Source organism: Pipistrellus kuhlii, unplaced genomic scaffold (assembly GCF_014108245.1).
Source record: "Pipistrellus kuhlii isolate mPipKuh1 unplaced genomic scaffold, mPipKuh1.p scaffold_m20_p_3, whole genome shotgun sequence".
NCBI classification, from domain to species: Eukaryota; Metazoa; Chordata; class Mammalia; order Chiroptera; family Vespertilionidae; genus Pipistrellus; species Pipistrellus kuhlii.
The window spans coordinates 46141287-46281602 of record NW_023425529.1 but is presented as its reverse complement, the minus strand read 5'-3'; the positions used below and the strand labels follow the sequence as shown (position 1 = coordinate 46281602).

Here is a 140316-nt window from a genome sequence, read left to right as displayed (position 1 = left end):
GTGGCTTTGCCTATTCCACTCGAGAGAAAATACTGGTCATCAAACTTAGATTCTTTTTTTTTTCTTTTCTATTTCTAGATCTAACTCTTGCAGCATCCATCTTTTCCTTTATCAGAGGTATACTTCTTCTCCAAGGCTAACTCATCCTACTACCTTGTACTGTATCCCAGCATATTAGTTATCTACTGATACATAACAAATTGCTCAGCTGGTGTGACTCAGTAGTTAAGCATGGACCTATGATTTTTAGAGAAGAAGAGAGAGAGAAAAAACTTCAATGAGAGAGAAGAATTGATTGGCTGCCTCTTGCACAACCCCTACTGGGGATCAAGCCCACAACCCGGGCGTGTGCCCTGACCAGGAATCGAATCAGCAACCTCTTGGTGAATGGGTCAGCACTCAACCACTAAGCCACACCAGTCAGTCTACATTCATTTTTTTAAACACATACCGTTTCTGTATCAATCAGAGTTCAGTTGCAGAAAACAGAATCCATTTGAGCTTGTCTCAGCAGGAAGGGAAATGTTACAGGGCATTAGATGGATCACAGAATTGTTGGGAAGGCTTGATAAAACAAACCCTAGACTGAATTTCCAAAAATAACTCCCAAAGACTGCTCAAGGAGCTGCTGCTGCTTCTGCAGTTAGGAAGCTGCCAGTTCAAGAAACACATCTCTGCTGTTATCATCAGCCCCATATGGATGCCCTGCACCCTCTGTCTTAACCCTGCTGGCTTCAGAATTCAAGTGAAATACTAGTGCATCTGATTGGCAAAATGTCAATCACATCTGAACCCCAGGTACAAGGGACTGTGGGAAATGTAGTTTTTAGCTTTCCAGCTTATGTACACTCGAGGACTGCAGGGGTTCAGTAAACCAATACACCGCACCCTCTACACTCCCTCTTGAGCTATTGCTTGCATCTTCCCTTTAGAGCTGGCATTTCTTGAAAAAATTATCTATACTTGATCTCCAGTTCCTGCTTATTCCTTAATCCATTGCAGTCTGCCTACTCTGTTTTCACCATCTCCACTCAACCTCCTAATTTGCAAGACCAGAGGTTTATTTTAGTCCCACTCCCTGAAGCATTCAAGAAGCAGTACGCTGTTGTTGTTGTTTTGTTTGTTTTGTTTTTTTAAGGATTTTCTTTTTTTTTCTTTTTTCTTTTTAATATATTTTATTGATTTTACACAGAGAGGAATTGAGAGGGGTAGAGAGTTAGAAACATCGATGAAGAGAGATACATCGACCAGCTGCCTCTTGCACACCCCCTACTGGGGTTGTGCCCACAACCAAGGTACGTGCCCTTGACCGGAATCGAACCTGGGACCTTTCAGTCCGCAAACCAACGCTCTACCACTGAGCCAAACCGGTTTCAGCAGTAGGCTGTTTCTTATCATGCTTGTGGGAGGAGCCATATCGATGTTATGCACAAAATAATTACTTAGGACCACTTGCCTCATACAGGCTTTGTACTTGCAGGCATTTAGAGCCTTCAACTTCAGCTACCACCTGGAGCTGCTCTTCACAATGTCACTATTCACTTAGTCTTTTCAGAATTCCCTCACATTCAATTAGCCACCAAATCTTGGCATTTCAATACCAGAGATGACTAAGGAAACCAACTGGTTCTTTGTATCTCCATTGCCACTGTCTTATTTCAGACCTTCATCCTAGCCTGGCCTGTTAGAGCAACCACCTAAGTAGTCGTTTAGCCATTAGATTTTCCGCACTTCAGTTTATCCTCCACCTGCCTTAGCATAGCATTCAAGATATTTGTAATCTGTTCCCAGTTTACCTAATAAAAATAGCAGGCTTGCCGAAACCGGTTTGGCTCAGTGGATAGAGTATCAGCCTGGGGACTGAAAGGTCCCAGGTTCGATTCTGGTCAAGGGCATGTACCTTGGTTGCGGGCACATCCCCAGTAGGGGGTGTGCAAGAGGCAGCTGATTGATGATTCTCTCTCATCAATGTTTCTAACTCTCCCTCTCTCTTCCTCTCTGTAAAAAATCAATAAAATATATTTGGGGGGGAAAATAGCAGGCTTTTTGAGCACTTGGCATGTGCCAAGTACTTTATATGCATTGTCAATTTAATCCCACATAGCCCCAATAAGTAGATATTATTGGGTCTCCATTTGGTAGGTAAGAAAACTGAGGGTCATCTATGCTGATAAAAGCCTGTGTGGTCGTGACGCCCTTATGCAGTGATGTCCTCACGCATAACAACCCATCACCAGGATGGCACGGAGGCGGGTCCTGCGGCTCCACGCAGAGGCTGGGGGTCCCGCAGCTATACGCAGTGTGGAGGCATGACCCCCAGCTCCAGCCTACCTCTTTGGGGCAATTGATCGCAGGGCTGTGAGCACTGTGAGACGGCACAGGCCAGGCGGGGGAACCTGCCCCTTCCCCCAAATGCATGAATTTCGTGCCCTGGGCCTTGAGTAAACTATACAAGGTTTGACCAGGGTTACTTAGTTCCTTAGTTACTGAATCAGAAGTGTAGTCAGTTCATCTATCCCCAAATGCAGTATTCTTAGTCCCACTGCATTTTATAAATGCTCCAACTTCATCTCTCCCCATCCCATTCATAGTCTAGGCTTGGTGAACTCACCATCTCTAACACATTATACTCTTTAATGACATATTTGGCACTCTTGATTTCTAAAATGTATGTGTTCCCTCCCTTTCCCAACACTTTTCTGCTTAATATATTCCACTTTCAAGTTCCACCTCAAATGTTACTTCCTTGGGTAACTTTTCCAGCTCTCTGGTATAGACTCTACTATCTTCTATTTATACTATTTTTAAACTTTCAATTATAGTCGACATTCAATATCCTATATAATAAGAGAGGAATATGCTAATTATCCATTACGCCATAGACATAACAACCAACTGCATAACGACGAGATCACGGATCTGCAGAAGGGTGGGGCAGCAAACTATAAGCAGGCAGCAGAGAGCTACAGAAGGGCATGGCAGCAAGTGGAGAGCACAGGAGGGCAGCAGCGAGCTACTGACACACAGATTCATACACAGGGCTATTAGTCTATATACACTGAGTGGCCAGATTATTATGATCTCTAAACGCATAATAATCTGGCCACTCAGTGTATACCCTATTAATAAAAGGCTAATATGCAAATTGTTCCCTTGACCTGGAGTTTGACCAGCAGGCAGGCTGACCAAACCGCTCATATCCCCTAGGCTGGCCGGACCCCACCCATTCACAAATTCATGCACTGGGCCTCTAGTACTTTATGTATTATATCTTACCTAATAAAAGAGAAACACACAAATTAACCATCGCTCTGTAAACCCACAGCTAATCAGAGTGGGTATGCAAATTAACCCAACAAAGATGAAGGTTAATTTGCATATGCACGTGCAGAGCGGGGTGAAGCCTGCTATGAGGGGAAGGAGGAAAGCAGAGGGAGCTACTGGAGTGGTGCCCCAGACAGAAGCAAGGACTTGCTGGCTCCGGGAGGCCCAGGAACGGGGATGTGCCTGCTTCCGGATGGCCGGGGAGAGGGGATTTGCTGACTCGTGGACAAGCCATTAGTGAAGCCAGGGGCCTATAACACTAATATCATGCAACGGGCCTCTAGAAAATATACACCACACACACACACACACACACACACACACACACACACACACTGGCCAGATTATTATGCTTTCAGAGATCATTATCAGGCAACTCAGTATATATAAAAGGCTAATATGCTAAGTGTCTGCCCAACCTGTAGCTATGATGCACACTGACCACCAGGGGGCAGGTGCTCAACAAAGGAGCTGTGGAGCTGCAGTGACTTGGCGACAGTGATTCCCTGGTGACGCACCCAAAACCAGAGAGGAGAGAGCCCAATTCCACACAGGGCCACACCATTCCACCTTCAGCCATGGGTTATGTTATTGCTGAGGCACTGTTGGCCTCAAATCTGGTTAACTGCATACTTGCATTTGCGTTCCACACCCTGTAGGACAGCAGCTTTGCAGAGTGCCCTCTTGCACTCTGGAATCCCTAGGGGGATATTAGAGAGCCAGTTTCAGCATGATTTCTGCAGGCCAGGCCGAGGTACCCCACCTGCCAGAAGGACTCCACTTACTCTGCAGATACCCTTCAAGCCACAGCACCACCCCAGGTGCAGCTGATTGGGAAGGACCATAGGAGGTTGGCTCCAGGGTGTGTCTGGCCCGTCTTGCCTAGTCCCACCCTGCCAGCCACCTTCTAATTAATTTCCTCTCAATGTGCACAAATCCATATACCAGATCACTATTTTATATTAGTTTCAGATGTACAGCATAGTGGGCAGATACATATAATTTACAAGTGATCTCCCTGATAATTCTAGTAACTACCTAGCACTCTAAAATACTTTGCTCCAGACGCAGCAGAGAAGCCAAGCCTCTTCAGTTTTCATTTGGTCCAGAGCCTTCAGTCTTCAGTCTTCACTCTGCACCTGCATACGCAAATTACCTGCCATCTTTGTTGGGCTAATTTGCATGCTCACTCCTGATTGGCTGGTGGGTGTCATAGAGGTATGGTCAATTTGAATATTTCTCTTTTATTAGTCTAGATTACTGACTATTTTTATGCTGCATTTTACATTCCTGTGATTATTTTGTAGCTATTAATTTGAACTTTTTAATTTTATCACTTTCCCCCCCACCAGCCACCCAACACCCCCTAATCTGACAATATCACTTTGTTCTATATGTATCTGTGAATCTGTTTCTATTTTTGTTTTTTCATTTATTTTGTTCTTTAGATTCCACATATAAGTGAAATCATATGGTATTTGTCTTTCTCTGTCTAACTGATTTCACTTAGCATAATATCCTCTAGGTACATCCACATTGTCTCAAATGGTAAGATTTTATTCTTTTTATGGCAGAATAATATTCTATTTTATATATGTACCACCTCTTCTTTATCCAATTAATGGACAATTGGGTTGCTTCCTTTATTTTATTTATTGTAAATAACACTGCCATGAACATAGAGTGCATATATCTTTTCCAATTAGTGTTCTGGGGTTTTTTTTCAGACACATACCTAGAAGTGGAATTGCTGTGTCATAAAGTAGTTCTATTTTAAATTTTTTGAGGAACCTCCATACTATTTTCCATAGTGGTTGTACCAATTTGCATTTCCACCAACAGTACACAAGGTTCCCTTTTTCCCCATATCCTTACTAAGACTATTTTTTTTTCACTTATTAATGATAGCCATTCTGACAGGTGTGAGGTGATAATCTCATTGTGGTTTTCATTTGCATTTCTGTGATAATAACATTGAGCATATTTTCATATGTCTGTTGGCCATCTGTGTGTCTTCTTTGGAGAAGTGTCTATTCAGGTCCTCTGCCCATCTTTTAATTGGATTGTTTGTTTTTCTGATGTTTAGTTGTATGAATTCTTTATAAATTTTGGTTATATTAACCCCTTATTGGATATATCATTGACACATATTTTCTCCCATTCAGTAGGTTGTCTTTTGTTTTGTTGATGATTTCCTTTGTGTGCAAAAACATTTTTATTTGATGTAGTCCCATCTGTTATTTTTTTGTTTTGTTTCCCTTTCTTGAGGATATATGTCAAAAAAAATATTACTAAGAAATATAAAGGGGTTACTGCCTATTTTTTCTTCTATAAGTTTTATAGTTGCAAGTCTTACATTTAAGTCTTTAATCCATTTTTAGTTTATCCTTGTATGTGGTATAAGAAGGTGGTCTGGTTTATTTTTTGCATGTATCCAATTTTTTAAGCACCATTTATTGAATAGACTATCTTTACCCCATTGTATGTTCTTGCCTACTTTGTCATATATTAAATGACCATATATTGATGGGTTTATTTCTGAGCTCTCTATTCTTTTCCATTCGTCTGTGCATCTTTTTTCATGCCAATATCATGCTGTTTTGATGATGATAGCCTTGAAGTATAGTTTGCTATCAGGCAGCATATCTCCAACTTCGTTCTCTTTCAAGATGTTGATGTGTGTATTTTCCTTTTCCATTTTGGCTTATATTTAGCAATGGTTTTCATGACACCTGTATTTTGGTGGCAAACCCATTGAGAAAAAGATGGTTCCTGATCTTAAGGAAAATACTTTTAGCTTTTCCCCATCAAATACAATGTTAGCTGTGGGTTTATCATATATGGCCTTTATTATGTTGAGGTATGATCTCTCTATTTCTACTTTGCTGAAAGTTCTTATTAAAATGCTGGATTTTGTCAAATGCTTTTTCTGCCTCTATTGATATGATTTATTATTTTTATTCATTTTATATATGTGATGTGCCACATTAATTGATTTGCAGATATTAGATCAACCTGCATCCTAGAAATAAATCCCACTTGATCATGGTGTATGATCTTTTTAATGTATTGCTGAATTTGTTTTGCTAATATTTAAGGATTTTTGCATTCATGTTTATCAAAAATATTGGCCTATAACTTTCTTTTTTTGTAATATTTTTGTCTGTTTTTAAAATCAAGATAATGCTGGCCTCAAATGAATTTGGCAGCCTTTCTCCTATTGAATTTTTTTTTTAATAGTTTGAGTATGATAGGCGGTAATTGTTCTTTGAATGTTTCATAAATTTCACCTGTGAAGCTATCTGGCCCAGGACTTTTGTTAGTTGGGAGTTTTTTGAGTACTAATTTTATTTCATTGGTAGTAATCTGTTCATTCAGATTTCCTGTTTCTTCTTGATTTAGTCTTGGAAGTTTGTATATTTCTAGGAATTTAACCATTTCTTCCAGATTGTCCAATTTGTTGGCATGTAATTGTTTATAGTATTTTTTTTTTATAAGTCTTTGTATTTCTGTGATATTGAAAAGGAAAATGGGGAACCTTGCAACCTAGTTCAGTATCTGGTTAAAACTGTAGTTTTACTTCCCCACTCTGTTACAGAGCCTACCCCTGGGCCGGGCCACAGCTGACTTGGGCGGAGCTAAGGAGCATGCCCCCCCAAGGCCCCGCCAAAACTGACCCTCAGGGGCCAGCCACAGGAGATGTGTAGGTCAGAGCCTCCCCAATGAGTTCAGTTCAAGCTTTGGATCCTGTGCTTTTTCTGGCAGATCTGCGAAATAAAGGTTAAACTTCCCTCAGAGTTCTGCCACAACAGTATCAGTTATTTCTCTTTCATTTCTGATTTCATTTATTTATGTACTCTTTTTTCCTTGGTGAATCTTGTTAAAGGTTTATCAATCCTGATTATCTTTTCTATTTTTTAATTTTATCTTTATTGTTGAAAGTAATCTTATTTGTCTTTTCAAAGAACCAGCTCTTGATATCATTGACTTTTGTATTATTTTTTTACTTTTTTATTTTTTAACTTTTACTTATTTTTCAGTTACAGTTTACATTCAATACTATTTTGTACCAGTTTCAGCTGTACAGCTTAGTGATCAGACAATCCTATACCCTACAAAGTGCTTCCTCTGTTATCCCAGCACCATACATAGTCACCACAATATCATTGACTGTGTTTCCTATGCTGTATTTGTATTGTTTTTTTAGACTTTGTGTCATTTGTTTCCACTCTGACTTTTATTATCCTGCCTTCTACTCCCTTTGGGCTTTGTTTGTTGTTCTTTTTCTAGTTCCTTTAGGTGTAAGTTTAGGTTGTTTATTTGAGATTTTTCTTGTTTCTTGAAGTAGTAGGCTTATAGTGTTATAAATTTCTCTTTTAGGACTTCTTATACTGTGTCCCATAGATTTGAGGTTGTTGTGTTTTCATTTTCATTTGTCTCAAAACTACCTTTTATTTCTTCTTTGGTCTTATTGTTAAAACCCATTCATTGTTTAGTAACATATTATTTAGCTTTCATGTATTTGTATTTCCATGTGTTTTTTCTTTTCTTTTCTTTTTCTTTTTTGTAATTGATTTCTAGTTTTATACCATTGAGGTTGAAAAGATGCTTGATATAATTTCAATCTTCTTAAATTTATTGAGACTTGTTTTGTGACCTATCATGTCATCTATCCTAGAAAATATTTCTTGTGCACTTGAAATGAATGTCTATTCTTTTCTTTTTTTTTTAATATATATTTTTATTGATTTCAGAGAGGAAAGGAGAGGAAGAGAGAGATAGAAACATCAATGATGAGAGAGAATCGTTGATTAGTTATCTCCTGCATGCCCCCTACTGGGGATTGAACCCACAACCTGGGCATGTACCCTTGATCGGGATCGAACCCGGGACCCTTCAGTGCACAGGCTGACGCTCTGTCCACTGAGCCAAACCAGCCAGGGAAGAATGTCTATTCTTCTTCTTTGGGGTGAAATGCTCTGAAAATATCAATTAAATCCATCTGGTCTAATGTTCACTTGGGACTGTATTTCCTACCCTAACTGGTTTGGCTCAGTGGATAGAGCATCAACCTGTGGACTGGGGGGGTGGTCCCAGGTTCGATTCCGGTCAAGGGCATGTGCCTTGGTTGCGGGCACATCCTAGTGGGGGGGGTGCAGGAGGCAGCTGATCAGTGTTTCTCTCTCATTGATGTTTCTGACTATCTCTCTCCCTTCTTCTCTGTAAAAAAATCAATAAAATATATATTTTTAAAAAGATTGTATTTCCTTGTTGATTTTCTGTCTAAAAGATTGCTCAATTGATGTCAATGTGATGTGTAAGTCCTCTACTATGACTATATTACTGTCAGGCTCTCCCTTTATGATCATCAATATTTGCTTTATATATTTAGGTGCTCCTATGCTGGTACATAAGTGTTACAAGGGTTATATCATCTTATTGGACTGATCCCTTTATCATTATGAAATGTTCTTCTTTGTCTCTTATTATCCTTTGTTTTAAAGTCCATTCTGTTTCATATAAGTATTGCTATCCCAGCTTTTTAAAATTTTTATTTGCATGAAATATGTCTTCATTACTTTCAGTGTGTGTGTCTTTTTTTGTTGTTCATCCTCACCCAAAGTTTTGGTTTTTTTTATTGATTTTTAGAAAGAAAGGAAGGGAGAGAGGGAGCGGGGAGAAAGAAAGACGCATCGATGTGAGAGAGACACTTCTATTGCAACATACCCCCACCAGGGCCAAGGGTCAAACCTGAAACTCAGGTCCGTGGCCTTGACTGGAAATCAAACCTGAGACTCTTCAGTGCTCAGGCCGTGCTCTAACCACTGGGAAATCCTGGCTAGGGCTGTGTGTGTCTTTCAGTCTGAAGTGGGTCTCTTATAAGCAGCATATACATGGGTCTTGCTTTGGTAGCAGCTCTTTATCTCTCCTTCAATTTTAACTAATAGCCTTGCTGGGCAAAGTAGTCTTGGTTGTAGGTACTTGCTTTTCCTTCACTTTGAATATTTTGTGCCAATCTGTTCTGGCCTGAAAAGTTTCTGTTGAGAAATCAACTGGAAGTATTATGGGTGCTCTCTTGTAAGTAACTAACTGTCTTTTTTGTGATGCTTTTAAAATTCTCCCTTTGGCCCTAGCCGATTTGGCTCAGTGGACAGAGCATTGGCTTGTGGAGTGAAAGGTCCTGGGTTTGATTCTGGTCAGGCTCAATCCTCAGGAATTCTCTCTCATCATTGATATTTCTATCTATCTCTCCCTCTCCCTTCCTGTCTGAAATTAATTTTTTAAAAATTTTTTTATCTTTTAAAAAAATTCTCTTTTTGTTATTAACCTTTTGCATTTTAATAATGATGTGTCTTGAGCCGAAACCAGTTTGGCTCAGTGGATAGAGCGTTGGCCTGTGGACTGAAAGGTCCCGGGTTCGATTCTGGTCAAGGGCATGTTCCTTGGTTGCGGGCGCATCCCCAGTAGGGGATGTGCAAGAGGCAGCTGATCGATGATTCTCTCTCATCAAAGTTTCTAACTCTCTATCGCTCTCTGTAAAAAATCAATATAATATATTTTTTTAAAATTAAAAAAAAATAATGATGTGTCTTGGTGTGGGCCTCTTTAGGTTCATCTTATTTAGGATTTTGAATTCTGTTTCTGATAGCTTGCTTACCTCTATTGCATTTAGTTCTTTTTCTGGAGCGTTCTCCTGTTTTTTCATGTGGGATGTTTGTCTCCCTATTTTGGCTCTCTCTGTGTTTACCTGGTAGAGCTGCTACGTCTCAGCCTTGGCACGGTTGCCTTAATGCACCAGGTGTCTTACAGGGCCCAGTGGTAGAGTCTCCATGGTCACCTGACCCTGGTGCTCCAGCAGTATCCCTTATTTGGATTGTGTGGATCCTGTTGTAGTTGAGCCTTGATTGCTATTAGCGTGTCAGTGGGTGGGATTGCCCCACAGGCCGGCTGGCTGGCTGTGAGGATTGGCCATGATCACAGTGCATAGCTGCTTTGTGGGATCTAGCCACATGGAATGGGATTCAACCCAGCAGGGTCTGGTGCCTGCCAAGGCCTCCCTTTGGGTGTGCCACTTGTGGAGCTAATTGGGTGGAGCTCCATTGTGGTCTGAAACCAACTACCAGGTGTGTTGGTTCTGGGCCCACAGAGGTCAGACCAGCCCAGGGCTACCTATTTGGAGCTACAAAGTGATCTGTGGTTGGTAGATGCCTGTCTTGCACTTGGATGCACATGGGAGGGGCCACACTATGAACCAAAGCCAGCTGCCACCAGTCTTGAGTCTGGGGGAGATCAGCAAGAGGTCCAAGGGACCTTGAGACCTGCTGTCACTGAAAAGGCCTCAGTCAGTATGGGAGCTGGGTGAGGCAGGGTCTCAGGGAGTCACAGGGTGAGCGAGTGATGATCACCAGGTTAATACAGATTCAAATTTGGCACCAGTTCTGGGCCCTGAGGCCACTCAGCAAAATCTCAGGGCACACCAAGGCCAGCTGCCACCGCCTGGGGCCTGCAGACCTTTGTGGTGAGGCAGGGTTTTAGGGAGTCATCAGGGTGGAGCTAGGGGAGCCAGGCTAAGGCAGGTTCAGATTTGTCATGTGGCGGGAGGGCTCACAGAGACGGTGCAGCTGACCCTCCAGCCCTTCCCCTAAAGCCACACAACTCAGTTTCTCCTTGCATATCTCTTACACCACCACCCCCAACCCGAGCCTGACCAAAATTGCTCAAGGTTTTTTTTAAAAAGTATTGCCCAGGCTGGTTGCCACCCAAAGAGCCTCAGGCCATGCGCTTGGGTCTCGGAATCATCCGGATGGAGCTGGCGGAGTCCACCAGGCTAATGTGGATTCAGATTCAGTCTTGTGGACAGAGGGCTCACCCACAGGGACAATGGCAGCCATCCCCCTCCCTGAAACCACACAACACTGTATTTTTCTCTGTGTATTTTTCCGGTGCCCCCTGAGCCACTGTCCCTCCACCAGAGCCCAAGGTGAGTGCCTGTAAGTGAGGACGCCTGGGTTTCCAGCAGCCTTCCATCTTACCTGGGCAGACAGAATCCCCACTGGTTATCACGCCAGATGCTATATGAGCTCCTCTTCCCAGCACTGGTGTCCTGGCCTGGAGAGCCTGGCCTGGGGCTGAGACCGCCTGCTCCTCAGAGGGGCCGCTGCAGCTGCGCTGTCCCTCCACTGCTACCCATGGGTGCAGGGCCATTCCGCTTTGGATCTTCACATCCCCATATGGCTGCTGCTTTACATCCTTAGTTACAGGACTTCTGTTCCGCTACTCTTCAGATGGTTATCCAGGTGGATTGTTCTATAATCTAGTTGTGATTTTGATGTAGTCATGGGAGGAGGTGAGTTCAGCATCCACCTTCCCCGCCATCTGACCGGAACTGTTCATGAGTTACGTTGTAATTATTTTCTAAATGCCTATATAGCAAGCATGTCAAACTCGTGGTCCCAGAATGAGTATGTTTGCAGCCCAGCTGATACAACAGTATGTAAGAAATGTTTTAATAAAAATTTCATAACTTAGTTTTTACAATATCCTGTTATACATAATCCCAATCCTAATATATAAAAACCCTGGGTCCGTAACGACCAGTAACAACGCCAGGCTGGAGAGCTGAGGGAGTTGGAGCTGTTGGCCCCTGGCTGCCCGCAGCGGCGGCTGAGAGGAGGGATCTGTGGGTCCAAACGGCCAGAGGACCTGCCGGGCTCTCCCAGTGTGGCAGGGCGGTCAGTGAGGCCGAGGAGCCTGACAGGGTGGGGCTGTTAACGTGGAGCTTCCCAGGGTGGCTGAGGCAGAGCAGCATCTCAGGGTGGCAGAGGCAAGGTGGAGAAGCAGGGCGGGAGGTATGAGTGTGGAGCTTTGAGAGGCTGCGGAGGCAGAGGAGTATGGAGCTTCGTGGGGCGGGGGCTGTTAGCGTGGAGCGTCGCGGGGCTGCTGGAGCAGAAGAGCATCACAGAGAATGGGCGGCAGAGGCCCAGGACCCTCGAGGGGGAGGGCTGCTAGCAGGAGGCTCACGAGGCAGGGGCCACGGAGGGGGACCTGGTCCTGATTGCAGTTAGGCCCACGGAACCCGCAGGACTACTAATTATTAATAACGAACTACAACATTTACTAATGGCTGATTACCATGATCGTGTTGCATTCATTTCCCTTACACACCTAAGGTGCAGGCGCACCATTTCTCTCCACTAATACTAGCAGCGATTGCCACATCCTTAGTCTTGGGCTGACTTGTTTGGTGTACGCAACAGGAAATATCTCACTTTAGAAAAACAAGAAAAATAGGTTTATTTGCATTACCCTTATTAATTTGTGCAATTATTCAGTGTCTGGCAAGTTAATGTTCAAAAAATATATATATTAACTCTTAGTAAAATGTTCTATTATTTTATGTTAACAATTACTCACTTATTTCAGCCCTTTGTATTCAGCATGTCTCTATCAAAATAAACCTACATTTCTATGAAAATTGAAGCTTTTTGGGTTTTGGGGGGGTTTTTTGCAACCCATATACACTTAAACCTGTTTATTTGGCCCGTGTTAGCCTTTGAGTTTGACATGCTTGTTGTATAGGATTTAGAATAGGAAACAGAAGCCATTCTCAGTATCTTGATATTTTTAAGCATGAAGGAAACTTAAGACAGAATTACTAAGTGCTTACAAAGCCATTTGAGTAGCTGGAGGAGAAGGTACGTAGCAATGACGCTCCAGAACTCTACCGAATGGGTCCGCCAAGGGAGCGCCCGCCTCTGGGGTGCTGAGTCTGAGAACACAGCACCATAGCTACAATCAGAGATCAGGAAGCTGCTACAAACAATCCCACAACATATATTGTATCAGACTTTTTGCAGAGCTACTGACCAATGTAAACATCCAAATGCTGGTCTGCAGAGAAGAGAACAGGAAACTGGATAATCAGTACCTGGAACATTGAGAGTTTACTCTAGGGTGTGTGGTGGTTTTTGAATATTTGTTTTTGTGACAAGGTTGAGGTCAGCCTCTTTTTCTTTTTTTCTTTTTTCTTTTTTTTTTTTAGGGAAATAAGTTGCTTTCAAAGTTCACAGAAAAAGTACCATTGCCAACCACCCCACGTGCCTGCCAAAAAAGCCAAATATGTGTTGCTATAGTACCCGAGTACTAAGTAGTCATGGGCAGGCGAAAACTACTTGAGAAAAGTGGTTATGAAAGCAGTTAAGAGAGGTAACATTGAACCAGGAGTTTGACGGGCTTATCTTGAGTCTAAGAACAGCCCTGTGACGTTGGATACGCCAGTTAAACTCTCTGTGCCTCATTCCTCTCTAAAGTGAGGTTGGACTAGATACCTCCGTGGTTTGGTCCAACTGGAAAATTTTGTTTTTCTAGTTATTCAACTGAAGAAGAAAAAAAGAATTTATAAAGTAAAGAGGAGGAAGATTATGTAATCACTTCTAGGGCTTGCTTTGCTTTTGATCATTCTGTAAAATTTTCCTATCAACCTGAAACTGTTCTCAGAGTCCATCCAGCTGACATGAGAGAAGCGGTGGGGGGAGAAAGTAACCTAGAAAGTAAAGGGGTTGCTGCCTTCACCGTATTGACTCAAATACAGTCTTTAAAATGCCAGGAGCAACTTAGGAAGCTCCCTAGTTTCCCAGTTTGGGGTTTTGGTTCATTTGTCCCCAGGAGTTAAGGGAGAAAGAACATTTTCAAAGAACCATCACTGATTCTAGGAGCCAGAAGGCTCATCACAACCTCAGGAGCCAGGCTTGTTAGAAAACGTGCACTAAAAGCATCCTCCAGGCTGTTAGCCAGGCCGGGGGTTAAATCATTTTCCACCGGGTCCCTGCAGCCGCCTTTGGGCTATTTAAGGTGCTTGCTGTGTTTTTTGGCCCAATTTTTTTTTTTTTCCTTTCTTTCTTCAAGACTTCTCCTTCATTCTCTTCTCTGATGTAAACTGCTTTTCAGAATGCCATTTCCAAACAAGCCCAGGGCCTCTTTGCCAATGCTGTTTTTTGTTACTTCCTTCAGAATGGGAAACAGCCAGCAGTGACTGGTGCTGTCTCAGAGAACGCCGTGGTACAGGAGCTGCGTGCAGCCCCTCATTTCTCCCCGCGAAAATGCTTTCTTGGTTTCTTCAAAGCTTGTTTACCAATTCTAGCTTAGCCCCTGACTCTCCTCCCTTTACCCTGCCCCCTGCATTGTGCATTTCAAAAGGTAGAGAAAAATAATGTTATTTTCTGCCCTCTTTAGTGAGGACTGCAGAATCCCTAAAGCCTATATGTCAAAACTGTACAGCCTTCATCAAATCTGCGCAAAGATCATTCAAATTTAAAAGAAAAAAATCACTTAGAACATATAGCCTCTTTTCTAAGGGCCCCTAATAGATAGGGCTGCCTCCCCTCGGTGCAAAATGTAGCAGAGTGACTGAGCAGTGTTTCTTCTTAGCCAAGGATGATCCAAACCCCAGTGTTACATTATTGCTACATGCAGCCAAATTAAATGGGATGTACATATGAAGATTTGTTATAGCTACAGTCCTACTTTCAGGTCATTTATATTCAAAGACAGTGTTTCTCAAAAACATAATCCAAATATTACCTACATCACAATTACTTGGGTGCTTTTTTTTAATGACTTATCTACAAAATTTTACTGCATAACTATCTTTAGGGGGGGGGGGGGAGGAAAGAAAGGAAAGACAGCATTGGACCTATAAGGCCTTTAGGATAAATGGTTAAGCTTACATAAGTTGCCTTTGTACCACTGTTCTCAGGTATATTATTGTTAAAGAAAATCTAATTCCAAAGCCCACATGTAGTTTCTAATTCTGATTATCCTCAGACATTTTGAAGCACAATCGAATTAGATTGACAGAGGACAGAAGAGGACCCACACAGTCCTATCAACCTCTATAAGAGGGACTTGGGTGCTTGCTTTAAAATACAGATTCCTGGGCTTAGGTCCAGATTTCCTGAAACGGATTATCTAGAGGTAGCACATTGGAATCTATTTTTCGCAATACACCTTATATAACTCTGATGCATCAATTTTCTACAATCACATATCACTTTGAATAGAGGCTCTTTTTAAGGCATTTACAAGGAAGATAGACCCAAATAGGTCCTTTAAAAAATCTACACACTAATCACAAAGTAAAGGGTATAGCATTGTAGTGATTAAGAGCATGAGGATAATAAAGGTGCAGAACCTCAATCATACGATGATTTAAAGGTGTAAGTGGGGGAAATGCATTTAAGTGTTTTTTTATTTCTTTATTGATTATGGTATCACATAATTGTCCTCATCCTCCGCATTCCCATCCCAAATCCCTCCCCACGTATGTCCCCACCCCCTATTGTCCATGACCACTGGTTGGGCTTATATGCATGCACACAAGTCCTTTGGTTGAGGACTTACCCCTTACCCCCACCATCCCCTACCTTCCCTCTAAGGTTTACAGTCTGATCACTGCTTCTCTGTCTCCGGGTCTGTTTTTATTCATCAGTTTATGTTGTTCATTATTTCCCCTAGATGCGTGAGATCATGTGCATTTAAGTTATTAAGAGTGTTAACACTAAGCACTCAATACACATCAGCTCTAATGAATAAACTGAGGATACCTAACACCAAAATGACATGAAATACATGCAGCATAAGATTTTCCCCCACACTGTCTTAACTCATTGATGTCTTCCTTTTAAGACAAAATTTGAGAAATTTAAAGGGTATTTTTCCATCAAGATTAGGCATCCAAAAAAATTTTTTTAATGACTGCTTTTTTCTCAACCTGGATAAGTCAGAATGTCAGCTGAGAAAGGGGAGTAAATTTCTGGGTCTGATTTGTTTTCCTAGCCCTGTAACCTCCATGGATTGACGTTGTTTATCCTGATCAATTTTAAGGGTGTTCATTGACATTGTTCCATTTCACCAAGAAAAGTATTAATTTGAGAGCTTTCCCTGACATAGTTGACCTTCACTTCTGAAGCTGTAGCCCCAGGGAGTCTCAGGATTCCTAAACCCATGTTTTCAGCAGGGACTGAACTATTGCTAATGGTACTAAAGGAATGGGAAGAGGAGAAGGGTGAATATGAAAAAAAAAACTTAGGCTTTCCCCTATGGGAATCAGATAGGAAGAGAGATAATAAAAGTAATTGCTTCTCCTCCCATCAGGCTAACAAGGACCCTGTGATCTATGTCCAAGTACAACATCACTACCTGCTGCTTCCATCTGTGGGCGTAGTCAGCCAGGGTGAGGAGGGAGGGGCATAGATTTCAACCACCCTCAAGCAACCGAAGCAAGGAGGTGAAGCTCTAGCCTCAGAGAGGTTTAGAAAGGGAAAGGACCCCAGGTCTTTATCCCCCGGGAATTATAGCCAGGACTCCCTCCGTTCAGTCTCCCAACCTCAACAGATTCTGAGAAGGAAGAATTCAACCTTGAAATGAAGATGGAATCGGTTTTTTTTAGTCTGTTAAAGAAAGAGCAGAGACAGAGCTGCTGATCTCTTGGTGGCCAGCAGGTGGAGATCCAGTCTAAGGCTGCCTTGGACTGCAGTGGAAATGACTCCTTCCACAGTCTTCTGAAGCTGGTGGGGAGAGGAAGCAGGGTACTTCGCTGCTTCCTGGTGCTTCCTGGTCCTCACTCATCCCAACCCACATGTACCCATTCCTCTTCCTTCACTTTCTTAGAAACCTTGGTCTGAGACTGTCACCTGTCAGCCTCTGGTTTCAGGCTAGGAAGGAGTGATACAAAGAACTCTACCCTGTTTCCCCGAAAATAACACAGTGTCTTATATTAATTTTTGCTCCCAAAGATGCGCTAGGTCTTATTTTCAGGGGATGTCTTATTTTTTCCATGAAGAAGAATACGGTACACATTTATTGTTAAATGAAAATAAAGGAAATTTATTACCTGTATACGGTACGGTAGTACGGTAGTTGTCAACACAAACCAGACAAACAGTATCGAGAATTTACTCGTTTATTCAATGACAATCATGTCATCATCTTCTGGAACATCATCATAACAATCCAATTCCTGAATTTCCTGGTGAATTTCTTATGACTCCATTTCTTTCAGAATCAGTGGACCAAATCTCTCATGTTTAGCCTGGGGGGGGCTTATTTTGGGGGGGATGCCTTATATTTCACTCAGAAGGAAACCTGTAAGTAGGTCTTATTTTCAGAGGATGTCTTGTTTTCGGGGAAACACGGAATGATGGAGGAAAGATGAGAAGAGGAGGGGGATCACAGACACATTTGAAGCACCTGGAGTCCAAGGGGTGCTGTGCTGTTCATCAGAGATTCTAGGTTGGCAGTGAGGTGTCCTTCCTGCCAGACAAGAACTGCCAGTGTCTCAAATGCATGGAGGGACCACCTTCCTAAAACTGCCAGTATCTCAAATCCATGCAGGGACCACCCTCCTATACACAAATCCAAACGTGACACAAACCAGGCCCAGCCGACCAGGCAAAAGGCAGCCTAGGTATCCAGCCAGTCAGCCGTCTGGCATCCACAGATGCCAGGCATCAAGTTAAAGCATGGATGGGAATCCGCCCTGCCAATGGGCACTAGGCCATGACCACCAGTTGGGTACAATAAGCCTGCCAACATGGAGGGCATCCCAAGGCATTGTGCCCATCAGCTTCCCCACCACAACTGAATGGAGCCCAGAACTGAGAATCCTCCTGTGTGTGGAGAAACAGACTCAGCTCCTCACTGAGAACAACAAGAGAAAGGGAGACAGGGGAAACGAGTAACAGCTACTTTACCTAAAAACAAAGCAGAAGCTCTTTACCCTTCCAATGGGGGGAGGTGGGGTCTGGAAATGGACCTTCCTGAAGATGACCCAGAATAAAGTTGGCAGTTAGTGGGATAAAATGGAATATATGATGAAAGTAAAGTGAAGGTAAGTGTGGCGTGGTGGACAGAGCTAACTGGGCGTAAGGACACCGGGATTATACCCCACATTAGCTGTATGACCTTGGGCAAGGCATTTCTTTCCCCTGAGCCTCGTTTCCTCATCTATAAAATGAGGACATTGGGCTAGATGGTATCCATATATCTTCCTTCTCTAACATCTGCTATTCGATTTTGAGAAGTGATTGACTTTCTCTTGTGGAGGGCCACCAGTCTAGCGCCCATAGACCCCGTGTGAGCCAGGCATCAGCTATGTCCAAGCTAAGGGGACCGTGTGCTAGAGGAGTGGGGAAGTGAAAGTTCTGAGTTCACAGCGGCCCCACTCCCACTGTCTGTTCCCACACTAGGCACCCGCGGCCACAGGGTTTGGAGGGCAGAGGTCCAACTCTCCTAACCCTCTAACACTGAAAGGCTGGAGGCTATAGTCAGCCTTGTAACTAAAAGAATCTAAAGCTACCACGTCAAAAAGGAAATGATGCTCATTTGGGTACCATCCATTCATTACCCCGTGATGGGGTGAACGTGGTCCTGTCTCTCATTTCCTCTTCATTGTCCCCAGAGCTGTCCTTCCTTATTCAGGTCCCTTCTTGCACATTCATCTCCACAGCGGATGAGTCTGTTAGCTCTGGGTGCCTGAGCAGTGTTTACCTGACCCCTAGGAAAGGACCAGTGCCTGAACTTAACCTATGAAGAGAGACATCGTCATTTACTTTCCCTCCGTCACTGTCGTACTTCCTTTGCCTGGGTGAGTTTCCAGAGGCTATCGAAAATTCCCCACCCACCAAAGCTTCCCTATATACCCAGACTTAAGAGAATATTCTACTTAATAATAATTGAGAACAGAGAGTTTTGGGGAAACTCCAAAATGACAAATAATAATACTCATCTGAGTTCTATTCCTCACCTCCACCCTGGGGGACCTTAAAAACCCTCAGGGAAGAAAAAATGGTCAGAATATTCTGGCTGATTAGCATCTTGTGTTTTTTCATCTAGTTGTATTATGCTGAATTTCAAGGGCAATGTCATTTCACCTCTCATATTCCACCAGATGTTTAAGTATGCTTTAATCTCCAATACAGGGGCAGAGAGATGGTTGATGCCATAACTTGAAGTGAAGCAAGTGTAAAACAAATGCTATTTTCAAGGAATTTATAGTCTATTTTAGTTATCTATTGATGCATAACCAATTATTCCCAAAATTTAGCGACTTAAAACAACAATAAATGTATTCTCTCCCACAATTTCTGTGAGTCAGGCATTCAGAAGCAGCGTAGGTAGGTGGCTCTGGCTTGATTGTTGCTCATGAGGTCATGGTCAAGGTTTCACCTGGGGCTGCACTTATCTAAAACTTGATGGGTTGGCCACCTTGTCCTGCAAGATGACTTATATAAGTGAACTCAAATTGTGGCAAGCTGGTATGGCTTTTGGTGAAAGGCTTCCGTTCCTCTACACATGGGCCTCTCCATGGGGCTACTTGAGTGCCATGGCGTGGCCGCCGTCTCCCTCAGATCAAGTGAACCGAGGGGAAGACCAAGATGGAAAGAGCAATATCTTTCCTGACGTAGCCTGGGATGTTACCCAGATGAGCCTGGTTTTCTTTTTGTCGTGGTAGGTTTAGGATTCTCTTTCACAGTGTTGTGTTGATCACACAGGCAGGCCATGATTCAAGGTAGTAAGGGAACATAGAAAAGGCATGAATACCAGGAGATGAAAATCACTGGTCCATCTTGGAGATTGGCTACTACATCATCCATCCATCTTGGATTTCAAAGTTATCCTACCTAATAAAAGAGTAATATGCAAATTAACCACCACTCTACTACATCCATAAGCCATGCCCACCAGCCAATCAGGAGCAAATATGGAAATAAACCCATCAAGATGGCTACAGCCACAGAGAGCAGGAGGGAGGCTTGGGTTTCCCAGGCAATGGAGGAAGCCAAGCTTTCCACCTGCCCTTGCCAGCAAGGCCTCAAGGCTACAAAGTTTCAATTATAGAAGGTGAACAAATCCCATGGAAAGGGTGGGAGGCTAGGGTTGCCCCAGCAATGGAAGAAGCCAAGCTTTCTGCACACCCTGGCCAGCCCAATCCTCCGCTGAAAGCTACAAAGTTTCAATTGTAGAAGATACATAAACCCCAACAGAAATGGCTGCTGCCAGGGAGCAAGCAGAAGGCTTGGCTCTGCTCCAGGCTACAAAGTTTCAATTGTAGAAAATAAATAAACCCCAGATACCAGACCTCCGCTTGGGTTGCCAGGGAGCGTGGCCAGCCTGCAAACCACCTCAGGCTGCCCCTGCCCCAAGGGAACCCCCAACCTGATCCAGGACACCCTTCAGGGCACACCAGCTGGCTCCCATCTGTGCACCAGACCTCTATCCTATCTAATAAAAGAGTAATATGCAAATTTACCATCACTCCCACACACAAGATGGCTGCCCTTGTGTGGTCAAAGATCCTGCCTCCATGTGGACACAAGAAGGGAGGGCAGTTGGGAGGGACCAGGCCAGTAGAAGGGGGAAGTTGGGGGTGACCAGGCCTGCAGGGGATGGCAGTTAGGGGTGAAAGGCTGGTAGGGGAGTGGTTAGGGGGTGATTAGATTAGCAGGCAGTAGTGGTTAGGGGCAATCAGGAAGTCAGGCAGGCAAGCAGTTGGGTACCAGCAGTCCTGGACATCCCTCGAGGGGTCCCAGATTGGAGAGGGTGCAGGCTGGGCTGAGGGACACTACTCCCCCTCCCTTCCCCCCCTCCCCGCCAGGCCAGCCCCATGCACGAATTTGATGTACCAGGCCTCTAGTCATAAATAATATATTAGGCTAAATAGATGAGGTAGGATGTTTGTGAACCTGCAAGAAATTTGAATATGCTTGTGCTACAACAAATTTCACACTTTTCACTAGACTTCAGCAGATTCTATTTTCATTGAAACTTGATTCAGTGTTTTTCTTTAAGACTTTTTATTGATTTTTTTTAAATATATTTTATTGATTTTGTACAGAGAGGAAGGGAGAGAGATAGAGAGTTAGAAACATCGATGAGAGATGAGAGAGAGTCATCGATCAGCTGCCTCTTGCACACCCCCTACTGGGGCTATGCCTGCAACCAAGGTACATGCCCTTGACCGGAATCGAACCCGGGTCCCTTCAGTCCCCAAGCCGTCGCTCTATCCATTGAGCTAAACCGGTTTCGGCAAGACTTTTTATTGATTTTTAGAGAGGAAGGAAGAGAGAGAGAGAGAGAGAGAGAGAGAGAGAGAGAGAGAGAGAGAGAGAGAGAGAGAGAGAAAGAAACCATCAATGTGAGCAAAACATTTTATCAGCTGCCTCCTTAATGGGGAAGGAGCCCACAACCCAGGCATGTGCCCTGACCAGGAATCAAACTGTCAACCTTTTGGTGCACAGAACAATGCCCAGCCAACTAAGCCATACCAGCCAGGGCTCAGTTTTATTTTTGAGCTCCTTGAAAACATTCTTCAGAGCAGGCTAACAGATTACATGGTAATCTTAATCTTTATTCAAAAAATATAGTCCATGTCGCTATACAAAGAGCTCCACAAATAGAGGGTGGTTCAAATAAAGTGATAGTGCGGAAATAGATGGTCCTTGGCTAATGGAGAAGGCTTGCATCTCTTGGTTTAAGGTGGCTTGCTTAATTTGTCACAGTGCCCCAGCAAGCAAAAGGAAGAAAGAGGAAGTAGGGGCAATCAACTTTCCCTTTTAAGAACTTGACCCAGAAGTTACACACACAACTTCACTCACATCCCATTGACCAGAACTCAGTTATTCGGCCACCCCGTTCTGCAAGAGAGGCTGAGCAGACTAGTATCCAGCCAGCAGCCACGTACCCTGGTAAAAAGTGTGCGGGAGACAGGGTGGAGGGGTCCTATTTACTAAGCAGAGGAAGAGGAGACGATGTTGGAACACTGGTCTCTGCCACACCTACCAAATATAGTTCTGTAGGGACTGGTCAGGTTAACAAGTAATTGGATCATATTTCCAGACACATTTCAAGAATAGAATGGACATTAAAAGCATGATAGCAAGAAATGCTATCTTGCTAGAAGACTATCTTGCTAAATAAAAAACTAAATTTCTTTGTGATACACTTCAGAAATCACTGTGCTATGTTTATATCACCTTTTTTTTTTTTTTTTAAGGCTCAGCTTATTCAAATAATATTCACTGATGTAGGGCCAGTGTTCGGCAAACTCATTAGTCAGGAGAGCCAAATATCAACAGTACAGCGATTGAAATTTCTTTTGAGAGCTAAATTTTTTAAACTGAAACTTCTTCTAATGCCACTTCTTCAAAACAGACTTGCCCAGGCCGTGGTATTTTGTGGAAGAGCCACACTCAAGGGGCCACAGAGCTGCATGTGGCTTGCGAGCCGCAGTTTGCCGACCACGGTGCTAGGCAATGGCAAAACAGAAGCAAACAAGATCCTTAGCTCACAGAACTTAGTCTGGTCGGGAGATACATTAAACAAGGAGATACAATGCCGTGGGATAAGTGCTGTGACTAGTGAAATCTGGTTACTGGGAGGAGATTAAGGAAGGCTTTTAATGTCTGTGCTCAGAACTGACCTATAAAATACATTCCATTACATTTGAATAGATTTCAGATTTATCAGACAGATTGAATGAATCTTTAATATTTGCAGTCAAGCACTGTGGTAATTGTACATCTAGTACATTAGTTTAATTCTCCCAACAAATCGTGAGGAAGTATTATCTCCATTTTACAGATTAAAATACTGAGACTCAGGGAGGTTAAGTAACTTGCCAAGGTCACATACCTATCAAAGGAGAGAGGCTGCATTCAAACCCAGGTCTTCTTTCCAGTATAACATATACTCTTCCTGTGCAAGTTAAAAGCACATTAACAAAAAGCAAACGTTAGCATTAAAAACTTCATGGGCTATGCTTTCATAAAATATTTATAGTTGCTCCTATCATATGCACATCCAAATGTATTCAGTTTCTAAGTTACACAAGGACTTTATAAATACCCTGTTGTAATTAAGTGTTAGACTGTCTAGTCCAGGCTATGAGCGCAGGAATTCAGAAGAGCAGGACATCCCTGAGCGTTAGAGTGAGCTGGAGAAATGTGTGCAGGGCTCGGGTGGGCCTTGGTGAATGAAACAGTGCATTCTGGATGCTGGATTCTCAGGAACCAAGTGAGACTGGGCATATGGGTGAGACAGTACTCAAACACTGAGACTCAAGTAACTGCAATAGAGGGTGTATTTAAAAGAAGCCTTTTCTGGTTTGGCCCAGTGGATAAAGCATCAGACCGCAGACTAAAGGGTCCCAGGTTCAATTCTGGCCAAGGGCACACACCTCAGTTGCAGGCTCAATGCCCCAGTGGATGTGTCTCTATCACATTGGTGTTTTATCTCTGTATGTCTCTTCCCCTCCCTTCCACTCTCTCCAAACATCAATGGAGAAAGATCCTTAGATGAGGATTAACCAGAAGGAGGAGGGGGAGGCGGAGAGGGGGAGGGGAGAAGCAGGGAGGAGGAGGGCAGGAGGAAGAAGAGGAGCAGCAGCTTTTTCTGGTTTTCAGAAGTGGGAGAGCAGGGAGGCCTTGGTGTCAGTTTACCTCCATTTCAGTGGCCCTCCTCTTTTCTTAGAAAAAATATATTTGAGCATTCCCAAGATCTTTTCTCCTCAGTATTATTACATTGTCTCTTTGCATATCAAGAAACGTGTATAGCCCTAACGGGTTTGGCCAGAGGATAGAGTGTCGGTCTCTGGACTCAAGGGTCCCAGGTTTGATTCCTGTCAAGGGCATGTACCTTGGTTGCAGGCACATCCCTAGTGGGAGGTGTGCAGGAGGCAACTGATCAATGTTTCTCTCTCATTTATGTTTCTAACTCTCTCCCTCTCCCTTTCTCTCTGTAAAAAAAATCAATAAAGAAGGAAGGAAGGAAGGAAGGAAGGAAGATGTACAGCCCTAGCTCATTTTGCTCAGTGGATAGAGGATCTTTTGCAGACTGAAGGATTCAGGTTTCAATTCCAGTCAAGGGCACATGCTCAGGTTGCAGGCTCCATCCCCAGTAGCAGGGCCATACAAGAGGCAGCTAATCAATGATTCTCTCTCATCATTGATGTTTCTATCCTTCCCTCTCCTTTCCTCTCTGAAATAAAATATATATATATATATTTTAAAAAGTGTACAAGTGAGGCAAAAGTAGGTTTATAGTTGTGAATATGGGAGACAGAGTTTATTCTTTTTTTAAATATATTTTATTGATTTTTTTACAGAGAGGATGGGAGAGGGATAGAGAGTCAGAAATGTCAATGTCAATGAGAGAGAATCATCGGCCAGCTGCCTCCTGCACACCCCCCACTGGGGATGTGCCCACAACCAATTACATACCCTTGACCGGAATCGAAACTGGAACCTTTCAGTCCGCAGACCGACGCTCTCCACTGAGCCAAACCAGTTTCGGCAAATTCTTATATTATTATTTATTAATTATTGTATTATTTTCTATACGAACAACTGTAAACCTACTTTTGCCCATCCCTGTGTTACTTTCCTAATGCTAGTCTGGGGCTGTGCCAACTGGCGCACACACACACACACACACACACACACATACACACAATTCTTGTTCCATTAAAGCTTCCAGTCTAATGGGGGTGTAAGCAGACAATTCAGAGAACAGAATGGGGCCAACTTAGCCCAAAATAAAAGCATCATGGTTCCTGTTAGATGTTAAGTACTTACATTACACCACGATGGGGCATGGCAAACTCCTTTCCGTGGAGAAGGACGCTGGGCAGGGGTGGGATGGTCCCAGGCTCGATGAAATTACTCAGGCCCCCAAGTCTCTGTAGTCAATCCAGAACAGGCACCTGGAAAAGGGCTGACAGAAGGGGTACCTTTTCTCCAGAGCAACCCTTTCTCTCCCGTGTTACCCCCAAAATGAGCACTGAGTGTGAAGCCAACCAAAGGTCAGACAAGACCCAGCAGCCTGGACCCAAGCCAATGGAAAACATTAGGGAGTAGCTTTCTCAACTTCCTGCCCTCGATACCCGCCCAACATGGATATTCCATCTCATGCTCCTGCTCCGCCTCCTCCTTCACTGGGGTCAGAGGAACTGCACACCGGGAGGACCATAGCCCACTTTCTCCTGAAGGGCGACCTGTCCCCAGGGGGAAGGACAAAAGAGAGGACACAGTGCAGGCCCGTTAGATCACTAGAGTGGTATGTTTCTGGTTTTGTTCTTTTTTGTTTTGTTTTTTTGTTAACCTTCAGCCAAGGATATTTATTTTCATTGATTTTTAGAAAGAATGGAGGTAGGAAGGAGGAGAGAGAACAGAGAGAAACATCCATGTGAGAGAGACACATCGATTGGTTGCCTCCCACATGCAATCTGAAACCAATGTATATGCCCTTGGCCTGGATCAAACCCAGGACCCTGTCCCCTGAGCCAAACTGGTTAGGAGGAAAAGGAAGTTTCTTTTCTTTTCTTTTTTTATATTTTATTGATTTTTATACAGAGAGGGATAGAGAGTTAGAAACATCATCGATCAGCTGTTTCATCCTACTGGGGATGTGCCCACAACCAAGGTAGGTGCCCTTGACCAGAATCGAACCTGGGACCCCTCAGTCTGCAGGCCGTCGCTCTATCCATTGAGCCACACCGTTTTCGGCAGGAGGATGTTTCTCAGTGAAAATCCAGGATGCCTATCCCTCTCAACCCCCACTCCTTTTTCCCAGCGCAGATTGCTGCTCCAGAAGATATGGGGATTTCTGGCAAAAGTGCGCAACAGTTGGATGAGGGAAGAGGAGGAAGTGTGTCTATGTAGTCGTCTGTGCCTCCAGGCGCGTCTCCGCGGCTTTGTTTGTAGGAGAGGAGAGCTCAGCAGACTGGGTGTGGCTGTGGGTGTGTCCCAAGGGAATGAGGGATCTACAACCCGGCTCCCTGTCCTACTAGCCCTGGCCCTGAGCCCACTGCGTGACACCAATGAGACCAGATTTGTAGTCCCAGCTAATTCCCACTAATTCCAGTTTCCAACCACCCTCTTCCAGCATCTTGGTCCCTCCCCCACATCCACACTCACTCCTCTGGCGGGAGAGCTGGGCTTTTGGCTGGGAACAGAGCGCAAAGAGGAAATGGGCAGTTGGGAGGCATGATTTATGTCTCTGACTTCACCCCCGGCTGGAGCCCAAGCACACGGGCCCTCCCCACCAGTGCCCTTTTGGCAAATTCCCTCAGAAATCTCAGGCTCTCCTGGCTGGTCGGAGGTCAACCAGGGGAACCGTCTCCACCACCACCCCCTCCTCCCCCGTCACTGACACTCACACCTCCACCTCCCCGCCTAGTGACGGGAGAATGCCTTTACTTGACAATCACTGAAAGACTTAAAATCCTCCCAGCAGCCCCCAACAATAGGGAAGCCCCACTACGTATTCCATTTCCTTATCTCCAGCTGTTGGTGGAAACAAAGGCAGCTAGCTGAATCAGAATTCTGCCTCTGGCCTTTCAAGATCCTTTGGCTGATTTAAGGTTCCTATCCCAGGACTTCTCAGAAACATTCTCCAGCATATCAGATTGCCATTTTCTTCTGACTGGTGGCTGTCGGTGACGGTGACCTTACCAGTTAGTACTTCTTCATCTCCCAGCTGTCAGAGCTGGAAGGCCGGCACACCAACCCTCCCCTCAGCTAAGCCTATTCGAACCCAGAGCCAGAAAAGATCTTCCCCTTATTAACTTCCCAGGGTGGTTGTGAAGGTCAAATAGGTAAATTGGTGAAAGATGTGAAACATGCTGCCTCATAGGATTGTTTTGAGGTTAAATGAGGTAATATATGTAAAATGCTTAGATCTGTACCTGGTACTTGTCAGGTGGCATGGGTGCATATCTTTAAATGCTCATTTTTCTCACAAAACTTCAAAACTGAGTGAAGGGCCCTGAGACTGTGCCTTTCCCAGACACCCAGAGCTCATACTCTCATTATTCCCTGAATGGGAAGTTCGGGTTCCTAGATGTTAATTTCTGAAGGAAGAGTTGAATGAATGAATGAATGAATGAATGAATCAGTTTTGTCCATTCACTTTTCTGGGGCTGGGCCCTGCCTGGCCTGGCTTCCTTCCCATCACCCGCTGCAGCGCCTTTCCCCAGGAGCCCTGAGCTCATCCTAGTTACCAAGTGTTTGTTTAGTCCTGGCCCCACTCTGGTTTTCCCCACTGTGTTCCCATGTCGGAAGCTCAACGTGTTGGAGGTGGAACCTCAGGGGTCGTCTCGTCCAATCTCTTCAGTTTAGGAAAAGACAAAGCTGAGGGTCAGAAAAGGGCAGTCTCCCTTACGCTGCAACTTCCAAGGCAAGCACCTCCATCCATCCCAGGAGGTCCCTGTCCGCCGCAGGGCGAGAAGAATTCTCAACCCTTCTTCCTTCCCCGCCTCACTGGGGAGAATAAATCACTGTTTCTAACAGCCTGGAACAGAAGAAAAGGCTGGAGAAGGGCCCGCGGAAGTCCCTCCACACACTCCTGTTGTTTTTTCTCTTCCTTCTCCCAGCTCTTCCCTGACTCTCACTTCGGCCTCTTCTTGCATCCCTCCCCCGCCCCCCCCTTCCCCACCAGCCTCGCTCATTTGGCTTCCATGCTAGCCTGCATATCATTTGCATGTCACTCCACAATAGATTTGTTTTTGTTTTTTTAAAAACATGGGTCGTTGGCTCTCGGGAGTGTTTAGTCTGAATCCATGCAAACACCCAAGGGTCCCCAGCGGGTCACGTGTGAGTGGCAGCTTCTGTGAGCATCAGCACCTCCGAAGCCGCTCGGCATTCCCACGCCTCCGGCAGCAAGGCTCAAGGATTCCACAGACAAAGCGAGCGGCAGATTGCGTGGGTTTGAGTCCAGCTTTTCCACGTGGCCTGAGCAAGTTCCTTAACTGAGTCTCTCTGCCTCAGTTTCCGCAGCTTACCAGATAGGTCAACAGCAGCTCCTGCCTAGAGTGGCAGTGCCGATCGAATGAGTGAATACACATAGAAAGCTCTTAGAATACACAGCATGTATTATAATCTGTGTAATAACTTGTATATGAATAATGGTATGTATAATAGTATAGGTACCATATTATTATTATGCAAAAACACACACAATAACTCCAGGAAGCCAAGCCTCCATCCCCACCCCTATATACGTCCGTCCGTGTGGCCTCATTCCCCTCTCTTCCTGAGATCCCACCACCCTCATCTAAACCTTCCCATCTGGCCCCTGGGCGGTCCTACCCTCCCCCAGCCCCCTCCTCTCCCCTGGGGCCCAAGCCTAGGTGTGGGGGCCGAAAGGAGGAAGGGAAGAAGGGAAATGTGGCCATTTTAGGGCAGAGGAGCCGTGAAGGGGAGAGGGAGTGGGGGCAGCAGGGGAGCAGACCCGGAGTTGGGAGGCTCCTTATTGGGAAAGGCCCCTGTCTGATTCTGTGAGACAGAGGCCAGGCCTGGGCACTCAGCCAAGTCCAAAGAGCAGGCCCCAGGCCCCCATCCCGGCCCCAGAGCCGGCACTGGTGACGAGACTAGATGCTCCGTCGCTTTGGGTCCTTCTCCACACACGCCTCGACCTCAGTCCCGGCCCTTTTGCCCAAACCTCTGTGGCCACTCAGGTAGCTACAGCCAGGAGCACGGCCTCCTTGTGCGTGTGTATCGGGGAGCGGGAGGGCTGCTGCTTTGGCTCTCTCTAAGACACCGTCCACCACCCACACCCCCCACTCCCTCCCCACCCACGTCCAACTCCGTGAGCTCCTCCTACAGGAATTCAGCCAGTTCTGGGGAGACGGCTGCTGGGGAGGGGGGGCCCAAGGGTGAGTAACGGTTCCCTGGGGGATCGGGGTGCCCATGACTAATCAATGAGAGAGTGAGAGAGGAGACTTACATTCCTGGACTTGTAGGGCAGTGGATGGAGGTGGGAGGTGGGGCAGGGGCAGACTGAGGCAAGGACAGCCAAGTAGGGACACAGAGAGGGAAGAGAGGCCAGGGTGAGGGTGGGGTGTCCCTCCAGCCTGTTCTCTCCTCATCCGGGCTGAAGGAGAGGAGGCCCCAGGTAGCCAAGCACCTGGGTCCCTGCGTTGTCAGAGCGCCTCCCGTCAGCTGAGCCACTCCACAGCTCATTCAGGCCTGGGCTGCTGGCCTTGGATGGGATGGAAGGGCAGACTGGCCTCTCACCTGCTTCCTCAGCCCCTATTCCCACTCATGCAGCTCTCCTTTCCCAGAAGAGCCAGCTTGGAAACAGCGCTCCGTGCCAGACGGGAGCTGTGCTGAGGGGCAGAGAGTGGAAATGAGCTGGGAGCCAGGGTACCGCCTGGAGGAAGGAAGCCCGTCTGCCACCACAAAGGAGTCGGCAGGAAAGAGAGGGAACAAACAGCCAACGCTTCCTGCCCACCCCTCCCTGCCTCCCCACCTCCCGAGCGCCTCCAGTCTGCCCCAAGATCTCGGGGTCTGGGGGAGAGGGGAAAAGGGGTGCAGAGGCCCATGCTGGACACCCTCTCATGCTTCCAGTCCAGTGGCCTTTGTGACGGGGGGCCGCAGGCCACTCTCCCTGCAGCCCCTGCTGCCATTCCTGGGGCGGGGGGGCTCTCCTCTCAGCCCGTCCAACTAGCCCCTCACCCCAACTTCTTCTGGAGAGGAGAGACCCCTTCCTCTCTCTGCTCTGTGGGCTCTCTCCGGCCCTCCTCCTATCTGCGGTTGAGAGAAGGCCACGGGTTAGAGAAGGGACGGAGTGGTGGGGAGAGCAGGCAGCCGTCTCACCTCCCCTGCACTGGGAAGAGAGCAAGGCAATCTCACACACACACACACACACACACACACCACACCACACACACACACACACACCACACACACACACCACACACCACACACACACACACTACACCACCACACACACACACACACACACACACACACACACCACACACACACACCACACACACACACCACACACCACACACACACCACACCACACCACACACACACCACACCACACACCACACACACCACACACACACACCACACACCACACCACACACACAACACACCACACACACACACACCACACACACACACACCACACACACACCCACCACACACACACACCACACACACCACACACACACACCACACACCACACACACACACACACACACACCACACACACACACACACACACACACACACACACACCACACACACACACCACACACACACACACACACACCACACACACACACACACACACACACACACACACACACCACACACACACACCACACACACACACACACACCACACACACACACACACCACACACACACACACACACACACACACCACACACACACACACACACACACACACACACACACCACACACACACACCACACACACACACCACACACACACACACACACCACACACACACCACACACACACACCACACACACACACCACACACCACACACACACCACACACACACACACACACCACACACACACACACACACCACACACACACACACACACACACACACACACACACCACACACACACACACACACACACACACACACCACACACACACCACACACACACACCACACACACACACACACCACACACACACACACACACACACACACACACACACACACACACACACACACACACACACACACACACACACACCACACACACACACCACCACACACACACACCACACACACACACACACACACACACCACACACACACACCACACACACACACACACCACACACCACACACCACACACACCACACACACACACCACACACACACACCACACACACACACCACACACACACACCACACACCACCACACACACACCACACACACACACCACACACACACACACCACACACCACACACACCACACACACACCACACACACACACACCACACACACACACACACACACACCACACACACACACACACACCACACACACACACACCACACACACACACACACACACCACACACACACACACACCACACACACACCACACACACACCACACACACACACACACCACACACACACACACACACACACACACACACACACACACACACACACCACACACACACACCACACCACACACACACACACACACCACACACCACACACACACACCACACACCACACACCACACACACACACACACACACACCACACACATCTTTGACCCATTGACCACCTGGACATAGATGCCCCATCACGCATGCATGCACACACACAGTCAGAAGCATGTTCAGACGTTCGGATCACACACAAACACATGTGTTTTCACCTCACACAAACATTCACATCGCACGGTATCGGCTCCCAGCCTGGCCAGCACAGTGCGGAACGTTCATGTGCAGGGACAGGGAAACCTGTTCCAACTCGGCCCCAAAAGCCATCCCGGCTTTGGCTCTTCTCCAGCCCTGCGTCTCCCTCCGCGCGGGGCTTCCCCGCAGAGCACAGCCGAGGCGCCTGACAGCACCTGAGGGCTCCGTCCCGGGCCTGAGCCTCCTTGTGAAGCCGGTCAGCTCTGTCTGAGTTCCCCCAGCCGGCCCTCCCTGAGGTGATCGCATGGAAAATGTCCAGCTGTGGTTGCTTGGAGAGATGAGCTCAGCCCGTCTGAGAGGGGCTGGGGGCCTGGACTCCGCGTCAGACTTTCCACCTCGGACCTCACCCCTCCTCCCACCCTCAAATGCCACCCCTGGGATTCAGGAGCAGGAAAGAGGCCAAAGGGACTTCAGACACAAACATCTCAGCCCTGGACCAGTGTGGTGGGGGAAGAGAGACTCTGAGCTGAGAGCAAACCAGAGCTGCGAACACCTCCGCTCTTTCATCCCCATGCTCCCAACACGGAGAAAGAAACCTGGGGCAGAGGGACCAGGGAGACTGGCCGGCAGGGTGAGGAGTGAGGAGGAAGATGCCTTGGAAATCTGTGCACAAGAGGTGAAGCAAGGGAGGGCAGGGACCAGAGAAGGAAGAGAGGCGATTCAAGGACCCACAGAACGACAAAGGGCACAGAAAGCTGGGTCCCCAATGGGAAGGGGGTGGGGAGCAGACTTCATCTGCCCCTCACTGGCCAGCAAAGCGTTCCCAACCCAGCAGGAGAAAGGATTGCCCCCAGCCCGTTTCTATCCATCTCCCACACTCCATGACCCCACACCCCTGCCTGCCTCCTCTCTCCACACCCCCCTCTCCCCCACTGAACTGGGTCAATGGCACTGATTATGTGCCATGTGCGGGTCTAGGTACTTTGGAGTAGACAGAACTTTATTGGTTAAAAAGGTTGGCGCCATGGAAGGTTTTGAGCTGAGAACATCATCAGAGCCTTGGTTTAGGATGAATTTGCCTGCACTGAGTAGGGTGAATTACAGAGAAAGCAAACACTCTTTTTCATTTCTTCTCGCCCTCTCCAACTGTGTGGGGATATATATATATATATATATATATATATATATATATATATATATATTAATTTCAGAGAGAGGAAGGGAGAGGGGAAGGGAGAGAGAAACGTCATTGATGAGAGAGAATCATTGATTGGCTGCCTCCTGCACGCCCTATACTGGGGATGGAGCCCAAAACTTGGACATGCGCCCTGACCGGAAATGGAACCATGACCTCCTGGTTCATAGGCCCACGCTCCTTGGCGGGGCCACACCAGCTGGGCCCTGCTCTCCAATTGTCTATCTCCCACTCTTCATCTTCACAGGCTTGCCCGCCTGCCCACCCTCCCATGAATCTCCCCCTCCTTCTTTCAGGTTTTCTTCCCTGTACCCCTTACCTCCCCTTTCTCCTTTCAGCCCCACCCCTTTCCTCGGAACATCTGTAAGCAATCGGCTTGGGGGGTAGGGTTGAGAGCAGGCTGGGTGTGAGGGTGTGGCGGAGAGAAAGGGCTGAGCTGGTAGTAAGGGTTTAGAGCTCCATCCCACCTTTTCCTCCCCCAGCCACTCAGCTCTCTACCCAAACCCCAAACCTCCCAGGCCAATCTCTACCACACGTTTCTCCTCTATCTTAGACACCTGAAGGCCTCAGCCCTACAATTCTGTCAGCTGGCACCCTCTAGTCAAACCTGTCTCAGAGCCTGGGACACAGTGGTCTCTGGTCTCTGAGCTGCTGGACAGCTATTGAAAAGGCTCTGAGCCAGAGGGTCAAAAATCTCCTCCCCTTGGGGTTTGTGAAATCCAGTCAAGGACTGAGGCCAGAGATGATAAGAGATGGAGGCTCAGAAGGCATAGCCATTAAACTTTCGCTGCAGATAAGGCAGGAAACCCAATTTTGGTAAATTAGACCCAGAAATAAAACACTTGTGCCCACCCAGTGTGGCTCAGTGGTTGAACATCTACCTATGAACCAGGAGGTCACAGTTCAATTTGGGATCAGGGTACATTCCTGGGTTGCAGGCTTGATTCCCAGCAGGGGGCATGCAGGAGGCAACCAATTGATAATTCTTTCTCATCATTGATGTTTCTGTCTCTCTCTCCCTCTCCCTTCTCTCTGAAATCAATGGAGGGGGGGGGGAATTATACACACACACACACACACACACACACACTCTTTTAAGGCTTGGTTCCCCCACCTCAAGCCAAAGCTGTGGAAAAAAGAGAGAGCTTTGCTGCTCAAGAGTGCTCCATATCAGTAAGCCTGAATCTCAGCCCCAGAGACTTTCCATTTTACCCCGAGGGGCTGGCTGCTGGGGACCCCTGGATCCCTTGCAGAGGCCACTGTACCCCACTTACCTCCTAATTCTGCACACCCAATGGCTAGGTCTCCCTGAGGGGAAGGGCAGGAGGATGGACCTGTTCTTAGCCCTGTGCGTGATCCTGGAAACAAAGTGCTCATTACCAGGCGCTGATGGACAGGGAGGAATTTGCAGCTGAGGAAGGAGTGTGTGTGTGTGTGTGTGTGTGTGTGTGTGTGTGTGTTTGTGGGTAGAAGGGTGAGAAGTGCCAGAGGTCGAGAGAACTCTTAGGCCTTTTCATGAAGAGTAAAGGGGGACATGCTGGTTCCCATCCCCAACCACAGCAAATATATCTTTGTGATAAGGACAAATGGCACACTGAAGCTGTACACACACACACACACACACACACACTCCCTGGTCCCCACCCGATCAGAGATGCTGTCACTTCTATAGTCAGAAAGAGATGAAGCTAGTGAAAAAGTACGTCTGGATTTGGGTGTAATCCCTCTTGCCGTCCTCCTGGCCCTTGCCAATGCCCTCACTTCCTGTCTGGGATTGGTAATCCTTCCTGAGAGAGGACTGGAAATGGCGGGCAAATCGTGGGGGTGAGTGAGAATGCCTGTCTCCTCCTCAGAGCCTCCCAGGCTCGGTCAGATGTGTATTGAGAATCCTGATGCTCCAGGTCCCTCCCTGATGGGCTCCAGATGTGCTTACATCTGTGAAGACCATCCCAGGAAACTGAAGCTCCGGCCCACAGCTCCCACCCCGGAAGATCTCTCCTCCGGTTTCCAGGCCCTGGAGCCCAGGAGCTCCAGGCCCTCCTCTCCTCTCCCAAGGTAGGTCCATGGCCGCCAAGAGAGAAAAAGAACAGAGAGTAATGGGGGGGGGGGGGGGGGGGGGCCGAGCAAATCCAATGATGTCAGCGCTAGGACGCCCCAGAGAATCCTACTTCCTTTTTAACTTCCTATCTGGGATTGTTACATTCTATTGCCAAATTCTATTGCCAAGAAAGAAAACTAGAAAAACTGAAGAGGGTCTGGAAGAGCAGGCACTAGCTGGAGTAGGGGAAATTCCTTCTCATTGATCTGCTTGCTTTGGACCCCTGGGTCTTATAGATTTTTACCCCAGTGTCCCTAGCCCTGTCCCTCTCCAATCAGTGCCCTTCCCCTCATCCCTGTCCTGCCGTCCCTGCTTAGCTGAGCCCGGCCTGGAAAATCTCCCAGTTTGGTCCTTAGAGAGATAGCAGGGTCCCGGAGCACCCAGTGAGCCCAAGCAGCTCATCCCCCAGGCCTGATGTTGTCACCCTGGCGAACATCCTTCATCCTTCCCCCCTGTTCTCTGAGCAAAGTGGGGATGGGAAGGGGAGGGAGTTGGGGTTTATTTTAGGTCTGGGACATGGGGTCAGACAGGAAGTTTAAGTTCTGGCTGGTGACTCACATATGATGGAGCCATCAGTTTCTCCAGACTGAGACCTTGAGTCAGGGCAGCAACAGAACCCCAGGGTTCAAATGACCCACTCCTGTACTTTCCAATTACTCTCTCTTACACACACACACACACACACACACACACACACACACACGGCACTGCCCCAGCTTCAGCTGGCTCTGGACCCAGACTCCCGGGATAACTGGGCTCTTGTTCTCCTTCCAGGAATCCCCTTGCAGCTCTATAATCTTCCATTAGCAGCCCGCCCTCCTCCCTCTTCCCATTCATCACCCCACCACAGGGCAGGAGTGGGACCCCAGGCCCAGAGCCAGGAGCCACAAGCCAACAAGCCCCTCTGGCCCCTTTGTCCAGCCAACTCTTCCCAGCCTTTTTTGCGGCATCTCATACGGACGTATGATGTGTACAGTCCCCTGGGATAAGCAAGAGAGGTCGCTGTTGCCAGAAGCCACCAGCCCGGGGCCTTTGCCGGCTGCGGGGACTGAGGGGATGGACGAGATCTCAGCACACCTACACCCTATTTGTACAGCTACTACACCCCAGTTGGGAAGTTCAATTTCATGAAGATTTCACCCAGCTAATGCCACCCAGCCAGGCTTTTCACAGGCTCAACAAGGCCTATTCCTGAGAGCAAGACAGCCAGCTTCAGAATTTCCAGGCATTTGAGGATCTAAGAAGCAATCGAGCCTCAGTGCAGAGTAATCACGTACACACACACACACACACACATTTCCATCCGGTTTCAGAGGATGGATGGACTGTGCACCCAATTCTTTCCTCCACCCCACACTGGGAATGAGGGACCTGGGTTAAAAATCTCTGCTCCACAATATCCCCCCACCCCTATAGGAACCCAGCCTGGTTTAGGGGACTCAACTAGCAGTGCCTCGGGAAAAGCACCAGGCTTTGAAAGCCACTGGGAATGAACTTGGATTCCATCTCTGCCCCTTTACTTCTGTTGATCTCGGCGAGGCACTTCATTCTCTGGGACTCAGTTTCCCCACGGTAAAACGAAGATCATAACGTTTTTAGTGCTGGATAGTTGGGAAGATTAAAGGAGATAAAGGCAAGTTACAGGTCCAGGCCAGAGCCAGGCAGGTGGCACATGCTAAATAACGCTATTAATCCTCCCACCCTGTTGGAACTCAGCACGGCTCCTGGCTTCCGGATGTGCACCTCTATGGAAATGTCTATGGAAATTCACTCTCTGGTTCTGAAGCTCCAGCCACTGGGCAGGCAGGCTGGCCACAGCAGGAGCCTGGTGAGCGTCCCGCCCTTGCCCTGCACCCCTTCTGCTCCTCTGTCAAGCAGACCGTGATTAATCACAGTCTGTCACCACAGCAAATCATTCCTCCTGAGAGATGGAGAGACAGAGGTTACCAGAGAGGCCATGTCCTAGAAAGAAAGCAGAGACACTTGGGAGACGCACGGGCTGGGTCAGAGACAAGCTGAGAGATACACAAGACAGGAAAAAACTGAGAGACGATGGAGCCTCTTGAGGGCCATGCGCTGAGAGGAGAAGGCATTGGGCTTAGAGTCCAAACGCTTCCGTTCTAGACTCGCCACTGACTGGCCGGCCATGTGACCTTGGACCAGTCACTTTGTTCTACACCCACTTCCTCCTCCTGAAGCTGAGCTGGTGACCTCTAGGGACCCTCCTGGCTGACCTTCCCAGGCAGCTTCCAGCCCCGGAGGGCAATGCCGAAGCAGCTCCAGCTAGGAGGAAACCTGGAGTCCAGGCCTGGCCTGGAGCAGGCCTGGTGAGAGGGAAGGCAAGAGGTGTTGGGGCAACTGGGAGAGGACTTATAAGGGCAGAGAGAGCCAAGAGAGGAGGGATGCTGGGGAGAGTGGAGAAGCCAGCCAGAGAATGACTAAGGGGCTACCCGTGTAAACAGGAGCAAGGAATGGACAGGGAGGGGGCCTGTTTGAGTTGGCCAAGGCTGGGGGGCGGTGGAGCTGGGAAGAGGACTGGAGTAGGACGCTATGTCCCCTGTCCCCCACCAAGGCTCCTGGGAGGGGCTGAGTCACACACCTCCCTCCTCGCGCCCCTCCCCCCTCTGCCCCAAGCTCCTAGATCCTGGGAAAAGCTAAAGAGCCTGTGCCTAGGCCGAAAAGGAAGAGAACCGGGTTCCCACACGTGTGCTTTGCTGGACTGCACAGCAGCCAGGCCTCAGCTCCTCTCTTCCCAAAAGGGGCTCTCCGCCCTTGGCCTAGAGGTTTCTGCCTAGAGGTTATCTTTGTGGTGGGGCTGTGCCGAGGCTCCTGACCCAGAGGTTGCTTGCGTCCCTCACCTCAGAAAACGTCGGGACCTGCAGATGTGAGCGTGGGCTGGGGGCCAGCATCATCCTACAGTCTAACCGGCTGGCTTCTCCTTGGCTCTAGAGACGGGCTTTCAAAAAAGGGGGAGGGGGGAGGGGGGAAAAGCTGGGTGATCTGGGACAGAAAGTAGAGTAGCAGAACAAAACTCAAAGCGGAAGAAAAAGCACTGATTATGGGCACTTTTCTTTTGAGTCCCTGAGGGCAGAGGCCTGGGGAGCAGAGGGAGCGGGGCTTGATTCAGAGAATTATTGTTCTGGAGGGAAAAGAAGTCCTGGAGGGGACGGGCAGGAAAGGAGAAGAGGTTAGGAGAGGATCTAGGCCCCTAGGTCCCCCTCCCCCAGACTGAGATAAAGACTAGAATCCTGAAAGGTGATCTCATTACGCCGAGCCAGGCGTGGAGGAAGGGGTGGGCAGGGGGTCGCCGCCTCCCCTGGCTGCAGAGTTCCTTCCTCTACTTCCCCGGGGGATCTGGGAAGAATGGGGTGGCCCCTTTGCAAGATAACACCCCCCTCTGCCCCCACCCCACGCTGCCATTCTCCTGGTTTACAGGAGTCACGTGGGTCTTATCAAGAAGACCCGGAGGGGCCGTCACACCGCCCGCCCTATCACTCCCGGGCTCTCGGTCCACTGCCAGACTCCGGGACGGAGCTCCACAGAGGTTCCCCCACCCTACAACCAGGAAGGCTGTGACCGGGAGCGGAACCCTCCCGGTGGGGGACCCCAAACTCCGTGGAGTGACGGGCGGCAGAACTCGAGCAGCCCGCGGAGGCCCTCCGTCAGGTCGGGAGCGCTCTGTCCCTCGACTCCCGAGTCCCAAACCCGGCTGGCAGGCGCCCCGGCACCCGGTGGCCCCGGAAAGGCAGGGGGAATCCCAGCTGGCCGGGTGCCAGAGGTGTCTCCTGTCCCTCTCGACCCCAGAGTCTCCTCCCTGAAGGAGTGGGGGCGACCCCACACACACACACGGCCTCCCTCCGCCCTCCAGAGGTGATTCTTTCCCTCATTAGGAAATTCTCGGCTCCCTTTTTCCGAGTCCTTTTCCGAGCGTTTACGTTGTACATCTGGAAAGGAGGGGGGAGGGAGGAGGGGGACGCCGAGGGAGGAGGGCGCAGAGCCCAATCCCGCCCAGTCTGACCCAGTCCAAGCCGCCGGCCTCCAGCTGGGGCAGGGAGAGGGGAGCGCAGAGGTGCACCCCCCCCCCCTCACGCCCCTTCGGGGTGCGGGGCTCGGGTTCGGCGTCCCAGGGACCCAGGAATGCCCCCCCGCCCACCCCCTCGGCGGGCGGGGGCAGGGCCCAGCCGGGAGTTTGGCAAACTCCTCCCCGCGTTGAGTCATTCGCCTCTGGGAGGTTTAGGAAGCGGCTCCGGGTCGGTGGCCCCAGGACAGGGGAGAGCGGGCGCGATGGGGAGCCGGGCGCCAGGGTCCCCGCTCCTCGCCGGGCGGCCGCGCCGGGGCCCCCGGCACCGACCCGCGCCGCTGCCGCTGCTGCTGCCGCTGCTGCTGCTGCTGCCGCCCGCGCCCCGGGCCGGGGGCTTCAACCTGGACGCCGAGGCCCCGGCCGTGCTCGCCGGGCCCCCCGGCTCCTTCTTCGGCTTCTCCGTGGAGTTCTACCGGCCGGGGACGGACGGGTGAGCGGGGAGGGCTGGCGGCGGGCTGGAGGGGGAAAGGGGGGCGCCTGGAAGCGGGGGCGCGGCTGAGTCTGGCGGCTCCGGGGCTGCGCGGGGAGGCGGAGTTTGGAAGCGCTGGGGCTGGAGTCGGGGGCCCGCGCCGAAGTTGGGGGCCTGCGCGGGACTAGGGAGGAGACAGGGGCCGGCGTGGAGGGGGCCTGGGGTGGAGATGAGCGGGGAGGCGTGTGCGGGGTGCGGGGTGGGGAGCGGACACGACGCCGGAGCCCGGGGAAGTCCGGGCGGGGGACCCGGGGCCAAGGCGGAGGCGGCGCGGGGACGGAGAGCGGGGTCTCGGGCCGGGACCCCGGCGGGCGCGGGCGCACAGGGGGCACGGGGGCCGGGAAGGGCTTTTCGGGCCGCTGGGGGACCCCAGGCCCCCGAGGGCCATTGTGCGGGTTGGAAGCCGGTGGAAGCGGAACGAGCTGTGTGCGGGGAGAGGGGAGCCGGAGGCTGGGAGGGCCCAGAGGTTACACGGGGGCCAGCCCCATCCTCCCCTCCCCCCCAACTCAGACCCGGAGAGACCCGGGAGGGGACGGCGGCTCTTCCCTTTCTCCTCGGGCTCCTACTCCGCCTCCACCCGCAGCCTCTGCTCTGCCGGGGGGTCCCGGACCTCGGGGAGGGTGCGGGGACCCGGGCGCGAGGGGCGCCGGGGCGGGGGGCGGGGGCGCGGATGTGTCCGCCGGGAGGGGTGTGTGCGCGCCCGAGGGGGGCGGGCGGCTTCCCTCTTCCCCGGCTCCGGGAGGAAGAGAAAAGCTGGTTTCCTGTAGCCTGTGGGCTGGAACTGGACGGAGGCCGGAATTCTGGGGCTGGGGTCGGAGGCCGGGGAGGCGCGGGCTGGCGGGGCCCAGGAGCGGCAGACTCGGGGGGCATCGGAGGTGGGGGGAGGCTCACAGGAGGACCCCCACTCCCCGCTCAGCGGGGCGACCGTAGGCCGGACCCCGAGAGCCCAGGGAGTGGGGAGGCATGGGGAGACCGAAGTTGGAGCAGAGGCCACGCTGGAACCAGGGTTTCCATTGAAATGTCCGGGGCTGGGGAGAGGGGAGGTGGCTGTTCCCGGCAGCATCCAGGGGCTCCCAGATGCCGGATTCCTGGTCCTCCACAGTGACCTCCACCCTGCCCTCTGGGCTCTGAGCCTCCCACGCGCCCCCCTTCTTTCTCTCCCCCCACCCCCATCACACCCGGGGTTTGATAGGACTCTGCCGGAGGGGAGCTGGTTTTACACCTGATACAGTTAACTGATCGCCACTCCTTTAATTTTTGGAGAAAAGGATTACTCCAGCTATTTCAGTTGTGGAGGGGGGGTTGGGGGCCGCGGGGGGTAAGTTTCTCTATTGTCTGGAGAGGATGTGGGAAATGGAAAAAAGATAGTTAGGCCCTAGCTGCTGGTTCTGGGCTATTCAAGGTCCCCACCCAGCCCCCACCCCACCCCCCTGGCCTCTTGCCCAAACCCCATTGCATCACCCTGGCCTGGAACCTCTGCCAGACCTGGCCTCCCCAAGGCCCCCTGAAATGCCGCTACCTCAGCCCTACTGGAGGCACGCAGAGGAAGGGAAGGAGAGGTGGGGACCCTCCCAAGTATCTGGGTAACCTTCCCCTTCCCCTGCCCCACACCTCCCCCTTTCCAGAGAGTCCTCAAACACCTGGACCTGCACATTCTTCTGGTTCGCGAAAGGCAATGGGGAAAATACCCTTTGGTGGGTTTTAAAGATCTGCCTCCTGGCCAGTCTGCGTGGCCCCTGGCCTGACCCCCAGTCCCTAAAGCCCCTTCTCAGACAGGACCCAGCATTCTCACCCCTCCCCTCCCCCTTCCCGCCATCTTTCCTCCCGAGAGAGCCAGGTGTCTGGCTTGCACGCCCCCTCTCCTTTCTCTTTACAATACCCTCTTAGAGGGGGACTCCGCACATTCCACCTCCCAGTGATCAACTCCACCCCCTCCTCCACCCAGGGCCCCAGCAGAGCCCTCGCCTGGGGCCATGGCTGTGTTCTTGGTCCCTCTGCATCCTCTCACCCCGGGCATCAAACAGCATCCGAGGGCCGGATGAGCACCTGGGAGTCTGCCTGGGAGGCAAGGGCCAAGCCTTCAGTCGGGCCGCACTGGGTGTGCACCGGGCCCCACCGCTCGCTCTGGGTGTGACCGGGGCCTGGTGCTTAAGGCCCTCCAGCCTGGGGTTCTTATGACAGTCAGACACCCGACTTCTGAGGCCGTTCTGAGGACTAAATGAGACGATACAGATAAAGGCGCCTGGCCCCTAGAGGGTGATCAATACCTGGCAGGCCTGATTGGAATGAGGTAGCTGTTTTTCTGTCTCTGCTTCTCTCCTCCCTAGATACCACCTAGCTCTATTTCCAAGTTTTCTCTCATTTCTTATTTGCTTTTAATATTTGCTTGTAGCAGTTTTAGTACTAATAGTCCCTCGCATTCCTTAGCACTTTCATATCAGTTTTTCCATTGGATCATTACAAGATCTTTGTATTAGGCAGAGGAGGCATTACTGCTCCATCAAATATAATATATATATATATATATATATATATATATATATATATATACACACACACACACACACACACATACACACACATCAGGAGTTATAGAGGTTTAGAACTAGAATTTGTTTTAGGGACCATTCAAGAGCAACCCATCACTTTATGGGTAGAGAATCCAAGGCTTGGCGAAGGAAGTGACTTGGCCTAGGACACAGACTTAAAGGTGCACTGCCTTCGTCCAGCTCTTTATTCCCTCCGACACTTAGTTGGCAGAGGCAGAGGACACTCTCCCGCCCGGCCAGCCAGGCACTTTCTTAGAGTCACTGCAGGACCCAGAGCCATGCGTCCTCTGGCCTGGCCAGGGCCGCTGAGGGACTGCAGGGCCTGGGCCCTGGCCCACTTGCTTCTGCCCGCCCCCAACCTTGTCAGGCCAACAGAGTGAAACAGTAACCATCTATTGAACAGGATCTTGGTTAATCAGAAGCCTGGCCGGGGAGATAGTGGAGAGAAGAGGAGATAAACTGGCCACAGGGCAAGCCAGAACCCCGGCCTAGGAATCGGTATTCCTAGCTTCCGGTTCTTACGTGCAGAAGGATTCAGAGTGACCCTGGACATGTTACTTCGCTTTTGTGGGACTAAGTTTTCCCATGGGACTCAGTCAGCAGGTATTTTTAATTGAAGTTTTTTTCTTTCCTTTTTTAAAATCTCAAATGATATCTTACCAGGACATTCTATATAAAAAGGGGAAAGAGGTTGCCCTAAAGCAGTGGTTCCCAACCTTCCTGATGCCGGGACCCTTTAATACAGCTCCTCCTGTTGTGGTGACCCCCAACCATAAAGTTATTTTCGTTGCTCCGTCATAACTGAATTTTGCTACTGTTAGGAATTGTAATGTAAATATCGTGACCCACAGGTTTAGATGGTTTTCCTAAGACCATCAGAAAACACAGATATTTACATTACAATTCATAACAGTAGCAAAATTACAGTTATGACGTAGCAACGAGAATAATTTTATGGTTGGGGGTCACACGACATGAGGAACTGTACTAAAGGGCCCCGGCATTAGGAAGGTTGAGAACCGCTGCCCTAAAGGGAGATGAGGAGTGTCAGACCAAACCAGCTCCTGAGTCCGCGCGGGCGGCAGCCCTGAGGCATCTACAAGGAAGCCCTCACGCCAGGGGCTGCCCTCGCCGTGCCTTCCCGCGGTGGCAGCGTGTCTCCAGGAACCAACTCTGGAGTTCCGGGGTTCTAAGGCTTCAAAGTAAGTGATGGCAATTATTTCCTCCCTTGAACTCCATATTTTAGAAGGGATTAACTGCCCAACTGCATTTATTTATTTTTATTTTTATTTTTAAAATATATTTTATTGTCTTTTTACAGAGAGGAAAGGAGAGGGAAAGAGAGTTAGAAACATTGATGAGAGAGAAACGTCGATCAGCTGCCTCTTGCACACCTCCTACTGGGGATGTGCCTGCAACCAAGGTACATGCCCTTGACAGGGATCGAACCTGGGACCTTTCAGTCCGCAGGCAGACGCTCTATCCACTGAGCCAAACCGGTGAGGGCATGCCCAACTGCATGTAGTAAGAAATCATGAATTCCTTTTTCTCATTTTGTATCAGCTGGCAGTGAGAACAAGAAGACATCTAGAGCTGCCAGTCAGAGCTTGTGACCAACGTGAGATAGTCAGGCTCTCTACGAGAGTTGATGTAATCCCAGCCAAAAGTAAATGTACTTGAGGCTTTAATTAGCCTGGGCTGCCTTATCAGGTAAATGCATGTTCCCATGAGGCTTTCTGAAAAATTGGAAATAACCCAGAGCGCCTGGCCGGTGTGGGTCAGTGGTTATAGAGCACCGAAGGGTCTGGGGTTCGATTCCCGGTCAGGAGCACGGGCCTGGGTTGCAGGTTTGGTCCTTGGCCCTGGCTGGGGCGCATGCTGGAGGCAACCAACCGAAGTTTCTCTCTCACCTCAGTGTTTCTCTGTCTCCCTCCTCCCCTCCCTCACTTCCACTCTTTCTGAACAGCAATGGGAAGAATGTCCTTTGGTGAGGTTTTTAAAAGATAAAGAAAATAGCCCAAGGGCCTTCCATTGTTACCTTCTTGGACCCCTAAGGGGGCCCAACTAGTCCAGGATCTAGGAAGTAGGAAGTAGAAGTGGGAAAATAAGGATAAGCTATGTGAAGTGCCATCCCTGACATCAGGTGTCACAGGCAGGGACACTAGTTAGTAGACTGACTCAGAGGAACTGGGTCAGAAGGGCCACTGAACCCTTGGGTATGAGCCGTGGGTGGCGGAGGCAGGTCTGGATCGGAGTCGGTGTCCCTTACCTGCCATGCCGGATCTGCTAACCCTTCCTACACATGCCCCTGGCCCCCGAGCTCGGGGGCTTTACCATCTCTGTAAGGTCTCTCTCTCACCTCCCAACCCTCTCAGACAAACTCCAGGCTTCTTCCTAGGGCCAGGCCAGAGCCGAGCGGGGGTGTGGTAAAAATTGGGAGTGGGCCCTCGCTGGTTTGGCTCAGTGGCTAGAACATCAGCCTTCGGACTGAAGGGTCCCAGGTTCGATTCCGGTCGAGGGCACATGCCCAGTTGCAGGCTCCATCCCCAGTGGGGGGGGCGTGCAGGAGGCAGCCAATCAGTGATTCTCTCTCACCATTGATGTTTCCATCTCTCCCTGCCCTTTCCTCTCTGAAATCGATAAAAATATATATATTTTTAAAAATCGGGAGAACCAGGTCCTTTAGCCACAGCCTAGTGTCCTCCTGGAAATAGACTATCAGAACTCCCCGAGGCCGACAGAACCTCCGCGCCAGAGAGAGGGGAAGAGTATGGCCCACGCCACACTGAGCTAGTGCCTGCCCCTCGTCAGTGCTGATCCTGGGCCAGGGCGCTTTTCTTGGGGAAAAAAAGGTTTTTTTTAATTGATTTCAGAGAAGAAGGGAGAGGGGGAGGGGGGAGAGAGAAACATCAATGATGAGAGAGAATCACTGATCTCCTGCCTCCTGAACACCTCACACAGGATGGAGCCTGTAACGGGGCATGTGTCCTGACCAGGAATCAGACTGTGGCCTCCTGGCTCATAGGTCGACACTCAGCCCCTAAACCACACCAGCCACGCCGGTCAGCGCTCTCTTCACTGCCTCCTGTCCCACAGCTTTCCTGGGGCTGCCCCAGCTAGGGGAGGGCTGTACCCCTGTCTGCTGGCCCCGCCCGAGGACAATGCAACCTCACCCACCACCTGCCTTACCTCCTGGGCCTGGTCACTGGCCAGGCCGCCGCCCGTCGCCCACCCCCGGCGTCGCCCACCCTCGGCAGCATGTGGTGCCTGAGTGCAGAGGGTGGGGCCCAGCTGGTGGGAGACAAACGGAGAAGTGAGAGGTTGGAAACGGACAGGAAGCCACAGGCAGTAAACATTTCCTGTCCCCAGAGTAACTAAGGCTGGCACCCCGCCCCCCATCACTCCAGGAACTCTCTCACTCTCAGCACACACACACCCCCCCCCCCATTCCCCGGGACCCTGGCCTCTCCCTCCATTCTCATCCTCTGGCCTGCTCGCTCCCCACGCCCAGTCCCTGGGAGCTGTCTCCTCTGTGGCTGCCACCTCCTATTTCTGTAGGACCCCACCCCTTTCACGCCCTCCCCACCCGTCCCTCTTGGAAGGCAAACCCGGCATCTGTGACCTCTCACACAATCCCCACATGGATGCTCTTTCCTGGTAAAGGCTGACGGAAGTATCCCACTAGCAGGAAGGAGTGGGTATGGGAATGCTGAGGCGGGAAGGGGATGGGAATCACCCGAGATGGAGAAGCCTAAGATCTGAGATCAAGAGAGAGAAAACTCCAACATGGAAACCAAGAGAGCCAGCAGTCCTGGGGCGGAGGCAGGTACGGGAGGAGAGCAGAGGCCACGGCGTGCAGGGACCCTGGCCCGGGCCCGGGCCCGGGGCCAGCCCGGTTGTCAGATGCTGTCCTCACGGAGGGTCCTGGAGGAGAACGCCAAGAAGACTGGCTGCTGAGCAGAAGCCTCCGAGGCAAGGGACCAAGAAATGGCAGAGACAGAGCCAAAGACGGGAAGATTATCCAGGACCTTAACTATGACCACCCCGGTACCTAGGTCCCTCAGCAAAGGCAACCCTCTCCTCGGGGTTTGGGGGGGCCTGGGGGACGGTGTCTGGGACTAAGACTCCAGTACGGCAGGCTCCGAACTCAGGCTCCCAGAGACGGCGTGTGGAGAAGGGCTCAGAGATAAAGCCCCAGCCCCAGCGGGGAGGTCCAGGCCAGAGCCGAGGAGAAGGCAGGCCCACGCCCAGGGGAACGCTCTGTTTCACCACCGTCCAGCTCCTCTCCACTCCTGCTGCCTGATTTCCAAGACTCACATTTTCCCCCTACACGCCCCAGGGCTGGGCGGCTGGACCGCGGGGCAGCCGGATGCCTGGGTCTCGGCCCAGGAAAGGCTTTGGCTTGGGACAAGAGGGCACGGGCGAGGTGCGAGGACCTGGCTTCCGGAGGCTGCACCTCCAGCCCTGGCAGGTCCGGAGAGGGATGGAGACGCTGAGGCCAGCACCTCTGGCCCCTCTCTCCCTTCCCAGGACAGACTCTGGCTCCTCTCTCTAACGACTGGGGAAGAAGGTAGAGGAGGAGGAGGGGAGGGGTTGTGTTAGTGACAGCGGCACATGGGGACCGCCTGACTCCAGCCTGTGCCTCTGGCATCTGTGGCATCTTCTGAGATATAAATACAACGCAGGGGGCACCCACCCCACCCCAGCCAGCCCCTGGCCCGGAGGCCTGGGTCCTTCCTGTCTTGGGAAACTGAAGAAGGGCCAGGAGCCCCCCTGAACCGCTTCTCCGTCCCCCTCACAGGGTCAGCGTGCTGGTGGGAGCGCCCAAGGCGAACACCAGCCAGCCAGGCGTGCTGCAGGGCGGCGCTGTCTACCTCTGCCCCTGGGCCACCAGCCTGGCACAGTGCACCCCTATTGTGTTTGACAGCAAAGGTAACCAACCCCCTGGGAAGGTCTGGAGGGCCTGGGGGTGGGGCCCGGGGAGAAGGGGAGAGCCTGCCCAGCTCCCTGGCCACACGCCCTCCCTGCTCTGACGGCGGTGCCCGCTCTGTGCAGCGAACAGCGAGCAGCGCACAGCGGCCCCGTGGCACTCGCCCCACGTTCCCAGCCCAGCCCAGCCCGAGGAGGGCGGGCATGATTCAGAAACATGTGGCTCTCATTTCCCCTGAATCACCCACAACTCAGGGAGGCCAGTAACGCAGACAAAGACTGGGAGAGTCACACAGGCGGTTTGGTTCGTTTAGCCGAGCACTGACTAAGGGATGGTGCTCGCCTGGCGCTGTGCTGGGGCTGCGGGGGTCCAGGCCTCTGCCCTCCGTGGGCTCCCGGCCCAGGGTGGATGCAGGGATGGGGGCGGGGGAGGGCGGCGGAGACAGACGGAGGCCAGAGATAAACAGGAACAACAGCTAACCCTTCAGGAGCACTTGCTCTGTGCCCAGCGCCGCTATAAGCACTTTATAAATATTAACGCACTTAATCCTTCCAACAACTGTGCAAGATATTATTATCCCCATTTCAGAGCTGAGGAAGTAGAGGTTAAGTAACGCGCTCAAGGTCACACAACCAGTGAATGGTGGCGTAAGGATGTGCCTGCTGAGCTATATCTGGCTTCGGGGACAGAAAGCGGAGCTGGTGCCTAAGCAGATGGAGACGGTGGGGGGTGGGGGATGAGATCACGAAACAGATGGGTGTTTTGTTTGTTTTTTAACCTGAAAGACAGGTAAGAGTCAGAGGAATGAGAAAGGATGTCCTGTGTGAGGTACATATCCGTGCCCCATGGGCACAGACAAGGTGTGGGGAAGCCGGAAGGGGTCCATGGGGCAGCAGCCCAGAGATGTGAGAACGATCGAGAAGAGAACAAGGTGCTTAGCGATGCAGTCCAGGTTCAGACAGAGAAGTGCAGCCACTTCTTCCCCCACTGCCTCCCGCCCCAACCTCCCTGCAAGCATCCTTGGCCAGCCGGGCCAGAGCCAGGCTGCTCCAGAACCCCAGGTGGGCGCATAGCGGAGGGTGAGGCGGGCCACAGCGAGCAGAGTCTGCAGACCCTCTGTCCTTGCCCCCAGGACGTCCTGGGCTTTAGGCTCGCAGTGCTGGGGCGCCCCCGGCTGAGGGCAGGGGCTGTGCCGGGCTCGGTGGCCCACGACCCGCCTGACGCCCTCTCTCCCTCCCCCAAGGCTCTCGGGTCCTGGAGTCCTCGCTGTCCAGCCCGGAGGGGGAGGAGCCCGTGGAGTACAAGTCCTTCCAGTGGTTCGGAGCCACGGTGCGAGCCCACGGCTCCTCCATCCTGGTGAGGGGCCCGCAGGCTGGGGGGCGGGGGGTGGTCGGGCTCCATGGGACACAGGCCCGGGGTGGGCGGGAGAGGGTTTCCTTGGTCTAACCCTAAGGCTCCCTCCTCCCGGGCCCTCCCAGGCCTGCGCCCCGCTGTACAGCTGGCGCACCGAGAAGGAGCCGCTGAGCGACCCCGTGGGCACCTGCTACCTCTCCACCGACAACTTCACCCGGATGCTGGAGTACGCTCCCTGCCGCTCAGGTAGGCCGGGGTGGCCTGCGCCCCGCCCGCCCTCTCTGTCCGAGTCCCTAAACCCGCCCCTTCCGCAGGGTCCTCTCCCACCCCCTTCCCCAAGCTCTCTCCTTTCCTGCGTGGCCCGTGGGCATGGGCCTCCCTCCCACCGCCTTCTCCCCCACAGATTTCAGCTGGGCGGCCGGCCAGGGGTACTGCCAAGGCGGCTTCAGTGCCGAGTTCACCAAGGTGAGCCAGCAGGTGACCTGGGAGGGACGTGGCCGTGAGGGGTGGGCCCGGGGGATTGGGACCACAGGTAGACTCGCCTCCTCCCCCCCACAGACCGGGCGTGTGGTGCTGGGTGGACCCGGGAGCTATTTCTGGCAAGGTAAGTCCTGCTGTGCTGACTCCCAGGCCCTGGCCCAGGCCCCGTCCTTCCCCCCTCCCCCCAGCCTGAGCTCACCAGCCCCCCTCCTGCGGGCCGTCCCAGTCCTCCTCTCCCTTTGTGGAGACTCGTGTGTCCTCCTCTGCCACCCTGTCCAAGCCGGCCTTCCTGGAGCCAGACTTCTGAGATCCCACCCAGTCTAAGGTGACCAGATGTCCCACTTTGGGCGGGACCGTCCCGATTTTTAACAATTTGTCCCGCGTCCCCCGGCGTTTTAATCGTTAAAAATCGGGACGTCTGGTCACCTTAACCCGGGCACACCCACCCCCGGTCCTCTCCTCCCTGCTCGTCCTCCTCCATTCCCTCTCCTCCTCGTCCCCTGCCCAGGCCAGATCCTGTCGGCCACCCAGGAGCAGATTGCAGGGTCCTACTACCCCGAGTACCTCATCAACCTGGTGCAGGGGCAGCTGCAGACGCGCCAGGCCAGCTCCTCCTACGACGACAGCTACCTGGGTGAGCGAGCCGGTGGGAGGAAGCCGGGGCCGCCCCAGGCGCCCCGACCTGCCCTCACACACTCCCCGCTTCCTCTCCTCCCACGCGGGCATCCCCAGCCCCGCTGTCATGCCTGTTGTGTGCCCGCTGACCGTGAGGGCCTGCAGGGGTGGGGGGCGGGTGGGAGATGGGCCTGGGCAGAGGGGTCCCCGAAGCAAGAATACTAATGCCCATCCCCCCTGGCCCCCAGGTTACTCGGTGGCCGTGGGTGAATTCAGTGGTGATGACACAGAGGGTGAGTGTGTCCCCAGGCTCGGGCGGGGGTGGAACTGAGACACTGACCATTCCTGGGGATTCCTTGTTTCCCACATTAGTCCACAACTTTCTCTCCTCTCTGCAGACTTCGTTGCTGGCGTGCCAAAAGGAAACCTCACCTACGGTTATGTAAGACCTGCCTGACACTCCCTTCCTCTCCTTCCCCCTCTCCCCGGGCCTCCCACCCGCTGAACACAAAAACATGTGCCCTAGCTCAGTGGTCGGCAAACTCGTTAGTCAACAGAGCCAAGTATCAACAGTACAACGACTGACATTTCGTTTGAGAGCCGAAAACCGACGCCTGAGCATGGGCCACAAAGTTTCAATCGCATTGTACGCGCGCGCCTGCATGTGGCAAGAGCCACACTCAAGGCGCCAAAGAGCCGCAGTTTGCCGACCACTGACCTAGATTAGGGGTGTCGAACTCAATCAGAGAAGGGGCCAAAATCTAAAATCCAGCCTAAATCTCGGGCCGAATGGTTTACTGAACAGTCATAAACTGTCATTGTGATGGAAACGCAGCGGAGTGCAGTGATGACAGCGCGGTGCGGGCCACATTGCAAGGCCTGGCGGGACGGATTTGGCCCGCGGGCCTTGTGTTTGACACATGTGACCTAGATGGTTTGCTCAGCGTATAGAGTGTGGGCCCCATTCTAAAGGGTCCCGGGTTCCATTCGGGCACTGCTCTGGGAGCATGCGGGAGGCAAGCCATCGATGTGTCTCACAGTGAAGTTTCTCTCTGTTACCCCCCTCCCTTCCACCATCTCTAAAAATTAATGGGGTCATATCCTCATGTGAAGATTTAAAAAAAACAACACAAAAAACACGCGGGTCATTTTGTGAGAATTCCGAAGGTGGATGAGAACATGGGCTCTGGGGTCAGACCTGTATTCAAGTTCTGGCACTTACTCTAGCAGGCGTCTTCAAACTACGGCCCGCGGGCCACATGCGGCCCGCAGAGGAGTCTGATCCGGCCCGCCAGGTTTTTTGGGCAGTGAGCGCAGCCGAGGTGTTACAGTAGGAATTAGTAGTTCATATAGTCCGGCCCTCCAGCTCTCTGAGGGACTGTGATCTGGCCCCCACTTTAAAAAGTTTGAGGACCCCTGTTTTGCATCCTTCTGTTATTTTTTAATATATCTTATTGATTTTTTACAGAGAGGAAGGGAGAGGGATAGAGAGCTAGAAACATCAGTGAGAGAGAAACATCAATCAGCTGCCTCCTGAACACCCCCTACTGTTGTGGATGTGCCCACAACCAAGGTACATGCCCTTGACCAGAATCGAACCTGGGACCCTTCAGCCCACAGGCCGACTCGCTATCCACTGAGCCAAACCGGTTTTGGCTCCTTCTGTTATTTTTATTTATTCACATTCTACTTCATTCTGTAAATTCTTGAGCCTCCTTACCCTCTCTGAGCCTCATTCTCCTCTGCAGAATGGGATAATAATAGTTCTGACTTCAGGGCTCTCGCAAGGATGAAATGAGGTCATGCTTGTGGGAGCGCTCAGTGGCCTGTTGAGCAGTGTACAACTGGTAGCTGTTATTATTAGACCATGACAAGTGCTTTAAAAAGGTTACAGATAAGGCTGCCGTAGGAGTTTGTTCAATTAACATTTACTAAAGCAAGGTAAGAGATAAGAAGACGAATAAGACATCACACCTCATCTCATAAGGTGCCTCTGATCCGCGAGGCAGGATAAGACACATGTAATTACAACCCAAGGGGCAGCTGCTGTTCAGCGCCCCTCAGTGAGTGGCACAGTCCACCGGTGATTTCTGTTCCGTTCCAGCCGCTGGGGGAGGGTGTTAGCATGCGCCGTTTAAGGTCACACAGTTAGAGAGCGGCCGGATAGAGATTTAAAAGCAGGTCTGTCTTACTCCAAAGTCCGCGTTCTCGCACCGCGGTCAGTTTCAGGAAGCGGGTTCCGCGGTTATCAGGTCAGGGAGAGGAACAGCCTCCTTCCCAGGCAGGGGTGCATCGGAGAAGGTTCGTGAAGGGTCAGTGGAGATGAGGCGAGAGAGCATCCTAGGCGGGAGAAATGCAGGGGGGAAAGGGGGAAAGTCAGGCCCGTTTAGCAGGCTCCTGGGCTGAGGAGGAGGAAGGGTTGAGCAGAAGCAGACAGGCTGGGGCCAGTTCTCCAGAGCCTCAAGAAGTCCAGGCTTGGATAGTGGCTGCAGGGAACCACTGTGGGTTGTTTTTTATGTGTGTGTGTCTTTAAATCTTCACCCAATGGAAAAGAGGAGGGGGGGGGGGTACGGGAAGAGACTGGACATAAACTGTGCACCTATGGATGAGGACAGTGGGGGGTGGGGAAAGGGCAGAGGGTGGGGCGGGAACCTGGTGGAGGGGGGAAGAAATGAGGAACTTTTGTAATAATATGAACAGTAAAGGTTTATTTAAAATAAAATAAAAAAGAAAGAAAGAAATCACCCAAGGATATGTGTTTATTGATTTTTAAAGAGAGAGGAGGGAGTGGGGAGTGAGAGAGAGAGAAGCAACAGTCAGTTGCCTGGACTGGGGATCAAACCACTACCTTTTGGTATATGGGACAATGCTCCACCAACTGAGCCACCGGCCCGGACACTGCTGTGGGTTTTCCAGCTGGCCGGGGGCGGGGTGGGGGGGGAGGGGAGTGGGGGGGTCCCTCCTGGTTCTGCTGCAGGGGAAAGGGTGCTGAGGAAGGGAGCCTGAGGCAGGGAGGCGGGCAGGAGGCTCTCCAGCCTTCCTGTGAGAGGACTCTGAGCAGAGAGCGGGGAAGAGAGCAAGGAATCAGAAGACTTGGTGACGGACAGGGCCAGCCCCTCAGAGGGGACGTGGGGAAGATGCGGGTGTGGCTTGGGAGAGCTGGAGGAGGAAGAATGAGTGTGGTCATTCAGCAATGACTGATTCTCTACGACTTTAGGCTCTTGGGAGAAAGCAAAGAACAAAACCGAGCTCCTGCCTGCATTGATCTTCCACTCTAGTGGGTAGACATGGGCAATCGACAGATGGATATTCGATCTGACAGTCGTTGATAAGTGATAGGGAGAACAACGTCGCTGAGGGACTGAGCTACTGGCATAGAAATAGGGATGTGAGGGCAAAGCGCAGGAGGGAATTAGGGGACAAACAGTCTGTGCCTCCAAGGAATGCCTGCCTTTGGGTTGTCTGTGCACATCTGCCCTCCGGCCCGGGGCTGGGAGTCCAGGGCCAATGGGCATCTCTCCTCGTTCCTAGGTCACCATCCTCAATGGCTCAGACATCCGATCCCTCTACAACTTCTCAGGGGAACAGGTGAGGACACCCCGCACCCCAGCCCAGTGTGGCCCTCTGCCCCCCGCCAAGCCCCAGCTCTGACCCAGTGAAATCAGCCCCCTTCTCCCTGGAGTCTCTGCCCTCCCTCCATAGCCCCTGTGGATTCTAGTTCTGACCCAGCGCTGCTCCTCTGTCCTCCCAGATGGCCTCCTACTACGGCTACGCAGTGGCTGCCACGGACACCAACGGGGACGGGTGAGTAGCGGGAAGCGGCAGGCACACCATGACGCCCTCCCGGGAAGAAAGAATGGGGACAGGAAAACACAGGAGCGTTTCCCTCCAGGCTTCTCCCCTGGGCTCTCCCTGTCCTCACATCCCTTTGCCGAGGGCAGTGGTGGGCAAACTCATTAGTCAACAGAGTCCAATATATATTTTTTTTAATATATTTATTGATTTTTTACAGAGAGGAAGGGGGAGAGAGAGATAGAGAGCTAGACACGTCGATGAGAGAGAAACATCGACCAGCTGCCTCCTGCACACCCCCTACTGGGGATGTGCCCGCAACCCATGTACATGCCCCTGACCGGAATCGAACCCGGGACCTTTCAGTCCGCAGACCGACGCTCTATCCACTGAGCCAAACCGGCTTGGGCCAGAGCCCAATATCCACAGCACAGCAATTGACATTTCTTTGGAGAGCCAGATGTTTTAAACGGAAACTTCTTCTAACGCCACTTCTTCAAAATAGACTCGCCCAGGCCGTGGTATTTTGTGGAGGAGCCACACTCAAGGGGCCAAAGAGCCGCATGTGGCTCAAGAGCCGCAGTTTGCTGACCACGGGCCGGAGCACTAAGACCAGAAGGCCTCAGCGCTTCTCGCTCGGGCGGGAGGGAGCCTGGGGTGCAGGATGCTGGGAGTTCCTGGCCCTGGACCGGGGCGGGGAGGTGGCCAGGCAGGGTGTCAGGATGAGGCCTAGACGGTTCCCCTGCCCCCAGGCTGGATGACCTGCTGGTGGGAGCACCGCTGCTCATGGAGCGGACAGCCGACGGGCGGCTCCAGGAGGTGGGCAGGGTCTACATCTACCTGCAGCAGCCGGCCGGCATGGAGCCCACGCCCTCCCTCACCCTCACCGGCCGCGATGAGTTTGGCCGGTTTGGAAGCTCCTTGACCCCCCTGGGGGACCTGGACCAAGATGGCTACAACGGTAAGTGCAAAGAGCCGAGGAGGAGTCGAGGGTCAGGAGGGGTTTAGAGAGAGAGTGGCTGGGATCCCCAGACCCCCAGCGTCTTCCCACGATGTGGCTTTGAAGAAATGGGAATATTGGGGGCGACGGCGGGGGTTGGGGAGGGATAGGGGACTGGGGCCTGGGTTTGGTGGTAAAGGTCTGAACTCTTGGATGTGGGCCTGCTGACTGGTGTGTGCTGTGTGTCTTGCAGATGTGGCCATCGGGGCTCCCTTTGGCGGGGAGACCCAGCAGGGCGTGGTCTTTGTGTTTCCGGGGAGCCCTGTGGGGCTGGGCTCTAAGCCTTCCCAGGTGCTGCTGCCCCTCTGGGCCGCTGGCCACACTCCCAACTTCTTTGGCTCTGCCCTTCGAGGGGGCCGAGACCTGGATGGCAACGGATACCCCGGTGAGTGTGCTTCCCTAGGCCCTGTTCCACTTACAGTTCCCTGGGCGCTGGCCCCCTTACCCCCCTCTGCCCTTTCCTCAGGTCCTTGGGTGCACTTCTGGGGTACTGCCACCAGGTGGCGATGTCCCCTCACTTCGGCCTCCTCGAGCCATGAAACTAGAAGGGTTGGAAAGGAAGGATCCTAATTGGGGGGCTTTCTGTAAAGGGTAGTTTCTTTTTCTTTTTTTAATTTTTAAACATATTTCATTGATTTTTTTACAGAGGAAGGGAGAGGGATAGAGAGTTAGAAACATGGATGAGAGAGAAACATAAATCAGCTGCCTCCTGCACACCCGCTACTGGTGCATGCCCTTGGCTGGAATCAAACCTGGGACCCTCCAGTCCACAGGCCAACGCTCTATCCACTGAGCCAAACTGGTCAGGGCTAAAGGGTAGTTTCTTGCTTCTTGCAGATCTGATTGTGGGGTCCTTTGGTGTGGACAAGGCGGTGGTGTACAGGTACGGACTCCAGGGTGGCAGCCCGGGAGGAGTGGGAACGGGCGTTCCTCCAGAAGGCTGAGGCTGGGTTCGTGTACAAAGGACCGGGACCTGGGGCTGGAGCATCAGCTGCTTGCCCGGGCTCCCCAGGGTCTCAGTTCTGTTGTCCCCACGTCCACTCCTGGCAGGGGCCGCCCCATCGTGTCCGCCAGGGCCTCCCTCACCATCTTCCCCGCCATGTTCAACCCAGAGGAGCGCAGCTGCAGCCTGGAGGGGAACCCTGTGGCCTGGTGAGCTGGGGGCAGCAGGTCGCAGGGACCGGCCGTGGCCTCGGCCTGTGCCTCGGAGGAAGGCGGGAGGCCGGGTCTGCAGCAGGGCGCGAGTGGGGGTGTCCTAGCCGGGGCCTGTCTGGGAGAGAGGCAGAGGACATGGGGGTCCCTGTCCGGTGGGGACATCAGCTCTCCCCTTGGTCTTCCTCCAGCATCAACCTCAGCTTCTGCCTCAACGCCTCCGGAAAGCACGTTCCTGATACCATCGGTAAAGGAGGCACCGGGAGGGGATGGAGGGGCTGGGGCGTGGGCACTGCCCTCCTCTCGGAACAGGTGGAGAGGGAGAGGCAGGCTCTCCTCACACACACACACCCCCGCCTCCCCCGGCTGCAGGCTTCACGGTGGAGCTCCAGCTGGACTGGCAGAAGCAGAAGGGCGGGGTGCGGCGCGCGCTGTTCCTGGCCTCCAGGCAGGCGACCCTCACCCAGACCCTGCTCATCCAGAACGGGGCCCGGGAGGACTGCAGCGAGATGAAGATCTACCTGCGGGTACGGCCTCTGGGCGGGCGGGCGGGCGCGGAGGGGCCCGGGAGGGGGCCGGGAGAACCGGGGCCCCTCCCGCAGGGAGAGAGACGGGGAGGCTCCAGGCAGAGGCGGAGCTGAGGAGGGGACCCTGCTGCCGGAGCTGGGAGCCGGCCGCCCGGGCCGCCCAGGCGATGAGGACGGGCACGTTTGGACTCGGGTCCGCGAAGGCCCTGCCTGGGCCGGCGGAAGCGTGAGGAGCACGGTCCCCTGACTTTGTGAACCCTCTCCCCCGCCCCAGAATGAGTCGGAGTTCCGGGACAAGCTCTCCCCGATCCACATCGCCCTCAACTTCTCCCTGGACCCCCAGGCCCCCGTGGACAGCCACGGCCTCCGGCCAGTCCTACACTACCAGAGCAAGAGCCGCATCGAGGACAAGGTGAGGACAGGGCGGGGGAGCCAGGAGGAGAGGGGCCCGGGGGGGGGGGGGGGGGGAGCCTGCCTACAGCCCAGGGGGGGGCTCTGAACCCCTCCGCTGGCCGCCCCGCCCCAGGCTCAGATCCTCCTGGACTGTGGAGAAGACAACATCTGTGTGCCAGACCTGCAGCTGGAAGTGTTCGGGTGAGTGAAGGCGAGCTCGGGCGGGCGGGGGGTTCCAGAGGCCACGGTCGGGAGCGGGACAGGGACCCTGGAAGGCCCTGCAAACGGGGGCATGCTGGCTGGCTGGCTGTGTGACCTTGGGAAGTCTCTCAGATTCTCCGAGTTTCCGCTGCTTCTTCAGCCGTGTCCTGGGAAGGATGGCACCTATTTCCCCTCGCCTTTTGGAAGACGTGAAACGAGACAGTTTACAGAAAGCAGCTAGCCTAGCGCCTGCCGTAGGGTGGGAGCTCCGTGAACGGCGTCTGTTGTTGTTCTATTCTTGTCCTGGCTTGGAGATGACTTCCCGTGTCCCTCGCCCCGTGTGCCCCTCCAGGGAGCAGAACCACGTGTACCTGGGTGACAAGAACGCGCTGAACCTCACGTTCCACGCCCAGAACGTGGGCGAGGGCGGCGCCTACGAGGCGGAGCTCCGGGTCACGGCTCCCCCGGAGGCCGAGTACTCGGGACTCGTCAGGCACCCCGGGGTACGAGCGGGGCGTGGGGGGGGGGGCACCCTGCCAGGGGGCACCCGCCCCAGCTCCAGGACTCACCCGCGCTCCTGCCCCCCCCCCCCCCCCCAGAACTTCTCCAGCCTGAGCTGTGACTACTTCGCCGTGAACCAGAGCCGCCTCCTGGTGTGTGACCTGGGCAACCCCATGAAGGCCGGCGCCAGTGTAAGCCGGGCAGGAGGGCGGGAAGGAGGGCTGGGCTGGGGGCGGTGAGGCGAAGGCCCCGCCTCTCAGCCTCCCCGTCCTCCTGCCTGACCGCAGCTCTGGAGTGGCCTTCGGTTCACAGTTCCTCACCTCCGGGACACGAAGAAGACCATCCAGTTTGACTTCCAGATCCTCAGGTAGGTGCTGGGGCGGGGTGTGTGTGGTGTGTGTGTGGTGTGTGTGTGTGTGTGGTGTGTGTGTGTGTGGTGTGTGTGTGCAGGCTGCAGCCGCGCTGGGCCCAGCCAGGCCCGTGCCAGCGGGCTCCTCTCTGGCTGGGCTCCAGCGCCAACGCCGTGTCTCCTTCCCACAGCAAGAACCTCAACAACTCGCAGAGCGAGGTGGTCTCCTTCCGGCTGTCGGTGGAGGCCCAAGCCCAGGTCTCCCTTAACGGGTCAGTGCCCGCGGGGAGGGGCCTGGCTGGGCGCGGGGAGACTTGTAGGAAGGTCTGCACAGAGCGCCTCCCGCTGTGCCCTAAAAGCCACCTTCCTCCGCAGCGTCTCCAAACCCGAAGCAGTGCTGTTCCCAGTGAGCGACTGGCACCCCCCGGACCAGCCCCGGAAGGAGGGGGACCTGGGCCCTGCTGTCCAGCATGTGTATGAGGTGAGGAGGGGCGAGGCAGGGCAGGCCAGGACCGGGAGGGGTGGGGCCCCGGTGCCTGATGGGGAAGGAGAACCAGGGGGAGCAGAATGAGGGGCGGGAAGGTGTGTGGAGGGAGGAGGAGTGCTGGGTAAGGCCTGCGCAGGGTCAGCCGGGGAGACAGAGGGACAGGCCAGGTGAGTGACGGGGGAGGGACTTGGGAGCCACCCTGGAGGGTATTGGTTGGAGAGGATTTCATCTCTGCCCACTGCTTTCCTCTTTCACTCTTTTTAAAAATATATATTTTATTGATTTTTTACAGAGAGGAAGGGAGAGAGAGTTAGAAACATCAATGAGAGAGAAACATCCATCAGCTGCCTCCTGCACACCCCCTGGTAAGGTGACCAGACGTCCCTCTTTTGTCCCGCAGTGTTTTAAAAAAAAGTCCCGATTTTTGGAAAGGAAACTTTTTAAAAAACGCCATGGGATGCGGGACAAATTGTTAAAAATCAGGACGTCTGGTCACCTTACCTACTGGGGATGTGCCCACAACCAAGGTACATGCCCTTGACCAGAATCGAACCTGGGACCTTTCAGTCCGCAGACCGACGCTCTACCACTGAGCCAAACTGGGTAGGGCTCCTCTTCAACTGGAGACGGGAGACTCGGCAGATGCGGGCCGCGGTGAGCCAGGGCTGTTCCCTTCCTTCTCGCCGTGACTGTGCTCTCCTCTCCGCAGCTCGTCAACTGGGGCCCCAGCTCCATCAGCCGGGCCGTGCTGGAGCTCAGCTGCCCCCAGCGCCTGGAAGGCCAGCCGCTCCTCTACGTGACCCGGTTCACGGGGCTCAGCAACTGCACCTCCAGCCACCTCCCCAACCCGGAGCGCCTGGAGGTGAGGCTGGGGACGGGAGGGGGTGGGGAGCCGAGGCGGAGAGGTTTGGGAGCGGGACGAGGCTGTGCCTGAAGCCAGGCCTTGGGCCTGGGGATGGGCGTCCGGAGGCCGCAGACACGCGAGGCCCTAGGCAGGAAAAGGACTCTGCTGTGCACCAGTCCTTCCGCCTGAAATCTCCCCCCTTATTTCAGCCCTGGCACGCTCTGAGAACCTAGCTCCATGCCACCTCCTCCGGGAAGCCTTCCAGTTCTGTTCCTCTGACAGCCTCCCTGTCCTCCTGGATCAGAAGCTGAACCAGCTCCTGGGGAGCCTTATGTGTGCTCGTTAACAGTATTTAATTAACGGGGTGCCTTCAGTGAACCCTGGTATAGGCTCAGGAAATCCCGCACGGAGCAACGTTAACAAGGTCTCCCCTCCCATGGGGCTCACGTTGTAGTGGAGGGCACTAACCAGTAAGAATTAAAGAGAGAGATTAACCGGCACTGAAACGTGATAGAAGCGCAGCCCTACCTTTCTGAGTGGGAAGGGAACTGAAGGCTGACCCCTCAGGGGAAAAACCTGGAGGCCTGAACGATAAGGATGAACCTACTTGGGAAGACTTTGGGGAAGAGCATTCCAGGAGGGAAGAGCCGGTGCAAAGGCCCCGAGGCAGGGGCAGGGGCCTGAGTATTGATTTGCACGCCTCTTCCCTGTGAACTCCCAGGACCACGTTCATGCCCCTGTCGCACACTGAGCTGAGCTCGGTGACTTGCCCCCGGGGTTGGCCAGTGGAGATAGGGGTGTCGAACTCAATCAGAGAAGGGGCCAAAATCTAAAATCCAGCCTAAATCGCAGGCCGAATGGTTTACTGAACAGTCATAAACTGTCATTGTGATGGAAACGCAGTGGAGTGCAGTGATGACAGCGCGGTGCGGGCCACATTGCAAGGCCTGGCGGGACGGATTTGGCCCGCGGGCCTTGTGTTTTACACATGTGGGATAAAAGAACCAGTGAAGGCGCTCTGGGCCCAGGTGCAGGCGGACCTAGATGCTGTGATGAGGCGGAAGAGGCCGCTAACAGTCTCTTTCCTCTTCCAGCTGGATCCCGAGGGCTCCCCGAACCACCGGCTGCGAAGACGCGAAGCTCCGGGCCAGAGCCCTGCCTCTGGGCCTCAGGTCCTGGTAAGGCGCCCGGGGGATGAGGTCTGGGCACCTGCTTGAGTTCTCCAAGGGCAGAATTCCAGGCTCAGGCTTCCTCCTCCGTCCCAGAAATGTCCGGAGGCGGAGTGTTTCAGGCTGCGCTGTGAGCTTGGGCCGCTCCACCGGCAGGAGAGCCGAAGTCTGCAGCTGCATTTCCGAGTCCGGGCCCAGACCTTCCTGCAAGTAAGGGAGCTGTACTTCCGCCCTGACCCCACCTTCGGGCCTGCCTGGACTGACCCTCCCGTCCCCCCAGTCCTAGCTACAGTATTTGGGAAAGGGCACTCCCACCCACCCCCCCCCCCCCCCGCATTCCCCTCCCCTCCGGCCCTTGTTTAAACAGAGCTGTGTCCCTGGCGCCACCTAGTGGCCACGCTGAGAAGAGCGACAGCTTCCCTTTCCTGGCCCATTCAAAGAAGGTGGTATTATAGGTCGGGCTGGAGGATGATCCCCGTGCAGAGAACGTAGAAAAACAGAGACGGGAGATGAGTCTCTAGTGGAGAGACAAGCAGGTGTGAGAGTAGTCAATAAAGAGCAATCGTTTACGAAGTGCACACAAGGGGCCAGATATTGTCCTGAGTGCTTAACCCACATGAATAATGATTTCCAAAAGTTCTTATTTACACTCAGTCATCTAATTATGTATTATTTAGTTATGACTATTCAATTACACGTTTATTATCTCACATAAGGGACACAGATTCAGGAGAGAATGAGCCCAAAATAGAGCACGGTCAGGCCTGAGCCAGACCATGGGGATCCGTATGTGCTCTGTATCCCAGGTATCAGGGGTGGGGGGACTGCCCTCAACACCGCTCCTCCGCCCACAGCGGGAGCACCAGCCCTTCAGCCTGCAGTGCGAGGCCGTGTACGAAGCTCTGAGGATGCCCTACCGGATCCTGCCCCGGCAGCTGCCTCGAAAGGAACTTCTGGTGGGTCCGGGGCCGGAGGGCCAGGCTGAGGAAGGTGGGGCTCAGGGTGCTGGGACCTCGATGGGGGGTGGCCTGATGATCATAACCAGTATTTATTGAGCATCTACTGTGTCCTGTTCCAGGGATATAACGATAAGCCAGGTGGACAGGGCACCTTTGCTCCTGGAGCTCACGGCCTGGCAGGCACTGAGTGTCAGGATCTTTTCGGGAACACATCATAGGGACACTGAGCACAGTCTTGCAGGGTCGGGAAAGGCTTCCTGGAAGAAGTGATGTTCCAGCAGAGGCCTGAACTGCCAGGCTAACCATTCAGGAAAGGAATGTTCTCTGGAGAGAGGAAACTAGCAAGTGTGAAGGCCCAGACATCAGCGACAGTAACGCACCTTTTAAAACATATATATATATTTTATTGATTTTTTTTACAGAGAGGAAGGGAGAGCAATAGAGAACTAGAAACATCGATCAGCTGCCTCCTGCACACCCCCTACTGGGGATGTGCCCACAACCAAGGTACATGCCCTTGACCGGAATCGAACCCGGGACCCTTCAGTCCGCAGGCCAACGCTCTATCCACTGAGCCAAACCGGTTTTGGCAGTAACGCACTTTTTAAGAATTTAAACTTTGAAGTTCAGAATTCTGCTAGCCCTAGATGGGAGGTGAGAGGTGGGTCTAGGCCCATTGGCAAGTGGGAACCCAGTGTAGGTGGGGAGGGCTAATGGCTTCCCGGTGACCTCCTGCCTTGCTCCCCAGGTGGCCACAGCTGTGCAGTGGACCAAGGCAGAAGGCAGCCAAGGCGTCCCGCTGTGGATTATCATCCTCGCCATCCTCCTCGGCCTCCTGCTCCTTGGTCTGCTCATCTATGTCCTCTACAAGGTCCGGCACACCCTGCCCTCCCTTCAGGTTCTGCCCTCGGCCCAGCACAATCCCAAGCATCTGCCTCCAAACCCGTTCTCCAGCCTCGGGCCTCCCATCCTGACCCTGCCTGTAGGATCCTTCCCTTCCTTCTACAGCCCCTGTCTTAGAAAGAGGCTCTTGAATCGACCTGACAAGTTTGCCTCTGCCTGCAAAACCAGTGTTACTCGCAGGGGGCAACTCTGGCATTTGTGCTGTCACTTCCTCCGAAGACCGTGGCGGCTATCCCCAACTGGCCAGACCCTCGAGGCGGCCTCAGAGTCCTCCGGAGGCAGCCAGTACGAGGCAGTCAGACTTGGAACTTAAACTTATTTTTTATTTTTTTATTTATTTTTTTATTTATATTTTATTGATTTTGTACAGAGAGGATGGGAGAGAGATAGCAAGTTAGAAACATCGATGAGAGAGAGTCATCGATCAGCTGCCTCCTGCACACCCCCCACTGGGGATGTGCCCGCAACCAAGGTACATGCCCTTGACCGGAATCGAACCCGGGACCCTTCAGTCCCCAAGCCGACGCTCTATCCACTGAGCCAAACCGGTTTCGGCTTGGAACTTAAATTTAAACCTAAACCTCTCTGCTATTCCTGGCTCCCCTGGGGGCACGTTTACGGCACTGATGAAAGGTCCCTTTATACCAAAGCGCGCGCACACACACTCACACACACACACACACACACTCACACACACACACACATACCCGCTCTAGCCCTCCTGCCCATTGGGCCCCCTGGAGAGGCAGACGCGACAGCCTGCATTTAGGCCGCTTGTGCCAGAGAGGGAGTTTATTTATTTATTTATTTATTTAAAATATATTTTATTGATTTTGTACAGAGAGGAAGGGAGAGAGATAGAGAGCTAGAAACATCGATGAGAGAGAGAGTCATCAACCGGCTGCCTCCTGCACACCCCTAGTGGGGATGTGCCCGCAACCAAGGCACATGCCCCCGACCGGAATCGAACCCAGGACCTTTCAGTCCCCAAGCCGACGCTCTATCCACTGAGCCAAACCGGTCTCAGCCAGAGAGGGAGTTTAGAAGCACCAGAGAGTCCTCTTCATTCCCCCTTGGCTTAAGATCTGGGGAGAAACGGGAGCCGCCGTGACTAAACTCTCTTCCCTCCTTTCCCCACCATTAGCTCGGATTCTTCAAACGCTCCCTCCCTTACGGCACCGCCATGGAAAAAGCTCAGCTCAAGCCTCCAGCCACCTCAGATGCCTGACGCCTAACCCCAGACTCCAATCCCGGAGGCTCAGCGACCCCACCCTCAGGCTGCTGACGGGGAGGGGGCCGGTGCTTCCTGAAGGTGCTGAGGGCCTGGGAGACCTCCTCTCCCAGCCCAGAGACATACTTGAAGGGCCAGAGGCGGGAGGGGGGAGCTGAGGGTCCCCACCCCCATGCACTGTGAAGGACCCTCGTTTACACAGGCCCTCCCCGCGGATGGCGGATGGGGGAACTGCGATCCAGGGACCGAGGCCCAGCCTCCCTGCAGGCTTTGCATTTTGGAGAGAGTTTCCTGAAAAACAACTTGGAACCAGAACTGGGGAATGCCATCCCGGTTCTCTGGGCCAGACTTGCCACCAGGACTTCCTGTCCAGCTCCGGCCTGCAAAGCTCTGTCCTCCGCCTTGCCAGAGTTCCACAGGAGGCCCCGGCTGAGAACCTGGCACCTGGCGAGGGAGACCTGGCAGCTCTGGACAGCCCCCACCTCGGTGGGCAAATTAGGAACACTAACTGTGTATGGTGCCCAGGACCAGCTCAGGACAGATCCCAGGACAAGGATCAAGGCTGGCCCAGAACCAGCTCCGAGGAGGATCGGAACTGTAATGGGGCCAGATCGAACCCGCGGCCCGGGGTTGATCTGGGACCCAGACTCGGCCATTGATAACCTAACCAGGCAGATTCGGGACAACATTTGAACCTGCACCGGACACCCTGGGCCCGGAGGCCCAGTCCACCTCTGACTCGGGAGAAGTCAGGGAATCGCCCAGGACTCTGAAGGGGCCATGATGGCAACAGATCTGGAACCTCAGCCTGGCCAAAGGCAGGCCCTCCCAGTCCCCCGGAGAAAGGGCGCCCACCCTCTTGGGCCTGCAGGATTCGGGTTCTGCCCGCCAGGTGCACTGACGCTGCCCTTCCTCTCTCTGCCCGCCCCTGCCCGCCCCTCCCCTCGGCTCGGGACACCCGGGACTTATTTAAACTCTGTTGCAGTGCAATAAACCCGGCCCGGGGCCCCCACTGACCAGAGCCGGAATCTCTCCTACACTTTTTCCAAACTCATCCTGGAAGCAGACGGCTTGGTGGGTAGGGAAAGCCTGTGTTCCCCCTCTCCCCTGGGGGCCAGGATTATAACCCCAGGAACTGGGGAACTTGTTTTGGGGTTCCCTTCTCTTCGATGAGAGAAATGATGGAAGGAAGACTTGACCCCTGCCCATCTCTCAGCCCCACAGCCTTGGTCCCTAACACCTCCGAGAGAAGGAAAGAAACCCTTCTCCTTGCGGGCTGGGGAAGAATGCAGAGGGGGAGGTCCAAGTTGAAGGCGGGAGAAGATGGTCCGGAAGACTCACTCGGGCTTCCCTGAATCAGAATCATGAAATGGGTTGAGAGAAAAAGCCACAAAACTAAAATCAGAAGAAATCAGCTAGGGTTTTGTTCTGGTTTTTTATTGTTTGTTGTAAGGTGGGGGGGAGGGGTGTTAAATATTCCACGTTACCCCTTTAACATCTGTAAATAATCCTATGAAGTAGGTACAATTAACCCCATCTACACAAGAGGCAACCGAGGTCCAGAGAGGTTATGTAACTTGCCCGACTCACCGGCGAGGGCTAGAGCAGAGACAGACGTAGCCTTGCTGACGGGGCAAGCCCTCCTCCTTCGCCAACACGCCACGAGGTTCAGGTCTTTGAAGAGAAGTGAAAGGCAGGGAGCCCCTCAAGGTCCTCTGTCTGCTTGAGGCCTGTGCTAACATGCAGCACAGAAAGGAGAGGGGTGTGCTAGAAACGAATGGGATTGTCCCTGTCGTGCTAGACCCCACTTCGGCCACCGGAGGGCAGCAGAGATACAAATTCATGGAAATTTGGGGAAGGGAGGCTGTGAGGTCCATCTCGCCCTGCACCACCAGGACACTCTTTTCAAGGGAGAGGGAGAAACATCGATTTGTTGTTCCACTAATTTACGCTTCCGTTGGCTTCTTGTGTGCGCCCTGACCGGAAATCTAACCCATAACCTTGGTGTACTGGGACAAGGCTCCAATCAACAGAGCTACCGGGCCAGGGCCAGGAATTAGTCTTTCTACCTTGGGCTCCTGCCTAGCAATGCCAGCGTCACCTCACAATCTCTCTCCTGAAAGACCAAGGTTGCTCCTCACTCCGATCTGTGACTTCTCGATCATTCTGTACCTTGGGAACCTCTTCCCAGAGCCTATAAATGAAGAGGGACTCCTGGGGGAGAAGAGACCTGATGAAGTAGAGCCACCCAGCATTTCCAAGAATAGCAGCTGTGGCATAGCAAGGCACTGGGAATTCTCAAGGAAAGAAACCCCGTGCTCCAGGGTGTGTTCGTGCGGTGCCTGTAGCACGGAGTCTCAGAGAAGGACAAGGCCTCCCGCAGTATAGGAAACAATCCCTTAGGCTCAGGAACGCTGCGGATGTAATCCAGCACCAGCCTCGCTGTCCCTGGACTGTCATTCTCAGGCTCTGGTCCGCTTCCCCTTCGCAATCTCCCAGCCCCCCCGGCTCCATCTGCCTCCCACCGCTGAGACTTGAGTGGTCTGGAGGGACTAGGGTGGGGAACTGGGAGGCCCCAGTCCTTGTCTGTTGGTAGAGGTGGAGAGGAGGCCCTGGGAAGGGAACGGAGCAGCTGGGGGTGCAGGGAGGGGGAGGGGGAGGAGCCCGGGAGAGGCAGCTGGCAGGCGGGAAGCTGATCTGGGGGTCTCAAGTTTCTTGACATCAATTAGAGCAGCCGGCCTGAGCTCATTAGTAGCCCGGGGTGCAGGGCTCATCAATAATGAATTCACCCCACACACTACACCCCACCCCACCCCCAGCTGCCTGCAAGGTCACCCCGCCCTTTACCAGCTGCCTGCCCTTGGTAAGCGAAGCCACCCCCCATCCCCAGCCCTGCAGAGACCTCCCTCACTCAGAGGCCCTAGGACAGGGGGAAGGTGGACCGGGCAAAGGGGTCTCTATCACCAGCCAGCCACGCCTGGTTCTGGGGTCCACCCAGGAGGAGAAAGAGTGGGAAGGACAGGAGGGGGGGCTGTAGGGGGTAAGAAGCAGGCTCCGTGGTGCTAGGGGTGGACGGCAGAGTGGGAGACAGGTCCAGAGCGAGAGGAGCTCCTCTGATGGGCTCAGAGACACACACACCCCTTTTCCCCCAAGGCCAGCCTGGAGCAGCAGGGCCACAGTACCCCGAGATCTCTGGCCTCCAGACCAGACAGAACAAGCTCAAGGCATTGGCCGCCCTGGTATTCTCATGCTCTTGAGTCGGAGCGTCTTGGCAGGTGCAGAAACCTCTTCCCTTCAAACCAACCAGATGGGCGCAGCGAGGGCACGAGACTGCTAAGGCTCAGAAACAGGAACTTGAACTTCCTGTACTTAATTAGCCATCTCATCCCAGCTTCCCTGCAGAACCCAGGAATGCTGGTCCCCGTTCTCCTTTCCATGCTAGAGTCTTCTAAGGTTCCAGTCCCACCACCTTTCCACCGGCCTGCTCCTTCCTGCTGCCGCCCTCCCTCAATCTTACTGTTCTGATTCCCAGGCACACCTCCCTCCCCTCCGTCCTGGGTTGGCTTGATGCTGGCCGCTCGGCATTGTGGGAAGGCCTCCCGCCACCCTCCTCCTCGGGGCAGGTACAGACAGGTCTGGGCTGCAGCGGCTGCATCTTCCCCAGACACCTCGCAGACTCGCAGGCTCCAGTCTTCTGGTGACATCCCAGGGGTCTGCCCCCGGCCAAGCCCCTTTGTTGGTCGTTAGGGTACATCCAGTGTCCCATACTCCGCTCGGCCTCCCTGGACACCGTCCCCAGCCCTTACATTCTGTCCTATCCTCCATCCTCCCCTCCACCTCACCAACCCCCTCCCCCAGCCCTCTTCCATCCAGTCCACCTTGGTGGGGAGGGCCCCGAGTCCAGGCCCTGGATAGAGACTCCTGTCCCCACCCCAACCCGTGTCATCCCCCCCAGGCTGGGCCTCAGATCTGGATCTTCTGGCTCCCTAATGATCTCAGTGGCCAGCTTCCATGTCCACCGTTTTGGATCCATTGATTTCAGCCTGTTCACTGGAACCTTCCCTAAGGGCCATTTGGATTCCAGTCACAGATCAACGTGGCAACCATCTTCAACCCCGCAGTTCACCTGAGACCCAGCCCCCAGGCACCCCCTGCCCTGAGGTGAGAGACACAAGAAGGACCCAGACATTCTCTGTGCCCCCCCCCAACCCCTCGCCGCCGCCGCCGCCCAGCGCATCCTTTTGGAGGACCAAGGTGACCCACCCAGCTCGGGGCCCAGGCCTCCCAGAGGACCTAGCCTCCTCCACCGCAGGGCAGCCCCGTGACACCTTCCCGCCCTCACACCCAGCCCTTCCCAAGGACTCGGGCATCTGCGTTCCTCCATCGCCTCCCACCGCCTTCCAGATGCCCGTTCCCCAGCCCGGGCTGCGGGGACACCGCCAATCCCGGGGGCCCGGGGGCAGCGACAGGGAAGACGGCGGGCGGGAGAGGGGAGCCGCCAGGACGCCCCCTCCCTCCCGGGCGCTCGGGGCCCCCCCTCCCTCCCGCCTTCACCTGCTGCGGGCCCCGCCCCGCCCGGCCTCGGCTCCGCCCCGGCTCCGCCCCCCGCACCCCCAGCCCGGCCACCGCGGCCCCCGGGACAGAGCGACGCGGAACCCCGGGCCGCTGGCGGCCGCCCGGGTCCCCAGCATGATCCTCGGTGAGTGGCTCTGCGGCTCCCGGCTCCCGGCTCCCGGGCCCCTCTCAGCAGGTCACCCCCCCCCAACCTCCCGGCACCGCGGGGACTGCGGCCGCCCGCCAGCCGCCGGCTCCCCCTCCCCCTCCCCCGGGCTCCCTCCCCGGGGTCCCCCCTCCCCTCTTCCTGAAGCTGCCGCTGCTCCCGGTCCTCCGGGGGATGCCAAAGGGGCGGACAGTTAGGTGAGACCCCCGCCCCATAATGAGACATTGCGTATTCATGAGGCTCATGAATATTCTATGACCCGCCACGGGCGGCTGGGGGCGGGGGGCCCCCCGCTGGGGGGGAGTTGAAGGGAAGGTTCTGACCCGGCTCCCCCACCCTCCGAGGCTCTGGCCCCCGACCTCCTCCCGGGCCCGGGGTTAGGGGGAAAGGAGGAAGTGGGGGGCAGGCGAAGGGAGGAGACGGTGGGTGTAGCTTCCTTCGAGGTGCGAGTGGTGGGAGGTGGGGGTCGGGGGGCTGGGGAGAGGACGGGGTGGGAAGCTGTCCATCCCGGGGCCCCTGCGGTTCAGATCCTGCCTCCTCCGCAGCCATCCTGCCCCGACACGCCAGGACCTGCCCCCTCTCTCCCTCCCTCCTGCGCCGGCTGCCTGGGCCCTTCCTTCCCGGCTCCCTCTCCCCGCCCCCCCCGCCCCCACCCCCACCTGCCTGGGGGGCTGGGGAGCCCCGGGGAGGAAGGGGCAACGGAAGGGTGCGGGTGGGGGAGGGGAGCTCCCGCGGGGCCCTGACAGCCCTCAGCCACAGCCACCCCATCCCCATGACCTACATCGGAGGGATCCCCGAGGGGAGAGGGGAGCCGGCAGATGAGCTAGCCAGCCGAGTGCGGACTCCTCATCCGCTGGGCTCCAGGCCCCTGCTCTGTCCTCTGACCTCTGACCTCCGCCCTCCGCCCTGGCTAAGGCCGTTCCTGGGCCCTGCTGGGGTGGGAGCCCTGCTCTCCAGGCCCACACACCTGTGGGCTCCCCGCTCCCCGCCCACGGCGGGGACACCTGGCTCCATGCTGGTGCCCCAGGCGGGCCTCAGCCCTCTGCTGTGTGTGTCCTTGGCTCCTTGCTTTCCTTCTTTCGTTTGACCCCTGTGGACTCCCCACTGTCTTCGTTTCCTGCTCTGCATCTCCCTCCATCTCTTTCCTCCCGCTCCCGAATCTCCTCACTCTCTCACCACTTATGCGTGACCATCTCCACCTGGCCCTCCATCGGAGCTATTAAATGAAGGAGGGAAGGAGGGAATGGCCGACTGGTTGCCTGCCTCCTTCCCACGGGCGTCCCCCGCAGGGACGGGAGTCCCACCCGTCTGTGAAGACTACCCAGAGTGACCCTCTCCTCCACGGCCTGGACTCAGGTTCCCAGAGCACAGGCTCCACATTCCTCCGTTTTGTGCAATCCCTGTGCCCGGGCCCCACCCTGGGTGTGAGCCCGGGGGCAGCGTCGTGTTTGGCCAGAGCAGGCCAGAGGGAGCCATACTCTCCCCGATCAATCGTTCCTAACGAGGGCTTCCGGCAGCTGCTCAGACCGGACAAGAGCCCACACCGGAAGAATGCCTGCATCCACCAGTGGTGCCCAGCACCTCTCCCTGGAGGACACTGTAGTGAACTCCCTCCTGGGCCCACCCCACAGGGGGGCGGGAAGCCTGGGCCCTGGGCCGTGCGTCTTCGCCCTCTTTGGGCTCAGGGCCCGAGCTGAGGTTTGCAGGTTCTGCGTGTGGAGATGTGTGGAGTCAGTGTGCAGCCCGGAAGGCCCGGCCTGCCGGCCCAGGGCTAAGGTGGTGGTTTGGGCTCAGTTCCCCGGTCCAGGTCCCTCTTGCTGCCCTCTCCAGCCGCGCCCCCCGTGGGGCAGAGGGGGGGGCCATTGAAAGAGGCCCTTTCCTGTCCGATCGGGAGCATGTCCCAGGGTTGTTTTTTCTCTCTTCCCTTCCTGGCCACCTTCTCCCTGTGGCCCTGCCCCCACCCACATCTACCCCGGGGTTATTAGGGCTGATGTTTGAGTTATTGTTCATAACCATCCCCTTGTCGCTTTCATCTTCGACTTCAAAGCCTCTCCAGCCCTCAGCCTGCCTCCTGCCAAGATGGGGGAAAGTGAGGCAAAGGGGGACGTTGCCATGGGGCTTGCTCAAGAAGGCAAGACCCAGGGTTGCAAGGCTCTCCTCTGGATCCCCAATATTAGGCTTTTCTGGGGAGGGAGAAGAGGCCAAAAGGCCTGAAGAGAAAACGAGATGAATTAGAGAAAAAAAATCCTAAGTCAGACTCGAATCCAAATTCTCCTTGGCCCCAGAGTCTAATTCCTCTGCTTTTCACCACCGTGGGCCGGAACACAACCTGCAGTCGTAACCTGGATGCCTCTGACTAATCAGTCTCCTCCTGGCCCATTCTCCAGACCAACCCCAACCCAGGCCCCAGCGCCTCCCTGCTCCCGTTCCCACGCAGCCACTCCCTGCGCCAGCTCAGGGCAGACACTCCCGTTCCTTCCCGCAAGGGCCTGAAGCCCCAGACCCAGCCTCAGGTGGCCACGGCGGAGGCGGCACTGGGACTCGGACCAGGCCAGAAGTTCTGGGGAGCAGAGGAAGGAAAAGATGGGCTCTCAGTGGGACGGAAGGAGGCAGCTGTGGCTTGGTGCTGGAGGGGACACCTGAGCAGGATCCAAGTGCCCGGGGCAAGGTGGAGCACAGAAATGGACAGATGGACATCCATCCAAGGGTCTGAGAGTTCGCCTCCAAAGTTCACCGGGAACTGTCTTTAATAAAGCATTTGGCAGCTCCCCACGGAGATGGGTGAGGCTCTCTCCGCAGGAGATAATTATGTGCTCTAATGAGCTAGGCTCTGGAGTGGCCTGCCCCAGCCAGGCCCCAGTTCTCCCCTGCCCTGCCTGAGGTGTGTGACACACACACAGACACACACACACACAAACTCCAATTTGCTCTCCACCCCCTTCCCCAAACCTGCCTGAAGCTCTCAGCTAGCCAAATAGCAGAAGACCTAAATTTCCCACCCATTTCCCGCTTCCCCAGTCCTCACTATCATTCCTGCCTCCCCCCGCCCGCCCGCCCCTGGTCTGCCCAGAAACGTGTAGTGCTTGAAAGCCAGCCGCACAGATTCAGATCCCTCACTAGTTGTGTGACCTTAGTCAAGTAACTCCCCTTCTCTGAGCTGTCTGTCATCATCTACAAAATAAGAGTTCATCTGTCGAGCAAACATTTATGCACTGAGCTCCCTCGCAGCATGCCAGTACTTTACATGAACTTGTTCGATCCTCTCAAGAACTCCGTGAGGCAGGTACTGCTTGTTCTCATCTGATAAGCGAAAAATTAGCCCGAGAGAGTCAGAGGAGCTGGCTAGTCCCCAGCTAGTGAGCCGTGGCTCCATCACTGAGAGGCTGTATGTGTGAAGTGTCAGGCATAAAGTGGCACCGCCGTCCCTCCAAAAGAAGCAGCTATCCATCCGTACGCTCCCCAGGGGGGTGGGGGAGGAACTGAGTCCTGGACCACCTGAAACCCAGGGCCCTGCTTCTGCTGTTCGTCCTGTCAGCTGCCATCTGCCCACCTCTCGTCCTCTCCTCACTCCATCCTCATTTCAACCCTTCCCCCCTTCCCCCCCCTCCCTCTCCACTCCCTGCCCCCCGGGCTCCTGTCAGTGGGAACGATGAGTTGCTGGCTGTCGGAAACTGGGTGGCTGCAACCTGTTTTCTTCCAATCCCAACAAATGCATGGAGCCTGCTCTCCCCTCCCTCTCCTCACACAAGATGGAAGGCAGCGCTCAGATCTCTGCTTCAGAGTTAGACCGAAGCCCTTTGGGGTTATGTAGCAGAGAATTTACAGAGCACGACAGATCTCGACGTAAATCCCAGCTCTGACACTTACACGCTGTGTGACATCAGTCGAGTTTTCGACTTCTCTGATCCTCCGTTTCCTCCTATGAAAAGCGGGAAAACTGGGATCAACCGCCTCCACAGAACTGTCACTCCCTCAGAGACTCAATGTGATAATACCCAACCAGAGAAAGGGTCAAGGAGCTGAGCCGCTGCCTCTGGTGCGCCTGGGCGGGCAAGCGCCAGCCCCAACCCAGCTGCTAAGGTGGCTGCTGGTGCTGGGCCTCTGGGGGTGCTCAGGTTTCTCTCACCATTCCTGGTGCCACCCGGGGCTCGTTAAGGCTGCCCCCGCCCCGTGTGCCAGGCAGGAGGGTGGGGTATAGAGAAGAGAAGCTATGAGGGGCAGACCGGGAAGGGGAGATGGTTGGATTACCCCCCATCAGTCCGTCTGTCCCTGTCTTGCTATGCTTTCTGTCCTTGGATCTCTCTCTCCTGGTCTCTAGCTCTGTGTCCAGCTTTCCAGCAGTGTCCCTGGTTTTTCTTCCTCATTTCACTCTCTTCCATCTCTCCGTGGTTCTGGGTCCTTTTCTCTCTGTGTCTGTGTTCCATTTCTCAGTCACTTGTTCCTGCTTCTGTGTCTTTTCCATTCCCTCTTACTCACTCATGCCTGTCTGCCTCTCTCCCTCCCTCTCCTCCTCCTACCCCATACCAAATGCATGGGGATGGACACAAGGTGCACAGAAAAAGAGGAAATGGACTCGGGGTATACAGACCCCTGAGTGCCCGAGGGCCAAAGCCCAGTATCCTGCCATTCCCTTCAACCTTCAGACCCTGGAGCCCAAGCTTCCTGCAGCCTGGACCCCTCTCTGCCTCAGGCACCATGGCTCCCTGGCCCTCGCTGTGGGTGGAAGACACAGACCCCTCCAGCCCTTTCTGGACCAGCTCCCTGCCCCCAGCTGTGCCTGAGCCCTCCGCACCCCCTCCCTCTCTTCCTCCTGATTCCCCTAATCCCTGCTCCCCCGCCCTCCCCTCTGCCCCACTTTTGCAGGACTCTGATTGGCTGGTTCTACTGACTGGACTGGGGGGGTGCTGGCAAGGGAGAGGGCAGGGGGCAGAACCAAGTGAAGGGGACGCTGTCAGGCCCGGGCCCCTGGTGGGCCAGGGGCAGGCCATGCCTGGGGGCAGCGGGCACTAGAAGCTGAAGGTATGAAAGGGGCCGTCTCTGTGGAGGGAGCCAGAGAGGATCTGAGGGACCCTGTGCCCTGCAGGTCAAGGGAGGACAGGGCCAAGCTTGCAGCCTAAAGGTGTGCCTGTGCTGCTGGGAACCCCTGCTGCCGACAGGGGCTGGCTCCCCCGCGGAAGAGCAGCCGGAGTTTCCCAGCTGGTGGACACGGGGAGGCCGAGGAAGGGAACTGGGCCAGCGGGAGCCCAGAGGGGTCCTCAGGGCCTGTGGGCCCCCCGCTTTGGAGCCTGGCGGGGTTCCTCCCAGGGCCCTGGCGGGAGGAGAAGGTCTGAGTGGGGGCTGGGCCCCGTGGAGCGGCTGGCCCGGACTTTCATTTCCCATTTGGGCTAGACCAAGGCATTCCCCTCCCGGAGGCCTGGTTGTAGTTCCTCCTGCAGGGTGGGAGTGGAACCCTCCAGGTTAGACAGACAGGGGGCCGTGGGAGGACAAGAAGGCTGGGAGAGGGCTCCCCCTCCCCCTGAGGGACCCCAGGGAGTCCACCACCCGGAGCCAATGCCATGCACCTATGCCCTCTGGGGGTGTGGACAGTTCATTAAGAATTATGATTGGGGCAAAATCACAACTGTTCGGGTCGTCTGAAAGATCCCATAGCCCTCTAGGCCTCAGTATTCCCCTCTGGGCAGTGGGATGAATCACCCACAGGCTTTTGGGATTCCCTGGGGAAAAGCGAAACCAGAAGAAGGGAGTGGCCAGGGGCTCCGGGTTCCCAAGTCCTGCTGGCCCAGCAGGCAGTCTGCCCAGCCTGTGCTCTCCCTGGTCTGTCTAACACCGAATGGCCTTGGAGGAGGGAGGCTAGAGAAAGGGGAAGTGAAAACCACCCAGAAGGGAAGGACTGGTCTGCACCCTCCCCCAGACCCACGGGGACCTGCTCCATTGCCCTGGAGCCAGCGAGCAGGGGAAGTGTGTGTGTGCATGGGCGTCGCACTTCTGAGTGTGGGGGCCCCGGCCGGGAGTGGGACTGACAGGCTTCAGTCTTCTTGTCTCACGCGATGTTTTCTCCGCCCTGCAGGCAGCCTGAGCCGGGCGGGGCCCCTCCCTCTGCTTCGGCAGACCCCCATCATGCAGCCCCCGCTGGACCTCAAGCAAATCCTGCCGTTCCCCCTGGAGCCGGCCCCCACCCTGGGCCTCTTTGGCAACTACAGCACCGTGAGTAGCCGCAGCCCGCCTCCCACCGCTCCCGTGACCTCAGCCCTCCCTCCACCCGCCCTTGTATCTCTCTTCTTCCCCTTGTATCCAATTCCTTCACTTCTTAGAATCCCATCTTCCTGGTCCTAGCCTGTTTAGCTCGGCGGATAGAGTGTTAGCCTGTGGACCGAATGGTCCCGGTTTGATTCCGGGTTCGATTCTGGTCAAGGACAGGTACCTTGGCTGCAGGCTCCTCCCAGGGCCAGGCAACCAATGGATGTGTTTCTCTCATATCAGTGTTTCTCTCTCTGTCTTTCCCTCTCTCTCCCACTCTCTAAAAATCACTGGAAAAAAATATCCTTGGGTGAAGATTAGGGTCCCGTCTCCCTTACTTCGACTATTACAAATATTGTTGGCTATCTGGTATATTAGTTTTATTAGTAGCTAATATTTGCCGAGGTCTTGCTATGGGCTCGACATTGTGCTGGGTGTTTGATATGCCTCATCTCATCTAGTCTACCATCTCGAGAAGTATCAATACTTAGACTGGTGGAAGTGATTACAAGGAGGTGGGAGGGGTGAGAGGCTCTCCTTGAAGACAGAAATATCCAGAAAGAGGAAATAAGCAGGGACATAGACATGCCTGTTTGTGAGTTCCATCTCTCTGGAGCCCACAGCTGGGGGGTGTGGTCAGAGGGGTAGGTCTTGGAGGGCTGGCCAAGTTGTCTAGATTTAATACCATATGAAGCAGCCATTATCCAGTCTTGAGCAGGAGAGTGACTTGGTAAGAGCAATGATTAAGGCCGAACTGGTTTGGCTCAGTGGATAGAGCGTCAGCCTGTGGACTGAAGGGTCGCGGGTTCGATTCCGGTCAAGGATATGTACCTTGGTTGCGGGCACATCCCCAGTGGGGGGTGTGCAGGAGGCAGCTGGTCGATGTTTCTCTCTCACCGATGTTTCTAACTATCTCTCTTTCTTCCTCTCTGTAAAAAATCAATAAAATATATATATTTTTAAAAAGAGCAATGATTAAGGCCCCAGCCGCCCTGATACACCAAGATTGTGGGTTTGAAGCCCTGTCAGGGCACATACAAGCATCAATCAATGAATGCATAAATAAGTGAAACAATGAATCTCTCTCTCTCTCTCTCTCTCTCTCTCAAATTAGTCGGTCAATAAAGAACAGTGTTTAGGAAGGTGAGTGGGACAGCTGGATGGAAGGGGGCAAGGCTAGAGGAGGCGGCCAATGAGGAGGCGGCCAATGAGGAGGCGGCCCCAGCAGTATGGGCCCACAGGGAAGCCTGGAGCGCCAGACTAGTGGGTGTTAGTGACAGCGGGGTGTGAGGAAAGAGGGAGATGGGCAAGGTATTTCCAAGGAAATATTGACAGACCATGATGACCAACTGGTGTTTGGGGGCTGGGGAGAAGAGAGAGGATGAGTCAGCGATGACTCCAGGGTTTCGGGGCGCTGTGATTGGGAGGGGGAACTCACCTTGACAGGGGCAGGGGGTTGAAGGAGGAAGCTGATCCCTCATGGGGCTGCTGAACCCCCTTTAGGACATGGAGCCAAAAATTCGAACATTTAGCATTTGTGGCCTGGAGACTGGGCTAGAGCTAAAAGTTTAGGGGAAGTCAGCTTTATTCAATTCAGATAACCCACCATCAAACCATAATCAGCTATAAACATCTATTGAGCACCAACTATGCACCAGGCACTGTGGTAGGTGTTTCTGTACATGCTCTCATTTAATCTTCTCCACAACCCAACAAAGTAGACATTATTATTCCTGTTAGACATATGAAAAACAGAAACTATGGCTCAGAAGGGTTTCGTAATTTATCTAAATTGACACAATATGCGCGTAAGATATGATTTGAACCCATAGCCTGACTCTAAATAGAGTTCTCTTCATACCAGCTACTTCCTCCAAACTTCTCTCGAAGAATCTAAACCAACATTTGTATTGCACTTTGAAGTTTCCAAAATGTTTCTCATATCTCAATCTGGATAGCAATCCTAAAGAGTAGCTGTGATTTTATTTTCATTTTTCAGATGAGAAAACGGAGGAGTAATTACTATAAGCAAGGTATGTTCTAGATATGATGGAGACATGAGGATGAAATGATACGATCCAATCTTGAAAGAGCTTATATTCAGGGGCGATACACAGACATGAAGGCAGCAATCTGTAGTGCAAACCAGAGGAAGAGTTAAGAAATATTGTGAAACAGACACTAACAATCCAAGTCTACAAAAAAAATAAGTTTATTTTGAGCATCCACTATGTGCCAGGCACCATGCCTGGTGTCGAGGACACAAGATTCAGTCCACGCCCTTGTGGGATTCGCAGTTTAGTAGGAAAGATAACAAGCTAACAGTTACCCTATAGTGCAAGGAGAGCTGTGCCAGAGGCATTTAGCTTGCATTTAGCCCCAGAGGGTGTCGAGAAAAGCTTGCTGGCTGTGGCGGTCCCTATGGGACCAACGTGAGCTAAGCAGGAGAAAAAGGGAGAAGAGGAAAAACTTGCAGCAGGTGACCTATTATTTGCACTTTGAAGAATTAGTAGTAGGATTTTGACAGGAGACTTGGAGAACATTTCAGACAGAAGCAGAGAGCATGAACAAGGTCTAGAAATGAGCACTTGAGGAAGTGCAACCGATTGTATGTAATTAGAGCAGAAAGTGCTGGGAATACTTTCTCCCGTGCAAATACCTGATTTTCACTTACCCTCAGATCACCAATCATTTCCCCCATTTTATTTTTTTTTATATATATTTTTATTTATTTCAGAGAGGAAGGGAGACGAAGAGAGAGACAGAAACATCCATAATGAGAGTGAATCGTTGATCAGCTGCCTCCTGCACACCCCCCACTGGGAATCGAGCCTGCAACCGTGGCACGTGCCCTGACTGGGAATCGAACCGTGACCTCCTGGTTCGTAGGTTGACACTCAGCCACTGAACCACACCGGCTAGGCGCTCCCATTTCATAGAAAAGGAAATAATGATCAAGAGATGTTAAATGACTTGTCCAAGATCACGAAGCTACATAGCGATTCCCGACTTCCCAGGGTTCCTGGTCCCATTGCCTCTAGTGGGGAGCGAGGAATAGCAATAGAAAGCCAGGAGCAGAGTGTGGAGGGTGCAGCAGGGTATTTTGTATCTGACTGGCGGGATTTGAATTGATGTTATAAAAGCACTGGCTGTGTGGCCTTAGGCAAATTACTTAACCACTCTGAACCTCAGTTTTACCAGCTGCAAAGTAAGATAGTAACAGTGTACCAGCTCATAAGGCTGTGAGGATCCTATTATATAATCATAATGCCCAGCGCAAAGTAAACATTCAATTAGTATTAACTGCTATGATGATTACGTTATTGCTATTCTTTTTATTTAAGGGAGGGTCAGAGAGAGAGAGATAGTATGGCCAAGGCCTCAGCCTTGGGGAATAAGCAGAATCAGGCAGTGGGAACTGGAGGAGCCACTGAAGGGAACGGGGTGGAGAGAACCAGGCCCTTGTGGAGATGGAGAAGCCAGGAGGGAGAGCGGGTGGGCCGCCTCAGTGGTGCAGGCTTCTGCAGGGGAACGAGGCTGCAGAGAGCTGCCCGCAGCCTTTGGCAGCTCCGGGCAGCGGCTAAGGACATGGCTTTGCAGTCAGGCCGCCCGGGTTTAAATCCAAATCTCAGTTCAGCCACTTCCTAGTTTACGACCTTGAGCAAATGATAACCTCAAGTCCCTCGTCTATAAAATAAAGATAATAATAGCACTTGGAATAGTGGTTGTGGAGATTAAATTAGATAATCCATGCAAAGAGTTCGCAGTCCAGAGGCTGGCACTTTCCAAGGGCTTAACCAACGTTAGATGGTGGTAGTGGCGGAATTATTATTATTTGTGGCAGAGTCTCTCCCTTCCTGGACTAATACCTCCGGATCCATCTCCTCATTGGACAGTTTCCATCCCTAGACTCCTCCCTGTATCACTGTATTATGTGTCCCTCTGCCCTTGGACATCCCTCGTGTCTCCCTAAGACAGCCTCTCTCCCTCTCTCTCTCCATCCAGTCCCCTGCTTCACTAATCTCTGTGTCCTAGGTGGAATGGGAGGAGATGAGATCCAGAAGTGAGAGAGGGAATCCTAGAACCTGTCCAGAGGGGATGAGGAGGTGTCCAGGGGAGTGTGCTGCTTTCTCCTGCCACCCCCGCTGCCACCCCCATCACCCAGTGCTGCCCCGCTGGGCCGCCAGAGGGCAGCAAGTGCACGAAGCATAAACCTCAGGGAAGCTGGTTCTCCAGCAGGTGGCGGGCCAGGGAAGGAGGTAGGAAGAGGTGAGGACCGAGGTCCCAGCCTGAGGCCGGTCCTGCCCCGAGTGCCCGCAGCTCCGGCCGTTCAGAGAGAGCAGTGCCGGACGCCTGGCTACCTGGGCTCGCGCCCTCTCCCCTAGTACAGAAAGGGGCATGCAAAAGGGCACGGGACCCGAGTGCAGAGGGAGCAAGGAAGGATCGTCTGGGAACTCGGAAGAAAGCCTGTCAGCGGGGGAAGGAGGGGGGGATAGGATGAAAAAAGAGGAGAAATGTCCCAGCTAGAGAAACTAGAGAAACAGGGTCCTCCATAGGATCGGTGGGAACACGAGACCCAGCAAGGGTCCCCGGTGGAGGGAAGCCAAGGTCATCTGGGCAATGCCCCATCGGCTGGCCGAGTGGCCCTCACACCAGGAGTGGGTCTGCTCTGGAATCAGTGTCAGCACGTGGCCGCTCCCTGCCCTCCGCCCAGCCCCTCCGCAGGCCTCTCCCTCTCCCAGCTCCCGCCCCGCCCCGGCCCCGCCCCCGGGGCGGTCCGGTCCCGCCGGCGCCGCCTCCCTCCTCCCGGCCCGCCCGGCCGCACAGCCCCGAACCACCCGGGCAACGCGAGCCGCTTCCCTGGGCTGCCCAGCCCGGCCCGGCTCGAGGCCCCCGCCCGGGTCCGCCACCCCCGGCCATGGAGCCGCAGCCCCCGGGGTCCCGCAGGGTAAGCCTCCCGTGCCCTCCTCTCTCCCCCGCTCCCACCGCTGCCGCAGCGCCCCCCGCCCCCACCCCATCCCCGCCCGCCCGCCGCCCGCCCCTGCGGGGCTGGCCACCTCCCCTCCGCCCGGTCCCCGGGTGATCCTGCCCATCCCCCACACACGGCGCGGCCCCAACCCATCTCTGGGTCCCAGCTGGTGCCTCCAGACTGCTGCCACCGTACTGGGTACCCCAGACTCAGCTGTTCAGGTCCTTGGAGTCCCCCAGATCTTCAGACATCCCAGCAGGTCCTGCACCTACCCTACAATGACGGTGCCGCCCGGATCCAGATCCCTCTTACCCAGCCTGACCCCATCCAGCCTCTCCTCCCCAGCATCCCTCCCCCACTGCTTCCACCTGCTCTTCAGACACCCCCTAGCTCCTTCTCCTTCCTGTGTCTGTCCGTCCTGGCCCTCTGGTCTTCCCAGCTGAGATTCCACCCCCTTCCCTTTTCACCTTTGTTTTTGGGGGGATGGGGAAGTGGGGTGGTCAGACAAGGGGCAGCAGTTACCAGCAGATAAAGGGCGGTGGAAGGAAATATAATCACAACCCCCACCACCACCACCACCCTCGTGTCCTGATCTGGTTTCCCGCTCCCCATCCCCTTGCCCTTCCCAATTCATTGTGCCCCGGCTTCAGGGAGCCATTCCCCTTCACGTCTGCTGGTGGAGGGCAGGTGGGAGGGGGCCGCTTGGGGGGCCTTCCCAGGTGGTGCCTCGGCCAGAATCCCGGGAAGGGGCTCTGGAGTGGAACGGGCTCTGGGAGACGCTGGCCTCCTGCCCTCCCCTGAGAGCCCTCATCTAGGTCACCAGGCCTCTTGACCTTGGCCCGAAGCAGCACTTCTGGCTCACATTCCACCTGCACAGGGATTGGGCCCAGCAGCCCCATCTCCAGCCTGGTGTCTCCTCGGTTCCCGGAGGAGAGGGTGGCAAGGACACACCGGACTGACTGGTCGATGCCCTCTTCCCTGCCCGCGCCCACCCCTCGCTGGTGTTTGTGGGCTTATTCCTGAGGGGTGGGTTGTGCAAGAGAAAGGCTCTGACCCTGGAAGAAGGACTCAAGTAGGGCAGGGACCGGTGTCCGGGATGGATGCTGGGATAATAGCCCACAAGTCCTCCTCAGGGGAGCGGGCTGGGGCGGGGGGGTGGGGCATAGACAGATTCAGGGGCCTCCCCGCTCCCCTCTCCATCCGACTCCTCTCTCCCTGTTATTTTAATCGACTTAAGTTTCCCAGCCCAGATTGGGTTTCTCTTTGGGCTGACTTCCATTCCCCACTCAGCGTGTGCGGAAGCCCAGGGACTGAGAACCCCGGGGCAGGGTTGGGGACGGGGTGTCCCTGGGTGGGAAGGACCGAAGGCTGGAGACGGGGAGCTGAGAGCAGTCATCTGTCTCCTTTTTTTTCCTGATTAAAGTCCGTCTCCAGTTGGGTCTGTCTTTCTTTCTGCCAAACACATCATACATTCACACAAACACCCAGCTGAAGATTACACAACCTGGCCTCTCGTGGCGTCAGCAGAACCCCCGACACAGAAATGTTGATACATGAATGATATACACACAGCACATGATCCTCCCTCACACTCCACCCAGGCCCAGATTGAGCACAGCCTGCCTAGACACACACACACACTCTCTCAGACACACCCGTTCTCCCCATGTGGCTGTTCCTGAGCTTTCGGGAGGTGAACCCGAGCCACTGCAAAAGGCTGCTTCCAGCCAGCGGCAGGCAGGCCGAGAGAGGGACACTTGTCCGTGAGACCAGTGGCCTGAACCTGGGCCCGGCCCTGCCCCTACCCCGGCCACCTGGGCAGCACACTTCACAGGGGTGCTACGTTTCCTGACGTTACCCACACAGCCGGGGAGACTGGGGGGGAGCAGAGAAGACAGGATACCCCCTACTGTGGGCTTTCCAGACTTGAACCGCCTTCCTCCCTCTGCTCCACACTCCTGCCTCTCTCCGGTGCCTCACTTGGCACCATAAGGTCCTAGGCCCAACGAGGGGCTCAGCTGAGGAGCTGGGACCTTCCAAGTCCACAGCAACTGTGTTTCACTTGATCCTTCCACCTGGAAGATAAGGTTTCAGCTCTAATTTGGTTCCCTTTTTACGAGCAGTCCAGAGGATCGCCCTCCTCAGCCTCAGCTGCATTCCATCCCCGCTTTCTCTGGCTGCCAGGGGCCCGAAGGGAGGACTGTGCAGAGAAGCAGGTTGTTTTTTCTTTTTGCCTCTAAGCCCCTGGCTTTCTCCCCTGATAGCAGGAAGCCTCGGAGAGAAACTCCCCTCCTCATGGGAACTGTTGGCAGGAGACTGCAAAGACATCTGCTGACCCGGAGTGGGGGCAGAACCCGTTTCTAAGCCCGCCCGGCCCTGCAGCCCTGCCCCAGAAGCCCCGTGGTCGGGGAGAGCTCGGAAGACAGATGGGCTGCCTCGGGCCACCCCAGCTTCTTGGGCTCCCCCACTTATTCCCCGTTATTGGCTAGAGCCCCCTACTCTCTCCTGAGTGTTTACTCCTTCTAGAAGCCGTTGCCTTAAAGAGGTCCAGGGGGTGAGCATGTTAAGGTAACTTGAGACTCTGGGATCATCCGTCTCCTGGGACCGGAAGCTCAGCTTGGTAGACAGACTTACCCCAGAGAGGAGGTAAAAAGGGCCTTCACCGAAGGCTCTAGGGTCTGGGGTCTTTGGAACTTCCTGTTGTGTGCCTCTGGTGGATCAGCCGAGCTGCAGGAGATAGGTCAGGGTGACCGAGTTGGATCTTCTGCGTCAGGAGTCCAGGTTCAAGTCCCAGCTCTCCTGTTCACTCCTGGTGTGACCTCTAGGCAAACTGCTTCCACTTTCTGTCCAGTGGGAGCCCTGGGCCAGTCTGTCCCCAGGTCCCTCCCAGTGCGGTGAAGATTGGGCCTTGGGCTGGGAGGAAATCAGAGGACTGAGACTCAGAGCCCCAGGATACTGACGGATAAGGAAGCGGCCCTGGGGGGGTTGGTTCAGCCCAGCTCCTGTCCCCGGGGGGATGATGGACATGCACTTGTGCTGGGGCTCCTGGCTCACCCCAGCCTGCCTCCACAGATGGACCCCGTACAGAAGGCTGTGCTTTCCCACACTTTTGGGGGACCCTTGCTCAAGACTAAGAGGCCCATCATTTCCTGTAATGTCTGTCAGATCCGCTTCAATTCTCAGGTAAGAAGCCCAGCCACCCGCCCACGAAGTGGGTGGAGCAGGAGCAGCCAGGGGGTGTGGGGAGAGGCCCCAGGCTGGGAGCTCTGGGGCAGGGGCAGGGATTGAGGGGCTCTCAGGGAGAGAGCAGGGAATGGGGTGCCGTAGGAGGGCATGCAAGGACAGAACGCACTTGAGATGTCCCAGAGGTGACTCTATATTTCAACCTAAAAGTAGAGCAGTTTGCTAAGGCTGAGCCCGCCTCCCCTGAAGAGAACTGTATGTCTGGCTCAGAACTTCTTGGGACACGGGTGGCCAGTGTTGGGGTGGGTGTGTGGCCTCGGGCCCACTGGTCCTTGGGTGCAGAACTGAGTTAGGTTACTGGCCCCCCTGCCGAGCTGTGCCCTCCTTGGCCTCTGCTGAACTCTTTCCCTGGCCCATCCGCTTCCCTTTAACCTCCTGGCTTCCTCCTTTCTCCCCCTCCTCCCTCCAAGTCATACACAAAGCCTGGCCCCCACTCCCTCCCTCCCATGGGACTTTCCAAAAACTCAGAACCGGGGTGTCTCCCGGATCTCCTCCCGCCAAGGCTCCCCCACTCCTGTGTGGGTTCAGAGGGGGCTTTGTGAGGTGCAGGTTCCAAGAGCTTTTGGAGAAAAACAGCAGAGCCTCATTCTGCTGAGTACGGGAAAATGAAGCATTATTCTGTTTGTCTACCCAGCCCACACATGTACACACCATGCTGCCAGGCTCTGCACACCCCTGCCCCGCCCCAAGGCTGGCAGTCTTTTTTTCTGCCTATCCACGCCTTCTATTTCTGCTCTGTGCCCGTCTGGGTGCCCTTGTAGCTCCGGGATTGTGTGCTCTTAGCAGGGGGTACACATAAAAATGGGGGTAGCCAGGACCAGCCCAGCTTCAGGCCTCCGCTTCACCGCAACCCCAGGCCTCCCCTCTCCCAGCCCGGGCTCCGCTCATTGGTGGGAGGGGGAAGACCAGAGGGGAGGGGGCCAATAGCAGGCAGCCCTCCCTTCGTTTTGCCCTCGCTATCCTACCCCAACCAGGAGGCTCTGTTTTGACAGCTGTCTCTGCTGCTTTCTCTGTCTCCAGAGCTGGGCTCGGGGCCAGGGTCCTCCAGGGTGTCTGCAGAGGCTCCAGGGAAAATGAGACCCACGGGACAATAGCCCAGGCCCCAGAGCCTCTGGGACTCCCAGGCTGAAGGTAGAAGCAGCAAAAGCTGGATCCTGGGGCCAGGGGACACAGGCCCAGGGTCTAAGAGGATGCTAACTGGCCTGACTGCCAGGCCCCTCCCGTTTAGGATTCTGTAGGTGTGACATCCTCCCCTCTCACCTCAGGACTAGGTGGGAAGCTTGAATCAGCAACCAGGCCCTGGGTGTGGTAGTGGGTGGGGCCTGAGCTCAAACTTGAGGAGCTGGTCGGAGCCCCGGGAGTAAGCAGGCCTCCTTGGCACGGGCCTCATAGCTCGCCGAAGCCCGCCGGCGAAGCGGGAGAGTCCCTGCGTCCTGGCGAGACCACCCCGGACCCGAAAGAGCTGTGCGGGGAGAACTGTCAGGTGAAAGGTGATCTCAGTTTCCATTTTCTTCCTCCATCCCCGCAGAGCCAGGCCGAGGCACACTACAAGGGTAACCGCCATGCCCGGAGAGTCAAAGGCATTGAGGCTGCCAAGACCCGAGGCAGGGAGCCTGGCCTCCGGGAACCTGGAGACACGGCTCCCACAGGCAGCACCCCCCCAAATGGAGAGGGGGTAGCCCCCCGCCCAGGTATGTCTGACCCTCCTACATTCTTCAGCTGATCCTGTCTCCCCTGAACTCGCCTCTGCTTTCATCTCTCTCCTTCTCAGCCCCCACCTCACCCCCACCCCCACCCAAGGTGAGTCCTGGAGCCAAGTACATTGATGCAAAATTTCCATTCTGTCACCCTACCCCCCACCCAGGTCCTCTTAACAGAGTTCCCACTGTCTATCCTCCCCACTGCCCAGTGACTCAGAGGGGCTAGGGTGAGGCCACCTAGCAGACTTCCTCAAGAAAAAGGGAACCATCAGAACAGGGAGAGGCCCTCCTCTTGGGAAGAAGGGTAGGGGAGAGAGTCAGGATGTCTGAGGACCTGCACGTGAGGGCTGCCCTCAGGGGAAAGACTGCAAGTCCAGGACCCCCAGACAGTTTTATGGATAAATCTTGTGTGGATCTTTTGACCTCTCTGGGCCAGAGTTTTCTTTTCTTTTTCTTTTTCTTTTTTTTTAATATATTTTTATTGATTTTTTACAGAGAGGAAGAGAGAGGGATAGAGAGCTAGAAACATCGATGAGAGAGAATCATTGATCAGCTGCCTCTTGCACACCCCCCATTAGGGATATGCCCGCAACTAAGGTACATGCCCTTGACCGGAATCGAACCTGGGACCTTTCATTCCGCAGGCCGACGCTCTATCCACTGAACCAAACCGGCTGGGCCAGAGTTTTCTTTCCTAGGAAATGGGGGAGTGGAACATTCAGACCTTTGAGGTCTCTTCCGGGTTTACAGAAGGCGACTCTGAGATTCTTTCTCCCTCATGGCCAGTGGCCATCTTCAACCATATTCCCAGCCAAGAAACTGGGAAGAAGGAATATCTTGACTGGAAGATATGAGCCACTCCCATCTCGGGATTACCACATCAGATGTCAGTCACGGCCAAGTCCAGAGAGACCCAGCAGCCTATTTCCTCCTTATCCTTGCCTGTCCTTCCCGCCCCACTAAGCAGAGGGAGAAACAAGCATCTGTACCACCAGCTTGGGAACCAGGCCTCTGCTCAGCATGCTCGCGCGCTTGCACACGCACACGTGCACACACACACACACCTCGGATGCACAGAGAGGGTTGGGCAGGTGAGCTGAGTTTTAACTGTGTTCTGGCCGCGTCTTAGCCTAATCTTCTTGGGTTAATTTGATAACATCTCAGTAAAGTGGGGCTGATGGTGGTGGTAGGCAGCATCTCTTCAATAGCTGTTCTAGGTGCTTTATGCACATTATCCACTTAATTCCTATGGCAATCTCTCTAAAGCACATGTGTCAAACACAAGGCCCGCGGGCCAAATCCGTCCCGCCAGGCCTTGCAATGTGGCCCGCACCGCGCTGTCATCACTGCACTCCGCTGCGTTTCCATCACAATGACAGTTTATGACTGTTCAGTAAACCATTCGGCCCGCGATTTAGGCTGGATTTTAGATTTTGGCCCCTTCTCTGATTGAGTTCGACACCCCTACTCTAAAGAGATCAGGATACCTGCCCTGCTTTTGTAAGCCACTAAGTCCCAATCAGACCAAGATGTGCTGTCTGGATCGAGGTGGCGATAAAGGACGTCAGAAATGAATACGTGAAATAAAGGGAAATGCCACACTGTGCACGAGCAGACGGACACCTGCAGGGGGCAGGAGGTCCCCTCCCATCCGCTTCCCACCCCCCTCGCCGGCCTCCTCGGGAGCCAGCCTCCCCATGACTCGGAAACTGGATCAGCTACTGGAGCCAGAATGGGAGTGCTAGAGTTTCCCCTGTACCAAGGCCAGAACCCGGTGCCGAGGCCTAGGCCTGTGCATCTTTAATCGAGTCATGAATTATAGAGCAGCCTGCATCCTTGTCTCTATCCTCTCCGGTTCTGCTGCTTGTTTCCCTCTTGCTGGGTCTGTGTCTGTCTCTCCTAGCCTCTCCTTGCTCATCCCACCTCTGTGCCTTCCTAGAGTCCGTGGGAATAGGCCTCCGTGGGTTCCGGGCAGGACTCTGGGCAGGGCGCTGGCCAGGCAGGAAGCCCAGGCTGGCTGGCAGGCCACTGAGGAGTGAGTCCTTGTTCCATGCCTCTCCCCCCTGGCGAGGTTGGCCAGCAGCTTCACCCTGGAGGGGACACCAGTGGAGCTAGACCCCCCACGATTCCCAGCTTACAGAGACTGAGCCAGGCCGCACAGTCTCACACCCAGCCTGCAGCAGCTGGACCACATCTGGCTCTGACCCAGGGCATGAGAGCATGCCTGTCGTCACAGGGTGGGGACTCCTGGGCTCTTGCCCTCCAGGAAATGGGGTGGGTCTCCTCCTCATAAAGAATCTCCTCCAAAAGCCACCTGGAGTGACCCCGATGTCTCTCCCCCAACAACAGTTTCCATGGAGAACGGGCAGGGTCCAGCCCCAGGATCTCCAGAGAAACAGCCTGGCTCCCCGTCCCCTCCCAGCGTTCCGGAGACGGGTCAGGGGGCAACCAAAGGTGAAGCGGGGCCTCCAGCTTCAGCTTCATCAGCCTCCCTGCCCGGGGGCAGCAAGGAAGAGGAGGAGAAGGCCAAGCGGCTGCTCTACTGTGCTCTGTGCAAGGTGGCGGTGAACTCCCTGTCCCAGCTGGAGGCACATAACAAAGGTATGGACTCCCCTGCCCCCACCCAGTCCCCTGTCCGCAGCCCATCCTGCTCCCTACATCCTCACTCTCCTAGCTTTGAATACCCTGTACCCCCTAAGATCTACCAGCCTCCCTCCCTCCCTCCCTCCCAAATCCTCTCCCCCGTTCCTTCGTCCCTTCCTTCCTCAGCCCTCCTCCCCACCTTACTCGCTTCCCCTGTGACTTTCCCCTGACCACCCTTTGCTCGCTTGGGTAGGAGGATCCCAAGGGACGTGGGCCCCCCATCCCCCCACGTACACTTGATGCTCCCCATATTGTATGGGGAACGTGGGCATTTGAGGCCTAGGAGTCCCAGAGGCCTTTCCCTTCGCTCCTTACTTTCCGCTCCCTGTGGGTTTCAGGTACTAAGCACAAGACAATTCTGGAGGCCCGAAGTGGGCTGGGCCCCATCAAAGCTTACCCTCGCCTGGGGCCTACCACCCCTGGGGAGCCAGAGGCCCCTGCCCAGGACCGAACCTTTCACTGTGAGATCTGCAACGTCAAGGTCAACTCGGAGGTCCAACTGAAACAGGTGGGTCCGAGGCCCTTCCCAGGAATTCTGGGGAGTCCCGCCCTCCAAGAGGGAAGGAAGAACCGGGAATCTGAGTGAGAATGGGGAACTGGAGTGAGGGCTCTTGTACAGGGTCTGCCCTTGGTGCTGCAGAAGGGGCGGGGCCAGGCGCGCCGGTCTTAGGGCCCTGCCTCCCGGTAGTTGCTCCTTTCCTGGGGGCTCACTGCCCGCTACCCGCTCACCCCTGCAGCACATTTCCAGCCGCCGGCACCGAGATGGCGTGGCCGGGAAGCCCAACCCGCTCCTGAGCCGCCACAAGAAGCCGAGGGGCGCCGCGGAGCTGGCGGTAAGGCCCTGGGGACTGCAACATTCGGAACTGGGGACCCGGTGCCGGGAGAAGAAGGGGCACCCGGGGAGACGTGGGGTTTACGGGGCCAAAGAATGACTTCTCCCTCTCTCTCCCCGCCGCCTCCCCCACCCCTGCAGAGCACGCTGACTTTCTCCAAGGAGCTGCCCAAGTCCCTGGCCGGCGGCCTGCTCCCCAGCCCCCTGGCGGTGGCTGCGGTAATGGCAGCGGCGGCAGGCTCTCCGCTGTCCCTGCGCCCAGCTCCGGCAGCGCCTCTTCTCCAGGGACCGCCCATCACCCACCCCTTGCTCCACCCGGCCCCCGGGCCCATCCGAACGGCGCATGGACCCATTCTATTCTCCCCCTACTGACCGGAGCCCCTGAACCCCCTCCCGCTCAACGCCCCCACCTCCAGCCGGGACCCAGGCCTCCTCCTGGCACTCCCTGAATGATCTCTCTCCTCCCCCCCCCACCCCGAGGTACGGGGTTCCAGGAAAGGGGAGGGGTAGTGGGGGAGGGGGGCTTCAGAAGGGGGGGAACACCCCAGATCTCAGGGAACCCCGCCCCCTGCCCTTTCCTCTCCCCTAGAAAAGGGGGGGCCGTCTCGCCCGGAGCCCCCTTGGAGACACCCCCCCTCCCAAAAGCCATGTCCATCCAGCCCTTCCCCCCAAACCTAGCACAAAACGGGGTTCACAAGCCATGGTCGGGGTCCGGGGGAGGGCAGAAATGGATTTTTCTTGGCAATAAGCGGACTCCGGGACTCCGGCCCCCCTACCCCAACATTGAAGCGCTTCCGTGAACACCTTCGTCCTCCGCAGCGGGAGGGGAAGAGGCGGGATCCCTCATAAGCACTTTGGTTTTACCGCCTGCAGCCTCACTGTGCCCGCCCGCTCCACGCTCCTGCCCCAGGCCTAGCCGGGCCCCTCGCAGGTGCAGCCCCGGGAGGCATCTCTGGCACTTGGGTGGGACCAAGTAGATGCCCCTATAGGCCCTTCCCTCCCCTCCCTCCCCAGTCCGGGTTCCATTCTTCTCACCAGCACCCATCGCCCAAGGGGTACTGAGGGGGGCAAGGGGTGTCCAGTCCAAGCCCACCCCCGCCTCGCCTTCCGCAAAACTGTGAGCAAAAAGCAATAGAAGCCTCGCCCCCGCCCCCTCCCCCCTTTCCGCAGGATTTGCAGTCTGTAGCCTCCCCCATCCCAGTCCCCAGACCTACGAGCTGTCCCCTCCCACCAGGCACCACACAGTACGACTTGGGCGGGGGCGTGAGCTCCCCCAACCCCCTGTGATTTCCGTATTGTCATCCCTTCCACACACTGACCCGGGAGGGGGACGGCCCCCCCACTGGCCTTCAACTCTTTCTGCTTGATGATGTAGCAACTCTCTCCCCGACCCATGTCTTTCCCTTCTCCCTCTCCCTGACAATAAAGTCTGGATTCGTTGCCCTCTGTTCTCCAGACTCAGGCTCTCAATCTTTGCCCACAGTTTTGGGGAGCAACAACACAGGGATGTGTATCTGTGTGATGACGGAGACTGGCACACAGGGAATGGGATCAGAAGGACGGGGTTAGGGAAATGGGGGTGGAAGGAGGCAAGATCTGAGGCTTGTGCAAAGCGAGCAGGGGTTCCCCATCCCACTCACCACCACCACCCCTTTTCCCCCAGTCCAGCTCAAGTGTAAACTTGGCCTTGGGGAATCATTCTGAGCCCAGGTCTCAGATAGCAGCCAGGGCTGTTGCAAATTCTCTGCAACTCCACCAGGCGGCGCCAAACACATAAAAAAGGAGTTCCCTAGTCTAAGACTCTCCTGCAGCGTGTCTCACGAATCTAGGGAGACAGATCTAGACCTGGTCTCAGATAAAGGAAAGAAACACGATTTTTGTGCCCATGGCGGAAAACCCACGCCAGAGACACTTGAGGCATGAGAAATGGGGGCAGGGAATGGGAATCTGAGCTCTATGCTCTGCTTGGCCCCATATAATAGTTTCCTTGGGTTAGTCCTTCCCCTCTCTGGACCCCAATTTCCCCATCTGCAAAATAAGCAGATTTGGGACTCTTAAAAATTTATTGAGGCTTCATGTATCCAAGACCAAAAAACTGGGATCATGCTATTTACAGAGATGCTAGAATGAATACCTTTGGTCTCCTAGTTGGTCTGTGGGACAGGAGAGCACACCCCTCTCTTGTATAACGGGGGTTGGGGGACAGAGGTGTCCTATTTTCCAGAACCCCCAGAATTCAGTTCAACCACACGCTCCCAAGAATAGCTAGTGACTCTGTGACCCCTCCCGCTATCCCTGCTGGGTGAGAAAAAAAAGATCAAACAAAAAAAGACCAGATGAGCCATGGCTCAGTTGGTTGGCGTGTCCTCCCGCACATAGAAAGATCATGGGTTTGGCACTAGCTGGTCTGGCTCAGTGGGTAGAGCATCAGCCTGTGGACTCAAGGGTCCCAGGTTCGATTCCGGTCAAGAACATGTACCTTGGTTGCGGGCACATCCCCGTGGGGAGTGTGCAGGAGGCAGCTGCTCAATGTTTCTCTCTCATCGATGTTTCTAACTTTCCCTCTCCCTTCCTCTCTGAAAAAAATCAATTTTATAAAAAAGAAAAAAAGAAAAGAAAGGACATGTGTTTGATTCCTGGTCAGGGCACATACCCAGGCTCAGGTTCGACCCCTGGTCTAGGTGTTACGAAAGGAAGGCAGCTGGTCTCTGTCTCTATCTCTCCCTCTCCCTTCCTTTCTCTCTAAATCAGTAAGAACATCTCAGGTGAGGACTAAAGAAAGGCCCTGGGAGGGGTGGGTACAGAGTGGAGGGGGTCAATAGGAAAAAAATGGGAGACATCTATAATACTTTCAACAATAAAGTTAAGCCTTTTTTTTTTTTTTTTTTTTTTTTTTTTAAGGCCAGACTAGCCCTAGCTGGTTTGGCTCAGTGGATAGAGCATTGGCCTGTGGACTGAAGGGTCCTGGGTCGATTCCAGTCAAGGGCATATGCCTGGGTTGTGGGCTTGATCCTCAGTGTGGGATGTGCAGGAAGCAGCCGATCAATGATTCTTTCTCATCAATTATTGATGTTTTCTTCTCTCTCTCTCTCTCTCTCTCTCTCTCTCTCTCTCTCTCCCTTCCTTTCTGAAATCAATAAAAAAAAAATTTTTTTAATTAAAAAAAAATACCACACCAGAACACAGAATGGCATGGGGTCCTCCTGAGTTTCATCTTTGTACGTTTTCCTCTTTACCCCCTTTTTAGTCTTAAAGAAATCTATTCCCCTTTCCTTCCTTAAAGAGGAAGGAATAGAAGCTTCCTAGATTTGTCAGCTTGGAATTACTGTGGGTTCATAAATGGCACCTAACAAGTACTTTTGGGTTTGCTTGTTTGTGTTAGGTCTTTTCAGCTAAAAATAATCTATAATATATCATAAAAGCCTAAGCAACCATTATGGAGGAACGACCTGAACCACCTGTGGATGATGCGCACTGACCACCAGGGGGCAGACATCCGATGCAGGAGCTGCCCCCTGGTGGTCAGTGCGCTCCCACAGGGGGAGCACAGCTCAGTCAGAAGCCCAGCTTACCCCTGGAGAGCACAGCAGCGTGGCAGGAGTCTCCCACCCAGGAGGCAGCACTAAGGAGCAACAATCTGAACGCAGTAAAGAGCTAAGGAGCAGCAAGCCAAGCGTAAGTGAGGGATCCGGGATTGCAAGAGGGATGTCCGCCAAGGGGTCTTGGATTGCAAGAGGACACGGGCTGTAGTGAGAGACTCCCTTACCCCCATCTGCAGTGCACGAGTTTCATGCACTGGGCCTCTTGTAATGATAATAATTACCGGCAGAGACTGCATATCCAGAAGTCTTGCCCTATATATCCAGAGAAGCAGGGTCCGGGTCACATGTGGGGAGAGAGAGGGGTGCTGGAAGAGATTGGGGTAAGAGGAGCGGGGATACTAGCATCGTCCACAACCACCTCAAACCTAGTCTAAAGCTGACTTCATGATTTAACCCGACCCTAAACCTATCCCGCTCCCCACAGTCCCTCTTATTAAGAGCACCACCATCCACCTGGAAAACTGGGGTTCATCCTAGTCTTCCTTCTTTCCAACCCTTCATCACTAAGCCACTAAAGGAGTCACTACATAAGTCCTATTGACTTCTTAACTTACAGGTCCTGATCTCTTCTCTACCCCAACCACTGCCCTAACCAGGACTGGCCACATAATTTGTGGGGTCTAGTGCAAAATAAAAAAAAAATTAAAAAAGCAGGACCCCATGTTCAAAAAAGATCTCAAGATAGTGACTGCAGAACATTAAGCCAAGCACTTTACCTTGGTCCAGTGCAATGAACAGGTAGCACGCTCATGAAGTTGACTCGGGCCCTAGTTCAGGCCCTGCCTGTCTCTTGTCAGAACTGCAGTCCCTCTACTGCTCTCTCTCATTTCAGGCCTGCATGCTTTCACTTTTTAAAAAAAAATATATTTTATTGATTTTTACAGAGAGGAAGGGAGAGACAGAGAGTTAGAAACATCGATGAGAAAGAGTCATCGATCCATTGGGGATATGCCCGCAACTAAGGTACATGCCCTTGACCAGAATCAAACCCGGGACCCTTCAGTCCCCAAGCCGACGCTCTACCCATTGAGCCAAACTGGTCTCGGCTGCTTTCACTTCTTACTCGCAGCTATCTTAGTGCCAGTCTGCATCACCTTTGAGTGGTACCCCAGCTGCTGCCCTGACTGGTGCGGCTCAGTTGGTTGAGCATCATTGGTTGCCGGTTGGGTTCCCAGCTAGGACACATGCTTGGTTTGCAGGTTCAATAAGGGGCAAGTGGAGGACAGTTGATTGATGTTTCTCTCCTCCCTTTCTCTCTAAATTCAAGAAAAATATTAAAAACGACAACTACCACCAAAAAAAATCAGAAAAACATACAAAACACCCAGCTCCTCAGTATGATACACAAGGCCTTTCTTTTCTTTTCTTTAAATGTATTTTATTGATTTTTTACAGAGAGGAAGAGAGAGGGATAGAGAGCTAGAAACATCAATGAGAGAGAATCATCGATCAGCTGCCTCTTGCACACCCCCCACTGGGGATGTGCCCGCAACCAAGGTACATGCCCTTGACTGGAATCGAACCTGGGACTTTTCAGTCCTCAGGCCAATGCTCTATTCACTGAGACAAACCGGTTTTGGTGACAAGGCCTTTCTTGATCTCAACCTTGCTCTCCTCTCTAGGATCTTCTCTGTTGCTTCTTACCTCACACTTTTCGTTCACCTCTACTTAAACTTCTGTGACTCTCTGCACCTGTTCCCTTTGTCTCAAATGGCCTACCTGTGCTAGGATATCACATGGGACTCTGACTTGAACCATCACCAAGTCGTGGAGAGAGGGAAGGCAGTACTCCCCAAAAACAAAGTCAAGGCCTCTGGGGTACCCGGAATGGCGCCTGGAACTTGGTCTTGTCTGTTGGCCCCTTGAGAAGTGGCCGGATGTCCTGGTGCTCTGTCTCCATACCTCAGCAGTTCTTGGCAATGACCTTATGGGTGCTCTGCTATGTAAAGAGAGGAAGGAAACGGAGCGTGGGCATCAGAAAGGAGAAAGGAAAGAATTTGTATGGCTTTGGGGTTAGTAGCAGGGGAATTTCAACAGAGAAGCCCAGATTTCACTAGCTAGAACAGAACAAGCAGAACCAGAGACGAGGAAGGAAGTGGCCCAGGTTGGGTAAGTAAGGAGTTTCTTATTCTTTCAGCCTAGTATAAGAGACCGGAAAGCAGGGCTCCTCCTGTTTGAAGCCCGACTGCCCACTAGAAAGGACGGCCCTTGGAGTGAGTTTGATTTCTTCTCCCATTGGAGAGAGAACTGAAGGCTGGGAGACTCGGGTGAGTAATTTTGTGGCGGGTGTCCTTTTCTTCCTGTCTCTGCATCTCAGAGGCAGTAACAACAGGGAAAAGAAAAGAGAGAAAAAATTGAGGCCAGCATGTGTGTGTAGCAAGGAGCAGCAGAGAGAACTAAGGCAGTGTCCTGGATACAGACAGGGGACTCCTGGGTGGCCTTAGAGGAAAGGGGAGGAATAAAAGATGTTGGAGAGACTGGGGTATGTGAATAGATATGGAATAAAGCCCGCAGTTTGAAGTGTACAGAGACTGAGATATATAGATAAGAACTTGAGAGAGCCGAAACCGGTTTGGCTCAGTGGATAGAGAGTTGGACTGGGGACTGAAAGGTCCCAGGTTCGATTCCGGTCAAGGGCATGTACCTTGGTTGCGGGCACATCCCCAGTAGGGGGTGGGGGGAGGTGCAAGAGGCAGCTGATCCATGATTCTCTCTCATGGATGTTTCTAACTCTCTATCCCTCTCTCTTCCTCTCTGTAAAAAATCAATAAAATATATTTTAAAAAGAAAAGAAAAGAAAAAAGAAAAAGGACAAATAAAAGAACTTGGGAGAATCATTGAGAACGGGAAAGGACTAACAGGGTTGGGAGTCTTGAGACGAAGAGGCCTGGGAATGGCTCAGGTGGCTGGTGCCCAGGGACCAGAGTAGTTCGGGAGATCTAAGTTCAAAGCCAAGCTCTGACTCCCTCTTCCTCGTCCTCTCACTCCCTTCAGCCTCCATCATGTGGAACACCTCTGATGTCAACTTCTCCTGCTACCATGAGTCTGTGGTGGGCTATCGCTACGTGGCAGTTGTCTGGGGGGTGGTGGTGGTGGTGACGGGCACCGTGGGCAACGTGCTCACCCTGCTGGCCTTGGCCATCCAGCCCAAGCTCCGTACCCACTTCAACCTGCTCATCGCCAACCTCACGGTGGCCGATCTGCTCTACTGCACCCTTCTGCAGCCCTTCTCCGTGGACACCTACCTCCACCTGCACTGGAGGACTGGCGCCACTTTCTGCAGGGTGTTTGGGTTCCTCCTCTTCACATCCAACTCCGTCTCCATCCTCACCCTCTGCCTCATCGCCCTGGGACGCTACCTCCTCATTGCCCGCCCTAAGCTCTTTCCCCAAGTGTTCAGCACCAAGGGGATAGCGCTGGCTCTGGTGGGCACCTGGGTGGCGGGGGTGGCCAGCTTTGCCCCGCTCTGGAACGTCTATATCTTGGTGCCCGTCGTCTGCACCTGCAGCTTTGACCGCATCCGAGGCCGACCCTACACCACCATCCTCTTGGGCATCTACTTTGTGCTTGGGCTCAGCAGCGTCGGCATCTTCTACTGCCTCATCCACCGCCAGGTGAAGCGAGCGGCACAGACGCTGGCGCAGTACAAGCTGCACCAGGCCAGCGTCCGCTCCCACCACGTGGCTGGCGCGGAGGAAGCCGTGCCGGGTCGCTTCCAGGAGCTGGACAGCGGGGTGGCCTCAGGAAGGCCCAGCGACGGGATCTCATCTGAGCCAGCCAGTGCCGCCACCACCCAGACCTTGGAAGGAGACTCGTCAGAAGTGGGGGACCAGAGCAGCGGCAAGGCAGCTCAGCAGACGGCAGAGAAAAGCCCTCCGGAGGAGGCACCTGCCAAGACCAGGCCCGCGAAAGGAGCCCAAAAAGCTCAGGACTCTCCATCAGAGTCTGGGAAGGTGACCCGGATGTGCTTTGCTGTGTTCATCTGCTTTACCCTGTGCTACATCCCTTTCTTGCTGCTCAACATCCTGGATGCCAAGGTCCGGGCTCCCCGGGTTCTCCACATGCTTGCCGCCAACTTCACCTGGCTCAACGCGTGCATCAACCCCGTGCTCTACGCAGCCATGAACCGCCAGTTCCGCCAAGCGTACGCCTCCGTGCTACGACGAGGCCCCCAGAGTTTCCGTCGGCTCCAGAGTTTCCGTAAGCTCCGTTAGAACTGGGCTCGGCACCGGAATCTGAGGCTCTTTCATCCAGGACTAGAGCGGCCAGCTGGCATGGAGCAGATGAAAGGAAAACCTGTGCGCATTTTCACGGGCAACCTCCCCTTGACCCCCAAACCGGACCTCTCCGTCCCTTGCTCAGTGTTTCAGCCCCCGGCTGCCCAAGGTGCATTATTCATTATTAATAAATGAGTTCATCCTTTTAATGCTCAGATGTGGTCTTTGGGGGAGGAGGAAATAGGCCAGTGTTGCTTTGCAGCTGGAATTTAATCGTGAAGTGTTTGGGGGGACCCAGGTCAGAGCAGGAGCAGGAAGCAGTGGGCCTAAGACATGGCTATGTCTTCAGCTGAGGAGTTTCCAGGTGAAAAAAAACAAACAAACAAAAACAAGCATGTGAGTTTGGTTTCAGAGGATTAGCCTGTCTTTTTTATTTATTTTTTTAATTGATTTTTCACAGAGAGGAAGGGAGAGGGATAGTCAGAAACATCGATGAGAAAGAAACATCGACCAGCTGCCTCTTGCACACCCCCACTGGGGATGTGCCTGCAACCAATGTACATGCCCTTCACCGAAATCGAACCCAGGACCTTTCAGTCCGCAGACCGACGCTCTATCCACTGAGCCATACCGGTTTCGGCAGCCTGCCTTTTTTTAACTTCTCAGAAATGGCTCCTACCCCTAACTACTGCTGCCAGGATCCCCCTCATCCCTGCAAACAGATGTTTTGCAGTTCAAAAAAAAATTTTTTTTTTAAATTCAGCTTTGATAACCACTTCAAGTGAGGCTAGCCCCCTGACTCTTCATTTATCCAACGAGAATGACCATGGAGAGGACTCTCGTGGGTGGAAATGAAACTGAGCTCAGCAGAAACAATGACAGTTCTAGTTGCCCTGGCAGGGTCACACTGGTTGGCGCTAACTCACCTGACCCCTCACTTCCCCAGACTTGCTCTTGTCTGCCTGGGTTATGAAAGCAGAACAGAGACCCTCGTTAAGAGGGCTCTGGGGCCAGGCTGAGGGGAAATCATACCATGCCCTTCCTCCAGCATCCTGTCACCGACTGCAGGCACACTCTCCAACCTAAAGCACCTTGACCACCAGGTGACGCTGGTTCTCTGCGTTTTCTCTCTGGCTTCCCTGTGGAGCACAGGCGGCGTCAGAGGGACTGGGCGGCCAGAGATCCCCGCTCCCCTCTCTGCCAGCAGGGGTGGAGACCCCGGTATCTGCACCCCTCGCTCTTCCTCAAATGTAGGGAGAAAAGTAAGGAATTAATTATACATGTATTATTCATGAGATGTTTACTGTGCACAGTACTTGGATCAGGGTGGGCATTCGGGGTGGAAGATGAGTCATGTCGACAGCAACACTGCTCTGGCTGCATGCTGTCCCCTCCCCACCCCCAAGGCCATGGACTGGGAGAGCAAAGTCAATTCCAGAGAGAGATAGATAGTGGGGTAGACAGATCTATATGCTCACATTTAACATACTCCAAGGGCCCAGGAATCCTGCTTCCTAATCTGGAACATGTGCTTCTGAAGTGTCCTCTTCCACAAAAACCACAGCAGCCTAAGCGGAATCAAATTCAGGCGTTCAAGCTACTGGGGTCCAGGCAGGCCGAATGAACAAGGACCAAAAACAGCACATGCCCAGGAGTGGAGAGACCAGGGTCAGTCCAGGGTCCCTGATAATTAGCTCTGTGAATCTGGGCAGGCCCCTTGACCATTCTGGGCCTCAGGCTTTATTATCTGTACAAACATGAGGGAGGAGTGCCCTCTTTTATGTGCCCCAGTAATGTCCTAAGTCCTGTAAATATATTTTGTGTAATCCCCACAAAACTTACCATAAGGCATCTATTATAATATCTTGTTTTCAAAGGAAAAATAAAAAGCAACACAATCTGGGTTAAGCAATTTGTCCAAAGTCAAAAGGCTATTAAGTGGTATGACCATGATTTGAGGGCAGAGAGTCTGACCTCAGTCAGTACCAGCCCAGGTGTCTAACAGCAGCCTTTCTAAAACCAGACTCACTCCAGCCAGTTGGGCTCGGTGGATAGAACGTCAGACCTCGGACTGAAGGGTCCCAGGTTCTGTCCGTGCAGGTCAAGGGCATGCACTTCAGTTGCAGGCTCATGCTCAGGCTGGTTGGGTGTGTGGAGGAGCCAACCAATCAATGTGTCTCTCTCACCTCAATGTTTCTCTCTTTCTGTCTCTCCCCCTCCCTCCACTCTCTTAAAATCAATGGAAAATATCCTCACGTGAGGATTAAAAAACAACAATAAGCCCTGGCTGGTTTGGCTCAGTGGATAGAATGTCAGCCTGTGGACTGAAGGGTCCCTGGTTTGATTCCTAGTCAGGGCACATGTCTGGGATTCGGGCTCAATTCCCCAGTGTAGGGTGAGCAGGAGGCAGCCAATCAATGATTCTCTTTCATCATTGATTTTCTAGCTCTCTTTTCCTCTCCTTCTTCTTTGAAATCAATTAAAATATATTTTAAAAACAACAAAACAATAAAAGTAAAATCAAGTGACCAATTAACCTCTAAAAGTATTATACCTTCTAAGATTCTGAAAGTTGACAATTCTCTGAAGGTTTGTAAAGTGTCCCGTTTTCACATTCCATGAAAGCAATTTAAAAGTGTTAGTGAGTAGAAATGAACAGCAATAGGGATTGAGGTTAGACCTCAGGAGGGACTTCCCAATTATCAGTCGCTGGGGGCGGGGGGGGGGGGGGAATGACTCAAAGGGACACAGAAAGGCACCCTGGAGCCTGAGACTGAGAAGACAGATCTTAGCAAGAAAACACCCCCTTCCTCCCTCACCTTCCACAGTTCATACATCGAAATTGGGTTGGGGGGGCCTCCCCCAGCCCAACCTAATTTCATTAGAGCCGAGGGAAAAGAGAGATTCCCTCTCAGGCTTCCTCTCTTTTGGGTGTACATTGTGCGCATGAGTCCAGCCTTAAGTCCATCACGATGCGGAGCCCACGCGTGTCTGGGGGAGTCTATGCATGGGGCGGGGGTGTTCCTGAGTGTGAGTCAGTGTCTGTCTCCTTTATCTGTCTGCCTCCCGCCCGAGCCCTCTCCCTGGCTTCCTGACGCTGTCTCTCAAGGCTTCTCTTTGTCTCTCTCCATCTGTCCGTCTGTCCTGCAGGCTGTCTTCACCTCTTAGTACCTATGTTGTCGCCTTTTTACGCATAAACTCCTTCTCTCCCTCCTCCCGCTCCGCCCGCCTTCCCCGCACCCGCTCCGCTCGCGCCCCTCCCGCCGCCGCCCGCGCCTCCGCCCCCGCCCGCGCCGCTCTCGCTCGGCCGCACACTCTCTCTCCGCCGCTGTCTCTTTCAGGCAGATTTATGGTCAGCCGCGGGCCTCTCATTGGCTGAGCGCTGACAGGACTTGATTTAGCGCCGCCTCTCATTGGCTGCGCTTGACAGGCCGATTTACGAGTCACTCTGCCATTGGCCAAGCTGCCTCGGCCCTGATTTACGGCCCAGTGACTGCGGGGAAGGGGGGCGCCGCCGGGGAGCGAGGACGCCCCTCCCCTCACCGCGGCTTCCGCCCCCTCTCCCCCTTTTCTCCTCGCTCTCCCTCCCCTCAGCACCGCGCTCCCGCTATCTGTGCCTCAGCGCCCCCTCCCTCCTCCTCCACCCAGCGGGAGGGGGAGATGGGGGGACTGAAGCCGAGGGGGGGGTGTGGAGGGGGTACCTATGGGCGGCGGAAGCTGAGGGGTGGGAGTGGGGGGGAGAAGAGACGATGGAAGAGGGAGAGAGGATACTGAGCCCCAAAACTAAGGGGAAACTGAGGAGGCCAAAGGGATGATTAAAAAAAAAAAAAAAAAAAAAAAAGGCTGAGGAGAAAAGACTGGGGGAGTGAAAGGGGAAGTGAGGTGAGGAGGAGAAAGGACATTGAAAAGAAAGGGCTGAAGCGGGGAGATGCGGGAGCTGAGAGGCTCCTTCCCAAGCAGCATTATCCAGATGGAATAAGCCGGGAAATCTGCTCTTCAGACAATGGCTCCGAAAGGGCGAGGATGAGAGGAGCCAAGACTTAGGGCAGTGGTCGGCAAACTCCTTAGTCAACAGAGCCAGATGTCAACAGTACAACGATTGAAATTTCTTTTGAGAGCCAAGTTTTTTAAACTTAAACTTCTTCTAACGCCACTTCTTCAAAATAGACTCACTCAGGCTGTGGAAGAGCCACATGTGGCTCTCGAGCCGCTGTTTGCCGATCATGGACGTAGGGGAAAGCTCAATAGAGAGGTGCGAGAGAGCAGGAAAGGAGAACTAGAAAGTGATCACAAAGAAGAGAGGGAGGAGGATGAGAACTGACGGAGAAGACAGCGCTAAGGTGGTTTTGTTTGCGGGGCCAGGGGTAGTGAGAAAAGTCTAAGCCCCAGAGGGACTATTGAGAGAAACAGCCATCCCTCCCCTCAGTGAAGACCCGGAGGTGCTGGCCAGAGGGGGACAGTCCGGTGCACCTGCATACGTTGTACTTCCCCAAGGTTGCAGCAGGCTCCCCATTCCCCATACACTCACTCCTCCCCCTTGCCCATCTCCCCAGTCAAATTTATGAGAGCAGGGCTGGCCTTCAGGAATTAGGTATACGTATTTATGCTTCTTGGAGAGTGAGGTTTGGAAGGTGATAAATAAGGAACGGAGGGGTGCAGTTGGGAGCCCCTATTTTTAGCCTGACCACTTTCCCAAGGCCCTCACCCACCCTCTCCCTCTCATCCTGAGCCAGAGAAGGGAGCCCTGAGGGAGGTGGAGAATGAGATTCACATATCAGGCAGGGGCTTGACTCCTGGAGAGCCCCTCGGAGGACCACAGATCTTTGCAGCAGAAAGGATTGAAGGCAGATGGGAGAGGAACTTTCCAAGCATCCGGCATTCACATAGCCCCCGGAGTGCAGTTACAGCATTTCTGCAGAAGATAGAGAGAAATCAGGAGAAACCAGCTTCCCCTCTGCTGCTCTAAGCTCAGTTGCTGAGGAATAGAAAAATTGCCAGGAAATTCAGAGGCAGGTTTCTTTGGCAAGTCACCTCCCTCACGGGGAGAAAGATTTAAAATCTTCCACCCCCACCCCCACACATCACAACCTGGGTCCCTGGGAAAGGAGGCTAGGAATGTGGGGCTGGGGCATCGCCTAGGAGCCTCAACCCTCAACCAGCCCACCCCCACCGCTGGTGGGGATTTAAAAAACCCTGGCCCTGGGCCTCCAGGAAATGAGGGAGGAAAGAGGATCTGTCCAGGGATCCACATGCCTTCCCCAGCACTCAGCTCCAACAGCCTCGCGCTGTGACCCCAGCCCAGTCAGAGGGCTTGCTCTGGGCTTGGGTAAGTAGTGAACAAAAATGGGGTCCCCAATATAAGGGGAGGGGGCGTCTAAAGAGAACAGAGAGAGCTAGGGAAGAGCTCTCCCCGCAAAGCACACACAAGCAAGCCTGTGGGTATGCGGGCACGCACATACACACACCAGACTGTGCTGCTTAGAGAGGGAGAAGGGAAGGAGAGAAGGGTCTAGACTGGCCCTTTAAGAGCCACTTAGGGTCAGAAAGCCTGGACTACAGAAAGGGGAAGGAGCTGATGTCAGAAGACGGATGGGCAGCAAGATGGGGATTGATGCTAATGGGGGAGTTAAAGCTAAGTACCCAGACACTCAGAGGGCAGAACTGCAGATCTGTCTTCCTTATGCTCACCACCCCCTCCCCAAACCACGGCTGTAAATCTGCCTTCTCAATTGGGGGGAGGGGGAGTGAGGAAAAAATGAGAATCTTTTCTTTTTTCCTATTTTATCCTTTCCCTGCGCCACCCCTCCCCCCCAATTCTTTTGTACTCTCTCAGTCTTTCCCCCCACCCCCACCCCCCATTTATAACCCCTTTGCTCTGAAATTTCCAGAGTTTGGCTTTCCATCAGCATCCGAAAGAATGGTTCCAGCTTGTGAAGCATTTAAAAGAAAATCACAAGTCTCCGCTCCCAGACCCGGATGGGATGGGTTGGTGGGACTGTGGTGAGACTGGTAGGCTGGAAGCTCTCGGGTACCTCAGTTTATCTGCCCCCCACCCTCTTCTCAGGTGGAGGTAACTCTAGCAGCTTCCTCCCAGGGCAGGAGGGTGACGGCGAGAAGCAGGGTATTGGGTGCTGGGAGCTGAAAGGGGTGTGAGGGCTTCTGAGTTGGGTTTGTGGAGGCTTCTGATCCCCTGAGATGTTGGAGGCGCTGGTGGGCCTCCAAGGACAGCTAGGAACGCTGCAGGAGCTGTCCACGAAAAGATACATGGTCTGGTTTCTCGGAAACCCCTGGATCGCACCGTTCCCTCTCTGAGCACATGCGCTGCCTGCTGAGTAGAGAAAATTTCAGGCCAATCATCCGCTGTAAAGGCAGGGTCCGGCCACTCCTCACACCTCTTCGGAGGCAGTGGGGGGTCTCGGGAAGGAAGGCTGCCTCAGAGGGATGGAGCTAGTAACCCATGTCTCCCTTTCCTCCAGGGGAGACCCTCTCTCCCATCTTTCTGGACCAAGAATCATCTTTCTCTCTCCCTCCTGGTAATCAGGGCCTGTTCTTGAGAGAAGTTCCTCTATTTTAGAGGAAGTCCCTCTCCATCTCATCTGTTGCAGTGCTAAACCTGAACTATTTTCTGGGCCTGGAAATAACCGTTGCCTGATTGCTACCTGGTTTCCAAATCCTCCTCCGTTAGCCATAAGAGAATAGCCCTAAGACACCCATCTCCTCCCAGGTTCTCCTTCAGAGGCCTAAAGTCATATAGAGGCATCCTCTCTCTGTGCCCTAAGTTTCCAGGGACAAGGAAGAGAACGAGGTTGGAATGGGAAAAGGCAGGGGTTGTTAGCAAGAGCCACTGGGACCCAGGCTCCCAGCCTCCCAGCATCTGGTGAAGCACTCCCTCCCAGCCCAGGGAGGTCAGCCATTGCCCTTGCCCTGGTCTCTGGCTGCTTCTCTATCCCGGTGATAAATCCTGTCTTTGTCTCCCCTCCAACCTGGGCCCCAGCCAGCTAAGGGTAAGAGGCTGGGGGGAGGGTCACTGAGGAGAAGAGTGGGAGGAGAAGATGGACAGGAGCAGCTGGTGAGCAGGCCTGGGGTGGGCAGTGAGAGGATGGGGCCTCTCGAGTCTATAGATTCTGACTGCACATTCCAGGAGGTCTGCATTCCAGGATTCCTGAGGAGTGGAAATACCTTGGGAATGGCCCCTGCAGCATCAGGAATGCTGGGAAATGGGTTGGTGTGGGGTGCCTCAAGGAGGGAGGCTCCTGAAACAAATGGGAATGAGGATATGGTGGGAATCATCCCTGTGCCCACCACCAACCCCTGCACACATGTGCAGTGCGTGCATGCACATGGATGGGCAGACAGACACAAGTGTGCACACACACAGATTTATGGCCCATCCGAAGGAGGGAGTGAGCCCAGGAGAGCCAGCCTGACCCATGCCCAGCCCTCCCCAGCTGCCTTCTCCAGCTGTGACTTTCCTGTCTTCATCTCTCCATTCTTCTTCTCTGCTCCCAGTTTTGCTGTTGTTTCTGTTTCTCTCACTCTCCCAGCTTGTTATGCTGGCTTCCTGCTAACTCTTAGCCTCTGCCCCTTTGTCTCCCCATCACGTTTTCACTCTCACTGTGTTTCTCTTTTGACCTTCCTGTCCTTCCCATACTTCACTGGACTCTCCACCTGTCCTGTCTCTGCCCTCTTCGGCCCAGCCATTCCCCTACCTCACCTCCACCCTAGAGACCAGGGGGACAGTCGGATTTCAAGGAGGGAAGGGAAAGAGAAAAGAGGCTCTGGGGGAGCCCTGCCTTGGTGGGCAGCCTGGGATCATATTGTGTTATGATATGGGATGAGAGTGGCAGGGGGAGGGAGCAGGTGACCAAGATAGTTCAACGAAGAGGGAAGGGGTGAAATGGGAGGGGAGAGAGATTTATAAAGGCATAAAAGAGAGAGGGAAAGGAGTAAGAATTTCCTTAAAGTGTGTGTTTGAGGTCTAGAGAAGAGGAGCTGAGGGGCATCTACTGAGTCATATTGAGACACAGATCCAGAGACAAGATCTGGAAACCAGCCAGAGAAACAAAGGTATTATGTCTACTGGGCAGCCACAGCTCTGAGCTCCCTTGCCTACCTGGGAAGATCTCTGAGCCCTCTTTCTCCTCTGCAGTGCGGGAGTGCTGGTTCCCTCCCCGCTCACCTCCTCCTCCCTGACCACCTCCCCTCCCCGCCACTGAGAATGACATCAGCCCTGGCTGCCGGACTCTCCCATGGGGGAAACAGGCCAGTCACCTCCGCCCCACCCACTCCTCCTCCAGGCCAGGGGCTGGGGCTCCCAGCCGTCCCCGGAGAGGGAGTGGGAGGAGGCAGCACCAGAAAAGCCTCTGCAGGACGAGGTGGAAAAGAGGGGAGGAGCACGGGCACCAGGGGAGGAAGAGGAGCTGAGGGGCACTGAGGAAGAGGGGCTGTGGTACTAAATCACCCTGTGGGGGGCTCTTTCTGCCTGAGCTCAGTGGGGTGGGGAAAGGATAGACATTTGGGGAGGGGGGAGAGAAGAATGAGGAATCGCCACATCTGGCAGGCAGGTGTCTGGCACTGTTCAGGCTGCAGTCACTTTCCCAGCCAAAGAGGAGGAAGGGGGCGCGGGGAGGAGGGGCTTCCCAGGATCCCCTGGGGAAGAGGGAAAGGCTCATAAACACAGACCAGAGGCCCTGAATCAGACAGAAAGGGACCAAAGGAGGGAGATAATCAGACCCTGCTCCCCAGGCTCTGCTTAGTCAGTGCTGGGGATGATTGGCTCCTAGTCTTGAAAGAAAATTGTTGGCCGGAGGACTGGGTAAGTCAGGGAACCAGAGTTCCATTCCCAGTGGGAAACAGAAGGCAGGAAAAGTTCAAACCAGGCCAGGCTGGGAAAACAAGCTCTGAAAAATTTCCAATTTGAGAACTGGAGAGAACTCCATTGTCCACACTGTCAATGATCAGCACCTACCAATTCTCACCCTGACGTGCCTCCTGACAGGGTCAGCGCTGAGTGATGAGCAGGAAGATCAGGATGGTGATGCCCGACAGCGCTCCATCCCATTGCAGACAGGCAGACACATACCTAGCCATCATCCAGCCCCTGTATCCCAAATTTCAACGCAGACTGCAGGGATGGCATATCCACGCATTTTCTATCTGCTGAGGGGGACCCCGAGCATAGGTGCCCCATAGCTGCTCAGCTTAATCACCAGGTCCTCACGGAAGAGTAGGCAAGACTGGACAACGCTAGGTTTCAATGTCTTGAAGCTGGAGAGGCTCATTACATTCTTTCCCTCGCCCTTTCCTATCAAAGGTCCTAAATGCGGTTTCTCTTGCTGAATTCTGGAATTGCAGGCCCATTTTATGAGCTGCAGAGGTGACTGAGAAGGAGACCCTTCACACAGCAATGCAGAGAAGAGTTCCCCACACTTTCCCCTCCTTAAAATCCTGCAGAGGAAGGGGGAAAGAAAACCAAAGCATTCTCTTGTCGCCGCGGCAACCATAAAATCCCCAGCTAAATCCATCTTGTGAGCTCACTGCCCCATTAAGATGCAGGGCCAGGCTCTGCGCCAGCCCAGCCACATTCATTTGTGAGACTAAAGGTGCAGGAGGGGGAGGGGAGCGGGCTCTGGAGGGAAGGGGAAATGGCGAGAAGAGGTTATTTACACCACCGTCCTGACCTTCTGGAGCAGCACTGGCTCCGATAAATAACCCGCTCAGCGCCATTTCAGAGCAGGAGTGGGAGGCGCAGGAAGGGAGCAGGGTCTGGAGGAGAGCCCCCACGCAGGTGCTCGTCTCCGGGTTACTAATGGCTGAGGCGGGAGCAGGCAGCTGGCTTTGGGGGGGATGGAGGAGAACTCAGTTCCCTGGGTCTCCCACTGAGAAAATACTATCCCACCCCACCCCTGGCGCCAATTTCCAGGCAAGGGGACTGAGAGATGCCAAGGAGGCAAACAGGCCAGTAAATTAGGGATGGCAGTGATGGTGGGGGAGAGTGCTGGGGAGTCTCTGAGGTAAGAGGGAAGAAATATTGTAAGATGGGGAGAGGGGGGGAATGCTAGAGGAATAGGAGCAGCTGCCAAAAAGAGAGCAAGAGGAGCAGAAACATCACACAAAGGCAGTTTGGAAAAAGAAATCTGTTTTATTCCACTTTGCACAGAGCAGTATAGGAAGGTGGCTATCCCCTGACTCCAGACATCTCTTACACAAAATGCCCCCTCAAATATGCCCAGTTGTGCACCCCACTTCAGTCTTGGAGAATGAGCAGAGAGTGGGTGAGGCAGAACCCTAAGTCTCAGGAAGAGGTTTTTTGAGATGTTTTCCTGGCAAGTTTTGGGTCAAGGGAAAAGATTAGACTCAAAAGTGGGTGTTCCATCCTCCATCTCCCTGGGAAATCCACATCCTGAAGGTTTTCTGAAGAGAGGTATCTCTCGCAGGGACCTAGAGAGGGAAAGAGCCCAGACCGACTGCCCGGAGAGAAGGCTGAGGCGGAGAGGATAGGGTTAAGCGGCGGAGACTGCAGGCCCAAGGAGACTGCAGGCCCAAGGCAGGGGAGTGAAAGCATGTGGGGGAGCAAACAGGACTGAGAGAGCCCAGAGGCCCAAGCCATAAATTCCACCCCCTCCCCAGTTCTGAGCAGAAACTCTTCCTCCCAAGACTAGAACAGAGTTTTGGTTCAGGGACTGGCTTTCCTCCAGGGTACAGAGGACAAGCCAGGCAAACGTCCCCGGGGAGGGAAGGTAGAGTTAAGGTATGGGACCAAGAAATGGACACTCCCACAGCGAACACGCAGACCACAGCAGTTTTGAAGCTATAAGCCAGAATCAGGGTAAAGACTGCAGCTGTGACTGAAATACAGAATTTTATAAGCCCTATCCAGTAAAATTTAAATAACTTCTTACCCTGCCTTTGAGCTGTTCCAATCTTTTTTTCCAAGACTGGAGGATGGGGCAGGAAGAAGGGATGGTAGAAAATGCTGAGGCTAGTAAAGGGGGCTGTGGCTGAGACCAGATACACCTATCCCAACCCCCCCATTCATTCTATAGAAAAGATCTCCCTCTCCCGCCCCTTGCTGGACATGTGGACGGTTGGGATGAAGGCTGAATAAAAGTAGAGGGAGAAAAACACTCAGCACATTCTTTCTCCTGCTTTGATCTGACGTGTAGCTGCGGCAAAGGGCACAGAAGTGAAGAAAATATGCGGGGTAGGAGGACATGGGAGCATAATCCAGCCTAGAAAGGAAGAGGTGCTTCTGCTGCCCTGCACCCACATCTCCTGGGAGCTTTATTCCCTTAACTGTAAAAGAAAAGAGAGGGGGGGGGGGGGGAGAATGGGAAGCGCCTAGAGGTTTGGGGGCAGCAACCACAGACAGGATGGTGATTTAAGGATCCCTTGTGATCCCCGAGATGATCCTGAGAGCATCAGTTGGGGAACTGGATGAGAAGTCTCGGCAGACATGTGGATTTTTTGAGGGGGTGAGGAGCCAGGAAGAGTGGGGTCTTCACCGAAGAAGTGACCACTTGATCTGTTCTTTGGCTGACTGCAGCACCTGCAGGGACAAGGGCAGCATTGAGGGGCTTGCTGGGGGTAGGGTGGGGATGGGGACGGGGCTTTCTTTCCCCTCACTTGCCTTCCCTGTCCTTAGAAGAATGGCAAGGAGAAAATCCCCAAAGGTAGAAGAATGGGAAGAAGCTCTCTAAGGCCCTAGAAGATTGTCAATTTGAGAAATTGCAAAAAATTTCAAATCCATTAGGAGGATGAAGAGAGAAGAGGTATACCTGGGAGGAAAGAAAAAAACTGGGGGTTACTGGACATATGTTCAAAGGGTTGTTTATGTGCTACCACACCCAGATGGACTTCTTAGTGAGAATTCCAAATGGGTAGAAAACAGAATCTCTCCCTTACTCCCCCCATCAGGTAGACAAATCTATTTGCAAAGGAGCAGGATGGATCTGTAAAACCTGCATATTCTAGAATATGCATTTCCAACTTAGCCCTCATTTGAATAATAAGAGAGAGAGATTGTGTGTGTGTACACATACCGACCATCTGCTTAAGGCAAGCCTCTGCCGAGGAATAAATCACTGAATGAAGCATCAGGCAGTGAGGGTTTGAAGGGTACACGCCAAGGCTAACAGCCACTGCTCACAGGGAACTGGGGTGGAAGCTGGGGTGGGGTAGGAGAATTTGGCTGTGTGAATTCCAATTCTCTAGAATATGAGGGAGTCCAGGAAGATGTGCCTTCAATTTTTACTTTCATTCAGACTTTGTGGAATGCTATTCTAGCCTCTTTAGTGATCCAGTCCATTGGAAGAAAGGAAAAAGTCATACCTGAGACACGGTCTGCTCTGTAAGGGGGACATCTTCACCCTACAACACAGAGGAAACGGCATTTAGCGTGAGAGAAAGCTGGAGCAAGACCTGATTGACGTTTGCTACTGGACAAGGAAGCAATGGTCCTTTAAACAGAAGCAAAGGGCAAATACCTTAAATTTCTCAGTCCTTCCTAGGGACTAGCATAACCACGATTTTACTTGGCCAGGGGGACTGTGAGCAAAAAATGGTCCTTTCATCCATCCTCTATTTTAAGGCAGGAGGACTTCTTAAAAGATTTATTCAATTCCAAGTCATTAGCAGGTTATGTGATCCACAACTTAGGAGGACCTGATTCCCTAATCAGAGAAGACCTTCCCTGAATATCAATATCACTAGGGAAAGGATGAGGGGGAGCCAGGGATAGTTTAATGGATCCTGCAAGGACTGATGGGTAACGGCAGCATGTTAATTTGAAGAAATAAACTGCTGCAACAGCAGCCTGAGAAGGAGAAGGAGGGAGTTGGTGGGGGGGGCCCTCTCTCTTGCCACATAGAGACATATGTTAGAGGAGAAGATTAAACTATGCAAATGGAGCCCACGGCAGTTAAGGGAAAAGATTTCCCATTACCCAGCACTGTCAGCCTTCACTCTGTGGAGGTCAGAGATGGGACATTCTGTGAATGGGAAGATGTGCTTTGCTCAGACATCTCTGCACCCCCACAATTTCCTGGTGGACTCTCTCTGCACCCATCATTACCTCCCCAGCACACCTGGAGCCTTCTATGGTTAATTCAGAGTCCCCTTTCTGCTATCGCTAGCACCAAAGAGGACAGGTTCTAGCAAATAAGTATTTCCTGATGAAGAGGTGTTATCCTCATTCTATAAGACCTTAAAAGACAAGGAAGACTCTCTTCAAATGACTGTGATCCACCCCAAAGGAAGAGTAAACCAACTTCAAGTTCCTTTATAGTTTCAGGACCAGCAATATTAAAATCCCTATTTCATCAGTGATTCAGTGAGTATGTATTAAATGTGCACTCTACACAAAGACCATTTGAGGTGCTAGGTACCAGGTTAGGGGCAGAAATAACATTCCTCTGCTTGCCTTCTTTGGGACAGTGAGACTTTGAAAAAGGAGAAGACTGTATATATTCTACAAGCCCAGACCCTTAGATACCCTCTGCAAATCTGGCCCTGGGAAGTGAGCAGATGGAGGAATAGAGAGGAACACTCCTGCTTACCCTTAATGCCACTCGGTGTACCACTTGCTGGGGATCGCTCTCCAGGATCACCCTACAAAGACAGAGACCTTCGTTCACTCTCCTGAGGGACCAACTCACTGTGGAGATGGTTTGGCCACTCAGACCACTTGCCTTAGGATAGGGCAGTTACCAACCGACCCCCAACACACACACACACACACACACACACACACACACACACACACACGGCAGTTACCAACTGCCCCCAACACACACACACACACACACACACACACACACACGGTCCAGGGAGCTCCAGGCAAGTCGGAGAGAACTCACCCTCCATCTACGATTTCATCCACTGCCAAGAAGAGCCCCTCCATGTTCTCCAGCAGAGCTCGCTTCTCTACATTCTTCCTGCGTCCCCAAGAAAAAAGAAAAACAAGCCCATGTGTGAAAGGAATCCTAGGACATTGTCCGAGTTGGAATCCTGCACTAAACCAATAAATGTTTTCACCAACCACACAAAGAAGTAAGGTAAATAAGAACTTTTTAGCTAATCCACTCCAAATCCCTTCCTACTTTTTTTTTTTCTGAGAAAGGATCAAGAATGTCAGGAAAGAGATTTAAAAAATAATTAATTTCCGACTAGTCAAGGGTTGATTATCCAGAGCTATTGTTTCTTTCCTACCTGCCACAATGCTGCTCATGATATTGCTCATAAATGCTGACATCAGTGGGTGGAAAAAAGGAAATAAACAGAGCTAAAACTCAATCTAGTGGTGGCGGGAGGCGGGGAGGGGTTGAGTGCAAACTCTATTTGCACTCAAGCTCTGACAAGCCTTCTAAGCCTCTCTCTACTGCTTTTCCTCTTCCTCCCCCTTTCCGCCTCCCCCCACAGCTCTGCTCAGGTCTTGAAAAGAAGCCCAACAAGGAGGTTGGGAACAGTCAGGGCCGCAGCATCCACCAGCCTCAGATCCGGTGGTTAGTGCTTGTGGCCAGTCACATCCGTCAGTTTGACTCTTTCACTAGATTACCCGAAATGAAGTCTTTCATTCACCTGGCTAAGAAATAAATCATCCCCTTCCTGAGGAAATCTGAGCCATTCACCCTGCTGATTTTGTGAGGCTGAGAATGCCTGCTGTTCTTCTCCGGACGGCTGTCTGTGCTGGGTTCACTTGGGAGCCGCTGGGGGAACTAAATTCAGAGCCCTATATATTTTCAGGAGGAGTATCTTACATGGGGAACAGAGGACTGGGGGAGTGATGGAAGGGGAGAAGAGGGTATTGGCACATTCATCCTGTTCTACAGAAGGGAAAAAACTAAGGGCTAAAGTGGAAAATTGGGAGCGTTGACTCCATTCCCAAAGTATTGAGATGTTTTATCTGGGACATTTCCCTATGCTTGCCCCTTTCTGATCTCTAATGTAAAGAATGAAGCCTAGGAAAGCATTTTAAGGGTGCTTTGACAGAGCCACTGGGGAATAGAGTAGTCACAGAGGAGAAGATTCTGCTCCCTTACAATCCCCTTTTTCTTGGGAGGATTATCCCAGAGGGACATACTCTCCATTCTTCCAGTCTTCCCCAACAGTGTGAATTACTTTGAAATAATAAGCCCAACTTCTGAAGGTAAATCAGCTCTCTGGAGCCTCTGCTGATTCCCCACAAATCCCTGGGCCTAAAGAATAGTTACTTTCTCTCCCAAACACATGTCAAGAATGGACTGCTCACCTCAGCATCTGGCTCAATGAGTCAAAGAGGCAGTTCAGAACAGCCATGAGCATCAGCTGTTGGGAGACAGAAAAAGCAGAAGGATAAGGTTTGAGACTCTCCAAGCTGCTACTTAAAAATAAAACCCTCAAATTGGTTAAGCATCAAAAGACAAAGGCTTTCAAAAGGACCAAAAGCATAAGGTGGAAGTGAGAGCAAAACAGAAAGAGGACCTGTGGTTTCTCCTAACAGAAATAAATTCTGCCACATGATCATACAATTTGATGTCTCTCTTTGACCAGACGGTTCAAACAGAACTTTCCTGTCATAATCCTCTACATCAAGCATGTCAAACTCGCAGCCCACTGGCTGTGAGTTTGGCATGCTTGCTCTACATGTATTTACCAACTGTATACATTATCTGATATCTTAGATAGAGAAATAATGAACCAGGAAATAGCTGAGATCAGAGAGTTGGTCAAAAGAGCATGGGCTTTGAAGTCAGACAAATCTGGGATTAAATTCCAGCTGAGCCATTTTCTACATGTGTAACCCTGGGAAAATTAGGTTGAACCACATAAAACTGCCACTTTTGTAGTTCAGCAGTGGTTAAAGACTAGTAATTTCAAATGGTTCTTCATAAACAAAACAAGGGCACCAATGCCTATAACTCAAAGAAGTGCTGTAAGGTTTCAATAACAATGTACTTTACAAAATACTTACAGCAATAAGAGATCAGTAAGAGTTGGTTCTCTCAAACTTAATTTTGCCTCAAATTATGTGGGAGCTTATTTTTACTTATCTATTCTCCTTCCTAGAACTTATTATCTGAGGTAAACAGTTTTTCCTGTGCAGAGGAAGCAGGTTAGGACTACATCCAATCTTCTCAAGTATACAAGTCTCAAGGTCTAAAGCCATTCAGAATGTATAGCTTCAACATGACCCAAAATGTGGGCTAATTGATCCAAACTCAGTCAGGTGTGGAATCTTCATAGGAGGAGCAAGCATCCCCCAACCTATATCAGAAATCCATCTTAAAACACATTACTCATTCAGCCTAGCTGGTTTGGTTCAGTAGTTGAGCATCAACCCATGAAACAAGAGGTTACTGGTTTGATTCCAGGTTATAGGCTTGATCCCCAGTAGGGGGTGTGTGGGAGGCAGCCAATGGTTTTCTCTCATCATTGATGTTTCTCTCTCTCCCTCTCCCTTCCTCTCTGAGATCAATTTTAAAAAATATATATTTTATTGATTTTTCTTACAGAGAGGAAGGGAGAGAGCTAGAGAGCTAGAAATGTCGATGAGAGAGAAACATCGACCAGCTGCTTCTTGCACAACCCCTTCCAGGGATGTGCCCGCAACCAATGTACATGCCCTTGACCAGAATCGAACCTGGGACCTTTTAGTCCACAGACCGACGCTCTACCGCTGAGCCAAACTGGTTTCAGCTGAAATCAATTAAAAAAAATTATTTTAGCCCTAGCCAGTTTGGCTCAGTGAATAGAGCATTGACCTGTGAACTGAAAGGTCCCAGGTTCAATTCTGGTCAAGGGCACATGCCTGAATTGTGGGCTCGATCCTCAGTGGGGGGCTTGCAGGAGGCAGCCAATCAATGATTCTCTATCATCATTGATGTTTCTATCTCTCTCTCCCTCTTCCTTCCTTTTTGAAATCAATAAAAATATATTTTAAAAATTATTTTAGCCGAGACCGGTTTGGCTCAGTGGATAGAGCGTCGGCCTGCGGATTGTAGGGTCCCAGGTTCGATTCCGATCAAGGGCATGTACCTTGGTTGCGGGCGCATCCCTGGTAGGGAGTGTGCAAGAGGTAACTGATTGATGTCTCTCTCATCGATGTTTCTAACTCTCTCTCCCTCTCTCTTCCTCTCTGTGAAAAATCAATAAATATATATTTTTTAAAAATTATTTTAGCCGAAACTGATTTGGCTCAGTGCATAGAGCATCGGCCTGCGGACTGAAAGGTCCCAGGTTCGATTCCAGTCAAGGGCATGTACCTTGGTTGCGGGCACATCCCCAGTAGGGGGTGTGCAAGAGGCAGCTGATTGATGATTCTCTCTCATCGATGTTTCTAACTCTCTAACTCTCTCTCTTCCTCTGTAAAAAATCAATAAAATATATATTTTAAAAAAAATTATTTTAGGCCCAGGCCTGGTAGCTGAGTTAGTGAGAGCATCATAACATATGTCAAGATTGCAGGTTCAATCCCCAGTCAGGGCACATAGAAGAATCAACTAATGAATGCATAAATAAGAGGAACAAGGCCATGTTCCTCCTTTTCTCTCTCTAAAAATCAATAAATAAAAAAATTCACAAAGAATTTTATTTTAAAAAACCAATACATCTCCTACATGTGTTGGGGAAAAGATCTGGGAAAACTCCTATTGTAGGTGGATTCGTTTGCTAATCCATTTTTGTGAAGCCAGCAGGAATCTCTAAAAACTTCATTAGCCCAGTCAGAAGCCAGAGGGATGTGGTACTCTTTAAGGCCCAGATGCAGTAACTATGTCCTGCCTGTGGGATCAGAGATAGCAAAGAGGGATGGGGATTCTCACCTCATTTTCATAGGAGCTGCCAATCACATAGAAATAGAGATCAATGCTGCTTTTGTACACTACTGTCAGGCCTTCCAAGAGGGCGATTTCACCTGGCGGGAAAGATGGAAACAATAGGTGGCCTGAGACAAGAAAGTGGGACAGAAGGAATCACCGTGAACTCCTGGTACCCATTGTTTTGGGCTGAGGTAATGCAGGTCGAATGACCCCCAAAGTTGATCTGCTGTTTATTTATAGGTGGTAGCAGAAAGGAAGTATAAATTTGGGGAAGTCTACCGGTAAATGTATCTTCTCCTCTAATCCCTCCCCCACTACTCTTATTTCCCTCCTTGTCTAAGAGACAGGATACTAGTCGATCCTTCGGAGGTGAAAATGCAGAGCGGTCACCTTTACAGACTTCCATTTACCTGCCCTAATGGATGCGGTACAATAAGCAGAGCTGCAGTTAAATTTGTCAAGTGAGGCTCATAAATCCAGGGACTAGACAGGTAGCTAACAGCCAACCTTCCAGCACGGTATTCCCGCGTGAGGTACACTCACCTCCCCATTACATTTCTGAAGAGTTTATTATATGAGGGGAGGAGGAAGAAAAGAGAAAAAGGAGGCAGAGTCGTTTTATCCTTTCTCCGCAGTCCCACTGCCACCCGCTTCCTACCATGGTTCCCTCAACACAGGGAGGAGTGGAAGGAAAATGACCTACTGTCAGTCCGGTGAGTCTTGTTGAAAATGTTCTTCTCAAAGGCCTTTTGCTCCTTGACACTGGGGTAGGTGTCGTCATAGTACTGGTCAGAGGGAAAGGAGAATAGCTGGGTCATTAGAGCTCAGAGTCCAGAATGATTAGTGACTGTTTTGCCCTGATCTTGGATTTCTCTTTCAAGGCATGGGTAAGACAGAAATACTGACATAAAGCAGGAAGAACTGCCCTCGCCGGTTTGGCTCAGTGGATAGAGCTTGTGGACTGAAGGGTCCCAGCTTGACCCCCGGTGGGGTGTGCAGGAGGTAGCTGATCAATGATTCTCTCTCATCATTGATTTTTCTATCTCTCCCTCTCCCTCTCTAAAAGCAATAAAATATATATATTAAAAAAAGAAGGAAGAACTACACAGGCAGCAAATGGGCAGCAAGTAATCAGATACAAAAATGATTTTTTAAGAACCCTGCTCTAAATAACCTCACCTCACATTTCTAAGACTGTAAGGGCAGAGGCCTGCGAGTCTTATGATGAGGTCTGCCCATGTTCTAGGAGAGCAATCCTGAGGCCACTCTCTCCAGTGCTTCCCAGGAGCTCCCCAGGCCAGGGAGCAGTGCGAGAGAACACAAAAGGCCAGAACACTCCGCGCAGACCTCACTCACTGTATGAGGTTGAGGAATGGGGAAAGGCTACAAAAACCTCTTCTAAGGAAAGGCAAACCCTACCCTAAGTGCTCTCATATCTCAGCTTTCTCGTCTGCAAACTGAAAGAAGCAGGAGGCCATCTAGCACACTGCTGAGCCCTCTCCCAAGCTCTCGCTGGCAAGGAGGCGGAGATGCAGGCTGCTAAATCGCTCTGCTCTTTAGGGGCTAATCCGTCGCAGTCAGCTGAAGACCTATGACAGGTCTGGCATTTAGTAACTGGATAACTGTTTCAAAAGGTGTCCTGCATAGTTACATCCAATTACAGGGAGGAACAGCTGGTGAATTCTAAACTAATCTCTACCTGCTGATTGATTTATGCTCTGCTTGCCCGGAGTTAATACACCAGGGACAGGAAAAATTTCTATAGGAGGGGGAGGGTACAGAGGAGAGCGGAGGGGTGTCCTTCCTCTTCTTTTTTAATAGATCCCAAGTTAGAAGTATCACAATGGGAAAGCCAGGAGGTAACAAGCTTGGTGGTAACTTCAGGCCTAGGGCTGGAACCCTAGAACTACAAGAAATTTCCCTGGAAAAGTAGAAGGGAAAGGGACAGGAATGATGGGCACAGGCAGGCTACTTCTCACAGACGGACACTGCTTTGTTCAGAAACCAAGGTGCCAAAGTTCTTCACCGCTCTGATGCTGATAACAAAGGAGGTCAAAGTCTAGGCTAGCAAGCAGAGAAACAGGGCAACTAAGGGACAGAAGCAGTTTAGGTTTTATCTGGAATAATCATGGGAAAGATGGAAGAATTTTTAAAATTACAGTATCAAGAAATATCAGTTAATAGGACCAGTCCCAAATCTCAGAGTAAGTCTTTGTTTCTCTCCTAACTAATTTGAAAGGGAATCTTACCTTGGCAAGAAGTCGATCTCCATCATTGTCCAGGATCAGGATGGCCTTGACAGTATACAGGGAGGGTTCCTGAGGAGACAGAACATACCTTCAGTCTTGAAGGCTCCTGACACTACTGGCAAACCAGATACCTTCTCCTAGTCCCATTGGGCACCTCCGTGTGTCTCCTAGCCCAACCTGATTAGATACTGACGTTTCCCACTGAGAATGGCCAAGCGGCGAGTGAAGCGAATTGAGAGCGGGGGCATTCTAACAAAGGACTCCCAAGCAGCATCAGAGAAAGTTTCTCTGAGCCAGACCTACATACGCTTAATCAAGGAGGGTCATGCTGTTATTTTACCCTCCCTCACAGGTGAGTATGGAATGTGACCAGATTAATTAGTAGGCACTGCACAAGGCTATTTGAAAACGGGGCTGAATGCCCTGCTGTACTTGGAAGTTTCCGCAGTCCCAATGCAGTAGCAATGCAGGGGCATAAAGCAAGCCTTCTCTCAACCACCCACCCACTGAACAGAGGGAAATGCCAGCGCACGAACACACACACACACACACACACACACACACACACACACACCAACTCTGAATGCAGCCCAGTGAGACATCCATCTCCCAGACCTCCCCTTTGATCCCAATTCTGCTACTATACTCAGACCACCACCCCTTAATTTGCCAGGACAAAAACCAATCTGAATTTGGGGGAAGTTAAGAAGCAGTGAGAAGAGGATCTGTCTGAGAAACACTCTGGGGACTGGAGATAAAGAGCAGGAGGGGGTGTTTCTTCACTACCAAGAATCGAACTTGGGAGTACACTGGACCTCATAAAGGAATCACAGCCTCAACCTTAAACTCAAGTAACTGCAAAGTGTGTCACTTTGCAAAAAGCTCCTCTACTCTTGCAATTTCTAGAGAACCTGCTAACCAGGAGAGAAAGAAAGAGAATGGAGGGAAGGCAGTGATATGTGTACAGGTGTTTGCAGGCTCACAGTCCTTGACTTTCTAATCAATATTACTTAACCACTGATATCTGTCCCCTGTGCTATCAGACAAGGCTGCTGCTTTGCTATCTCCCTTTCCTGGCTCACTTAGGGAAACCACAGTCCTCAAAGGAGCCCAATACACTCCCCAAGCAGGTGTTTCACAAAGACCCAAGAGTGAGGAGGAAAGGATCACTGCCAACGACCCAGAAAGAGCATCTGTAAAGGTAAACTGTCCCATGAGGCTCTAGGTTTATGGTTCCGTGCAATGAACCACCCCTAGCTCAGGGAGTTGAGGAGAGTAAAGGCAGCCCAGTCTTTTGACAGCAAGGTGAAGAATGTAAGCTTTCCCCACTTCCATTTTTGAGGACAGGAATTTTTGTGTTTTGTTCATTGACTTATCCCAAGTGTCCAAAACAATGCCTGACCCATACTAAACTCTCAATATTTTTTGAATGATTATGAGACTAAGGTTTCAGAATAAATACAAATTTTTTGCTGTAGTATACATCTAGGGGACCCTCCTATAATTATTATACTTCCAGATATAGGTAGCTTACCTAGTGTTGCCATTTTGGGAGATATTACTACCAACTTATCTCTCCTCTGATAAATACTCCTTAAAGATGCCCACTATATAAAGATGCCCATATATAGATTACTCTGGAAATGAGGCATGATGAACTCCTCTGGCAACCAAAGGAACTCTGTGTTTGGCAGAGGGAAGAGTCAAGATTCTCATTTAATAGGTCAGAAATAAAAGCAGTTTTCCTAATTCCCCACAGAAAGATCTTCCCCAAAAGCAGGCTCCGTTCTAGAGCAACTTGGATCCCCAATTCACCAAAAGAAAGACACCACTGGGAATCAGTTTCCTTAAGAGAGGAAAAGAAGTCCACAGGGAGGGAAATTTAGAAGAAATATTATTTCCTTATGATCTTTTCCCTGGAAATCTTTGGCTCTGTTCCTCTATCTGTATTCACAGCAACCCTAGCGTACTTCCTAACGTTCTAAACTGGGCATTGAGCTGGCATCGGTAACCAGTTCTTGCAGCCATGGAGTCTGGCATCCTTAGAAAGAATGGGAGGCCGAAGAAAAGGAAAACCGTTATGGCCGGCCACCTGCCAACTAGGAGAGTCAGACCATGTCCTGTGTGGCCAACGAAGTGTGAGTGCCTACAGCAGCTTGCAGAAAAGAGAAACAGCTCTCTGGCTCTTTTTATGAGGTTTTTAGAAGATGCTATCAAGAAAACCCCCCCAATAAAAATACTGGATCTTCCTGGGAAAGATAAAACACGGGCAAAGGAAGTCAAGGAGAAGATCAGATAGGACTTATTTTATAGCTCTGAAAGGGGTAAGAAGGCACGAGAAGGAGATGGTCATTTCAAACTTCCAAGGGAGTAACAGCACTAAATCAGGCTGAGCATTTAGGCAGGAGCTTAAATGCTGCTTTAATCCTCTATTCCGCTCCAGCTGGAGCCAGCAGCTTCTCCTTTACTTCTCCTGCCACCTCCTGACTGCAGCTGGTTACACTCAGCCCGGGGCCTTTACATCTCAGGAGTGGGAAGGGCCAGGGATTCCTCTCACACCATAAAACCAGCCAGTTTAAAGGCCCCAGAAGCCATTACTGATAATGCAATTTCATTTTTAAGTTTTAGCAAAGGGCAAGTTTATAAATAACTCCCAGCCATTGAGAAATGGGCTTCCTCAGCAATGGGCTAAGCTTGACCTTGTAACACATGAAATGCTGATGATTGAGAAAGACCTACAAGCTTAGGACCATGTTCAAGGGATTTAAAAGGTCTACTCTTTCCTCCCACGCCCAAATGGGTAGCTGCGAGAAAGCTTTCGAGACAAAGTTCTGTGATGCACTGACTTTCAGAGAGCCACAGCCTAAGTGTATAACAGAACTTCACCTCAAATGCTAATGGTGCCTGGAAATGATGTGCAGGCAGATTAATTTGTAGGAGGTTGCGTGGCTCAGATATATTTTTATGTTGCTTTTTATTACCAAGAAAAACCGAGACTGGATTCCTCAGGAGAGCTAAAACAACACTGAGCAAGCAAACAGCCTGGTGCAAAGGAGTCTCGGATCTCAACGAGGGGATTCTGAAGCCGGGTGGAGGGAAAAATCAACCTCTCCCGGTTTCCCCTCTCTAAGCCAAAGGACTAGAGCGGAAGAGTCATGCCTAGTGCTGCTCCCTGTGGGCATTCTGATGACCTGCAGCTTCCTAAGGATTATAATCATTAGCAAAAGTATTTAAAAAAGAAAAAAAAAGCAGCTCTGGATAAAAGCTATTTGTGTGTCTTGTAAGCCAAACTAGGAGAGATGATTCTGGAAAAAGCACTAAATTGGCCTGGCCAGAGTTGCTCAGTGGCTGAGCTTCGACCCATGAACCAGATCACGGTTCAATTCCCCAAGAGGGCATATGCCTGGATTTCCAGCTTGATCGCTAGTGTGAGGCGTGCAAGAGGCAGCTGATTAATGATCCTTTCTCATCACTGATGTTTCCGTCTCTCTCCCTCTCTGAAATCAACAAAACCTATAAAAATCTATTTATTGTGTTCTTTATTTTTCTTTATTTATTTTAATATATTGATTTTTTACAGAGAGGAAGGAAGAGAGATAGAGAGCTAGAAACATCGATGAGAGAGAAACATCGACCAGCTGCCTCTTGCACACCCTCTACTGGGGATGTGCCCGCAAACAAGGTACATGCCCTTGACCAGAATCAAACCCGGGACCTTTCAGTCCGCAGACCGATGCTCTCTACCACTGAGCCAAACCGGTTTCGGCGACTAGTGTGTTCTTTATTTTTAAAAACGCACTAAATTGTGTTCACAATGTATATAGTAAAAGAACACTCTGAGGTAAGGTCATAGATACGCCATCAGAAGATGACTGGGGGGTGTTTGGGGGAGTGTCCAGGCAGACAGGATATTTGGGGGCTCTAATTACTTTATTTGATTCATTTGGAGGAGGGAAACCAAGAAGCCTTTGAGAAGTCGGAGGATGCTATTCACAGAGCTGAAAGGGCACAAGCAAGAATCTGGTTGAGATTCCTAGAAAGTTCTTCATTCCCCACTTATAAAGAAATCTTTATGGTCATGCCAAAAAGTAGTACTCTGGCGTGGTAACAGATCTTTATCAACTAGAAACAAGATGCTCTTCCTTCAATCCTATTTATAAAGTAAAGCCAAGACAGTAAAAACTAGGAGAAATTCCTAGATATCAATCCCTGCTCTACATGGCCTACACAGGTATTTGTTCCCTGACTCTGTGCCGACTTGTTGACAATGAAAAGCTCCCCTGGGACTCAGGGCTCCAATTTGCCAGCCACAAGCCTAGGGACTTCAAATGAAAATAATTAGGTAAATGCTTTGACAGGGAGGAGCAGTTTTCATATGCTACCCACTGGATTCTTAGATTCAAGAAGCACAGCTCAGGAAAGAATGCTCAGGAGCCACAGGTACCACAGAACTGGATGACACAAGACCAAACATTGGTTATACACAGGAAAGTGAGCATGTCATGGGAAGGAAGAACTGGCAGAAGAGATATCTAGAAAGAATCTTCATGTCTGAAAATAGATACAAAACGTGAACGCAGTTACTAAGAATTCTGACACTACAGGAGAAAATGTCTCTCAACTCCAAAGAAATCCTTGTACGAGAGTCTGGATCTGCCATCCATTACATCAAGTTCTACGTTTCTCTAGGACTCAGCTTCCTCGCTGGAGAAATGAGAGGCCTGAGCTAGATCAGTTCATGTGAACACCTTTCTTGAAGTAGAGCAGACCCCTTTGATAAGCTTATGAAATTTTTGGACCTTGTTACCAGAAAAATACACATTCACAAATTGTTATGATTTGAAGAAGTTCATAGACCGAAGTTTAGATTTAAATTAGATTCTCTTTGAATAAGGTGTGGGGAGGGAATGAAAAAAGAGGGAAATGAGTGATACTTTGATAAATCACTCTCAATTAATGACTTCAATAAACATGTGTGTGGCCGCCTGGCTAATGTGGCTCAATGGTTGAGCATCTACCTATGTGTCAGGTTCGATTCCCAGTCAGGGCACATGCCCAGGTTGCTGGCTTGATCTGCAGGAGGGGGTGTGCAGGAGGCAGCCAACCAATGATTCTCTTTCATCATTGACGTGTCTATCTCTCTCCCTTCCTCTCTGAAATCAATAAAAAAAATATATATATTTTTAAAAACAGGAAAAAAATGTGTGGCCTTCATAAATAAATATGATTGATAAAACTAACACAGCCAGCAAAGGAAGCAAAGGTCAGCACCACACCCCTAGAGCTTTTGAAGACCACATTTGGTGGCTCTGAGACAGGCAGGACAAGGATAACCAAGCTGTTCCTGTATTAAAATTCAGAAAGCCAGTCTGCTAGAGAATTTTATGCCCCGAGGTCACACAGTCCCTAATTCTTACACTATTATGGCAGTGAAACAATTACAGGAATGTAGGACAAAGCAAGCAGCACTTACTAGGAAGAGAAAGGAATTGAACAAGCAGAAATCAGAGCACTCTGCACCTGAGGCTTGGGGGCAACATTAGAACATTCTGCTTTCCCAGTTTGGTAATTCAGAGCCCTCATTTAAATATCACTCAGCAAAGGGAAAAATCAAATGGGGATAGATCCATTTCTGATGAGTCCTTGATCATGATCGGTATCCTAATTTATTCCCAACTCTCCCCTCCCCTCCATCTGCTCCTGAAAACAAGAAGCTAGCCTTTTTTTTTTTTTTTTTTAACATGGAGTACTTCACAAATTTGCGTGTCATCCTTGTGCAGGGGCCATGCAAGTAATCTCTGTATCATTCCAATCTTAGTATATGGGCTGTTGAAGTGAGCACCAAAAAGCTAGTCTTAAAAAGACTGAATCGATAGCCTCCGTGTTCATCTTTCAATCTATTTGCTCCCTCAAACAACCCTTGAGGCAGAATCGCTAGCCTCTCTCCTAGTTCCAGTCTTCTAAAGACTACACAAGAGAAAAGGAGGGAGAAGATTGGCAGACAGCACTTTCCAGGCCAACGGGATGTAAGGGGGATCATCCGCCTTGACAATGGGAAAGGCAAAAAGTCAAATAAGGCCCGGCCTTGGTGGCTCAGTGGTTGAGCATCGACCTATGAACGAGGACGTCACAATTCGATTCCTGGTCAGGGCACATGCCCGGGTTGCAGGCTCAATTCCCAGTGAGATGTGTGCGGGAGGCAGCTGAGCAAGGATTCTCCCTCATCACTGATGTTTTTTCTCTCTCTCCATCTCCCTTCCTCTCTGAAATCAATTTAAAAATATATTAAAAAAAAAAAAAAAAAAAAGTCAAGCCCTGACCAGTTTGGCTCAGTGGATAGAGCATGGACTCAGGGGTTCCAGGTTTGATTCCGGTCAAGGGCATGTACCTTGGTTGCTGGCACATCCCCAGTTGGGGAGTGTGCAGGAGGCAGCTTATCGATGTTTCTAACTCTCTATCCCTCTCCCTGCCTCTCTGTAAAAAATCAATAAAATATATATTAAAAAAAAAAGTCAAAGAAGACCTAGGCTTCATCTACAGCACACAGATTCAGGTTACATACACATCAGGAAAGATTTCCTGAAGAGATGTGGTCACACACCAGAAGCGGTGACCAGGCTAAGGAACCTAAGGACAGAGGAACTCCGATCTGGGAGAAAGCCTATTCGGGGCACAATCGGGAGGCAGAATATGGGTGGGTCCTTGCCAGTAGGGGCATCTTAAAATGTTCATGGACTTAACCTCCCAATCCGTCTTCATCGGCTGCCTGTGAGCATTCTGCCTTTGTCTTTCTGATTATTCTAACATAAATGGGTAGTTAGGCACTGATTCTTTATTCCTGTTCTATCCTTTATTTGCTTCTTTAGTTCCCTTTTCTATAACTAGTTTACTTGTCAATATCCTGTCTAAGGAAGACATGTTGATGGAGCAAAGTAAAAAACAGTAGCAAGTATGAGAAAGACTTTAAATCTGCCATTATGCTCCTTCAAATATTTGGATAATTGCATTCATCCTCTACCTCCCAGGGAAGATCTGGCTTCTCAGGACCTGGCTCTCTTCATGTGGAGACCCCCTCCTCCTCTTTTGACCGTGACAGCTCCCCTAGACCTTTGATGTAATTTATACCTTGCCAGGGACCAACTCTTTCCCACCACTGTGAAGGAGAGGGAAAATATATATATATAAATACGTCGGAAATCTATAACGAGGTCTTCTTGGAGGGCAAGACATGGGGAGAGTTAGAAGCAGCGTCAATTGCTCTTTAGGGGTTTTAGTTCAAGCCGAGGTCTGCTTCCAGCAATCAACCATTAAAACAAGCCGGCCAGAGTAACAGCACAGTTTATTCTGATCATTTAATTTGAAGTGTCAATAAATTAAACTTCAATCAATTAAACTAGGTGTGCAATAACCCAGATGGACACCCCGACACCAACATAATCACAATAAAAATTTTTATGGCTGCCAGGGACCTCACCGGGGGCAGTGCTGGCACTGCTCGCGCCCTGGCTGAGAAATATATCTCCACAGTGCAGGAGCGAGGAGATTGTTCCTCCTAACGAAATGGAGGGGCCAGGCACCAGCAAGGACACAGCTGGGAGAGGGGCACAGGGGACTGCCAGGAAGGAGATGGGAGTGCTTTGGGGGCTTAATGTAATTGATACCTTTGCCCAGAGCAGGAGGAGGGGACATTTAGGCCAAGTACCTCTACTGTTAGTGCCAAAGGAATTTAACAAAAGCCCCATTAAGATGATTCAGGGAGCGAAGGCCACAGAGCAATATCAACCTTTAAGACTCGCTGATGTATTCTGCATAGTTTCCTCCTCCATATATGCATACTCTTGTGCACTTTGGATGCCCTGATGCTTGAATGAGGTTTACAACTCGGGATTTGGTAATTTTCTTTTTGGATAAAAATGTTATTAAGGGGAGAGAGAAAAATACAAACAAGAAGTCTGGTCCATAAAGCACTGGAAAAGCATTCTGAAAGTGAATCCAAAGAGGATTGAGAAATGAAATATATGAAGATCTAAGGATCTAGTCTGCTGGAATAATTCAGTTTTGAGAAAAAAGGTAAACCAAAGGAGGAAGGGGATAAGCCTTTATCTTGAAGTTTCCATAGGTTATTAAAAGAGAATGGTGACCTGAAGGGATCCCTTTTCATTCACAAGGGATAACCAGGAGAAAACAGCAGGAGAGAGAAAGCTAAGTCCACAGATGCAGGCTGGAACCACCATTATTAACTACCGGGAAGAGGAGGAGATGAAATGTTGTTTCCTTAGAGACTACAAGAACACCTAAGAAAATTAGATGAATGTGCTTGAGAGCTAGGGCTGGACTATTAAAGATAGAAATGTGCCCTGGCCAGTTTGGCTCAGTGGATAGAGTGTCGGCCTGCAGACTGAGGGTTCCCAGGTTCGATTCTGGGCGAGGGCATGTGCTGTGGTTGCGGGGTCCTCCACAGCCTGGGCCAGAGTCAGGGCTCATGAAGGAGGCAACCAATCCATGTGTTTCTCCCACAACAACGTCTCTCTCTGTCTCTCCCTCTCTCTTCCATTCTCTCAAAAAGGTCAATGGAAAAATATCCTCTGGGGAGGATTAACAAACAAAAAAATAAAAACAAAACAAAAAGAAATGTGACTCATTGTAAAATCCTTAAATGCAGAGAACCTAGTGATATTTAGATATACTTATAATCAGGTCAAATTTCAATTGATGGTTCTTCTTGATCTCCTCTAGCTTCTTGACCTCTTCTCAATATTCTACAGCTATGTGGTTGCAGAGGTGAGGATAGAATATGCTTTGATCAGATTTCTGAAGAGGTTCAGCCAAACCGGGTAATAAAAATGTGAGTCACATGGCTCAGTGATTGAGCATTGACCTATGGACCAGGAGAGGAGTTCAGTGTTTGATTCCTGGTTGGGGCACATGCCTGGGTTGTGGGCTCGATCTCCAGTAAGGGGCATGCAGGAAACAGCCTAATGAACCTTCTCTCTCACATCCATGTTTCTCTCTCTAAAAATTTGTAATTTTTAAGTGAAAGGAGAAAGCGTAAAGGAACTTTAGAAGTTGTCTCCCTTTCTAGGGAGTGGCTGGTTAAATACTATGTAGTTACAGTAAACTCTTTAGTTCAGAAGAAAGCTAAGTTCAGATCCAAGAATTCTTCATAATTTTCATAATGACGATGGTGAACTAAGAATCAGGAGACACTGCTGAGTAGACAGAAGAGGGGAGGAGAATAAAAGGAGCAATGAGGAAGGATGATTCTGAACCAGAGGGAGCTAAATTTTGTGGGCCAGTGTGTGAGGGTAGTGAGAAGAGAAGGAAAAACTTAGGAAGCCAGGACTGGTTTGGCTCAGTGGATAGAGCGTCAGCCTGCGGACTGAAAGGTCCCAGGTTTGATTCCGGGCTAGGGCATGTACCTTGGTTGTGGGCACATCCCCAGTAGGGGGTGTGCAAGAGGCGGCTGATCGATGATTCTCTGTCATCGATGTTTCTAACTCTCTATCCCTCTCGCTTCCTCTGTGAAAAACCAATAATATATATATATATATATATATATATATATATATATATATGAAAAACTTTAAAAAAAGAAAAACTTAGGAAATATCACCTAAATCCCAACAAGGGCTCCTCATCTGAACCACTGAATGCTGACAATTATTTCCACGACTATTTTCTCACTTCTCTGAAGCATGTTACAGAACTAGTGCCATTGTGATAAAGAAAAGTTGATTCATTACATATAATGTCTCAGGTCATTGGGCTTAATTTTCTCCTGGAACTCCTATTGTGAAGAGTTAGAATGGTGAGAAGGGTATATAAATTCTTTATTGGCAGCCCAAAATATATTGAAATTATAAAGAGGGGGGGGGGGGAAGGTTGTAAAGAGCTGACACAGATAAAGGAAAATACTAGTTTAATATTCTAAGAACTCTGGAGATCAGCACAAGAATTGATACCAGTTGGTACTTTATATAACTAATGGTCAAAGTACAATTTTATTATTGAAGAGGTGGAAGCTGATGATAAGGTGATATTAGAGAATTAGTCAGAGATTGGGAATCAAAATCTAATCTAGTTTTGACCAGGTACTTATTTGAGCAAGCCCTTCTCCCTATAAGCTAGTTTCTCCTAACTCCACTACAAAGGTTCATCATGACAAAGAATCGGTATAGGTTTTGTTTTTATATTTTTATTGATTTCAGAGAGGAAGGGAGAGGGAGAGATGGAAACATCAATGATGAAACTCACTGATTGGCTACCTCCTGCATGCCCCCTACTGGGAATGCAGTGACAACCCAGGCATGTGATGTGCCCTGACTGGGAATCAAACTGTGGCCTCCTGAGGGCTCCACCACTGAGCCACACCAGCTGGCCAAAATCAGTGCGGTTTCTAAAGCAAAGTTCAGGGGTGGAGTACTTGACCGGGTTATCAGGGATCTGTGAAAGTGGCATCTTAAGTACAGATTAAAATGAATAAAAGCAGCAGGTTGAAATATACTTCACTAAGGAAGCAGAGACAGAGAAGTGAGGTAAGAGAAAATGTAAGAGATTTTACATATAACCATTACACACAGCTCCCCAAGTATCATCTCTTTCACTCATTTACCTGTAAACAGGCTCCCTTCTAAACAGATGTAGGAAAAGTCTAAAAATTTCTAAGAACTTCCAAAAAAACCAATTCCCTAGAACTTACCCCACATCTGTTAACTGATTAACAGTGATTAACTACTTGGGACAGAAAATATGTCATTAAAAACTACTCAAATTAAATTTAAAAAAAAACTACTCAAATTTTAAGCTTTTTACCTAGACTTGACCAATTATCTCTCTTTGATATTTTGAAAAAGGTAACTGAAACTGTTGTTCTCTTTTACCTGGTGAAGATCTGAATGTGTACATGTATTAGAGCTGAAGGAAAGAAAAAGGCCTAGAGTTCAACTCAACAAAGCAAGGATCTGGGAGCTAAATTCCCATACACACCTCCAAACTGCGGGACAGATGGGGTCTTTTTTATTTTTCTTACAGAGGGGAAGGGAGAGGGAAAGTGTTAAAAATATCATTGGGAGAGAAACATCAATCAGCTGCCTCCTGCACATCCCCGCAACCAAGGTACATGCTCCTGACCGGAATCGAACCTGGGACATTTCAGTCTACAGGAGGACGCTCTATCCACTGAGCCAAACCGGGTAGGGCAAGATGGGGCACTTTTGAGAGAAATTCTCTGGTCCAATTTTAAAAGAGGTAATAGTGCTTTATTTGTTAGAACAAGTATAAAAGACCATATGGACATACACCCCTTTAACCACCAAAATTCTCCTATAGCCTAAGAAAGAGTTAGCATCCCAGATCCTACAGGAATAATTTCCTAAAGTTTATATGGGTAGGAAAAAGGAGAGCAGAATAAGGAGACAGGAAAAATGTTCCTAACTCTACCAGGAATTCCAGAACTTGGATGGAAGACTGATCCTTTATCATGACAAATCTATATAAAGTGGATTAACAGGAAACCGAAGTAAAAAGAAAACAGTTTTCTGAAGGAATGCGAAAGGCAATTGTCAAACTGTGACAAGTCGCAGAAGAAACCTGCACTCTATTCTTACAATTTGGGGCGAGTTAGGAGATTTGGGGAAACTCCAATCAGGAGTTCATCCACAAGACTCAGAATCGGGGACCCCTGAAAGATCCCAATTCAGTTCGCTCGTGAACCTTGGCGTCCTAAGGACTCCCTGTGCTCCCTTCAACTTTCCACCAACTCCACCTTCCCCCCGGCAGAGCTTCCTACTTTAAACCGAGGCTTTAGCTCCTGCTCTAGGCCACACGCTCTTCAGGGCCTGGCCGAACCTTCGGCCCCAGAGTGTTACCCGGAACTCCCCTCTCTAACCCTTCCCAATCAGCCTGAACCCCGACTCCCGGCCCCTCTGGACACCGCAGCATCTCCGCTGCCCCGGCTCCTACCAAGATCAGCGCCTCCATCTTGCCCCGCAGCTGGTGCCGACGTGGAGCCGCAAAAAACAACGCCGCCGCTGATTGGCCCGACGCCCTCATTAGGCCCCGCCTACCATGGGGGTTATTGGCCTGCCGGGTGCCAGTGATTGCTGTATGGACCAATAAATGCACTAGTTTGCTTAGCGAAAGCAAGGTGTCCAGCCGTAAGACGCAGGTATTTGATTGTCAGCTGAAACACCCAATAAAATGCCAAAACCTCATAACGGAATGAGGCGGGCGGTCCATGGGGCGGGGCTGTTTCCATGGGGAACAGAGGAAGCGAATAGTAATTTTCAATTGGCAGGGCGAAGAGCACGTGAGATCGTCCCCCGATTTAGCAGCTTTAATACGCACTTCCTTTAGGGGGCGCTATGTCTCCTTAGCCTTCAAAACTGGCAGCTCCCATCAGAATCCTACCCTAATCCCTATTCCAAGAGCTCTCTCTTGATATCCACGGTTGCTTTGGCGAACACTGCTGCTTTTCCCTCACATTCGTTCAGATCACTTAAGCATCTTCACAGAAAGGCTGCACAAAGCCAAGTGTTGCCCAAAGTGTTAACTACATACACCAAGTCTCCAGAAAGTTGATTGCTACAGTAATAATCTCCCGGACATGGAGTGCCAGGCTGTGCTAGACCCAGGAAAGGACCCAGAGAGTTTGTAAAAAGCAAATTTTATTTTACTAGGCTCTGGAGAAGCAGAGAGGAGAATGTAGGAGGGACAGAGGGGTAAAGGGTCCGCGATAAAGAAGGCTGTAGGGAGTAGAGTCTGCGGTTCTCCATTGGGGACGAGCCGTTGCAAAATGAGAAAAGAGAAGTTTACTGAATGCAGGGATTTCACAATAGGGAAAGGTTTTAAGATCAACCAAAGAACTTATATGCATATATGCATAGCCCATGGACACAGACAATAGTGCGGTGGGAGGACAGGAGTGGGAAGGAGGGAGGTCAATGGGGTGAAAAGGGGGACATCTGTAATACCTTACACAATAAAGATACATTTTTTAAAAAAGTTTAACTTTTGCCGAAACCGGTTTGACTCAGTGGATAGATTGTTGTTCTACGGACTAAAGGTCCCAGGTTCGATTTTGGTCAAGGGCATGTACCTTGGTTGCGGGCACATCCCCTATGTGGGGTGTGCAGGAGGCAGTCCATGAATGATGTTTCTCTTCCATCAGTGTTGCTATCTCTCTATCCCTCTCCCTCCCTCTTTCTCTTAAAGTCAATTAAAAAAAAAAGATAAACGAAGTAAATAAAAACTTATTTTTAAAAAACGTTTAACTTTCTCCTAGTCATCTGTTCTTTGGTCCCTGACACACACTCACCGCCCCCCCCCCCCCATCCTCCTATATGCCCAGAGCTATCTGCCATCTCTGATATTATGTCTTTAGGAGTTCCCCTAAGAAAGGCATCCAAAACTACCCAGGAGTTTTTATAATAATTTCAGAGAGGAGTCAGAGGGCCTAAGAGTGAAGTATTGAACAATACAAAACAAATTACTGAAGTAGCATTTACTATGAAGGAGTGTATGGGGTGTTCCAGTAAAATTCCAGGTGACAAGCCTTATGTCTGGAAGAAGCAAGGGCTTAGCCTTTATCTATTCCCATCCGGGAGTTGTTCAGACGTTAAGCATTGTGCCTGGCATCACAAGGTTATCCTTGGCTTGGCAGCCTAATGATAATACTAACATTTATTGACCACTTATTATGGGTCCTGCACATGAAAATCTTAATACATTATTTAATACTGTTTAAAACCCTTACTAAGTACATGAGAATGGTGGAGCTGGGAGCAGTTAAATAATCTAATTAAGGTCATACAAGTATTAATTGGCAGCCATACATACATTTGAGCACAAGGAGTCTGGTTCTAAAACCATGTTCTTACCCACAATTCATTTCTCTGATTGTGGTATAGGCTGTTCTGGTCCTATCTTAAATGCCCTACACCAATTCCAGATGATCTATAGAGACCGTGAAGAGGAAAAGTGTGTGATGTAGGTTCGTTGGGGAGGAGATTGGCTCCTCTTTCTTTGATTGTGAAGTAACTTGACAAATTTTTTTCTTTTCTTTTAACTTGACAAATTTTAATAGTCAAACATTGTTTTAGTAGATGGCTGATTCTTAGCTCTAGAGCCTATTGGGTAACCGTGTAGTAGGGGGAAGACCACTAACTGGATGGGACACATTAATTCTTGCCATGACTTTGCCTTAATAAGTGGGAGAATTCTGGCAAGTCCTTGTACCCTCTCTGGATTACAGCTGCCACTTCTGAAAAATGGAAACCTCGCATTTAAGTTCTATGGTCATTCTTGCCAAAACCGGTTTGGCTCAGTGGATAGAGTGTCAGCTTGTGGACTGAAGGGTCCCAGGTTCGATTCCTGTCAAGGGCATGTACCTTGGTTGTGGGCATATCCCCAGAAGGTGTGCAAGAGGCAGCTGATTAATGATTCTCTCTCATCGATGTTTCTAACTCTCTATCCCTCTCTCTTTCTCTCTGTAAAAAATCAATAAAATATATATATTTTTAAAAGTTCTATGATCATTCTTGTTCCTTTTGCTCCCATCCCTTCTCCAAATGGAAAATCTTTAAGAACCAATCAAATGGAACATGCATATGTCTCCCCACTATATATGTAATATACATATATTATATACACACAGTTGACCCTGAAACAGTGAAACAGACTGGGTTTGAACTGCACAGTTCCATTTTTTTGTGTGTGTGTTACAATAAATACTGGAAATATATTTGATTTTCTTAATAACATTTTCTTTTCTCTAGCTTATTTATTATAAGATTATATATATAATACATAGAAAACAAAATAGGTTAATAAATTGTTTGTGTTATTGGTAAGGCTTCCGGTCAACATTAAGTTTGGGGAAGTCAAGAATTATACCTGGATTTCTGACTGCACAGGGTGTCAGCACCTCTAACCACTGCATTGTTCAAGGGTCAAACTGTAAATGTATATATTAAAAAGATGGATATATGATTACAAACAATTTACTGAAAATGTCTGGGTGTGCCGAAACCGGTTTGACTCAGTGGATAGAGCGTTGGCCTGACGACTGAAAGGTCCCGGGTTCGATTCCGGTCAAGGGCATGTACCTTGGTTGCAGGCACATCCCCAGTAGGGGGTGTGCAAGAGGCAGCTGATCGATGATTCTCTATCATTGATATTTCTAACTCTCTATCCCTATCTCTTCCTCTGTAAAAAAATCAATAAAATATACATATATATTTTAAAATGTCTGGGAGTGTCCTACCTGGTTTGGCTCAGTGGATAGAGCATCAGCCTGCGAACGGAAAGGTCCCAGGTTTAATTCCACAGACCTGGGTTGTGGGTTTGATCCCCATTGAGGGGCTTGCAGGAGGCAGCCAATCAATGATTCTCTTTCATCATTGATGTTTCTATCTCTCTCCCCCTTTTCCTTTCCTTTTGAAATCAATAAAAATAAAAAATATAAAATATATAAATAAAATAAAATGTTTGGATGCTATTTTAAAAGGAGAAAAATCATCTTTTTAAAAAAAGTCAAAATTGGCATCTTTGCTTGTGGAAATGGACATTTCTCCTTGCTGCCATCATTGACTCAGGTCATAGTCATGTTTTAACACATCATTCTAACTCACCAGACCTGCCATCTGAGACATGCTTCATCAGTCTGTAAACAGAGGCAGTCTTTGGAGGCTTTGAGTCTTTGCCTGATTTAATTAATCAGAAAGACTTTTACACTGTCCTACACTAGATTTGAGAGGCATAGAGGATTTACCTAAAACATAGTCACAAACCCAAACAGACATCTCAAATGAGGAACAAAGAAATAACCCCCAAATGAAAGAACAAGAGAATTCTCCAGAAGAGATAAATGAAGCAGAGATTAGAAATTTATGTAAAACAGAGTTCAGCCCTAGCTGGTTTGGCTCAGTGGATAGAGAGTCAGCCTGTGAACTGAAGGGTCCTGGGTTCAATTCTGGTCAAGGCACATGCCAGGGTTGCTGGCTCGATCCCAAGTGGGAAGCATACAGGAGGCAACCGATCAATGATTCTCATCATTGATGTTTCTATCTTTCCCTCGCCTTCTCCTTTCCTCTCTGAAACCAATAAAAATAAAATAAAATAAATAAAATAAAAATAAAAGAGTTCAGAGTAATGATGGTAAAGATGCTCAACAGCATGAAAAAATATATAGTTACTATGAAAAAAGAACAGTCAGAAATAAAGAATGGCATAACACAAAGGACACATTCGAAGGAATACACAGAAGATTAGAGGAAGCTGAGGACTGAATCTGTGAATTAGAAGAGAAGGTTGAAAAAAAATCAATCAATCATGCTAAGCGAAATAAGTCAGAGAAAGACAAGTATCATATGATCGAACTCATAGGTGAAACCTAAGTAACAAAATAAACTGATGAATTAAGTGGATCCAGAGACTGGAAACATGGAACAGCTTCAAATGGAACCTAGGAGGGAAGGGGAGGAGGGTGGGTGGATGGGAGGTAATCAACCAAAGACCTGTATGCATATATGCATAACCCATGGACACAGACAGTAGGGTGCTGAAGGCTTGGGGTAGATGGTGGAGTAGGCTGGAGGGAGGTCAATGGGGGGGAAAAGGGGACATATGTAATACTTTCAACAATAAAAAATTATTAGGGAAAAAAAACAACACAAAAAACCTGAAAGGAGTCAGGGAATGAACCACGAGAATATCTGGGGAAAGAACATTCCAGGCAAAGGGAACATAGAGGAAAGAGCAGAAGAAAAGTATCAATATGTGTTACCCTACTGTCCTACAACCCTTTAATACAGTTCCTCATGTTGTGGTGACCCCCAGCCATAAAATTATTTTCGTTGCTACTTCATAACTGTAATGTTACTACTGTTATGAATCATAATGTAAACATCTGTGTTTTCCGATTGTGTATAAGTGAAATTAGAAAAAGTCAAAGTGTAATGGGTGAGATCAGCCATATGTGAAAGTAGTAAATGACCTGGTGTAGTTTCAGGCAAGCATAATTCCATCAATACAGTATACCTAAAGCTCTAGTAGCCTAATCACCTAAAGTAAAATGGCTGGAGCCCTACGACAATCAAACTCTAATCCAATCAACTAAAATAAAATGGCTGGAGTGAACATAAACAGAATCAATTATATTAACTTGGAGCTGAAACCCAGTCAGTTGAATTATACCTTGCCTTCAGAGAAGGGGGAGATTATCTGCATAGAATTCCCCCTCCAACCAAAAATTTTTTTTCTAAAGACATTTATAGAATGATTTCTTGTTTGGCCAACCCAAGTGAATATCCTATATAATAAAAAATTAATATGCAAATAGACCAGTCCCCAAACAACTGGTAGCTGACCACTGCGTGCACTGACCACTGCGAGGGAGGGAGGACAGAACATGGCAGTCATCAGCTGCAGCAGGATGATGGAGCAGGTGAGCGGGGGCACCAGACAAAGGTGGAGTGCTGATACTGTCATTGGGGCAAGCCTCTGGCAGTTCCTACAAATTCTTTGCTGGCACCTGTTGTCAGTGCCAGTGCCGGCCTCAATCACTTGGTGCTGTCACCACGTGCAGCGGTGGCTGCCAGCTCCAATAGCCCCTGAGGGCTTCTCCACCTCCCCGTGCTCCTGAGGGGTGATTGGAGCAGCAACTGCCCCTCGCACCTGCTGCTGGTACTGGCCCCAATTGCTCTGTGCCCTCAGTGGAAGCAAGTGGGGCCAGAGCCATCAGCACGTGGGAGTGGGAGTGGCAGGAGCAGGGATGCTAGCAGACAGGTGACCGGGGACTGTGGCAGGAGGGGCCAGGTGGGGGCATGGAGGATGGTTCGAGGCCCACCCTGTGCCGACTGCAGCCTCACTGCCCATAGTTCCTTTCAACATGCATGAATTTTTGCATTGGACCCCTAGACTTAACTACACTAATAAAAGAAAAACATGCAAAGTTACCGTACCTCCACTACACTCACCAGCCAATCAGGGCAAGTATGCAAATTAATCCAAGAAAGATGGTGACGACCATGGAGCTGGAGCAAACAAGAAGCTTGGGTTGCCGCCGAAACCGGTTTGGCTCAATGGATAGAGCGTCGGCTTGGGGATTGAAGGGTCCCAGGTTCGATTCCGGTCAAGGGCATGTACCTTGGTTGCGGGCATATCCCCAGTAGGGGGTGTGCAAGAGGCAGCTGATCAATGACTCTCTCTCTCATCGATATTTCTAACTCTCTATCTCTCTCCTTTCTCTCTGTAAAAAATCAATAAAATATATTAAAAAAAAAAAAAAAAGAAGCTTGGGTTGCCCCCGGTGATGGAGGAAGCCAAGCTTCCCACCTGTCCTGGCCAGCCCTGACCTCCGCTCAAGACTACAAAGTTACAATTATAGAAATAAATCCTAAATGCCTGCTTCCAGCTGGAACTGGCCTCTGCTCAAGGAGGTACTGGGGGAAAAAAAAAAAAAAGGAGAGGCTGGAAGCATCAGCCCCTCACCCAGGCTGGCCAGGCACCTCAATGGGTACCCCCACCCTGAAGGGGTGTGGCCAGCCTGAAATGTCCCTCAGCTCCTCACCCAGGCTGGCCAGGCACCCCAGTGGGAACCCTCATCCTGAAGGGGGTGTGGCCAGCCTGAAATAGCCCTCAGCCCCTCACCCAGGCTGGCCAGGCACCTCAATGGGTACCCCCACCCTGAAGGGGGTGTGGCCAGTTGAAAACGGCCCTCAGCCCCTCATTCAGGCTGGCTACGCATCCCCAAGGGGACCCTCACCCCATAGGGGCGTGGCCAGCCTGCAAACCACCACAAGCCCTTCACCCAGGCCGCCCCAAACCCCAAGGAAACCCCCACCCTGGTTCGTTACACCCTTCAGGGCAAACCAGCCAGCCCCAACCCGTGCACAAGGCCTCTATACTAATAAAAGGGCAATATGGAGTTCTTCTGGACATTCTCTGGTGGGGCTGAGGTAGAGGTGGTTAGAGGCAAAGAGGGGAGGGCAGTTGTGGGTGATCAGGCTGGTGGAGGGCAGGGCCATTGGGGGTTAGCAGACCAGCAGGGGGGAAGTTGGGGTTGAGCAGGCCAGCATGCAGAGTAGTTAGGGCAATCAAGCAGGCAGGCAGGTGAGTGGTTAGGAGCCGGCAGTCCTGGGTCGAGAGGGATGTCCGACTGCCCAACTAGCTCTAGCCAATTTGGCTAAGTGGCTAGATCATTAACCTGTGGACTGAAGGGTCTGGGGTTCGATCTCAGTCAAGGGCACATGTCTGGATTGTGGGCTCCATCCTCAGTATGGGGGCATTCAGGAGGCAGTCAATCAATGATTCTGGCTCATCATTGATCTCTCTCTCTCTCTCTCTCTCTCTCTCTCTCTCTCTCTCTCTCTCTCCTCTCAATCTCTCTCTCTCACCCTCTGAAATGAATTTAAAAATATATATTTTTTTAAAAGCAAAGCTAAGCCCTTACTGGTTTGGCTCAGTAGATAGAGCATTAGTCTGCAGACTGAATGGTCCCAGGTTCAATTCCAGTCAAGGGCATGTACCTTGGTTGCGGACACATTCGTAGGAGGTGTGCAGGAGGTGTGCAGGAGGCAGCTGATCAATGTTTCTAACTCTCTACCCCTATCCCTTCCTCTCTGTAAAAAAAAATCAATAAAATATATATTTAAAAAAAAAAAAAAAAGCAAAGCTAAGTTTAAAATAAAATAAAATCAATGAAAAAATATCCTTGGGTGAGGATTTTAAAAAATCCAACTAATTCCTATTGTTCACTAAGAAACCTTTTAATTATTATATTTGATTTCCAAACTGATAAAATATTTTTAAATATTTTTATTTATTGATTAAGGTATTACATATTTGTCCTTCTTTTCCTATTGCCTCACCTACCCACCCCCCACTCGTGCCCTCACCTATCTAGTAGTGTCTGTGTTCATTGGTTATGCTTATATGCATGCAAACAAGTTCTTTGGTTGATCTCTCCCCATTACCCCACCCTCTCCTGCTTTCCCTCTGAGGTTTGATGGTCTGATAGACAATCCTATTGGCTGATCAAAATATTTGACCATTTTATTTGACCAAAATGGTCAAATATTTTGATCAGCCAATAGGATTGTCTAGGCCACTATAAATCAACCATATGCTCTTTCAAGTTTGGTCAGCATAAGTGAGTTCTTACAAGATAAATTATTTGACCAAATCAGTTTCTGAGCATTCAAGCTGAGAGTCAGATCTTCTTAAAGAAGAAAAATCAGAAATGGCAGCAGATTAAGTGGAAACTACAGAATCTAAAGAACAAAGTAAATCGATGAGCAAAATAGATCCAGAAACATAGAAATATGGAACAGACTGTAGAATCTCAGAGGGAAGGTGGGGGTACATGAATAAGTTGGAGGGTGGGAAGAGATTAACCAAAGAATTTATATGCACATATACATAACCCATAGACACAGACAATATGTACTGTGGCGAAGGCCTGCCAAGGGGTTGGAGGGGGGTGAGGGGGTAGTGCAAGCTTGAAGGGGTCAATGGTGGGGGAAAGAGGGGCATCTGTAATACTTTCAACAAAGATTTTTTTAAAAAGAAGAAAAATCAACGTTTCTATTCTGGTCATCTTAACCTTAACATTAACCTATCAACCCATCAGCTCATGTGTAGAAGGAGCCTTATTTCATATATATTCAGAGAGATAGTGAGGGAGGTTTTTGTTGTTTTGTTTTTCAACTTTAGGGTGAAATCAGAGACTCAGAAGTGATTCAAATTGCCTAGGGCCACATATAGTTCACCTAGATTAGGTGCTAACCACTCAGCCTAACCCTAACCCCTCCCCCTGCTTGCTCTGCCTCTTGCTAAAGCAATCATAGATTACTGAATGGGAAACAGCACAAAAAGTGCTAATCACAGACAGCAGAATGTTGGCACTACAGCTGTTGGCCTGGAGATGTGGGCACATGTTTTCCCCGAGAAGATTGGGGAGGATATCTCAAGTCTTGGGTGTTCAGGGGGGCAGTCGCTAACAGTAAAATCGGACTCAGGAGAAAACAGAAGGTAGTATCTTTCTGACTTAGTAGCAATCTGTCTTTATCTCTGAAGTATAGAAGTGTCTCCCCAACATACGACTGCAATGAAACTTAAAACCACAAAGAGGAAGCTTCCTAAGGTTATATAGCTGCTGCTTCCATCTGAGGGAATGGGTTGGAAGTTCTAACTAGGTGAACTCTTAAGACTGCACCTTACGCCCTAACAGGTTTGGCTCAGTGGGTAGAGCGTTGGCCTGCGGACTGAAGGGTACCAGGTTCGATTCCAGTTAAGGACATGCACCTTGGTCGGTCAAGGGCACGTACCTTGGTCACGGGTACATCCCCAATAGGGGGTATGCAGGAGGCAGCAGATCAATGGTTCTCTCTCATTGGTGTTTCTAACTCTATCCCTTTTCTTTCCTCTCTGGAAAAATATCAATTAAAAATATATTTTTTAAAAAGTCTGCACCTTGCGATTCAGTTCTACCTCTAAATTGTTTTCTCACTCTTTCTCAGCACTGAACCCACATAGTCAGCTGTATAGAGGGCAACCTTGCTGTGGTGTGGAGTTAAATGTTGGCTATGCCTCAGAAGAATCTAATTTTCTCACCTCTTTACAGAACTAAAAGGATTTGGCCTTACTCAGGAACAGGGATACTTTTAAAAAACATGTATATATTTTTATTGATTTCAGAGAGGAAGGGAAAAAGAGACAGAAACATCGATGATGAAAGAGAATCATTGATCAGTTGCTTCCTGCAGTTGATCCCACTCTGGGGACTGAACCCGAAACCCAGGCATGTGCCTTAACGGGGAATTGAACCTCTAACCTCCTACTTCACAGGTCAGTGCTCAACCACTGAGCCATGCCAGCTGGGCTTGGGGATACTACTTTCATCTTGATTAGGTAGAAGGCCAAGCATGTGGGAATAGATGCAAGTAAGCTGATGGATTTGGTATTAAATAAGGCAGTCTCATCTGATTGCATCTATTTTTTAGAAATATATATATTTTATTGAATTTTTTCAGAGAGGAAGGGAGAGAGATAGAGAGCTAGAAACGTCGATGAGAGAGAAACATTGACCAGCTGCCTCTTGCATACCCCCTACTGGGGATGTGCCTGCAACCAATGTACATGCCCTTGACCGGAATCGAACCTGGGACCTTTTAGTCCGCAGACCGACACTCTAAAGCTGAGCCGAACCGGTTTCGGTATGATTGCATCTATTTTATCAATGAAATATGAGACAAGATCATCTGCTGAGAGAGAAATGAAGGAGGTGTTGAAAATTTTAGAAGAGAGAAGGTGTGAAATAATTATTGAGCAGAATAGAAAAGAGAATTTGCCAGGAAAATGTGAAATTACTTGGCAATGTTGAGTTTTGGTGGCATAAATTGAAAAGTGATACTAGTCAGCAAGATTCTGAGATTTTTCTCCATCAATATTTAGCTGCACAGGTATAGCTGTGGAGAAACTAACTTTTTGGATTTAACATAAATTGTTTTGTGAAGTTTTTTTTCCTAAGAAAATTCAATGGAGGGGTAGGCAAGTAAGTTAACAATTTTTGCAAGTTTGTAGTTCTGGATATGAAGGGAAGTAGATGGATTATTTAAAAAATAAAATTAAGCCCCAGCTGGTATGGCTCAGTGGATAAAGCATCAACCTGAAGACTGAACGGTCCTCAGTTCGATTCCAGTCAAGGGAACATGCTGGGTTTCTGGCTGGGTTTCCAGTGGGGGGCGTGCAGAAGGCAGCTGATCAATGATTCTCCCATCATTGATGTTTCTATCTCTCCCTTTCTCTATCTTTCTGAAATCAATTTAAAAATATATAAATATCACAGTTCGATTCAGGTCAGGGAGCAAAAAAATATATATATTTTTTATTGATTTCAGAGAGGAAGGGAGAGGGAAGCAAGATAGAAACACCAATGATGAGAGAGAACCTTGATCAGTCGCCTCCTGCACAACCCAGGCATGTACCCTTTACTGGAATTGAAGCTGAGACCCTTCAGTCCGCAGGCCGAGCTCTATCCACTGAGCCAAACCAGCCAGGGCTAAAAAAAATGTTTTTTTTATTGATTTCACATAAGAAGGGAGAGGGAGAGAGAGATAGAAGCATCAATGATGAGAATCACTGATCAGCTGCCTCCTGCACGCCCCCTACTGGGGATTGATCCTGCAACCCAGGAATTGAACCTGGGACTCTTCAGTCCACAGGCCAACGCTCTATCCACTGAGCCAAACTGGCGAGGGCCACAGAGTTTATTCTTGTATTATTATTTATTAATTATTATATTATTTTTCATACAAATAACTGTAAACCTACTTTTGACCCACCCTGTATGTGCCATTTAACAATGCTTTCTATATCCAAGGCCCTGAATCACTGAATTAAACATACAAACCAAGTTTTTAACTTGTTTACTTCTCACAATAACATGAAAGATAAGTATTATTATTATCCCCAAATTACAGATGGGTAAAAATAAGTTCTGAGATATTAAAGAACTTGACATCTCAAAGTGACCAAGATTTAAGTTCAGGCCTTTCTGACTGTAAAACTCATGCTCTTAACCATCATTACACTATGGTATTTGAGACAAATTTTATACAATACAGTTTACACTATCATTATTACAAGATGATATAATAAGACACAATATGGTTCAATTAAAAAAGAAAATATTTAAATGAGGCCACTAATTCTCTGATACCTATAATAATTACAAAAGGAATTAGACAAGAGGAACATGTGTGTGACCTGAGGTAGGCAGTAAAAGCGCTGCAAAGATAAACTTGAACAGAACTGGGCCTTGGAGCGTGGACCAGAGGAAGGGAGTCAACATGAGTATACTTCTTGAATAAGCACAGTTTGAACATTGTCTCATCTGATCCCTCACAGGAACCTGTGATGGAAACCCAGGGGAAACTGAGGCTCAAAGAGGTTAAACAATTTCCCCAAATCCACACTGCTAAGTGTAGGGCTGAGACTCACAGCCAGACCTCTCTTCCACTCCACATGGCCTCGGGTTGGTAGATAGGGCCAAGAAGAGTATTCTGGTGGAGGGAGCAGCAGGAGCAAAGATAGGCTGGAATAAATAGGATGCCTCGAAAAGGAGGAAATAAATAAGCATCAAGCCTTCTATGCTCTATGGAGCAGAGGGCGGGACTTCCTAGGCAGCTCTGCCCATTGCAGAGGATTGCAACAGGATAGGGTGAGGGTAGGGGTTCTGGGTTCCTGGAAGATGACTGAAGCCCATAAGGCTGGCACCGTGCCTGTTGTGTGGCTGAAACCGGCCCTGCCCAATATGGCTGGGGTGGGAGCACCATGGCCTGAGGGCTGGTTCCTGGAAGTCTTGCGACTGTCCTTACCCCATGGCCCCCCAACACTGTTGCATTCTGGTTCTCTCCCCGAATTGGCTGCCCACTGGCTTTGCTTCTGTCCCAAACATGTTTCTATCAGAATCTGTCTTCCAGATAGACTGTTCTGAGTTCCTCAAGCCCCCGAGGCACTAAATCATAACAGAGTCACTTTCTTTTAAAAAAATATATATTTTTTATTGGTTTAAGAGAGGAAGGGAGAGGGAGAGAGAGATAGAAACATCAATGATGAGAGAGAATCACTGATCGGCTGCCTCCGGCATGCCCCACACTGGGGATCAAGGCCACACACAACCCAGGCCTGTGCCCTGACCAGGAATCAAACTGGTAACCTCCTGGCTCATAGGTCCATGCTCAACCACTGAGCAACACCAGCCAGGTGAGAGTCACTTTCTTATTGATTTCGTTTTATCTACACAACAACTCCACTAAATTAGTATTAATATCATTATCTCCATTTTTCAGGTGAGGAAACAAACTCAGCAAGGTTGGGTTGCTCAACGCCACATAGCTAATAAATGCAGGGATTCAAGTTCAGGTCTTCAGATCCAAGATCTGGTCCTCTCTCATTCTACTATAGACCAGGCAACCTACTGCTCTCTCGGGGTTATTTCTTCTGGGTTATTCTGGACTCATCTATCAGCCTTCATCTATTTTAGGTTCAGTGCTTGGCCCTGCTGGCAGGGCATAGCTCTAAAATACCAGGTGTGGGAACCTCAACCCTACAACTCCCTGGACTCTCCACAACAGCGAGCTGTTTTGGTCTGAGAGTGGGCCTCAGCGTCCCCTCAACTCCTGAGTCAATCCTCTAAGAATTCTTATCTGTGGAAAAGAACTTCCTCAATGACTTTTCTATCTTATCCTCACCCAACTAGAGCAACAAGGGAAAAACAATGGATGGCTTAAAAGGTCT

General features: G+C 51.3%; 4 protein-coding genes, 2 long non-coding RNA genes and 1 other non-coding gene across 19 annotated transcripts; 4 read left to right on the top strand and 3 right to left on the bottom strand.

Moving 5' to 3' along the window:
* The first annotated feature begins 38949 nt into the window (after positions 1-38949).
* On the top strand, positions 38950-63831 carry ITGA5 (integrin subunit alpha 5). Of its 3 annotated transcripts, none has more exons than XM_036456878.2 (30): positions 38950-39336; positions 46726-46856; positions 48098-48210; positions 48333-48453; positions 48611-48672; positions 48766-48811; positions 49196-49321; positions 49551-49595; positions 49701-49744; positions 52834-52890; positions 53054-53106; positions 53847-54055; positions 54288-54479; positions 54932-54977; positions 55145-55246; positions 55438-55493; positions 55619-55773; positions 56048-56185; positions 56300-56367; positions 56720-56870; positions 56967-57059; positions 57156-57235; positions 57409-57489; positions 57593-57698; positions 58414-58566; positions 59643-59726; positions 59814-59927; positions 60572-60677; positions 61429-61547; positions 62724-63831. In XM_036456878.2, exons 1-30 carry the CDS (start codon positions 38963-38965, stop codon positions 62805-62807), a joined length of 3309 nt encoding a protein of 1102 aa, XP_036312771.1. In that variant the 5' UTR covers positions 38950-38962; the 3' UTR covers positions 62808-63831. The 3 variants fall into 3 exon arrangements, with proteins under 3 accessions (XP_036312771.1, XP_036312772.1, XP_036312770.1); XM_036456877.2 differs by having other exon boundaries at positions 38954-39336; positions 60572-60673; positions 61425-61547; XM_036456879.2 differs by lacking the exon at positions 54288-54479 and having other exon boundaries at positions 38951-39336; positions 60572-60673; positions 61425-61547.
* A 3547-nt stretch (positions 63832-67378) lies between these two features.
* Positions 67379-88604, top strand: ZNF385A (zinc finger protein 385A). 8 transcript variants are annotated; one of them, XM_036455797.2, is made up of 8 exons: positions 67379-67509; positions 73598-73734; positions 81809-81919; positions 83508-83670; positions 86029-86280; positions 86661-86830; positions 87060-87155; positions 87296-88604. In XM_036455797.2, the coding sequence occupies exons 1-8, from the start codon at positions 67500-67502 to the stop codon at positions 87524-87526; spliced, it is 1170 nt and encodes a 389-aa protein (XP_036311690.1). In that variant the 5' UTR covers positions 67379-67499; the 3' UTR covers positions 87527-88604. The 8 variants fall into 8 exon arrangements, with proteins under 8 accessions (XP_036311690.1, XP_036311693.1, XP_036311692.1 ...); XM_036455799.2 differs by having other exon boundaries at positions 67432-67509; positions 73602-73734; XM_036455798.2 differs by lacking the exon at positions 67379-67509 and adding an exon at positions 72437-72549.
* Positions 88605-91044: 2440 nt separating this feature from the next.
* LOC118728869 lies at positions 91045-106438 on the top strand. Of its 3 annotated transcripts, none has more exons than XR_004991031.2 (4): positions 91045-91058; positions 91641-91661; positions 100472-100480; positions 106302-106408. It is a non-coding gene; the product is annotated as an uncharacterized LOC118728869 (long non-coding RNA). The 3 variants fall into 3 exon arrangements; XR_006742847.1 differs by having other exon boundaries at positions 91046-91058; positions 100464-100480; positions 106302-106438; XR_004991033.2 differs by lacking the exon at positions 91641-91661 and having other exon boundaries at positions 100456-100480; positions 106302-106423.
* GPR84 (G protein-coupled receptor 84) lies at positions 92403-95182 on the top strand. The gene is made up of 2 exons (XM_036455796.2): positions 92403-93023; positions 93751-95182. The coding sequence occupies exon 2, from the start codon at positions 93759-93761 to the stop codon at positions 94968-94970; it is 1212 nt and encodes a 403-aa protein (XP_036311689.1). The 5' UTR covers positions 92403-93023; positions 93751-93758; the 3' UTR covers positions 94971-95182.
* Positions 99319-103215, bottom strand: LOC118728870. Its single transcript, XR_004991034.2, has 2 exons — positions 102153-103215; positions 99319-99885 (listed from the first exon to the last, which is right to left on the bottom strand). It is a non-coding gene; the product is annotated as an uncharacterized LOC118728870 (long non-coding RNA).
* COPZ1 (COPI coat complex subunit zeta 1) lies at positions 105095-127109 on the bottom strand. Of its 2 annotated transcripts, XM_045588050.1 has the most exons (10): positions 126979-127109; positions 115018-115086; positions 113472-113553; positions 112772-112863; positions 110221-110276; positions 108830-108907; positions 108530-108581; positions 107304-107342; positions 106603-106676; positions 106387-106521 (listed from the first exon to the last, which is right to left on the bottom strand). In XM_045588050.1, exons 1-9 carry the CDS (start codon positions 127066-127068, stop codon positions 106614-106616), a joined length of 621 nt encoding a protein of 206 aa, XP_045444006.1. In that variant the 5' UTR covers positions 127069-127109; the 3' UTR covers positions 106387-106521; positions 106603-106613. The 2 variants fall into 2 exon arrangements, with proteins under 2 accessions (XP_036311699.1, XP_045444006.1); XM_036455806.2 differs by lacking the exon at positions 106603-106676 and having other exon boundaries at positions 105095-106521; positions 126979-127106.
* Positions 120753-120859, bottom strand: LOC118730977. Its single transcript, XR_004991701.1, has one exon. It is a non-coding gene; the product is annotated as a U6 spliceosomal RNA (small nuclear RNA).
* Positions 127110-140316: the final 13207 nt, after the last annotated feature.

What these genes read in the sequence shown, in the direction of transcription:
- GPR84 (XM_036455796.2), top strand. Translation starts at nt 93,759, where the DNA reads ATGTGGAACACCTCTGATGTCAACTTCTCCTGCTACCATGAGTCTGTG.
- ITGA5 (XM_036456878.2), top strand. Translation starts at nt 38,963, where the DNA reads ATGCCCCCCCGCCCACCCCCTCGGCGGGCGGGGGCAGGGCCCAGCCGG. An exon ending in ACGGACACCAACGGGGACGG is followed by an intron (nt 53,107 to 53,846) that starts GTGAGTAGCGGG and finishes CCCTGCCCCCAG; the next exon opens with GCTGGATGACCTGCTGGTGG. An exon ending in TCGAAAGGAACTTCTGGTGG is followed by an intron (nt 60,678 to 61,428) that starts GTCCGGGGCCGG and finishes CTCCCCAGGTGG; the next exon opens with CCACAGCTGTGCAGTGGACC.
- COPZ1 (XM_045588050.1), bottom strand. Translation starts at nt 127,068, where the DNA reads ATGAGGGCGTCGGGCCAATCAGCGGCGGCGTTGTTTTTTGCGGCTCCA. An exon ending in AGATGGAGGCGCTGATCTTG is followed by an intron (nt 115,087 to 126,978) that starts GTAGGAGCCGGG and finishes CTGTCTCCTCAG; the next exon opens with GAACCCTCCCTGTATACTGT. An exon ending in CAGAGCAGACCGTGTCTCAG is followed by an intron (nt 106,677 to 107,303) that starts GTATGACTTTTT and finishes ACAATCTTCTAG; the next exon opens with GGCCTTAGAGAGCTTCTTCC.
- ZNF385A (XM_036455797.2), top strand. An exon ending in TCTTTGGCAACTACAGCACC is followed by an intron (nt 73,735 to 81,808) that starts GTGAGTAGCCGC and finishes CTGCCTCCACAG; the next exon opens with ATGGACCCCGTACAGAAGGC. An exon ending in GGGGGTAGCCCCCCGCCCAG is followed by an intron (nt 83,671 to 86,028) that starts GTATGTCTGACC and finishes CCCCAACAACAG; the next exon opens with TTTCCATGGAGAACGGGCAG.